This window comes from Lichenostomus cassidix, chromosome 1Ab (genome assembly GCF_008360975.1).
Source record: "Lichenostomus cassidix isolate B80296 chromosome 1Ab, HeHo_3.0, whole genome shotgun sequence".
NCBI classification, from domain to species: Eukaryota; Metazoa; Chordata; class Aves; order Passeriformes; family Meliphagidae; genus Lichenostomus; species Lichenostomus cassidix.
In genome coordinates, this window is record NC_139481.1 from 6,501,396 (window position 1) to 6,636,762 (window position 135,367).

General features: G+C 43.7%; 3 protein-coding genes and 1 long non-coding RNA gene across 4 annotated transcripts; 1 reads left to right on the forward strand and 3 right to left on the reverse strand.

Moving 5' to 3' along the window:
• Positions 1-15,704: 15,704 nt before the first annotated feature.
• Positions 15,705-46,187, reverse strand: LOC146442840 (tyrosine 3-monooxygenase-like). The gene is made up of 11 exons (XM_085049627.1): positions 45,950-46,187; positions 44,331-44,419; positions 42,391-42,458; positions 41,449-41,499; positions 37,406-37,551; positions 33,761-33,896; positions 33,022-33,091; positions 31,303-31,359; positions 29,346-29,441; positions 24,401-24,534; positions 15,705-22,317 (listed from the first exon to the last, which is right to left on the reverse strand). Exons 1-11 carry the CDS (start codon positions 46,143-46,145, stop codon positions 22,158-22,160), a joined length of 1,203 nt encoding a protein of 400 aa, XP_084905753.1. The 5' UTR covers positions 46,146-46,187; the 3' UTR covers positions 15,705-22,157.
• A 2,338-nt stretch (positions 46,188-48,525) lies between these two features.
• On the reverse strand, positions 48,526-82,064 carry PAH (phenylalanine hydroxylase). Its single transcript, XM_085049629.1, has 13 exons — positions 81,906-82,064; positions 78,165-78,272; positions 67,723-67,906; positions 62,266-62,354; positions 60,088-60,155; positions 57,819-58,015; positions 57,351-57,486; positions 56,381-56,450; positions 54,832-54,888; positions 53,726-53,821; positions 53,251-53,384; positions 51,023-51,138; positions 48,526-50,581 (listed from the first exon to the last, which is right to left on the reverse strand). Exons 1-13 carry the CDS (start codon positions 81,945-81,947, stop codon positions 50,538-50,540), a joined length of 1,341 nt encoding a protein of 446 aa, XP_084905755.1. The 5' UTR covers positions 81,948-82,064; the 3' UTR covers positions 48,526-50,537.
• An 8,438-nt stretch (positions 82,065-90,502) lies between these two features.
• ASCL1 (achaete-scute family bHLH transcription factor 1) lies at positions 90,503-93,350 on the forward strand. Its single transcript, XM_085049630.1, has 2 exons — positions 90,503-91,767; positions 91,975-93,350. Exon 1 carries the CDS (start codon positions 91,089-91,091, stop codon positions 91,743-91,745), a length of 657 nt encoding a protein of 218 aa, XP_084905756.1. The 5' UTR covers positions 90,503-91,088; the 3' UTR covers positions 91,746-91,767; positions 91,975-93,350.
• Positions 93,351-93,844: 494 nt separating this feature from the next.
• On the reverse strand, positions 93,845-111,185 carry LOC146442843 (uncharacterized). Its single transcript, XR_014849416.1, has 2 exons — positions 111,143-111,185; positions 93,845-93,906 (listed from the first exon to the last, which is right to left on the reverse strand). It is a non-coding gene; the product is annotated as an uncharacterized LOC146442843 (long non-coding RNA).
• Between the last annotated feature and the right edge of the window lie 24,182 nt (positions 111,186-135,367).

Sequence of the window (135,367 nt, forward strand, 5' to 3'; positions counted from 1 at the left end):
TCCCTGGGCTGCTGCACAGTAGCCTGGCTGGGGCTGGCAGGCTGGCCTGCACCATCAGTGTGCTGTGAGAGGCAGGCAATTCAGAAACTCAGGAGCCACTTCTCTGCTTGCTGGCCACAATTCCTGCTTCCCCTGCCAATGTGCTTATGGTTTGGCATTTGCAGACACACCGCAGCTGTCCAGTTGATAAACTGACACACTCTGGGTGGCCCTGCTCTCTTGAGATTTTACAACTGCTGTTTGCTCCACCAGACATGGAGAGAAGTCTTCCAAACTCTCCCACAGAGACTTTCCTGGTACTCTGGTGTCAAGTTCAGAGCAAGAATCTGGAGCAGACTTTTTATTCCTAGTAACACTTGTTTTCCTACGCTGCTGCTCTCCTTCAGCTAAGCAGAGCCTGAGATGCACACGTGTTTCTGTTCACTGGTTCATCCTGCTCAGCAGAAGACAGAAGTTATTTACAGAGCCCTGCAGTCCATTAGCCCTCTAACCTTGATGGAAGAAGGTCTGTGTATGCACAGTGAAAGGATTACAGAGCAAATGTGTTGCTCTGCATGGAGGTTTATACGACCCTTGTGACTCCTTCTGGTGTTTCCTGCATGCTCTTTGTGCAGGTAAAGAGGTATCACCTACTCATGTACAGTAAAATAACACTGAAAAATGCCATATGTGCAGCAGTGATCTGGAGAAATACAGCTGCTGGGCTGTCTGCATATGAGGTGAATTGTGCAGTAGCTTTCATTGGGTGGTGTGTGTGTCTCTTGCACAATTTTTGCTTCCCTCACATGTTACTCCTGGAATATGTGGCTATTTCATCTAGTAGGAAAGGAAGAAAAAAAAATTAACACCAATAGGAGGTGATGTTTCAAGCATGGGGAAATGAAATATCTTCAGCTTTTAGTGGCCACCATCAAAATCTTGTCAGTCTGGTTCCTTCCTAGCTCCACATCACAACATTCAGGTAGCAGTGCAATCAATTTACAGATAACTCTCATTTAATGCCCAATTGACACCACGGTGGAGCAACTGTTGGGATGCAGAGAGAAGAAGAGGTATTCATTTCCTTTTGCTTCTGCAGTGGATTCATTGAAATGTGTTAGCTCAGCTCTGGGCAATATGCTGATGCAATCAAGCCAGGTGCATGCACAGGATTTTCCAACAGGAGCTGGAGATGAGTCTGGATCACACAAAGGGGAGTTGAAGAGCTGTGCAGGATGTTTAAAGGTCACAGGGATGCTTCACATTCTGTTTCAGATATGTGAGGAAGAGAATTAGCACAGGGGAGAGTCATTAATGCACCAATGGCAAGAAGGATACAAATTGGGCATTTCAGGGTCCAGAATCCCAGATTATGTGTTGTGCAAGGGAGAGAGGAGGGGACTGTGCTCCTTTCTGAGTTTTGATAGAAAAGGTTAAAGAAACTTTTATAGGAAGGGCAGGGAATTGAGTAAGGATTATTTAGGGAACACTTTACTATGCCCCTTGAACCCAACCAGACTTTTCAGTAGAAAAATACTTGTTTCAAGCAAAACAGGCCCAGAAATAGCTCTTGTAAAACATACAAGGGTTTTTTAGGGGTTTTTTTTCAGTCGTCCAAATACTGCATTCTTGTTCAGTGTGTTGATTTCCAAGAGAATGTATATTTTTCTTTGTCTTCTCAGGAGCAGAGAGAGAGAGAGAGATGGGACAAGGGTGTAAGAGAGGACAGGCAGATAAACAAGGCTGAGTTTGTAGGGAAGGCTCTCCAGACTGATCCCTCTCACCAGAGACTTCTACACCATTAAAATTCTTAGATATCTTCTCAGATTGTATAAGTGAAAAAGACATTACATAAACTGCCAGCATTTTTCTCCTTTTTCACTTTGAGAACCACCCTTGTGGGACAATTGTAAGGAATTTAGTGGGGTTGGCTCTAATACATTTCTGTGGATAGTACTATAAAAATACAGACATGAGAGGAAGCACTGTTGGTTTTTTTTTCTGGTTTTGTTTTTAAATCGTTTCAGAATTCTACAAAAGGGATACAACTCTTTTAAAAAGCTTTACAGGACACTGTGAGAAGCCTTTCAGTTCCATTGCATTGCATACTTTCTGTATGGAGGAGCTGCTGGCAGGTATTTGCAATGGAAGTGAATATGTGCTTTCAGTTCTCACCAAATCCCACCTGGATTATGTGTTTAATCCACAAAACTTCCTGTGACCTGATAACTGCAGGTTGCTTCGGTTTTGCATTCTTAAAGAGTTCACCACTCTGACAGGGGTTGTTATTCCATCCCTACAAGCAATTGCATGTTGCTGCAGCCCCAGAAACCTGTGTGTCCAGCTACAAATTTGGTGAAAGAGCTGTTGAACAAGGAAGAAAATCATGTTCCTCCACACTGGTCATCAAGAGTGGCCATCACAGATCATTACCACCTTTGTCCACCCCAAAGCAATAACTCCCTTTCTTCTAGATCAGTCTCTTAATATTGATGTCATCAGGGATTGAAAAAAAGCTTTTTTTCCTAGTTTCAGTAAAAGTTTTGTAACCCATGAAAACTTGCATGAAATCCAAATCCTGTTACTTTAGCTTCCAGGTTACCTGGAGGTCTGAGATCAGTTTCTCACAAAGAACTGCAGTTTGACAAGCTGTGAAATGGGATGGTTTTTGACATGGAAGATGCCACTCTAGTGCACACTGACCTCCTTGGAGGATGCAGGGCAATGTGTGATCTCACAGAGCTCTGGGTCCCACAGCAAAGCCCTGGCTCATTCCTGTCCCTCTTCTCTCCTGTTCCCCATTGGGTCGCTCAAAATGAACTCACTTATGCAACAAAAGCTGACCGAGGTCTCTGTTGGTAAATCCAGTATTACAGGCTTTTGCATAACACTTCCAGGACCAGCCTTTCTCTCCTTCTTCCAAGAAATTTGATAGCTAAAGATTATGACACCTCTGCAGAGTGACTTTTCCAGAGCAGTGACCATTCCCTATGAAAGTTTCTTCTGTCACTGTATATTTACAGTAACTTTGGAAACTATTTCTGCTCTCCCTTTTTACCCACACCAGTTTGGTATCACCAGTGTTGCTTCCAAGGTCCAATCTACAGCAGCATTCATTTTCACCAGGATCACTAGTAACTCCTTTAACAAATGACCTCATAAGTGACACTTTTTGTCAAAGGCTTTTTGGGGAGAACAGTGCAATAGAAACACAGACACACACACTCTGCAGCTGGGAAGAAAGGCTCTTCTCAGCACTCCTCTTCATGTATATTTTTTGTAGCCAAAAACCAGAGTGGGAAAGAAGAAGATAACATCTGAGTTGGGATGACCAAAGTACATAGAGAGAACAGTTTAGTCTCTTAAAACAATGCAAGAAGTTCGATTCCAGTAGTAATTCAAGTGCAGGCAGCAGGCTGAGCCAGATCCAAACATCTCTGCAGTCCCAGTGACCCAAGCTATCACATGTGATATACCTCACTTCTCCATTTGCTTGTTTATTCTGAATGACTACAAGGGCATTGGATGTGATAAAAAGTGGACAGTGTCCTGAGTTCAGCTGGAGTGAGTTAGGATATTATCTTTCTGGAGCTTCTCCCTGCAGTAATGATGATACCCGTTTTGGGGTTAATTTTCTGTTGAATAAGCACGTCAGGTTTTAAGGCACTGGTCCAGACTGTAAACAAGTCAGTCTCTTTGGAGCCTGCTTTGGCAGCTCTGCTGAGGTTGCTATTTGTATTAAAATATTTGCTAACCTATTCTTCATAAAGCCAGGTATGTTTCCGTGAAAAGGAGAGGCAATGTTGACATCTGTCCTCCTGCCAGCAGCAGCAATCATATTACCTTGTTATCTCAGCCAGGAGTTTCCCTCCCCCATGCTGATGCCCTAAATAAAGGACTGCTGAAATCCTGACCCAGGGCTCATTACTTTTCTGCTCCACACAAAATTCTGAGTATCTGTGCAAAATTCAGTCCCACCATTTCGGTGGCACTGGGATCAGAAGCAGCCTTACTGCTGAGAGAAATCACAGATAGAAAACTCTGGAATGTAAATTTTAGATGAGCTAGGCATTTTCACATGTGGCTGACAAGCAATTTAAAGCACTGAGGAGAGTTCAAGAGGGAGTTAAGTGGTCCACGTAGATATATGGATACTGGAATAATTTGGATGCATTTAGGATACGGGATAGACAAAGAATTCATCTCATCCCTGAGCTGTTTGGAGCTGTGACTGCATTTTGGTTCTCAGCTCATATTAGGTTTTCTACAGCCAGTCTGGCCCCAGCTCTAATAGATCATTGTCATGGCTCTGCTCGCATTGTGAGGTTGGGGAGAGGAAAGAAAACAATCTAAACAATGCAAGACCACCACAATTACTTCAATTGTTTTTATAGGTTACCCATAAAATTGTGGGCACTTTTCAGACATAGAAAATGGCACAGACTTGGATTTAGATGTTTTAGCCTAAAGCTTCAGCCCAGTGCCTATTCCTTGCACTTTCAATACTCCCATTGACGGCAGTAGCAGATCCAGGATCAAGTGCAGGAAGTTCAGGATTTTTATTTATGTCCCAAGATTAAATGAGGTTTTTGCAAGAAGAAAAAGCATTAGAAGGCTGCTGTCCCTTTAGTATAAATGTGCAATCTGAAGACACACTAGGTTTTACCTGGTCGAGGTTTTGATCCTTCCCTTTGCCATTGGGTAGAATAGTTAGTGATAACTTTGCTTCCCTTTCCTCCATTTATTTTCTTTTTATATACAGTTCAAAGTCTGATGAAGAAGTGTGAAAAATATTTGATGCTGTATACACAAAAAAAGGAGTTCATTCACGCACTCTGGTGTCTGATTTTTAAATGATGGGATGTATCCATAAGGCAGAGAAATTTTGCTTTGAAACAGGTAAGATTTTTCAAAGCTGGCATCATCCAGCTGCCGCCAAAATGACAGGTTAAGGTTTCCTTTCTCTTCAATAGGAGCAAAAGAAGACACATGATGAGCATATTTGGGAGCATTCTCTGTCAAGCAATTCGCACTGAGCATGCTGCTGGGCAGATCCTGAAGTGATTTATCAGCTGATGAAATTAGATGTGCATTCACTTTACTCAGCGTAGCTGGATGGATTTATATCTGACCCTTTGTTCTGGGAATTCCTAGTGATTTGTGGATAAAATTATGATGGGCTAAGTATACAGGCAAAATTAATTTTGTGGGAAGGTGTGCTTGTTACTCCAGCTTATACTGTTGGAAATTCAAACAACCTTCAGGGTGTTTAAAATCCTTTTCCCATTTCACACCTGAAGGTTGATCTCTTTTTCTGAAGGCATGCTCATTTTTTTCTAATGGTATTAGTTGTACTGATGTGAGATACTATCTTTCTCTGCAAACACAGATATGGGGATTTCTTCAAGATGTGATTTTCTGTTGCAGTTTTTTCTCAGGTCAGTCTCACACAGAACTACCTCATTTTTCACTCACTGCTGTTAATTTTAGCCCCTTTTCTTCTCTCCTTCCCAGTTCTGCCCCTTCCCATCCATTATGGTTCCCTTTTTGTAATCATCATGCTGAACTCCTTTTAACTTTTTTTTCCTTATTTGGTGGTATGAATGGTCTTGTTCCACAAAAGACAAAATACTCTACAGTATCTTTATTATGCGTTTTGGTGGTTTTTGATTCTCGTGTAATTATAGGCTGAGTGACTTTGATATGGATCTGATCCAATTTCTGAGTATTTTGTTGGTTTGTATAGACTTGGTGTCAAAACCTTTTTCTTTTAAAGTGAAAAGCTTCCCATATTTTTCCCAATTTTTTTTAATAGGTTTTCTTGACAGAAGGTCAGGTTAGGTGCTTTGCCATCTCTGCTGCTTCTGTCATCTCCTAATGTTGAAACTGACTTTTCCAGAGGCTGTTTTTCTTATCTTTCAGCTTTCAGAGTAAGGTTTGTATGTGAGGTAGTTTTGTTTTGTTTTGTTTTGTTTTCTTTCTCTGTCTTCTTTGCTGTCTCTGCTTCTTGTCTTTTGGTTTGTCTTTTGTCTTTCTGGTTTTTTGGCTCAGATGTTTAATAGTAGAGGCATAGCTCTTTTGAGCTGGCTAAGAGAAAATACAAGATGGACAAGCTCTTCCATAATTTAGTTTGATGCAAGATCTTTTATTTTAAGGCTGATTTTGAACCCCACCCTGACTTTGTCAAGCTGAAATTAATCCACCTGAAATTGCACAGGGAAATGTCTATGCCAGACTACAATTTTCCAGGAAAACGTGACTGACACTAGGCAAAATATTTGGGAGATAGAAAGATATTTTACAAAGTGGGGTGACCTCACTTTTTTGGATAATTTCCTGATGTTTATTTTAAAGAAATGTCATGACTCAAAACTATCCTGACCGAGAAACTCCAAACTTGGGTTACTTTATTGTCCCTGGCAAGGATTGGTACTTTGGACTCCGTTTGGAAGGTGGAGGGGAGGGGGAGTGTTTATAATTTAGATATTACTTCCAACAACGTCTCCATACATTAGAAACCCATCAGCTCTCTAAATACCACATTCTGGCTGGTGCATTGTTTGTAAACCACAGCCCCAGGAGCCTCTGTGCTGCTTGCCCAGCGAGCAGCACCACTCACTCCTCGGGAAGCTCATAGCCAAAGGCTACCAGATGCCTGCACAGCTGCTATTCTATCCATCGAGCAGGATGGGAGCAGCACTCAGTTGGAAGCATCTTCTGATCTCCACGGGAGTTTCTGCAGAGTCTGGCAGCTTCTTGGGCATCCTCAGGGTTGTGCTGGACGAGAAGAGCTTTCAGTGCCTCCCAAACGTGAGGTCTCAATGAAACCTCCTCCTCGCCTACTGCTTGGCTGGGAGTCGTTCCCTGCATTAGCTGTGGCTTTTAGGAAGCACTCACACGTTTCTCTTAAGCCCAGAATGCTGAAATATGGACGTTCTCTAAGCTAGAAATAAGTCCAAGGGAAAAAGGGTAGTTGAAAGGGGATGTGGAAGTGCTTGCGGATAAAAGGAGAATCCTGAAATAATGTCCTGCTCAGGTACTGACAAATAAACATATCAAAAGTACAGAATTAGGGCAAACTGGACCTAAATACAGAGAAATTCTCTATTGACAGAAAAAATGACTGTTATGCCTGAATTTTAGTACATTGTACATTTAGTACATTTAATACCTTGTTCTGCCATGGAAGGTCTGCACAGCCTCTAAATATTCTGGTCCACATTTCCTGGAGTCCCAAGCCTGCCTTTTCCCGTTGCTCTGCTCTTAATAAACTGATGTAGGTCAGGCAAGTGCTTTATTAACCAGAATTACTATGGCACAAACTGGGACATGTTGGGAGTGAGTTTGGAGTGAGCTGTGATTCCACTGAAACGTGGAGGTGGCAGACTTGGCCTCCAGCTGCAGATGAGTGCCAGCAGGGCAATTCTGGTCATGGGACCAGGAAATCCAGCAGAGGCTGCAAAACTCTCCCAAGATGGGCAAATTAGCCCTTGCTAAGCTCCTTGCTGGCACAGTGAGTCAGCTACCGGTGTGCAAGCAAGGCAGTTTAGGTTAGATAAGTTTACATTGCAAAACCATTCCATCTGCCACGTAGAGAAATGTTGAAACGTTTTGGAATTCCTCTAATAGCAGTACCTTTACTCATTATAAGTCTGGGAAATGGTACCACCTAGTAAAAGCGTAGTCCAGACTTACTCAGTGTGTAAATAGTCGCGGTAATTAATTCGAACTAGTGCAATCAGAACCATTCCCAAAGAAAGGAGACCACACACCTCCAAGATACCAGCTTGAATGCTGCTCTTTTGCTCTTTTCCCCAGTTGTCAGGGGAAAGCAGAGAAGCTGAAATGCTTCTTTCTGAAGTCCTCTGTAGCGCAGTGCACTGAGGAGGAAAAGCCATCCTGTTGTGAAACGCGTGCATTTTGTTGTTTTGGACCCAAATGGACTCTGTTCCACCCTGGAGCAATGAGAAAAAGATTTATGACATTAGTGAATGGCTGCCTCTTCAGTAGAGACCTTGTGTTCTCCAGTGATTACATTTGGAATAAGTTGTCCAAAATATAAATGGAGCTAATAAATTCAAGTGCATCTTCTGAGAAACACGAACTACCTTTTGCCCTGGGAGGGGGAATTTTTGATGGGTTAGGTTTTTCTAGAACACAATATTTCCTCCAAGAAGAACGCTTCCTTCAAAATCAGTCTCGACTGTGTTTGCTGTCTGTTTCAAGCAACATCAGAAACACTTTGGGGGATAAAGGATCATTTTCTAGAGAATGCTTTGGTAAAACGAGGGGTCTCTAGCCAAATACGACAATAGTCAACATAGTTCCTTGTGTGCTTCACAGTTAAGTAATCTTACTGAAAGTTCAAAGGATTGGATTAAATTCCTCTTGGATTTCCTGTGATAATCTCAGTTGGATCATCTGCTCCTACGTGTCAGAGTTCAACAATGTCCGAGTCTGTTAAGGAAAAATGACATTTATTAGACACAACTTTCTTTTACAAACCTTCCTCATCTGACTGGGACAACACATGCTGTTTAAAGAGCTGTCTTGTAGATAGTGAGAATTTTGTGTAGATAACAAAAAAATGATGTCAGATGGGAAATAATGAACTCCATTAGCCCTTTACCTTAAAAAAAAGGAAAATCATGGTGTTTTGGGGCTTGATTTCTCTCTCTCCATGTGTTAGATTCCATTTAATTTATACTGCAGTTTCAGGGGGTTTTAGCAAAGGTTAAATTCATCCTGCCTTGCATTTACTGCATGACAAGTAGCTTGGTGAACTTTAAGGATCAATGTCCTTGGATAGAGACTAGTATTTCAGGAGATGTGATTTGTGGGTATTGAAGGACAAAACATCAATCAAATAGACAGATACTTCTTTTGGACAGAAGAATTATTTTTTAAATTTGCTCTTTGTACATTTATGGGCAACCCACATCAGCTATTTTTAAGGACACCTACACTTTGGAAAGGATGCTTACATATTTATTGTGTTAAAACCTAAGTGGGCAAGTACCAAATGTTCAGCTAATAGAGATGAACACTACACCCCTGACATTAAATTTACTCCCCTAATTATCTGTGCTGGTCTCTCTGAAGTAATTGGAAACTTTGCTGTTAACTTTAGAGGACCGAGTTTTGCTCTTTTAAATGTTCAAACAACTCTATTTAGGCATTGTGCTGCTGGTGAGTGCTTCAAATCATATGATAAAGTTTGTAATGTGTTGTTCCATGTGGTGAGAATGTATTCATTGTTATTTTGTTTGGTTTAGTATATTTTTGTAGAGTACTTGAGGAGAAATATGTAAATTTGTGTTGTTTACTCTTTAAGTTAAGCGAGTGGAGTGATCTCTTTTGGGCTAGATCTTAGTTTCTCTATTTCTAATGCAGAATTCCTCTTGTAAAGATTTACCTGTGTGACACAGGCAAGGTTGCTAATTCTGCCTGTTAACAAATGTGGATTTTGCTTTATTTAGGTTAAATGACTGATAATGATCTCTGTCATGACACAAATACAAGTATGGAAGGAACTTTGTGCTGCCTTCCCTGAAAGAATGTCTTTGCTGATTTTTATAGGATTCATCCAAAACCCAATGAGAGAACTCTTCAGTGCCATTAGAGAGGCAGAAACATTTCCAAGAAAAAGGAAAATTTGAAAATCTGCATTTTCAGCAGTGACTATTACTAGTTATTCCTCAGTTTCAATGTTCACAAACAGAGAAATTAAAAGGAAAATTTGGAAGAAAATGCAAAAGAAAAGGGGCCCCAGTGTTCTGCTTTTCCAAGTCCTCTTTTGAAGTGCCTCCACCCAGACAACTGAAGCACTAGTCACTTTAGAGCTCTCAATCTCATTCTTCTCTTTTCCTCCTCTTTTTCTCTTTTCCTCTTCTCTTTTCTATTAAGGTCAAATCCTGCTTCTCCTGATGCCAATAATAAAACTCCCATTGATTTCAACATCAGCAGGAAATATGCAGTTTGTTATTTACCACAACCACCACAATGAATCTCTGGGAAGAATTCATTTATATTCATTCCAACGATGCCATGAAAAATGGTCTCTTGCTATTTTATCACATCCAAACTGTTGCTCTAACTCTAACATCCTAGCTGTTGCTAACAAGTCAGTGATGATTTGTAAACCAACAATTTATGGTAACCACATTCCATCCCCATTATGATGTGTGGTTTGGAAATGGAAAAGTAATCAAGACCTCCTGTTAAGAGACTTTATTTCAGTGGAGGGTTTCTGCAAATAAAAGCATTTTGAAAGGATCATTGCTATATGATTCTAACTCCAAATCGTTCATTTGATCTGGGCCCCATCTCTGCTCCAAATTCCTGCCAGGCTCTGTCTGTCAGGAGTGTGAGATCCCCAACAGTGGCATGAGCACACTGGCAAAACTGTTTTTATCAGCACAAGCATTTTCACTCAACTGGACAGTTTCACCAGACTGGAACAGCAGCTCCATTTCTTGGAGACAGCTCTGTCCATTCCTTGGAATGCTTTCTAATACTTTATCAGCACACCATAAGGGTACTCTGACATAAATAAAGGCCTCCTGCTACGGTTACAGTAAGAGATGAAGGATTGTAGTCAGAGCCATGGTATGTAGAAATGCCCTGAGGAGCCAAGAGCATTTTTGTGCAACACTTTGTCTTGGTTGTAAGGACTGTGGGCAGTCACTGTGACACTGAGGAGGACTTCGCAGCACTTTGATGGGAGACCACCTAGAATTGCTGGTGAATCAACTCAAACAAGGGGATTTTTTTCCCAGTGCTAGGTTCTGGTACCAGCCAGGTTGGAAAGCTTCTTTTGATCTCTTTGGCACTGACACACCACGTCCTTTCAGCTCTGTGTAGGAAGCCTAGCAGCCTGGATTTGAGGCTGGAGACACTTTGTTTGGTGACCTGCTGAAAGAGAGAGCAATTTAGGCAGTCTGGAGAGTGCCCTGCTTAATCAGCCCTAACCAGTATGTGATATGATGATGGAGACCACATTAATGAGGAGATAAAGCTCTCTTCCTACCTCTTCCTCTCCAGCAAAAATCTTTACTCAATTAAATTACATATCCCAGAACTGAGCCAATTCACTGGGGTAGGATGTAATCTCAAAGGGTTTATATGAATGCTCTGATTTTCTATGAAACAAAAGACTGACTACTAAAAATCACTCTTAAAATTTACTTTTATTTTGTGACCTAATTCTGTGAAGAGGTTTGAACATGTATGAATCCTCATGAGGTGTTCATTAGCTTGGCTATATTTTAATAATGGTATGAAAATTAATAGATATTTTGTTATTAAGTAACTTTCTATGTAGTTGTCTCTGTAACATTAAGGTGAATTACATGTTTTAAAGGAAATTTTACCTCATTTAGTACAGCAGAATGAAAAGCAAGACACAAATCCTGGAAGAAGACTTTGTTCACCATCAGAACTAAGCACAAGTCCATGATAAAATGGGTTCATGGGCTTATCTCTGGTTTATTGTGTCCCTTCCTACCCCTGACCCTCTGCTGTGAGCACAACACCTTCTTGTTTGTGATGGCACAGCAGTTCATCAGTCTGTGCTCTGAGCTACACTGCTGGGATTTGGTTGAGGAAAAGCAGTTTGTATAACTGAGGGAATAATAATGGCCAAGCAGTTTCCTGATCCATCACAGCTATGCTGCCAGGTGAGGTGGGTAGCAATGAGTGGTGGAAAGTCAGAGAAGATTTTCGATGGGACTGTCTGAAACCAGTAGTACTAGTAGTGCCAAGGGCAAAACTGACACTTAAACTGTATTTTTAGTTCTAAAACTCTAGTTTTGGAAAAGAGCTCAAATACTTCACCTAAGAGATGCCCAACCAATTGTACTACAAGCTGCTAGACATGGATTCTGGTGGACCTTTAAAGGAAAATGTCACACTCTGCAGCCACTCGAGGCTGGTGACAGGGAAGGGACCACTGCAGCCTAGACTGGTTCACCCCCTGGAGCAGCATTTGATAATATCTGGCCTCCCCAGTTCTGGAAACAAGTCAAAATCTCAAAGCTGAGTTACATGATTTTATCCTTATCACTCATTCTTTCCACACAGCCCTTTGGGGCATGGAATAAATATCTCTCCTTTATTCCCAAATATTTCTTCTCACGGATCTATCAGGCTTTTGGCCTCATATACCAGGCTGTTCTTTAATCAGTGAAAAGGACACAAACTGCCCAGGTTTTTCCAGCAACAGTCAGGTAGGATGCAGGAGCTCAGCCAAGCCCATCGATGTGTTTACATTAATCTGATGCTGCGCTACCACCTTGTGGGGAAAAGGTAAATAGCGCTGAGCTGCTCGACACCAGCGACAGGTCCTGGGGACAAAAACACAGCCCTGGCTCGGGAGGGGACAGCGGGCTGACTGATGAGGACAGCACTTGGATCCTCCAGGCTGAGACAGTTTGGGATTTGGGCAGCAGAGAAGAGCAGAGCAGATTGTGAGAATCTCTGGAGCTCTGGGGTGTGATAGCAGGTGAAGGTACCCTGCAGAGGGATGTGCAGTCTGGTGTTCCTCTGGGATATAAAGAGAAGCAAGTGGGATGGAATCATGTTCCCATTGCAGTGGAGTAGCAATGCCTTTATGTAAGTAACTCTCCTGATCTGCCTGCTCCCAACCACAATCCTCAGAGCTTAACTTAAATTCCTTGGTTGGCTCCCACCTGCTAACCCAACTGAAAAGTGCCTTGGATTACATTGCCTTGGAGCACCAACACCTCCAGGGGCTTCTCTCCACATCCCAGGATTGCTGCAGCTCTCTTGAATTTCAGTGCTGTGCTTCGGGGAAGAATAGAAATCAGAAAGCTACCTAAAAGTCAAGTTGTTGAATGTGTTATTAACGAGAATATTATTGGTAGCCTCTTCATCCCATCAGGATTTAGTACCCCATGGCACTCAAGAGATTCCAAGAGAAGATACAGTCAAAATATTCTCTTCCTTTTCCCTAAAACTGAAGGAATCCCCCTGCACATCAGAGACACTTCACAGCCAGATATAGTGTCTGGTGTGCCTCCTCACACACAGCTGCAGAGGGACTTGAAAAACAAGTGTTTTTCTGACATCTCTGTTGCATGCCAAAGGAAGGACTCGACCTGGCACTTAGTGCTGTGATTATTTGATGTGCTGACAGTTGGTCAAAGTTTGGATCTCAGAGGTTTTTACCAACCTTGATGATTCCGTCACTCTGGGATTGGCTGAAGGTAAAAGATTTTGGGGAACTGAACCTCCTGTTAGCCAACAGGCCAGATTAAGTCCAGATTTATACTCATGCCAAATTCTGGGGTGGGATGTGATGCAAAATCTTACTGAGGGTTTCCACATCCAGAGAACCTGTCCAGTAAGCCCAATAATTTGATATTACAGAACAATTCTGCAATAACTTTCTCAGTTGCTCTTCATTTAGGGTAGTCCTCTTCCCATGTTAAATTAGGTGTCTGCTGGATTAAACTCATGAATTTGGTCTCTAACACCACTGCAGGTTGCCTTAGTGGAAGGCAGTAGAATTCCTTCTCCTTTCCTTCTGTCTCACCTCCCCCATCCTCCACATTTTCTTGAGGAAGTTTGAGCATTTATTCCAGGATTGCCTCTTCCAAGCTCAAGAAGATCCATCCTGATGGACAGGAAGCCAAGGGAAGATGGCAGGAGGCCCTGCATGGATGAAACAGGAGCTCCAGACAAACCTCAAACACAAAAAAAGAAACCTGCAAGAGGTGGAATTAGTTTCAGATCTCCCATAAGGAACACAGACACATTATATCATGCAAGGATGAGGTTAGGAAAAGGAAAGCCCAGCTGGAGTTGAATCTGTTGAGGGATGTAAAGGAAAAAAGGAAGGACTTCTGCAAGTGTAGCTGAGTGCTAAGTGGAACCATGGAAAAGACTGAGGAATGCACTGACTTCTTGGCTGGAGATATGGGACAAGCAGAACCTTGGTGAAATGCAAAATACTGCACCTGATGGTGATTAGCCCCAGGTTAATTAGCAATTAACTGTTTTCAGCCTGGGAAAGAGAAGGCTCAGTGGGATCTGAACAATGTGTATAAATACCTGATGGAGACAGTAAAGAAGGTAGAGACTCCTCTCATCAGTATTGTGTGAAAAGAGTACAGACAGTGGGCACAAAATCAAAGACATGAAATTCCATTCAAATTTTAAAAGTTTACATCTTTAATTATTGTGAATGGTCAAATGCTAAAACAGGCTTCCCTGAGAGTTTGTGAAGTCTCTATCCTTGGAGATAATCAACACCTGACTGACACAATAATGAGCACCATTCACATTTCCCCTCTCAGGGTCTAGCTGACACTCTCTGTGTGGGGTGTTGGAGCAGAAAATCTCCAGAGGCCCTTCCAAACTCTGGGATTCTGTACAGTAACCTATCTGTTATTCCAGACACAGTTCTGATAGGACCAATGCTCCTTTTTGGCAGAGAGAGGAAAAACATTTCTATCTTTCGATTCTGCTTTCAGGATAACATTCAGCCCACAGTTATGGTGGGACAGGAGTGAGTCCTCACACCCTCTTCAGTGTTTTCCCCTGCCCTACTTCTCCTGCTGCCCAAGGAAAATTACTGAAGCATCCCAGGTCACCTCTGGCCTCAGCTTCTGTCTCACAAGGACATGGAAAAGAGCAAAGTATATATTATTTTTTGTGTGGTGTAAGCACAGGATATGCCTGAGGCACGAAGAGCAGTAAGTGCACTACAGGTGTTCTTCCACTCCAGCTCTGTCTAAAGTTATTCCTTCAATTCAGGAATAGATCACTCACCCCTTACTCTGCCTCAAGCACAACAAAATTGCTGCCCAGAACTACCATGAATCCAGGATTCTTTTCCATATTTCACACCTGCTCTCCTTTTGCTTTTCTCATCCACTGACCAACGGTGTGAAATTGCAGAGCTTCTGTGGAGCAACAGGTTGAGTACTACAGATCTTAATCTTGAAGCTGTGCTAGTTTCATCTACCAGGATCTTGCTAGTGAGAGATTTTCATGTCATGCTCAAAATAGCTCCTTTGCTGAGGGTGGAAGTCTGTTAATGTGACAAATGCTGAACCTGTTTCTCTGGAGAGAAATTGCTAGCAGAAGACTGTGATGGTGTTGTGGGAGGAATTCAGAGTAAAACAGAACTTGGTGGTTTTTGTTGGTGCCCTCAGCCACAGGAGTACATAATTCCTCACTTACATGAGTCCTCATACAAAAAAAAAATATTATCTCTTGCTCCATGTTTCCTAAATAACACAATTTCTCTTGCTCTGTGTTGCACACAAATATAAACAGGATTTCACAATGTCAAAACTGTTATATTGGAAAGCAAAAGACCTGAACTTCCCTTCCTGAATTCTCAGGCAGCATAGTACACCATATAGCACAGCCTGAGGCAGCTGTCCTGAAATTCTGTTGTAATGCCATTTTTTATCAGCTTTAGATACAGAACTAAGCTGTCAGTGGGAATAACATGGAGCCCCACAGCCCTCTGTAATAATTTTAGCATCTTCAACCTGTTAGGCAACATTCTAAGGTTTAGGTAAACTTCTTGAGCATGAGGAAGAATTTTCAGAAATTAATCAGGAGAGTCTTTGTACAGCCCATCTTTTCCATATTAGCAGTAAAGAGCTTTCTGTATAATGACATCTTCACTTCTTTGTTTCATGTTTCTGGTCTGGTTCTTGGACAAACAGAGATGCCAAGGCAATGGCAAGTCAATTTTCTCCATGCAAATTTTATTTTTCAACCTATCTTTAGCTCAATTTAACCAAGTAATAGAGCAATACAGAAACTAATGATGTATCACGAAGTACAGAGAAATTATGCTTGGATGGTTTGCCCACATCCCAGACTGGCAACATCATTATAAATCCAGCACCACATGGGTGATTGGGTGCAATTACTCCCAAACTCTGTATGCACATGATAACAATATTGGATGATGCATTTGCAGCAGAAAACCCACTCTGGTAACCTTTCATTCATTTCCTGCCCAAGGATAAAGATTGTAATTGGAGGAAAGTTCCTAAGCAACAGTGGCTAACAAATTCCACTTACAACACTCCTTCCTCCTCAGCCTCCCTGCATCCACACAATGTTTCACAAAGGATCTAAACCTCAGGTTCAGTTGCAAAGCCTGCCTTTGTGGGACACTAGAGACACAGGAATCGAGTTAAATAGTTTTGTTTACTCAGATTTAAACTAAGAAATACGAACTAATGCAAGAGCCAGAACCAAACTGAAATGTCTGAAGTACAAGAATTAAACACCGTGCAAAATTCATATCATCATCCAACACACATTCCATTTCTAACCCATCAGTTTTGGGATTCATTCAGGAAATACTAAAAACCAGGCCTTTTTTTCTTTTTTTCTTCTTTTTATCTTTTTCCTTTATTTTTTAATTTTTTTTTATTTTACAGGTTCTATCAAGGCTTTTCTATCGAGACTGTTCCTCACAGTCTTGTACAAAACAAAATGATAATCATCTGTGTCATCTTGTGAGATGTAATTGAAAGACAGCATTTGTTAATTAACCGACTAATAGATATTTTCCTTCTACGAGTTCATTTTAATTGTCTATTTATATCAGAGTATCTCGAGCATGCCAGTCTACCACTTCAAGGAATATTTCATAATACTGACAGTTGGGGTTTTTTTCTCTGTCAGTAAATATAAGAGCAAAATACTAAATGCTGCACAGTGATATGACTGTAAATGAATCCTTTATTTTTGCTTCCACATTTTAGCTATTAGCCTGCTCAACACAAATTTAGCTGTTGGTTCTGAGTGTGTGAGTGAGCTCAGTCAAACTGGCTTCACCAAAGTCAGCAGCACATCCTGTTTTATTGCACACCATGCCCAAAGCCCACAGCTCCAGCAACAGCTGAAACACAGCACATCATTGTAAATGGAATCCAAAACTGTTGTAAGGCAGGATCCTTCCAGCTACTGCACCTGACAAGTGTTGTGTTTTATATTTGGATGTTTCTGTTTAAATCTATCACTGCTAATGCTGTGAAAGACCTACCTTGAAGATTAGCACCACTGGTTGTGGATGGGAGGAGAGATTTGGTTTGGATACATCAGAGGGTAGCTGTCACCTCCTTTATCCAAGTGTAACCCCTTTGCCGGGTCTTAATTGCCTTCATCAAGGGCCAGGTTTAAGTCTAAGAGTGTCCATGAGTTACTCAATTTCTGCCCAAAACTCTGGGAAAATAATTTTGAACTTTCTCGTGTTCAATGATCTGATTTGCCCCATTTGCAAGGACAAATCAAAGGGATCGATAAACAACATTTTAAACTAATGGAAATAAGAAAATTCTTGACAAAATAATTACACAGGGTAAAGAAAGCACCTAGTACACGGTTATAGCAATAATAATTTTACAGTTTCCTACTGAGGGGACAGTGCTTTTCCTTCCTAAGGCAGCCTTCACTCAGAATTTGGTACTCCTGTGTCTTGCAAGGCAGCAAGGTCTGGTCAGCTTCAGCTTTCATTTAATTGTGGAATCGTAGAATTATTGGAAGAGCTTTCTGAAGAGCTCTTTTTTTACTCTCTAACTTTGGTATCCCATGTATAAAACAAATCCCTCAGATAAGGCTAACACTCCTCAGGCATGGTCAAAAAGTCTTAAGTGACCTTGACTCCTCCATGCTTTCACAGGTACAAAATCTCCTCCTTTATGCTAAAAAGCTCCTGTTCAGACAGAAATGTTTCTCAAATATAATGAAATACCACATGCACAGCAAGCATGCTCCAGGTATATCTACTGGTCCTTTCCATCCCTCATCCCTTTGCTTTGCCACTTGTCAGCCTTTCTGCTCCTTTTCCAGTCTGTCTATCTCTCCCCTGGGGAATCTGTGTGCTGGCAGAGGGTGCCAGAGATTTGCTTTCACTCTGGTCCTCAGCCACCAGCTTTACCCAAACTAATGTATATTTAACAGGACACAGCCAATAACCCTTCCTGCCAACCTCTGATCATGTGCCAGCTGAAGAATGCCGCGAAGCTACATCTGACTGAATCTCAAAGCCCACGAATAAACTCTTGATTAGAGGTGGGTGAGATTAGCAGGGATGGATGGATGTATATTCCCCTGTGTTTCTGTGCCAACTGGAATTTCTCCATCCCGGAGGATATGTAGGGAAGCAGGATCCAGAGAACCTTCTGGTTGTGCAGGAGGTGCAGTGAGGCAGAGCTGCTGGAGGGTTTTTCCTGGTGGCTTCATTTCCTGACTCGAGAAGTCGTGTGACACTTCTGTGTGGTTAATTGTGGTCATGGTTTGCTGGGGGAATTGTGGCATTGCAGGGGTGGCTGTGAGGTGATCTTCATGTGTGTAGTTCTACATGGGAGAATCTAATGGTTTAGTTTTCTTTGGGAATACACTATCTCTCCCATGGAAGTTTGATTTGTTTTCTTCTTTCTTCATGTTTCAGCAGAGACAAAGAAGCCTGAGAGCAATGAAGTTTCCTTTCTTGGAAGGTCTTTTTCATTTTTCTTTTTTCTTTTTTTTTTCCTCTACTCACCCTTTCTCCACCCCCTTCCCCTTCCCCCCAGCATTTCTTGAAGTGGTTAAGAACGTTTTACATTCACCAGGTAGTGTAAAGATCAAAATGCTAAGGGAACCAGGGGGAAGGGATTGAGAAGGTCTTTCTGAGGATGACAGCTCTGCCTTGTAATACAATACTATTTCTCATGGGAGTGGGTGGGAGGCCAGCCTAAATTTCCTCTTCCTGTCCTGCCAAATTCCCCAAATTGCATAACTGTGTATTCTGCACACACAGTGGTACCCTTGGCATCCCTAGCAAATCTGCAGGGAAGCAGTGAAGCAGCTGGAGGCTTGAAGGTGGACCAAAATTGGTAGAGGACAGACTTGGTTAGCCAAAAAAACAAAACAAACCCAAAGCCACAAACTGAATTTACTAACTCTCCCATGTATAACAGAACAGCACAATACAGATTTAATAACATACACTATTTTGTTCTAAATGCACTCCATCTAGGAAAAATAAGTTTATCGGGATAAGCAAAGGGCCCATGGGGAGTTCATCAGTTCAGTTTCAAGTCACAAGATGTGTTTTACTTGGCTTTGGAACCTTCTTGTGCAAGATTAATACGAAACTGCTGAAATGCAAACTGACAAAAAGACATATTTTTACTGGTTGGTGCTTTTTTTTCCTCTGTGCCATTATTTTCATCGGGAGGCCCCATGGCTGCCTTTCCCATCCCTGCTGCCTTAGACTGACTGCAGCATGAGATACTTGTTGGCTTCTGGGAGGAAATGAAAGAATGACTCTTGGAAGAGCAGAATGACCAGTGAAGCTCATAAGGATGTAACCCTGAAGGCTTTTGTTTTGTCACTACCCTGAATCAAAAGAAAAGAATTCAGACCTTCTGTGAGGGGAGAGAGAAGTTAAACATGGCCAGCCTGGGGGAGGTTCTGCCTGAGTGGGGAGGGAAAGATTTACCTCCTTTGGAAAAATATTTACTCCTCTTAAAAGTTTCAGGTAGCCAAATCCATCCCTTTTGCAGCTTCACTAACTTTCACTGGAGCCTACCTTAGCAGTGCATGCCAGGTGATTATCACCAAGACAATAAAAAAGCAAGTCCACCCAAAATGTGATGATAATCTTGCTTTCCTGCCTGTGCACAGCACCTCAGACAGGCTCAGGGATTGCTGGAGAGGCTGGGTACTACTCAGCATGTGTAAGGGTGGGAGAATCTGGCTCCAAAATGGTTTCTTTTTCTCTCCTTGCTACAGGAACTGGAAAAGACAAGGGTGTGTGGGCGGGCCTGGAGTCCCTCCAAAGAAAGTGTGAGGCCTTGGGCAAAACAAATCCATCAGGTCTCTCATTTCTTCCAAATATAGGTCTGTTCTGAGTAATAGCCAAGCTCAAGTCGAAATTCCACACTCGACCGTTTCAGAGGGAATACATGAAAAAGACCCTATGGCCCAGAGAGTCTGTCTATAGCAAATATTTTGATAGCTCTTCCGCTCTGGCATTATCTTCCCCTCGAAAAGAAAGGGAAGGAAAACACACAGAATCAGAGCACATGATTCAATTTGCACTGTAAAAGGACTGATTGATGAAAATAATACTTCTCAAAACAATCTGTTGTGAGCTATCAGATCGTTTTGCCTATGCACCAATTGGCAGGAGTCAGGCAGATAAATTATTGCAATATGTAAGGAAACAAATTGCTCTGAGGAGGAATGGTATTTGTGTGTGTGTGTGTTTATGAGCAGGATAAGTAGAATTAAACTCATAAAAGCATGCTGAGAGATCATCTTCCATCACAACAGAAATATACTGGAAGCATAGGAACACACTTCAGCTCTGTCCCTGGCTGAATATCTAGCAAAAAAGGGTTTATGATATGCAAGTGTTTTCCTGGAGTAGAATTTTAAAAAATTAAAATGAAAAAGGAGCTTGGGATGTTCCTGCTGTTGAGAACACGGGGGTCTCATAGCCGTTTTTGCCAAGATACTTCCAAATTTTTCAGGCATCACCACATTTTAATAAAATGGAGCAGTTGCAGCAGCTCCCCAGGTCTTCAATATTACTGCCCATGGGAAAATTCCCTGAAGTGCTGCAGACATGAAGGTTTCAGAGACAGCATTCTGTTAGCTTTCAATAAGACAGTTTTGTTAGAGCCTGGCAACTGGAAAAATGACAGTGAGCTAAGCTCTGTATGAAATAGCAGCATGTGGATTGCTCTGGGGTGACTGTGCACTGTTCCTGCCCCACAGTGAGCAGCTTTTCCTTTCCCCATAACTCCTTTTCCATCGAGAGCCAACCCACCTCACATTTTCCTCAGAGCTCACACCCTGCACTGGTGGGTAGCAGTGGACAGCCACATGCCAAATGCACTTTTGAATAAAAAAATGGAGTTTCTAATCTGCACAGGATAAATCTACCTTTACATTTGTAGGTAACTGTCGCCCAGCTTGAGCCATGAGATCCACATTTTCCATGCTTATGCCATTGACCCCATCTGTTTGCACTGCTGCTGAGAGGAGAGGGAAACCTTCTGGTCCTGAGCATCTTCTTCTCCTGAACCACTCTCTATTTGTGCATTGTAGAGTGAGGGAGAGGACATGAACTGCATGAAAATCTGGAACAGGCTAATATAAGACTGATTCTTGGAAATGTGAGTTGTGGAGTGTAAATAAATTTCAGGCACATCTCAGAGAGGGGCTGGAGAGGGAGATGAGATGAGTTGGAGAAAGCAGCAGATATTTTTTCCATAGCAAGGCTATAGATCTGCTAGGGGTTGATCTTAGGTTGTCCACTAGATCTTCCATAGATTAGGCCTTTGATTATTGCTACAATCAACAGGAAGCAAAGGTTTCTAAAGGTATACAGGAGAACCTGAAGTCCATGAAAAAAGCAATTGAAGCCTGTTTGCTAATGGCCTCTTTGCAAATGTTTCCTTACACAAAAGTTTCCTACCCAGAATTCAAATTTCCCATTCAAATTAAGCATCCTTGCATGTGACAGAGCAAGAGTATCTTCTGCCTTTTATTTCCTGCCTTTTCTTTTAATCAAGGCACAAATACCCTGTGATCTTAAATGTGACAAGAAATCATTTTGTCATATTTGAAGGCCACTGAATGAGACAAGTACTTAAAAATAAATAGTGAGCAGAAGTGCTCCTCTTACAAACTCTTGTATTTGCCCATTGCAAGAGGACCATTCACAGTTTGTGAGCAATAGCTGATGTTCATTTTCAGCAGCAATGGGTTAGCTGCAAGGACTGCTAGCCAGCCTAAGAGGTTGTGATCATGTCACTAAGGCAGCAAGGAAAACCCTGTGTGGACGAATTACTATGCTATTTTGTGACAGATAGCTTGAAAAGGTGGCAGGGGAAGGAAAAAAACCTGTTAAAGTCCAATAACAGATCAACAGACTGCAAACAGATGTAGCTTAAATCACCTACCAACAACCGGAGTGAGTTGGTCTTGTTTGTCATTGAAACACACTAAACAGGAGCTCATGATTGTCTCTAAGTGAGCAGCCTAAATTACAGTGAAAAGATCATTTGAGCTGACCTGGGTTGTGCATTAAATATTTTTGCCTGCAAGTAGATCTTCATCACTAAGCCTTCAAATGCCAGCACCACCTACAAGTGTCTCAGGGACAGGTGAGATGTATTGCTGTGGTTTCAAGAGAGGTTTTCAAGGGCCAAGCTGAGGTTTCTCAGTTCCTGTTTTATCTCATGGAGTGCCCTCTTGGCTTTCTGTGCTGTGTCCAAAATCTCTACGCTGCAGGTGAAGGGGTCATAGTGCAGAACAAAAGGCTTCTGGATCTTCCTTGCGTAGCTCCTGTGGGGGAAGAGGACAAAGCTTCTGGTTCAAAAGGCATTTCCTTGGTGAAAACCTGCAGGAGCTGATTTCTCAGTATATAATGGATTTACTGGGGAGCAGAGGCTGCTGTTGTTGCCTTTTTGGTTGATCTTAGAACTATGAGGCAGACTTGGTTAAAGGGATAAAAGGGTTTTACCTGGGAATTCAATAGGATCCTAAGTGCACAGCTGTTCAAGGTGGAACATGCTGAGGTGCACACATGTATAATGTGGATACAATTTTTATAGACCTTGCAAATTAGCATATTTGTTTAGGATCCCCCAATGAGAAGCTTAACAACTGAAGTAATGCCTCCCTGTCTTAAAGAATCTTCCCTCAAACGAGGTTAGAGCCCAGTTTACAATATATATTCCAGAGAAAAGGTTTCAACCAAGGTTGAAACCTCCAGTTTTTGATAGCACAGAGCTCTCTGGTCTCCTACTGTGGATGTTTGCTCTTTCTGCCTTGCAGAACCCCAAAACTAAGCTAGAATATCAGACTACAAAAATTACAAGCATGTAGGCTCAGGGTACAGAGGATATATTAAAGGTATAAAAAATATATATAAAAGGGTATAGAAAAAGGAAAAGGCAAAAATCCTCAGGCATCACTGTGACACCTCCTCAGAGCTTCTCCTGAGCTTTGCCTGGTGCATTCTGCCCACGGCTGAAGCACTGGCAGTCTGATCTCTGCAGAGGCTGGTTTCAGCAGGGCTGCCTCAGGCCCGTCTGTGCTCTCCCAGCTCTGCACTCACACCATCCCCAGTTATTACAACCACAAGCTGAGGAATGCAGGAGCACAGCATGTCTGCCGCCTTCGCTTCCAAGAAATAACCTGGAGCAGCTCTCTCTGTGTAAAATCCTAAAAACCTGTTGATACCAGGCATCCTGGGCTATTTTTCTGTCTCTATTAAAAGAAAAAAAACATGACTGCTTGCCATTTTTGACAATATTTCCATTAAGTCCTCGCTGGTAGGAACCCCCTGTACTGATGTTGCCTTATGTTTTCCGTGCTGACAGATTCCTGTGCCTTCAGTTATTTTGAGCAGCCTTGGCTGTGTGACTGTCTTGAAAAAAAATGTATGAAAAAGCTTCATGTCTCCATGAGAGTGGTGTATTCCTTGTCCTCGTTCGTTCTTTGCAGGTTTGCCCGAGTCAAACGCTCTGCAAGTCCTCTCTCTCCTGCCAGGGAGTTCTCACCCACGTTTTTACACGTATTAAAAATTTAATGGGAACTTTCAGAGTGAAGATGAGGAGCCTAATTAGCCATGGCTATAGCCCCAGCAGACAGTGCTGCTGGGGGAGAGGCAAGGAGAGGAGGGAAGAAGTCTGGCTCAGGTTCTCTTCCCCTAATAAATTCCTCCTTTCAGCTCCTACATGCTCCCCAGTAGCTCCACAACCAACATCCAGCCAGAATTGGTCATGTTGTTCTAACTGTTGGAGATGAAGGACAGCATTTAAACCATTCTTACTTTAAAAAAAAAAAAAAGAAAAAAAAAAAAGAAAAAACACGCTTGCTGCACATCATCACACAGTTAAGGAAATGTGTTTAGAAACACCTCAAGCTAATTAGAAAAAATGTTACTTAGGTTGCAGACAGCTAGTTTGTAGAAATTAAATTGCCTGCAAACGCTGATTCTGCATTCTTGTGCAGATAGAATCAGCAGAGAAAGGCAATCTTGTTTTCAAGCCCCCTGCTGATCCATGTTAATTCCAGAGACTGCTATGAAATTTCCATGTGACCTTGGGCAAATCAGTTCCTTCACGACCTCCTGTTTGCATGGTCTGGCACATAGGGTGGGATTGCACAGCTCAGCTGCAGAATTCACTCCAGAAGCTGCTAAAATGAAGCGTCACAGAGATGAAGCACAGGGCAGGGCATAGCAAAATATAATTCTGAATTTCTGTGAGCCTTTTTTTGAGATAAACAAGCTCATGTTTTATTTTGCTGCACACAACAAAATAGCCTGGCATGGTTTTTGCAATAGTAGTTGATGTATTTGAGATTAAGGATCAACCCAGTGAGCTCCCATCAATAAAATACCCACAAACACTTTACTTACTGAAGCTTGACCCTGGCGTCTTCCAAATTTTCTGCTATGAAATAGACAGGCTGGAAGGCTTGATCCTGATAGGGGTGAATTGCAGTCACTTCTGGATCAAAAGGTTTGTACTCTGGATTGCTGGACAGAGCGTACTTTGGGGAAGGAACAATGCAGGTTAGAGCAGGTGAGTGAACAGAGGAAAAATTAGTCCCTGCTGGGCTGTGAAATTCTCCTTGTGGAATAGTTAGGGGCGATATAAATTCCTGTTCTTTCAAAGGTCAGAGCTGATTTTCGTAATTAACATTAATAAACCAAATAATAAATGCTTTTTATTTAAGATTAAAAAGATATTATATAATATATAATATATAATATATAATATATAATATATAATATATATATATAATATATAATATATAATATATAATATATAATATATAATGTATTATGTATTATGTATTATATGTTATATGTTATATGTTATATGTTATATTATATCATGTTATATTTATTACATTTATTATATATTGTATCTTGTATTTATATATTTATATATTTATATATTTATATATTTATATATTTATATATTTATTTATTTATATATTTATATATTTATATATTTACATATTTATATATTTTTAATATATATATTTCCTGTATTACAGTGATGTACAATTGGATGCCACAGCAATGTTCTCAGACAGGGAGGGGAAATTCTATGGCATGCCCCAAAATATATATATACAGAAGACAAAAATAACATCATGCTCCCACTTTTCAACTAGTTTCTTAGAAGATTTTGCAGTCCTGTGTAGCATTAATTCAGAGCCCCCCAGCCCACATCACAAATCTCACACTTCCTGCTGCACTGAAGAACAGAAGGCAGAATACTGCTGGTGTTTTACACAAAGCTCCCAGGCCAGTATGACAGCATAAAATCATCCCTGAAATCCAAGATAGAAATAAACAGTATACTATGAGTGCATATTTGTATTTTTTGGACCCACAGAGGTTCTCCTGGATGTCTTCTCCAGTTCTTTTACATGTCCCTGCAGGCAAACAGGAGCCTTATGGAAGCCACATCTGTCCACCCTGCAGTCCACAGGTACATCTGTATTATTTGACTCACAAGGCTTTCAGTTCAGCCTGCTGCCTGGAAAAATTCAGACAGCACTCCTAAGCACATTTTTAGACATTTCACTGGGCTGGTGCAGAAATAAAGTTTTTTTAAAAAAACAGAAACAAACCAACAAAAACTCAGTGTAAAATACTAAAAGATTGTGTTTTTCTTGCTCTTCATCTGCAGTGTGTAATTGAAGAATAAACCTTGGATAGCACACACACACTAAGATGGTTGGGATACACAAACACCAGGCTGCTCTGAGAATCTTAGAAGCTCTGGGGAGCAAATGGGAAAAGATTTCAGCAACTCAAAACCTGACAGGGGTCCCACTACAGTGTCAGTGTTGAAGCAGAACTGAAATCCCATTGATTCCAGTGGAAGTTCAGCTCGAAACTGGATGGCCTTAAAGGCCTCTGCAAGTTCAGAACTGGTTGTGCTGCAAGAAAAGCATATGTAGCTCTGAGTGTTGCCAGAAGTGTGGTATGAGCCATAAGATTTTACAGTATGTAGGACAGAGTCCAGCTGAGTGCTAACAGAAGAAGCATTTTGGATAATGTAGAGCAGCTGACAGAATATAGTGAAATAAACAGTGCAATGCTGGGAGCTGCTGGGGAGGAATTCTTACAGTTCACAGGAGGCAAGTTTGGCCAGCAGTCAGAACCATTACAACTGCTCGGTTCAGACTCAGGGATGGCTGTCCTGATACCTAGCTGCTGCTCCTAAATGCTTTTTTGGATAACAGGGATCCAAACAAGGCTCATGCAGAATGTCTAGCTCTGCCTCTCCTGCTCTGCCTTGCCCCCAGATTATGCCCTGAGTTTGGGCAGGATCAGCTCACCCTCAGGAAACATCCACCTGAAGCTGAGTTCAGCCTGGTGAGAGTGGGTGCTGCGGAGAGAAGGGAAATGTTGTGAAGGTTCCCCATTCAGGATGTGGTTCCCTTGGTTACAGTCACACACCCACAGACCAGGCTGCAGCTCAGGGATGTTCCCAGGCTTCTTGCTGATGCTAGCTTCTCACAGAACATAAGCTGGGTGACTGCTGCTTGTCCTCTCCAGCTGGTTAGATGTTATCTTCTCGTCGCCAACCGTCTAACCTGAGTAACTCATGTCTTTATTCCCTCCTTGGTGACCAAATCACTCTGCTATTCCTGGTCTGGAAGCCTTCAGGGACAAGGAAAGCCCTCCCCTGCACAGGCTGCTGCAGTGTGGCTCCTTCCACACACGACCTGCAGTGAGAATCCTACAGAACTTGCTAAATTCACTGCCAACAAAGTGCCAAAGCTCCACTGCCTGTGCCAAATATGTTGATCAGATACATGATAGGGAATCAAGTCTGGGACCTCCATGCAGAAGTCTGTCTGGGCTCACTGAGCAGACAGGCAGATAATTATTAGGTTGGATAAAGGCTTTCTGCCAAGCAGCAACAAAACTTCTCCAGAGCAATAAACTGAAGTCTATCAGGAGCCTCCCCATCTTGCAATCTTCATCTTCTCTCACAGATCTCTCTAGACCCTGCTTTATTTCTAAAAAAGCCCTTCTATGAAATGGGCACCGCAGTACACATATTTTGTCTCTTCAGCTGTAAAAGCAACAGTTGGTTCATGTTTGCAGTTTGCCAGCAGGTGCTCAGGCATTGGACCTCACCACTTTATTCATACTGCCAGCGCCTACACTGAAGTTACAGTCAGTGTAGAATCTGCTCAGGCAGACTAGAACGAATAAATAGAAATATTTCTACACTTTGGTTTTGTTCTACATAAAATCTATGAGATCAGATCCATCAGCCAAAGAAAGAAACTTCAGCACCTAAGTTCACAGATATAATTAACTTCTAATAATTAACTTATATAATTAACTTATAATTAACTTATAAGTTTCAGGAGCTGGAGGTGAAGCCCACAGAAGCACTGAGCCATTGTCCCAGAAGGGGCACAGTGAGGAACTTGCAGAGTTCACAAAGGGACTGTGCAGGGCAACATTGCCAATGAACTGCTGCCCATCTTCAGATTTAGGTGTTACATACAAGACAGACAAGCTGGAAGGGATAATCCTCATTCATTACCTGTTGAATGTAAATGTTATCACTAATGCATGTATTTTCAGTAATATGATGGGAAACCCAGCTTTATCAAAAGTTTATGCAGCAGCTTTACCCAACAACTACCAGTGGTAAAAGTAAAGACAAGAAACTGCCATTTATCAACCCAAGGACAGTTATGACTTCCATTGTCAGCCTCAGTTTGAGATATTAAGTTGTGCTTTTTTTGTTCTATATAGCACAGTTCTGTGCACAAGCAGTCCTTGCCTACAGTTTTAACCAAAAGCAGAAGAGCTTGTTGGTGTCTGGGGAAGAAAAGGGTGGAAAGAGAGGAGGGAAGGCACAAGTCTGGTGCACTCAACTCCAGACACCAAAAAGGAGCATTTCTGATGAGATTTTTATGTTGATTTGAGTCAAAGTTAAACAGAAAAAGGAGGTAATGACATGCAGACAGATTTTGTCATGCATATTGTTATGAAAGCTACATAAATATCAGCAAAGTGATTACCTCTGCCCTTTGGTATCCTGTTTAACATGTATGTGAATCTGATTTAAAACCATGAAGTATTAAGCCAGGCAGAGTAGAATAAATGTTGCATTGAGCTATGCTTAGATTGAACGTTTCTGGTTTTACTGGGAAAAAGGAAAGGTTGATGTCTGGGAAGGTTCCCCTCTCTCTGTGCTAATCTCAACTGCCCTCCTATGGGGACTCCTACTTGAAATGCCTAGAAATACATCAAAATGTTGTTTCTTCCTCATGTCAATCGACTGGGAAGCAGGCTGACCTGCACACCATTGGGAGAGTTGTGTAAAATGTTTATTGTCATAACAACCCAACTATCTCCAGTTCTGGGAGTCCAAGCTATTATAATTCACAATTCCATGTGAATGTATCACCTAGCTGCCTGCTAGGCTGCTGACTTTATGTGTTGAGCTTAAAATATATCTCCCATGAAAAAAGGTTTCTGGTTTATAAAAATGCTTGAAAAGAGGGCTATTTATTTTCCTTTGGCTCTTACCAATTAAAAAAAAATATATCCAGTATCTGCACAGCTTCAAGCATTTGAGCCCTACTGATACCAGTTTGGGGCTTTTGCAATTAAAAAGTGATCACCTGCTTCAGTGCTCTTCAAAACTAAAGAGAAATTAATATCTCTCCTATCATCTGTTTGTTCAAAGGAGAGCAAACCCATAAACTTCTGTAAAAGTGCTCTCTTTCTTCAGTTAATCTGCCCAAGCAAGGCAGCATGAAACCTGTGCAGGCACATTTTGATCTATGCAAAACTAGGGCTGAGATTAGTTTTGAAATGCATTTAGGAATGAAAAATATTAAAGCATTTTCTTCTTGTCAGTGCCCATGCTATTTCCAGTTCCTTTGCACTTTATTTGGCCCAGTGAGTCAATGCCTTTCTGGTTCATGTGTGTGTGAATGTCAAGGCATGGATGAAGTAGCCAAGCTCAAAATAGGCATAATATTGCCCTCTAGTGAGTAATTCAGAAAGGTACTTTCTGTTCAAGTCTGTTGCATTCCTACTGGAAGGAGCAGGAAGAAAAAAATATAATGTTTTATAGGTTGATTGCTTTCATTCATTTAATCTCTTTAAATGGAAGAGAGGTACAATAGCACAGTAGTTTTTCCCCTACTCTGTCGATTCAGGGAAGGAAGAATTAATTTCTTTCTATTAGAAAAATCGGAATTTTAAATCATATTAATTTCTATAGAAAAATACAGTTTGCTTTTACCAGAGTTCAGAAAACTGGGTTATAAAAATCTTTCAATGCTATGGGTTTGACACATACCATCAGCTCCCCATAAGATGAAAGCAGTCCTGCCCCATAAGCTTTGATCACTCCATTCTGCTTGCAGAGGCCAAACTCCACAGTGAACCAATAAAGCTGGGAAGAAGAACAACTTGTGAAAAACAGTCTGAAAAGGCAGGGGTTTTTAAAGCTTCTCATCGTTCCTTTAATTTTCTTTTATCATCATTCCTTAATATCTTTGTATCTTCAAATTTTATAGCTGAGGTTTTTTTCTCTCAACACACACTAAATATAACATGAATTTTTTCAAAACTCATTGTCCCACTGCAAAAAAAAAAAAATTGTAATGATAATTACACGTGTAGATAAAGTATTATCCTTTTCTTTCTGTGGAAGATGTTGCAAATTACCCAACATCCTTTTAGCCTGAGCCTCACTGTAGTCAGTGGAAGATGTCAGATTTCCACCCACAGTCCCCAGGACAGGTAGATCCCCACAGAGGGTTCAAGACCTTTGGAAAGGTGTTTTCTTTATAAAGGTCCGGGAATGACAGGGATATCCAGAGAAAATCCCAGAATTCATGTTAGCCTTTCATGTCAGGATAATGAAAATGCTCCAGGTTCTTCTCTAGCTCCATTTTCTAGAACAGGAACTCAAACAGTAAGCCTAGATTAGGTGTGTAAATTTTAAACATTTGAATTCTGAGATGTTAATCTGGAATAGATTTACTGTTCGGAACACTTGGATGGCACTTAAAAAATTGTATTCTCACAGAGCCTGAACTGCAGGTATTCCTTTCAAAAAGGTGCCCTCATTCTACCTCCCCAAACCCTAGAAGATACTAAGAAAGTTTCAGACATGAGACCCATCATTCTTCTAACCTTAACCCTAGCTCTAGTCTAGTCCTATTCAGCTCAGAGTCAGGGAGAGGTTCTTGCAGAGGAATTCTTGATTAGATTAATTTCTTAACCCAATCTCACCAAGACCTGGGGAATGATGCAAAATGGCTCTTTGGGATTTATAAGTTTTTCACCCTAGAAAAGGCATGGATCTTAGTGTCACTCTAGCCTCTCTAGACCCAGATGGTGGAAGAGGAAATGTGGACTGTCACTGTCAGAGTCTCCTCACATCACCAGCCCAGGAGCTGGATGATGTTACAAAGAATTCAGCACTGGTATCTTTTGCTCTCCAAAGTTCAAAAATGATGGTAGACTTGCTTAGTCCTAACCCAAGGATGGATCTGTGCAGATGGATTCTAGGTGAGCCACAATCTCCTTCCTGAGTGGGACTGTGGGGCAGGAAAGGAACATCAGGGTGACATTCTCCTCTCATTTCCTGCCTTTACTAAATGAGTCTCACACAGCAGGGTGAGGGTAAGGCTCCTCTCCTCCCCTGAAAAATCATCAAGACTGGTAAATGGCTGCAATTATCAGGAAAAAAATCACCTGGCCTCCAGATGACTTTCAGAACAAGTTCAGATGGCAGTAAGGGGCTGGACAAATTGTTTTGACAGCTGTAGACAGCCTAGTGACTCAGAATTGAAGGGCAGTAGCTGCTCTCAAATGGATTTGAAATGCTCACCTATTTGGTGAGTTAATGAATATGGGGCGAACCAAGTTCTGATGGTTCTCTGCACCTTGTGTAGGAGAAAATATAGATATCAAACTGGGTATCTAGTATTTTAGGTGAATCTGTAAGGTGAGCTGGGACCACCCTGTGGCTGAAATCATAAAAACTCAGCTTAAGGAATATATCCTTCTAAAATCAAGAAGTGTGAGCATTTCCTCAGGTGGACCCTCATGATTCTGGGGTCCCCCAGAGGGACTCCACTCCCTACAGCACCTTCCTAACCTGTGGGGCAGAAGAGACAATCCTGCCCATGCTCCCATTTCTGCAGTTCATCTGAGACACAAAAAGAGCCTTCCCTGCACAGTGAGGGACATGCAGTGGATGGTTTGGGGTTTGCCTCCAATATTAAACTGCCATCTGTACTCACTGTGGCCAGTTTCTCAATCTCCTCCTCGGATGATCCAAGGGAAGCCAGTCCAATATCCTAGAGCAAGAGAGCAAGCAGACAGAGTTACATTAGTGGGATTATTCAGCCCAAGGGACAGAAAGAGGGGAAGGGGGAGGGACACATCATTTCTAGCATGAATAGCATGAACTACTCATTGTTTTTGTCACCCAAAATGACCTTCCATGGCTTCCAGGATGCCTACCTCTCCCTGGCCCCCAGCTACATACCACTGGGAGCCACATTAGATGAGTGTTTAATCCTCAGTGTTCTCTGTGTAAAATTAACCATCTCTTGTCTCAATGCTGGATTATCTGCCCCAGGCAGGAATTTATAGGGAGGCATGAGCAGGAAGGACAGCAAGGTGGGTTTTATCTTTGTCACTACCTTTCTGTCTCTCACTTTTTCTGACAGCCCTTGTGAGTGGGTCAGATCTGAGCAGGGAGGATTCTGTTTACTTTCATCTGTGCTCCCCATTAAATGTTATTCTCACAATAGGATTCTGTAGATGTCTCTTTTTTGCTATCCCAGGAGCCATATCATGCAACAAACAAACAAAATTAGGGCATTTTCACCATTCAATCGTGTCATACTGAATGGAACAAAAAAGAATTTTCATGGGGTGAATTTCAACTGTGAAAATACTTTGTGGGGGAAAAAAGGGAAATGTGAAAATACACTGAATATGATCTTGTCTGTGTTATTGATAGGAAAAGAAGAAAACTGAAAGCTTTGAAATTGCTATAATCTCTTATTTCTAATGTATCTTATGTTCCAGTATTGAACTGAAGAGGTTTCTTCCAGAATAAATTATAGATGACTATGATCCTTCAAGCACTACTCTTCTGATTCTGATAATAACCAATATTTATGATCAAAATGGTAACTGGCATGTATTCAAGTTGGTATAATCAGAAAACACATCATATGGGGTGAACTGATTTTTATTAAAGATACTTCTTCAGGGACCTCCACCATATTGGGACCTCCATCATGTTACCCCTCTGATCTTATTGCCATTTCCCCCACTGGCCACTGATAGATAAGCCTGGACAATGAGATATCTTCTTCCCTCTGCTATGGTTTTGAGGAACATTCATAGCTCTGAAGTCTTTAATTATGAGAGGTCATTGAGTTCACTCGGGTCTGACACTGCCTGCTCACACTAAATATCCCCTTATTGTACAAAGAAGCTCTGTTTGCTTTTTGGAGCCTCTTCACCAGCGTGAGCAATGCTGGGAGAATCTGGAGAGTTGCAACAGGAAAAACAACTCTGATGAATGAGATGGTGATGGACACAATTAAAGTCTCCTGGGAGACAGGAATGTCCATCCAGGGACACAACCAGCTCAGAGGCTCAGCAGCTGCTGCTCTGGAGGTTCATGTGGTGGAGGACAGGAAGCCAGGGGAGCAGCAGAGTCAGAAGAGCTCCAACCCCAGCCCCACAGAGACATCCTTCTCCAGGCTGACCCAGCCCTCCCACGCAGAATCCCACAAGCACTGCCTGCCCTTCCTCTCACACTGTGTCTGCAGGGAGCAGGGGCTCCACTCCCTGGGAATAAACATCTCTCTGTGAGCCCACCATGCCTGCAGGACGTGGCTCAGGCACAGTCCAGTCTCAGAACTGCATTTCAGTGTGGTTAAGGCACCTCTGGCCTGCTCTGCAGAGCTGGTTAAAGAGCCAGCAGAGAAGGTTCTTACCTGTGAGAATTGGGCAAACTCCCTGTCAGCCAGCATGGGGATATGGCCCAGCAACTCATGGCAGCAGTCTCTGCAAAATAAGTGACCTTGTTTATTAAAGGCTTCCTTTCTGGGAAAATTAGTGACCTTCTTGTTTTTTCAAGGCCTCTTTTCCTGCCCTTCATGAAGCTCCTGTGAAGGAGTTTAGCCAGCGAAGGGAGCTGGTGTGATGTGAGTGTTGCTCCACTGGGGTTGCCTCCACACCTGGCCTGGCTCTGCAAGGATCACAGCATTCCCTTGTGCCATGGACAGCCAGCCTTGCCTATTGTCTTGCCTGGCATGGCAAGGGCACTAAACTTCATGTCACAACAGCTTGGAAAGGTCCCTGTTTTGTCCCAGCATACAACAAAAGCGTCTGTGTGAACTTGGAATTTCTCATGGACTGTGATTGCTGTTGTCTGGCCAGCACTTACTGGGAGAGTTTCACAGCAGGAAATCAAACCCCAGCAGATGGTAGCTGAAGGCAGGATGAAAAGATTAAACCAGATATTCTTCAGGCTTTTCCTTCCCCAGACAACTTTGCAAGGGAGACAGAGAACCACACCCTCCCATGCATGACTTCCCCTTCCAGCTCTCCGGCTACCAGTTTCTCAAATTGTTTCATTCTGTGGACTACTGGGTAGAACTCCAGAACCACTCCCAGGAGAATGATCCCAAACCCATTCAGAAGGATGGAATCCTGCCAGGGCATCCAACTTACGGCTCTGGGGAATGCATAGGAGAGGAGAAGTGCCTGATGTACTGTGTGCAGGGGAAGACACGGAGTGCCAGGCTGGCCAGGAAGTCCCGAGCAGACAGCAGTCCTGCAGCAGGTCTCAGCTGGAAGCCTGATCTCTCTGCAAGGGGAAGGGGAAGGGATACCAAATTTAGCTGTTTCCAGAGTTAACTCACAGAACATTTGCTTTAGCTGTGTGGTTTCAGGGATCCTTCCTGCTCTGTGGCAATAGTTGCTCCACCAAACACAGCAGGCACAGCTTGGTTTGTCATTATTGTGTCCCTGTAGTGTTATGGGATCAGTGTGGAGTCACCTATCCATCCCCCTGTGTGTGTTCACACACCAAAGGTACGAGGTGTGGGAGCGCTGCCCACCCCAGTTCACACTTTTTGCACATTTGCACCCATTTCTCTATGTTCCACATGGCACAGTGTCAGTGGAGCATAGAGAAATGGGTGTAAATCTGCCAAAAATTGACCCCAGTGGTGTCTCTGGGGTCACACCTGGTCCTCATGGTCAAGCAGGGAACAGAACCTGCATCTGTTTGGGAGTTTTTTCTCATTTCTTTCCTTTTCTTTTACCATTATATTTGTCTAGAACTCCCTCCAGAGCCTCCCCGTGATGTGACCATACATTTTTTGTTTTTCACGTGTCCACAGAACAGGACAGAAGAATGCAACATTTTGCACTGTGATTTCAGCTTGTGCCCCCAGTGTTACCCCAGAGCACCCTGCATTGCCATGAAAGCCTGTGAGAAATGACTAACAAAACAACCAGTCTGGTGGTCAATGGAACACACAATCTACATTTCCATGGGAAACATGTTGGTGGTCTGCAAAGCTGAGAAAATTGAAAATCTCACTGCTTTCAAAGCGAGCCAATGATAATCTGTTTGATGTCGTATATTCAAAATCTGTGTTGCATTCTCAGCTCCCATAAATGACATTTCATCTTCTTTAAAGCATAAAACTGCATTTAAAAAAAAATCAAAAATCGCTTTATTCTCAATTCTCTATCCGTATTCTATTGTGCCATGAAGCCTGCAACCTTTTTTTTTTATGTAAACAAACAAACAAACCAAAAAAATAAATCCCACCCAGAAACCAAGCCACTTACAAGATTTTTTGTTTGTTTGTTTTTGGGGTTTTTTTATGTTTCTTCCAGAATTTTTCATCCTACTTTGTCAGGCTATTAGTACTTTTCCCATTAAAAAAAAAAAGCATAGAGAAAGAAAAAAAGGGGAAAAAAAAAATCAAAGAAGTGACAAAATAAATGAAGAAATATAGGAATGGGAGGAAAGAAAGGAGTGCTTCTACCTGACATTGGGATGGACTAGGTGGTGGGCATTTGCCATAGTTATCTTCTAGTTCTCCACTCAATTCAAAGGTGGTACAGAACTGCCTCAAAAGTGAGCAACAGAAGAAAACCCTGCGGAGGTTATGTCTTTATCTTTGTCTGTATGCTGAGTCCAGTCCAGAGGAATGTGAAAATTTCAGAATCTGGCAATGTTTGGGCTGAATTCTGAGTGAAGGGGAAATTGTACTAGCTGAGAAATACCTTGTATGAGAACCAAGACCTTAGAAACTCAATTTTGGAAGGACTATGAAAGAGTCTAGGGAATTTATGTAGCTTTGGCATCCATGTTGGAGGAGAAGGAGGGAAAATGAAAATTTCAGCTTGTGTTCCCTGAGATGTCCTTTTAAACACAGTCTGTGATGGGACAGACTCAGCCAGTTGCCTTGAAAAGCCCTAGGAAAACATTATCTGCTGAAGGTAATATCTGCAAAATCTGAACTTCCATTCCATTCCTGCACAATAAAACTAGCAATCAGTAGAGGACTGGGGGTGTGGCTGGTTGGATGTGCTGCCCAAAGATCTGGGAAATCAAAATGCATTGAAGAGAAGGTCTTGAGCAGCTGACCTCAAGTGATCTGCAAGGCTGAATTGTTGGCCTCAGATCTGGTGTATAAGGAGGCTGTGCATCGTGGAGTGAGCTTGCTTGGGTTCCCTGACTGTAATTCCTTCCAGCTGTGGAGTACAATGACTGCCTCAATCCAAACATCTTTCCTAGAAAGAAAGATGTGCTTAGGTTCGTCTAGTTAACCCTTTAAAAATACACTTGCTTTGTTTAATGGCCACGCTGTTAACCATTTGACTGACCAAGCAGGTCACTTGATTTCCTGAGTATTGTGTTTAAAAACAATTTATTTAAAGTTAAGCCATGTTTTTGGTGGTTTATTTCATCGTAGTGATAAGCTGTCTTCTCTCTGGCACATGTTTTCACTGAGGAGGAGGAAGGAGGCTTTAAAGATCTCCTTTCTGTATTAATTAAACCACATCCCATGGTTTACACAAAGCACCTGGCCGTGGGAATCCATGCAGCTTGTGGCCTCAAAAAAATAATCCAGGTTCCCTTAGTCTGCTGCTAACAGGTCAGCCTAGCAACGTTGTGTGTCCTTTTTCTAGGGTCACATCTTCATGCCTTTCTGGACTAACACCACAGCCTTTGCTCTCTCCTCTCAGCCACATGGGAGGCACCAAGGAGTTTAATGTGGAAAGTGGTGCTTTGGAAAAAAAAGAAGCAGAGCTCTTCCAAGGCACCTTCCCAGGATCTCCTGGGAATCATTTTCTCTTGCACACATCCCCATCCTGCCTCAGGCATTGGGACAACAGTGTGCTTGAGAGATGTGTACCTGGATTTGTGTTTGGGTTTTACTATCAACATGATTATAGAAGCATAAAACAGCCAAAGCCATCAAAAGGCTGTGTGGAAGTCCTGCTGAGCAATGTCACTGTGACTGCAGGGCTGCTGGCATTAGCTGGTTGGTGTCACACCAACTGCTGCCACTCACAGGATACAAACCCACAGCTTGGTCCCTTGATGTGCCTGGTATTGATGCCTGATGAGTTTTGCCCTTTCTTTTTTATATAACCTTTCATATATTTTATAGATCCTTTCATATATTTGATATATATTTTCATGTATTTATATATCCTTTCATATATTTTATATATTCCTTATATATTTTCTGTACCCTTAGCCTACATGCTTGTAATTTTTGTATTCTGGTATTTTAGCTTATATTCTGCTTTGGGGTTCTGCAAGGCAGAAAGACCAAACATCCTCAGTAGGAGGCCAGAGAGCTCTGTGCTATCAAAACCTTGAGGTTTCAACCTTGGTTGAAACCTTCCCTCTGGAACATATTTTGTAAACTGGGCTCAAGCCTCATTTGTGGGGAGATCCTTTAAAATAGGGAGGCATTACTTCATTTATTAAGTTTCTTACTGGGGGATTCTAGAGACATATGCTAATTTGCAAGGTCTGTAAAAATGGTATGTGCATTATATGGTGTGTGCACCTCTGCAAGTTCCACCTTGAAGAGCTGTGCACCAGAGGATCCTATTAAATACAAAAATAAAACCCTTTGATCCCTTTAACTGTGTCTGCCTCCATTGTAAAACCAGTGGAAAAGGTGACAGTATGAATGTCCTGTGCTACAGCTGAACACTAGTGATGGGAACACTACAGCCCATTGGCTCTGCTCACCAGCTTGTTTCTTAGAAAATTGTTTGTGGTGCACAAATACATGCAGGAAACCCTAGAATAAACGACAGTTTATACTGCCTGACCTTTTAAAAATCTGGAGACATCCTGGAGTTGGGGTATGTTATCCTCCTGGTAGCCACAGTGTTCCTCCAGCTGCTGGAAAGCATGCAGGTACTGTGCACAGGCATGAGTGGGGTAAAGGCTCCTCAGCTGCCTGTAGACTTCCCTCCTGAAAATCAAAAACTGTACAGCATGAGAGCCCTTGATAAAGCACTTGTATTTGTCTGTCCCATCTACAGAGTCACAGAAAGATGGAAACCCCTAGCATGGGGGTGATGGTCTCAAAATCATTAAAATCCACATTCAGCATAGAATTTCACTTACAGTAACAAAAAAAAAAAAAAAAAAAAAAAACCAAAAAAAAAAAAAGAAGAGAAAAAAGAACTAAACTAAACAGAAAGAATGGAACAAAAAAAGTTTCCTTTATCAAATCCACAAACAACATCACAACACAAGACAAAAGGACAAATTACACAAAATCTACCCCTCAGCCCTTCAATACAACTACAATACAAATTTCCAGCTATCATTCCACCTAAAAACATGATTTAATACTTGTTTCGTCAGTATTTCTCCCAGTTAGTATCCTTATCTATGCTTGGGAGCTGATGCTGGTTTGATATAGCAAACCACAAGTGCCTTTTGTTTCACTTTTCCTTCAGAAGATGTCCTTTAATATTACAGAACTCTAATTCTCATATAGAAGTGATTCTTGATTAGGCACCTTCTTGCTTAGGGTGCACCAGGGAAATGCCAGAGAGAGAGCTGAGTCTGTTGTTCAGTTTAGGAATGGAATGAATTAGGTATTCTCCCTTTCTATGGGGTAAAACTTGAAATGCTGGTTCCTCCTTTTCCCCAGTGAAACCCAGCCTAGATTTGCCTCTTAAAAAAGTCTGAAAAAAGCACTTTTTCTGATACTGAAGAGTAATATCTGAACAGGTGAAGAGGTTTGTATTTTTGCAGTTCCAAACGCCTGGCACAGGCTATGTGTTAGAAAGATATGTCAGCTTCTAGCATTTAGCCCTTTGTACCAAAAGAGACCAGCTGAAAATAATATATGTAACCTGATTTGGGCTCAGGCTTTAAGTTTCTCACAAACTGGATGGTGCTTGGATTTAGAGTTGTGGTTTGGAATATATTTAGCTGTTGCAAAACAAACAAGTAGTAATAGGAAGGCAAAGAACCTTATAGAAATGGTTATTTTGGTTCAGACGTGGCCCTAGGGTGTTAACAACTTTATAAACATTGTTTTATGAAAATTGAGATCATTCTTGGAAATGCTGGGTACGGGAAATGACCTTTTGTTTGTTCTGTAATTTTTTTTTTTACTATTATTATTATTATTATTCTCTTTTTTTGTGATGCTATTGTTGCTATGGAGGTGATAGCCAGTCCCTGGTAATGATTCTTTATTTGTATGAATGTCTTACACAGTGTGGGAGCAATGAGCCAGAATAAAGAGGGGGAGGAAAACCTTAGCATGAAAAAAAATTGAAAGAACAGAGGGAAACAGTGGCTGCTGTCACTATTGCAAAAGCCACAGGAGACTGGGCCATTTCCATGGAAGAATTAGGAAAAAATGAGGAGGACTAGAGTTCAAGTGTTGCCCTGGCTTATTTCTTCATGGAATTCTACTGACTTCAGTGGGGCTGCATGGGATTTGAGCAGGACACAGTTCATGCCCAGAGTCAGGCTGGAGAGAGCAGCCTTGTTTACACTTCTGCACATATGGTCTCTTTTATCAAAGTGTCATTCTGCTCTGTGTCCAAACATTGGCTACCACAGAAATGGAGGCTGTCCCAGAGGCTGGGAGGAATTATCCAAAGCTCAGTGTTCCCCCTGAGTACCTCTGAGACAATCTAAGTGCAAAGTCAAGAGAGTAGCAGGTATGAAAGAGCTGCTGAAAGCAGTCTGTCAAATAACCTAGAAAGGAGCATCTTAATGAAAGATGGTGCCAGATGCTTGAAAGACTTTGAAAGCAATAACCTTATTTTACGTTATTTTACCTTATTTTCCTTACTGTTTTAGAAAAAAAAAAACCCAAAGTGGCATTATTCAACTTCATTATGAAGACATGGCAGGTGCATCCCCATGATTTTCTCCCGAATTCTCAATTTCTCATACACAGCTTTTACCCATATGGCATCTCTGACTACTCAGTTCCAGGGCCTTCCAAGAAGTCCTTTTGAAAACAAAAGCTCACATCATCAGTACCCTCTGTTTTCCGAAAGTCCTGTTTCCTCACTGCCTTGGTTTTGATTTTTATAACCATGTTGCTACAAACTGAAGGCATCCAACAGCTCCTCCGAGTGACACCGAGGGAATTCAGGGCTCAATTGAGCTGTGCTGTAATGAGCTGACCTCAGGGCACAGCCTCGGGGGGCTGTGATAACAATTGGGAAGGCTAATTTTGGAAACAGCTCTGCAAAACAACACAACCTGGCTCGCTGGGCTTGGCTGCTTGGGGGAATGGGCAGAGACTCCTTTAAAAGTGTGTTCTGTCGCCACAATGGGTCTAATTCTAGGTGGAGAAGAGCTGGAATGACGAAGGTTGGCAACGAAAGAGAAAAACAGGAAAGAACACGAAATTAAATTTTCTTAAATATGACATTCCCACACGCCATCCCCATGCCAAGATTGTTGGCTGGTGGTAGTAATCATGAGCATGACACTGACCATCAATCTTTGACTATTGAGAGATGCTATAAAAACCTATTTGAGCTTAATAAAAATACGTCCTTCTGGATGGGTTGGATGCAAGGTTTGTATGTGGCTTTCTGTGGCACAGTAGATTTTATTCAAAATAAAGTAAGTATTGAAAGAGATGGGATGGCAGTGTGGTTGAGTTTCTGGCACGATACATTTAATCTATGGATTTAAATTGGAATAAACTTTTCATGTGATTTAGGGCAAATCCCTTCAGCTCTTGAGTTTTCAGCTGCACAGTTAGAAAATGTGGTCTTGGTTCTTCCTTTCCTCCACCTTTAGGCTGTATTTCTATTTAAATTGTAAATTTTTCTGAACAAAGACTCTATCCTCTGTGAACATGTGGCACCTTGCACAATCCCAGGACTCTGCTCTCAGCTGGGACATTTGGACATATTTATGCTTTGTAGTATCACAATTGTGGAATTACTGCTGCTCACTGATGTATTTTCAAGTTAGTGTGAGAAAGTGGAAACAGAAGGATTTGAAATAAGAACTCTGCTCTCTTTCAAATATGCTACATACTTCACATAATGTTTAAAAACTTACTTTGAATTGAATTAATTTTTTAAAATTCATTGGTTGGTTTTTGGGGTTTTTTGTTGTGAGGGGTTTTTTGGGGTTGTTTTTTTGCTTTGGGGGGGGGTTGGTAGTTTTTTGGTTTTGTTTTTTTTTATTTTTTGAGTGGCAAACCTTCAGAAGAAGCAAAGCCCCAGTGAAGAAATGCTGCACCCTTGTAAAAACAACTTCCCATCATTTCACATGATATCTAAGGCCCTTTTACAGTGTAAATAAAGCATCCTGGAAGGATACTTCAAAGTTTCCTCTTCTTCAAAATAATTTGAATAATACAAATTATTTTGAATAATTTGTATTATTCAAAATAATACATATTCATGTTAAAAGCAATGAACACTTGAAGGAGAACAAGGTGTCCTGTGAACGTTGAATTAGCCATATCCTCTGAGGGAATGTCCATCTTGTGAGTGAGCATTTTCTCCTGATAACTGGATTGAAAAGGTGATGTTTTTACCAGCAGCATAGCTATGGTAAAATAGAGGTCAGTTAGAATTTATTCTCTAGGCTCCCAGGGTTCTCTGGCCTCTGATATCTTGATGGGATTGGCAGGCAGGGTGATGGTCAGGAAAATGCCTTTTGCTCTAAAAAGTGAACAGTTAACCAGCCCTGAGAACGCTTCTGCCAAACAAATGACCAGAAGATGACATTTAACCAAAGAGTAAAATCTGGGGTGGATGAATTCAGTTTTTAAAAGGTTACAGCTGTCTCACATTTCCAGTCTTCCCTGGGACTGCAGTGCAATGGCTCTGCACTGGGGTTGGAGCACAAGAACCAAACTCACCAAGTTGCTGTTTCCTGGGCTGTGTACTCAATGAGAGGTAAAGAGTCTCCTCTGCAAAGAAGAGAAGAAATACAACATGTCTATCAAGAAGGTTTCAAGTTCAATTTTCAATTGCTATTTTTTTTGCCTGCACCATGAATATTTGCTGCAATGGAAATAGAAATAGCAAAATAGCAAATAATAATTAATAATAATAATAATAATAAATCATCTGTTTTTCTTGGTTGGCTCTAATGTGGGAGTTCTCAGTTAAAATGTCAGGAGGGAACAGAGGGATATGTAAGAAAAGAAGAGAGCTGTGTTCTGCTTTACAGAAGGAACATGAAACCATGATAATTCACAAGTTGTACCTATAGCTTTGATTTACCCTATCAGAAAGCAGCATAATTCTGGTGAAGGTTTACACATAAAGGTGGAAATGTTTTCCATCACCTACATGAGAGCTGAGAACTAATTATGGTTTTATGTAGTTAATGTGCATAGACAGGGACAGTTAAAAAAGCAAATAACAGAAATAGTAAGCTGCTTTCCACCGTCAAAAATATGTTTCTAAATATTGTTTCTCAAATCTCCTTGAAAAAGATTAGCCTCTGCTCAGGACTAAGCCCTAAAAGGAACTGCAAAAATGGAAATAAGGAGTCATATTGAAATCACTTCTGCTAAAACAAAATCCAGCACTGAAGGAGATGTGAATGCAATCGTAAGACTTTTGTCTTAAAACGTGGTGTCAAAAAAACCAATTTCACGTGGAGTGAAAGCTTTTGTGGCGGAATTTTGTTCTCTCAAATATATATATCTCTCAATATATATATTGATATATATAAAAATATATTAAAATTATTTAAAAATATTAAAAATCTATTAAAAAAATTTATCTCTGACATTTCTGGCACATGAAGTCTGAAAGTACATGCTGACCACTGACCTCTCCCTTGTACTTACTCTCTGTAGTTCAAGGCCAGCTCAGCAAAGAATGCCCTCCGTTTGTTATACTCCAGGTCAGCATACCCCTGAGTCAGAAAATAATAACAAATAAATAAATATATTTGCATTATGAGAGATCTGTGGGCATAAGTAAATGTGCTAACAGAAGCACTCCGAAAAATTAGGTCTTGTGTGGGTTGTTCTCTCTGAGCCAATGAAGCTTGAGCCTTTTGAACAAGATCAGCCAGAGTCTGCAATCAGTTTTATCTGGGACATTTTGAGGAAAATTTGGGGGATTTGACCAGAAGGGAAAGTACATGAGAAGTTTACCTACTGAATATCAGAGTTTTCTTTCTACCCCTTCTGTGTTTACTAGAATTGAAACTCCAAGCAGGCTTTGCCAGCTGTTGAATATGCATACAGATGGGGAACTGCATTCCTTTTAATTTTACATCATTCATAATAGGAATTAAAACTGAAATCTGGAACAGCGTGTTAATATAACTCATAAAACAGCACTGATCAGCATCACTGTACAAATATTTATTATTCTAAAATATTCAGAACTTACTGGAACCGCTTTGTGTACTTCAAGCCAAATTTGTCCCTTAGGTTTATTCCCATAATTTTTAGTGTAGCAATAATACAAGTAACCCTGCAGTTAGTGAGGGTTGTCTGTGAGAGTCTGAGGAAAGGACTGCAACCTGAGACAATGTTCATTTTGCCATGCTTTGTGGATAATACCTTTATTCAGATGCCACCCTTGCTTGTCAGTGGCTGTGACAAATCCATGCAAAAACCATAAAAAGGTGTTGGGCCAGACTCACATGGCTGCAGTGACATCTCAGACTTGTCCCTGCTGTTCCAAGGGCTCTGCCCCACCCTCTGAGCAGCAGGGACCGAGCTGAGATGTCACTGCACCAGGGAAATTGGCATCACAGTGACACCAGTTTGATTTTTTTTTTGGCTGGTAAAGAGACAGTAAGGGACAAACTGAAGGTGTGGAGATAAACAACCCAAAATGTCTATTCAGCAGTAAATGTATGTGCAAAATCTTTGCTGAGCTATCAGCAAACCAGCTTATTTTGTGCTTTCCTCCAGCCTCTCCATGTCTGAGCCCTGCTCAGAAGGCTGCTAAATCAGCCCATGCTGTGCCCTCTCCTGCCACAGACAAGGGATGTTCAGTGCCTGAGGTAACATTACTGATGTTCAGTGCCTAATAACTTGAGGTATTTCTAACTTGCACTACATTCTGCAGTTTAGATTTATCCCCTCTCAGTACTTCAGTAACTCTGCACCATTGCTGCTTTCTCTCATCCTCTTCAGTGCTCACACTTCCTCTTTGGAAAAGGAGGAGAGCAACTTAGTCCAGTTCAAAGAATTCTAAATGTATGTTCATTTATCTGATGAGAAACAGCCTAAGAGTTACCTCAGAAAAAATACAAATACTTGGACTGTTTCTATCAGAAAGAAATGAGGAATAATGAAAGATGTCCTGGTTATGGAAGGCATGAAACTCTCCTAGAGCATTATAGTTGAATAAATGATTCTCAAAAATAGAAGATAGACTTCTAGCCTTGGGAAGGTCTATTTCCTATTACACAGAACTCTACACAGCTGACAATAAAACATTGTGGAGGTTCATGAGAGGGTCTAAATAGAATTCAGACATGTAGAGAAGGGAATGAAAAAAACTTTCTTGTGGATTCTGTAGATTCTTAGGGCATGGCTACAAGTACACACATAAAGTTGTTATATTAAAAAAAAAAAACTCTTTGTGGTCCACTCCTGCAGGGACTCATGCAGTCCCTTATTCCACTGAATATAAGCTTTTACCTGGCCCTTTGTTTTTTCTCTTCTTTCATGAGTATTTCTTTACTCCTGAAGTTTTCCTCACACCAATCTCCCTGCAGAGAGTTTCTCTTTTAAAGATGAAATAACAGTAAAGTTCAACTTACAGGGTGGCCGTGGTCCAAACTGGGATCATATTTAGTGACCAGATGGTGACACATGTCCAGATCTTGGATTTTTCTGGGGAACCAGGGCACTGGAGAGAGAGCAGAAAGAGTTAAATGAGAGAGAATCAAAGAAATTTTAGAAGACAGAGAAAATAAAAGCTGTGTTGAAGATTTCAAGCTTTCTTTTTCATCGACACCTAAGAATATTCATATCTACATGTAACCATAATTGTCATACATGTCAGTAGTTGACTTGTTTCCTGACCAAATTGGCAGATCAGATGAAAAATTATTTGAAATTAACTTGCCATGATAATCTCTCAGTTTTAATTAGTGGAAACAATTTTTAAAGCCAAAAGTACTTTTTAGATCAAATGTGTTGCTCTGTTTGACACAGGGCAACAAATGTATTTCTACATTCTGGATTTAAGAATATTTTGGCCTTGTCTAAAAAGCATTCTTACATTTTCTTACCTTTAAAAGTGAAACATTATTTTAAAAAGAAACTATGAAATTTCTAAAATTTCTAGAAACTAAATAGGTGAAGAAATATCTTAACTCCAAGTTTTTTCCTTCTGGTTCATTTTTTTTTCAGCAAGATTATTCTTTAGCTAAATTCCCAAACAACTTCCTTCTCATGTAGTAGGAACCATTTCCAGTGACTACAATTAAAGTGTGATCATTTTAATTTAAATTCCAGAATTCATGAGAAATTAAGTTTTTTTAAAGTGCTGGAAAAACACAAAGTCAATATTGCTTTCCAAGGTCAGACAGAGGCTGTAATCAGACTTTCTGTGCTACAACTCAGAAAGGTCCATTTGGGGTCACCTTATCTCAGACTGGACAAGAGATCAGACAACTTGGTGCTGAATGGTAAATTTTATTTTTGCTGTATTGTATCCAAACACATTGAGTTTAGAAAGGTACAAATCTGTAAAAAACCAACAGATGTTGGGGAAATTCCTGTTCTGATCCCAGCTCCCCCCCTGTATTCCCCATGCACATCTTGCCTGTTCCCTGCAGAATCAAACACACCCTCTTTTAACAGTCCCTTGTTTTCATTGGAATTCCAAGTCCTGCCACATCTGAAACCTCTCAGATCCCAAGGAAATCCTAAAGAAATCCTCCTTCAGCTCCAAAACTCTCCTTGGCTCTCCAGTCTCCCTGGTAATAGTGATACATTTTTGATGTCCCTGCAGTTCCTGAGAGCAGCTTGGCATGGAGTGCCTCTCATTCTCAGCCTGAGGGTGAATTTCAAACACCCAAAGGTGCTCAAACAGGACTGGATTAGTTAAAAGTGGGAATATCTGGGAATATCTGTCTGGCCTTGTCAAGGGTGGGACTTCTGCCATTGAGGAGTTTCTTGTTTCCCCCAGCTTTTCCCTCTGCTGCTCTATCTTCTCATCTCCCTCCTTGCTGGAGCATTTTTCTCACCCCAGCTCCACTGGCTGTGATGAAGTGCCTCTCTTTCTGCACCAGTGGCAAGGGAAAGCTGAGACAAATAATAAATGCACGCTCACTGGCTTTCCAGACAAATTAAACTATTATTATGAAGCTGAAGCTAAAACTAAAACAGTTACTCTGCTAGAACGGCACTAAGAGATGCATACATTTCTTACCTTTGTCTGCACTGCTGGTTTTCACATCCTTTGCTACTGTCTTCAAGGAGGTGACAAGGATACCAACATCAGCACTGTGAACTTCACAGTCAACAAAAATGTCAAGCTCTTCAGCAGAGGTCTTGGGCTTTTTGGCTCGCCGGGTTTCAAAGTGGTTGATCTGAGTTTCAAACATCTGCAGGAGCCAAGGGTTCATATGGTGAAGCTTCTCCCAGGAGTGAAAATCCAGGTAAGTCTAGATTCATTTCTACAATGTCTTTAAAAGGTGACTAAAAAGCTATTAACTAAAAGTGCCTGTTAAGCAATGAAGTCCAGCAATGTCTGGTTTAGAAAGAGCTGAAACTCAGACAGAGCTGAAGATTAAACACTGTAGAGTTGGGTAGAGATAGATGGAGATGAAAGATGAGATACTGTTGGCTGTACAATTTCATCTGTGCAGAAACAGCAAATGAGTGGCTGGGTAACTTAAAACCCTGCCAGAATGAAAGCAGATCTATTGATGTATAATAGCACCATAATCATTAAATAATTGTGAAAAATAAGGAACAAGTACAATACTTTTCTTTCGAGTTATTCATTTTCCCAGATGAGAGTGAGCACCTGGTAAGGATACTTCAAGTGCCCAGAATACATAATGCCTGTGGGGTTTACAGCTCTCATATTCTTTGCATCTCCTGCCAAATATGCAGAGAAAATTCCCTGCCTTCTAACATCCCCACAGTGTTTGAAATGCTGGCCACCACCACTGCTAGGAAAATACAACAGATTGGTGTCTGCTCTGAACGGCCCTTGCATAAAATGCTGATTCCTCTAAAAGGCTCCCTCTCTCCAGAGCACTCTCCTTCTTTGCTGTGAGACCAAACCACCTCTCTGGGCAGCAGGAAGGGGGAAAGCAGGATGAGGTGTGAGTCAGGCAGGGAGCAGAAGGGTGAGAGATCCAGAGATGTAGACTGGGAGACAGGGAGGCAGTAGGGACAGAGGAAAGGTGTCAGCAAATGAAGGGAATATTGAGGTTTGTACCTCAAAGACTTTGGCCGCCTTAGAGAGCTCAGTGTTCCTCACATTGTAGAGGGTGAGGATGAGAGTGGCTCTATCCTCCCTGTTGGAGTCCAGGCTGCCTTGGCTCTTCAATGCCTCTGTGCCACACATCTCCTCCTTGCTGGCCTCTTCCTTTGAACATGAGATCCCCACCAAGTCAGTCTTCATCAGGAGCTAGGGGAGTGGATTACAACAGCCAGACGTGGAGGGGAAACTGCCTGAGGGTGTGAGAGAAATGGCCAGGGGAGCTGGTGGGGCTGGAGATGCAGTGTGTGGGTGTGGAGCTCAGAGCTGCCAGCAGCAGGGGGACAAGCTGGTGCTGTGGGTTAGCTTTGGGGACATTTATGTTGGCCACGTTGGGCACATCAAGGGAAGCTGCCTGGGCAGGATGTGCGCAGGAGCCCAAATGACCCTCCTCCCCTGGGGAACTTCAAAGTGCTCTGTTTGAAGGTGTCTGCAAGCTGGCCAGCCCTGCATGGGGGTTCCTTTGTGGAGAGGCAATCAATTCGCCTGAGCTCCATTTGCATCTCCCAGTCTGGACAGGCCATGTGTGCCATTCAGATCCCATCCCTGATGGGTTGTGTCCCATGCTTGTGTCCCAGGTGACGCCAGGAGGGCAAGGGGGCATCTCAGAGGTGGTTGAATGGCAGCTGGAACTGAATGAGTTGGGTGGAAAAGTGGATTTTAAGAGTGGGAAAATCCTCTTGCCACTCCCATGTTCCCCCAGTAGGAGTGGCAAAGTTCCCATTGCAGATATCTCCACCTGGTATGAGCAGAGTGCCACTTCTTTGAGATGGATACAGCGTTAAAATTTTTAGTTTATTTAGGTTAAATTAGATGGTTACATCTGAACATCAAAATGGCTTCTCCGACAGCTGCCAGCATGGCTTGAAGCAGCAGAGAGAGGTTTTAAAGGAATGCACTCCTATGCTTAATCCCTTTTTCGGTGATTTCTGCATTCTTTGGGGGAAGAAGTGTTCCTTCTCCAAGGCTGCTGTCATGTCTAGCCATCTTAAGACACCCAGAGGAATACACCTGTGCCAGAAAGCCCTCCCTCCATCACAGTCATTGACCTTGACCAAGGTCACTGTTAAGGAAAGGACCTCATGAAAGGCTGCTTTGATCACCTGAAACCAAGCTGGAGATGGGGACACCCAGAAATGTGATTGTATGGGGACAGAAGAGAGGAAGGTACTTAAAATATTATCTTGGGACAGGTTAGTTAGGCATTCACAGATTTATGGTGTATGCAAATGTAGAGCAAGCTGGGCTTTGTTGTGCATTTCCAGGTTTTTTTGTTTATATCAGTCTCATAATCTTGGCTGGATGAGTGACAGTCAACCAGTGCAAGAAAACCTTTTTTGTGTTGGGGAACACCTCAGATGGGCATTCCCTCCTGCCTGGGTGTTTCATTCTGGTTCACTTGTGTGGTTCCCATACAAGGAGGAATTACACTGGTCAGATAATTCAAAAGCATTTTTCTACATACCTGTGATTTTCTTTAAGCATGGAAATAATAAGTCACCCATTAAGGAGTACTATTTAAAATATGATTTATTTATAGTATTTAAAATACATACGTACAAGCTAATTTATCCTGCAAGAAAATCTACTTTCCATACATTTCCTCTGCTTTTAAAATGATGAACATTTGACTTTTTCTCATCTCTGTCTTTCTGAGTAGCCATGCTATGCTGCTTTGGCTGGACTTATTTCTCATTTAAACCTGCACCAAGAGACACAGAATCAGACATGGCAACAATATTCTCATGGGGCAACAATATTCTCTAACTATTCCACTTGCACATAAAAGAAAATCACGAATCCTGGGTTCTCAATATCATTATAGAACTACTGCTGCTGTCATTCATGGCAACAACCAGAAGCAGAGGAGCTTGGAAAGCTGTCTGAGGATTAGTTTGAAAGACTTTACCCTTGGGATGAAATTGTCTCTTTGTAGCATACAGTTACCTCATGGGTCCTATTATATTAAGAGAGAAAAATCTGGGTTGCTTTCACACTGAAAACACATGTCAAGTGGGATTGAAAGATCTAGAGAGACATTGTGATCAGAAAAAAGGGAAGAAAACAGATACAGAGATAAAAAAGGTCACTTCAAAGCATCAAAATGGTACTACTTTGTGTAAGTATATGTCTATAGAAAAGGGTTCCAGCTGGTACCCTAAAATTAATGTTAATACTGACCATACATATAATGAAAACTGCTGTACTTTCTATCTTCCTAAAGGATGATGCTTACATTAAGGCAGTATTGATTTTCAAACTATAAATACAAAATTAGTACTATAGCAGGTATGAGACTCAAGGACTTTCAAATCCCTCTGCATCTTTGAATGTTTGAACAGAAATGTGACTCCTGAGTCATGTTAGTATCACCATGCAAAACTGCTTCAAGCTGGAAATACTGCTCAGCTCTGCTTTGCTCCATTCTGTTCCAATGCTCAAGTGCTGATCTCCCTCCTTCAGTAGGGAGCTACAAGGAGGCATTACACGGTGTGGACCAGTCCAAGAGGGCATTTAGCTAATTTGAGTGAAATGTATTGGATAAATACAGAAACAGTTTCCTGAACAGCAAAACTCTTCTCTCTCCATGTTCAGCTATTGACTTAAGCTGGAATCACCTTTGGTTCCATCTGCTGACTCCGTTGAAATATACTCCAGGAAAAATAAAAAAGGGAGATTAAAGCTCAAATGGTCCATGGAGACTCAAAAAGGTGTCATTACATGTCTTGAAAAAGAACATGTTTGGGTTTGAATGCTGTTAGACTGGGACAGAGCTAACCCAGGTCTTCCATGGCTGGTGGAGACTCCAGCCACAGATACAGGGAGTTAGGAGTTGGAAGGCTCTGATGTCTCCATTTCCTCTTCATTTCTGAGGTGCTGCTATCCACCTTCTAGGCTGTGAGACCAAAAGGTTTGGAGACACCTTGCAGTGGAATTGAATAAGGCATTCTTAGGGAAGGACACACACACACACACACACACACACAAAAAATGTAGCCTTCACACATCAGCCTTCCACAATGAGCAGCTGAGTGTGTTTGTTAAAAGAAATCTCCTCTTATACCCTGAAAAATCTCCCTGTATACCCCAAAAGGTGTAGAGTTTGACTCCATGGGAACCTTGGAGGGACTGATGGGAGTGGCTGTGAGAGAAGGCAAGGTGGATTGCTCTGGTCGTCACTGACATCCCATCCCTGGTCCCAGACCTCCCAGGGGCAGCAGATTATAGCTCTGCATGGTGAAGATCTCCTTCTGCTAACCTTTGGAATGAAACGTACACAGGCTTTCCCAAGATTCCCAGAAATAAGGTAATTTTTATACATTAGTGAGAAAAAAATGGATTAGTGTCTGAAGGCCAAAAGAGTCAAGGGTCACCTGCAGATGTCTGTTTCTCTGCTAATCTATCATAATTAAAATATATAACATAAGCATTCATGTAGTACACTGGAATATAATAGACTGAGGCTAAACAAAGACTGGCACTCCCACATGACAGCTTCCAGTCACCAGTAAGTGACATCAAATCTTCATTTAATCTTCTGGAGGGCGTTGCAAAGGATCCCAATCTCACCTGCAAAGGAAATAATCAGGGCAGTTAATTCTAGAGCTAGTCCACTTCTAACACTCTTGTATAATTTTTACCTTTTATATCCATTCTCTTAAAGAATAGGGTGAGCAGAGAGGTGCTGAATTGGACACATTCATTAGGGTCTTACTGGGGTCAGGTTGCAGAGTCAGCCCTTTGCCTTCATCAGCCTCACAAGGCCATCTGACCTTTCCTAGCATCTCCCCCAAAAACGGGTGTTTCAGATTTAACAAGCTACAGTCAAGTAGAAATCCTTGCTGAAACTTGGCTAGAATCAGAAAGTAATTTTTTCATGAGAAAGGTGTGTGCTGCCTTATCTTGGATAAGCTCAGAGCACTGGATACAACCCAGTGGAATCTGCTTTGTGGTTCCTATTTCTGACCCAGGTTTGGAGGAATTCAAGGTTACAAATCTGAGATTCCTTACAATTGATAGTGTCAGCTAAGTTCTTCAGCTGCTTTGCATTGTCCAAGACTTCAATCCTCTGGGTGTAGGGATTGTACCGAACAGAGAAAGGACGAGGGATTGTTTGAGCAAATTTCCTGAGGAAGAAAAATAAACAAATATGTAGTTAAAATCTTTTTTTTATTCCACTAACTCAGTCTTTTCTTAGTGTGTGCATTTGTTGATTGGGGGGGATAAGAAAATCTGTGGGAGGAAATAACTGAAATTCCTGCTGAGTGATCTGAGACCTACAACATTCTGCAACACACTAGAAACTGCATTTTTCCTTATCACCTCTGGGTTTTTTCTGAACAGGACTAATTAAGGTATTGGCATGGCACCACTGCTCCTGGTATAGGCCAACTATGTAGCTACTGGGATCTGCCAAGCTGGAAAACCTCATTTTCCTTTCAGTAGTGCAAAATGTAGGAATTCTAATCCAAGTCTGAGTTTCTTGGAAAATAAGGTCAAGTGTCTCTGCCATCCTGGTATGCCAAGGAGCAAGCAGAGACCTAACTTCTGGTATGGTTTGTAGAAGCTTCCAGGTAATTTCAGAGGAAGATAGTTAATGGAGTGAAGCAGCATTCTCTGTTGCAAAATAGTTAATTCCACGTCAGAAGCAGTAAGATTTTGGTATCTTGGGAAAATATTAATTTGCATAACCACAGAACTGTGGAAAGAAGGGCGCTGAATGGGATGAGAGGGTCAGAGCTATTGTTCCAGACTCCTTGTAGACCCCAGCAGGATACTGGCTTATAGATCTGCTTTGGATTACTGAAGTTATTGCTGAAAGAGGAAGGAAAGCACGCAGGAGTTGATTATGGAGCCCCACTGCACAGACTGTGACTCAGCATGGGAATTCCCATATGCCCAGAAGAGTGGAATATGCTGGATGCCATCCCCACAATGCTTCTCCAGTTTAAACCCAATTATTACCAGCCAAGGGCATTGTCTGAAACCAAATTCAGTGTGAATAGGCCACAAGGTGTGACGGTGAAAAAATGTTTTGTTGACTAGGATGAATGTAGCAGCATCGGTCAAGCTTTTCTTGAGAGATCACAGTAGAAGATAGCTTTCCTAAATCTCAGCTGAAGGTAAGATCCCAGTCAGAAGATTAATGCCTTCAAGTGAGATCTTTTAGGTCAATCTCGGGATAATTTTTCAGAAATGTATTCTATTGCACACAAACACATGTCCAGGTGCAAGCCACCAACACAGGCATTGGACCAACCCCCAAAACATTTATTTTAATTTAACCACTTTTTCAGTTTGGTCACTGGAAAAAAATAAAAGAAGCTCCAAGATATTTTGTTGCTGCTGAGTATGGCAGCATCTTCCACTTCCTCAAGGAGCTTGCTACTCAGTTAGAGAAGTATACAGAGAAGACAGAAGCTGTGTGCAGGATGTTAACAGCACAGGGGAGAAGAGAAGGCCATCTTTGCCAGGTATTTCCACAGGGAAAAGGGCACCAGGAGAAGCTGCAGGCTCATGACAGCTAAGGAAGCAGCAGGGGAGAGAGCTGGGAAGACCTCAGAGCTGTGGAGCCTGAGGTAGCAGAATATCTCGGGATGCTGCATCTGTGAATGGTAGAAAGATAAGGGACTGCAGGTCTGGGACAAGGCCTTTGTGGATCTCCAAGTGAGAACTTTGCTCAGTGTGAGCCAAGGCTAACCACCTTAACTAACATCCAGAAATATGGTGGTATTTCAGGAATAGAAATACTGTTGGGGTGAATACCAAGCTGAACCCCAAACATAGGCTGAGCCATTCTTGTTCCAAGAACCAGAACTGAAACCTGGACATAACTTCAGAGGAAAAGGAGTAGATACTAGGAGACTTTTTTTACAAGAACTGTTAATTCTAATAATAGTAAAGAAACTTGTTTTGCATTATTTAGCCAGATTTCACCCTCAATGTTGGAATCGTTGCAATTCAACAGATAATTTTTTTGTTGCATTTTGGTTAGACAGATGAAACTCTTAGTTACACTAAACAAAAATTCTTGGCTTCATACATAAGGTATATTCCTGTTACTGCTCATTTTTGCCCAAGCTTCTGAGGATAAAAAATGTTTATTATATTCAAGCATTGCACAGTTTATTCTAATGCCTCTCAAAACACTACAATCAACCCAAGAGCTGTTGTGGCAATGAGATCCACTGTATTTGCAACAGACAAGAATGGGTTCTTCTCTGGAATGGCTGGATTACCTTAGCTTTTCTTTTGCATCTTTAAAACTTTCAGCAACATAGTAGAGGGGCTGGAACTCAGTAACAGGGTACTTCTGCACAGAAGTCTTCTCCAGGACAAGAGGCTGAATCTCAGGCTTGTCTGATAAGCAATACTATGAACAAAAAGGTGAGAAATTCATTTCAGTGTAAGAGTGTTTGACTGTGCTGTGAAAGAAAGATCCACCCCATTTCAGACAGGGAAGAGTTGCTCCTGTGGTATACAATGATAATGTCACTGAGTGATATTAAATGACACTTAATGTCACTCACACTTACAGGTGTGAGTTCCCTCTCTAGCCATACACCTACACATTTATCAGAGCTCTAAAATGGATTACCACATTTCATGCCACTTCTGTGCACCAAGAATGAAGTAAAACCAAAGGCCTGAAGACATTCAGAAAAGAAATTTGAGTAATTATAAGCATATTTGAAATGTTTTTTTAGAACTCACCTGCAGCTCCCCAAATGAAGACAGCAGCCCTGCACCATATGCCTTGAGGGAATCTCCTTCCTTACATAGTCCAAACTCCACTGTAAACCAATAAACCTGGCAAGAAAATGAGACAGAAATGTATGATTCCTTGATCAAAAGTAGTATGTGTACACCATTGATTTGAATACACTTGGAGTTTTAATTTCTATATAAAATGTTGTCATGCATCAAATTCAAGTGTATAAATGCAGCAAGTGTCCCTTCAGACTGAAATTCTTCTCCTGGGAGAAGCACAGCACTAGATCCTGTGTGCCTGAGAAATCAGTTCTGTTCCTTGACAAACAAAGCTGTGTTTTACTGTGCTTATCTTTGTCAGCTGGGGCCATGAAATTGTAGCAATGATGTTTTACTTTGGCCGGCCAACCCAGTGGAAGCTGGGTTGTTTAGAAAAGTTTGTGTCCTGCTTCACAGAGGGCATCAGACTGCAGCAGCAAGGGGGTGAACAGGCTGCTGGGGCAACAGGGAAGGAAGGTGGTGTGTGGCCAAGTTTGCCTCACTGGTCTGTCCTGAAAGGATCCCTGCCCTGGCTCAGAACAACCCCATCGGTCAGAAGCATCAAAGCTGGTGGAATTCTTTGCCCAGGTGGCCCCCAGTTGGCACTGGGGACACTAATCCCAGAGGAATACCCTTGTTTTTTTGGAAGTTTGCAGCTCTAGGTCTCAGAAGTCTCGGGTTAGCATCCAAGTGTGGATGTTGACTACAGAGGACATTATCTGCCTGGCAAAGGGGAAAAGAAGAGATGCTTGAAGGTAAAACAACAACAGAAGCTGCCCCTTGACATTTCCTGTGGGGATGTAGTAACATCTAATCTTTTCTTGCCCAATATGTTTGTGCTGGAGGAAATCTTGTTTGGGCTTCTGTGTTTAATCACAACTGTCACTTTGAATAAGGGGTGCCAAAGCTATTTTCCTTTAATGCAACTGTTTCAGGGTGGGGTTTTCCGATCATGGCCTTCACTCTGATCCCATTCAGCTCTATGGGAGTTCTATCAGTGACTTCAGTGGCAGCAGAATTAAGACAACACAGGGCGCTTTGGAAAATTGAGCCCTCATTTATTAAATTACCGTAGCAAGCTTCTCGATGAAATCATCTGGAGCTCCCAGAGATGCCAGTCCAATTTCCTGTAACAATAAACCATTATTCTTCAAGCTGTTTATTGCAAACATTCTTCCTGCCCCGTCTTATGTAATTGCTCACATTTTAAATGTTACCATTGCTTACTACCACACACAAATGTTTACAGGACATGTTCCTATCATGCAAGATCAATTTTAAACCAGAAATCGCTCCAAAAAATGAACAAAGGGTCTTGTCCAAATGTCATCTACAAGGCATGGTCCTTTGTGCCTGGTACAAAGCCCACTGAGGTCAAATAACATTTTCCTCTTGCTTTGACAGGTTTTTGATCAAGTCTACAATGAACATCTGAGAAAATTGTAGGGACAAAAGGAGGTGAATCAATCACACCTACACACCTTACGTATTTCTCTTTGTTTTGATGGGTCCTGATTAAAGGAGGTTTCCTGGAGCCTTGAATGAGCTATTTTTTTCTGAATGACAGGGCATGATTTGAAAGAGCTTATTCATACCTTGGGAGCTAATGGAGCTTTTTTCAGGAGGCATGCAATGGTTAGATTCAAAAGACAGACACACAACACTGCACCTAACCAGGTTCCTTAATTAATTTGCTCTAGAGAGGACTGCATAGTGCAAAAACCAGAGGGCCTCCCCCACCACACAGCAAAGACATTGGAGCAAGTATCACCATGTCAGATCCTAGTAAGCCAAGGTACAGTAGGGCTTGTCTGGAAAGAAACCTCAGTTCTGGGAAAGGGCAGAGCCTGAAGGCAATATGAGAACTTACTAACTAGATCAAACTGACATTTTGTCTTTTGAGATGTTACGTCAAGTCCATTTTCCTTTTCCTTCCTTCCTTCTCAGTTCTTCTTTTTGTCTCTGTCTCTTCTTTTCCTTCCTTTCTTTCTCTCTCTCTCTTTTGCTCTTTCAGTCTGTCAGTCTTTCTGTCTTTATGCCTTTCTCTCTTTGTGTATTTTTATGGTTTCTCGTAAAATGCAGCCAAAAGTTTACTCTTTCACCAAGGCTTGGTTTCTTTTCCAGAGACATTAACACTACCAAAAGTGTGTGTTCTCTCCAGCCTTCTCCCATGCTTGCAGCTGGGACAGCTCCACACTTTACTCAGCCTCCAATGTCACTTCAACAGAAAACAAAACAAAATCTCCACTTTCCCTAACATTCGAACAAAACAAAATCTCCACTTTCCCTAACATTTGAACATCATGGTGAGGTAATAATCCATCTGACCCACGAGTTATGTGACTTTGCTCAGAAGGATCAACATTTGCAGAAAGGTTTTTAGGTGGTGGCTTCACAGGGCCTGTCAAAAACAGCTCCCACACAAGATCATGTTTGGAGTTGGACTTTGTGATTTCACCTACATGAATCGTGTCCAGACTCCAAGCAATAAATAAATCATCTCAGCCACTCTCAAATAGTGTGCTTAAAGGTGAATCTGCACCACCCTTCACAGCTCTTGGACCATCCTCTTAATTAATGGTGTGTTTAATTATATAAATAACAAAACAACCAACTTACCTGAGAAAACTGAGCAAAACTGGGATCAGCAAAAAGAGGCACGTGTCCTAGCAGCTCGTGACAAATATCACTGCAGGAAAACATGAAATTTGAATAACTGTGATTCAGAAAAATCCAGCAATGCTGGAAGAATGCCCTAGAGCCAGCAATAGTCAAGAGTGCAGTGCATTTGCTCCTACCAGCAGCTAGCTTTCACAGGAAAACATTTTGTTTTAAAATTATTCTTGTGATGGAAATGTTTGCAAACCCAGCATTCTCAGTGCTTTTGCATCATACACCCCTCAGCTGAAGGGACTTAGATTTTTCCAACACAGAGAAGTGATTTGGTGAGATGGATAGGGGAAAGGGATAAGATACCAAAAAAAGGCCAAGTCTGTGGAACACATTTCAGCCTGGCTTTGTGCATGGGAGGAACAAAAGCAGGAAGGAAAATCAGATGATAAATAGAAAAAAGAAAGGGAAAAGAAGTAGGAAGCAAAGAAATGAGGAAGAATTGCAACAATAAGAAGCAGAATAAGAAATCTGTTTTGAAAATAGCAAGTGGAAAAGGACAATGGACAGGGACAGAGAGAAACTCCAAACTGAAAAAGAAGTGGGTTCAATGGTCTGGCTTCCCTTATCTCACTGCCAGAATCCTACTTGCAACATGTTGAGTCCTTGCTGCATTATTGGGTGCTAATAGCTAAATGCTCTTGCACACTGCTCTCTTGCATCCCAGCCACCACACAAGCAGGCCTTCAGCAGCAAAACTCCCTCATCTGCCCCGGGAGAACTTGCAGAAGTGGATGCAGATTGTTAAAAAGACTGGAAATGCTCCCTAAGTGTTTTAAGGAAGGAGCAGTCCCTTGGCTGCTCTCCATCAGCTCTGTTCCCAGGAGTGCTCCAGAGTCCCTCGTGGTTATTATCACTCAGGCTGACCGTGCTGCTGCTCTGCTGCAGATTCACACACCCCTGGTGGCAGAGTACTTACGGCTCTGGTGTGTACATGGGCTTGGAGGCGTGGCGGATGTACTGCGTGGAGTGGAACACCCGGAATGCCAGCCCCGCCAGGAAATCCCGAGAGGAGAGCAAGCCTGCCACAGGACGCAGGCGAAACCCAGTGCAGCCTGAAGGGACAGAAATATGGTATCTTAAAAACAGCTCATATGTGTGGTTTAGCCTCATCCAGGCTCCTCACAGTGGGGAAAGTTTGTTGGTTGTTTGGATTTTTGTTAATCTACTTATGTTAAATGGATTTTAATTGTGTAGAAACAGGTGATTTTCTGCCCATGTACATCACCAGCACAGTATCTGAGCTTCTGTCCCATTGTACCCCCAGAAGCACTACAGAAGGACCTGGGAAGAACCTGGATTGCTTTCTCTTCTCTGGAATTAACAACCCCCACTGATAGTTGAGGCCTTTCATTTCATTTGGTTCTTTTAGGTGCTTCAAACTCACTCTGCAAGAAATTTGAAACATCTTCAAGCTGGGGAATGTTGTCCTCCCGGTAGCCACAGTACTTCTCCAGCAGTGGAAACACGTGGTTGTGTTCATAGCAAGCATGAGTTGGGTACAGAGTCTTCAGCTCCCTGAACACTGTACCCCAGGTTCTCTTTTCTTCTTCCGTGTAGGCGATACGAGGAATAGGTTGGCCACTAGAAAAAGAAGGGGTGCCCTCAATAGCAGCAACAGAAAATGCCCTGTGCCATCAGCATCGTGCTCTTTGTCCTTTCCCACTTACCATTTGCAAACCAGTTTCCTTATTCTGCTTCATATTGCAGCTTTACTAGGACTGGCTGGAAAGGAGTCCACCGACTGTGGCTGGCCTTTAGACAGCTCCTTACGTTATTGTGTTAAAAATAAATCAGTGCTTGTTTGTGTTATAAAGGTGATCTAAAAACACTTCCTTGGCTGTAGGTTTCAATTTATTTGTGGTTCTAGATATGAAGTAGCTGTTTTATTTCTTGCTCTAACGAGCATTATATTAATTGTTTTTGTAAAAGCAGGGAAACCATCAGCTCCATAAAACTGTTGCAGTGGCAGAGAAATTCTGATCTGTGCTCTGTGCCACAACAGATGCCAGACTCCAGCCAGTTTGACTTTTTATAAGTGTAAGGAGTAATTATGAGTTAAATCCCACCCTCAGGCCTCCATGTGCTTAGCTCATGCTGAAGCTAACAGAAGTTACACAGTCACAGGCAATGCAGTTTGGCCTCCTGTGAATAACCAATTCCTTAGCAATAATGTAAGGGCCATAGGTGAATCCAGCAGCTTTGAAAAATCAAAGGGTTTTAAGCAACTTAATAGGGTTAACATCACTGCTGGAATAATGCTTGAGCTTTCCAAGCCCCAGAGAGCCATTGTTAAACTCTTGGTGACACCCCACCATCTCCCACTCCCTCATTTTTCTCTTGAGCCTCAGGGCAGCTCCTCTGGAGAATGATCATTTTCTGTCTCTCTGGATCAGCCCTCCTTGATCTGTGGAGCTTTAAACATTGTGTTGAATTATGAGGATTGCTGGGGGGTTGTTGTTCCTATAGCGCTCCTAAATAATCCTCAACCACCTTCCAGGGCTACAGGGGGAAGCTATGGCTTAAAAACTTTTCAAATTAAGTCCAGGTATGTATAGACTCTGTTTCCAATGTGTCTGAGGATCTGGATAACAGACTGAATATTAACAAGTTACATCTTGGAATGTAATGGTTTCAGTTTGAATCTTGGGGGGAAGGGGTGGTTAATATTTTCAATGCTGAGTAGGATTTGGTGAAAACCTGCAAACTAGAGACTAGAATTTGTGATGCATTATGCAGGCAAGGTAAATCTTTTGTGGATATCTATGAATGGACATTAGATCCATTCACTTCTGAACACAAAATCGTATCCAAATTTTCTAGCTATAAACTGGGCTTCTGCCTTTTCCCACCAACATTTTATACTTTCCATCAGCCAGACTAATTTTGGCTCTCATTTTGTGCTTACTTTATTAGCTCTTTGGCTCAGGGGCTGTCTTTTCATCCTGTGCAAAGTGTAGCCCAAAATGTACAATATATGTGAATTTTTTCTTTGCAATCACAGTTTTTACCAATCCCAGCAAGAATTGGGCCCAGTAGTACTGATCTATACATATGAGTGTCTCTGGGAACAGAATTTTTTCTCCTCCAGATCTGAGCATTGAAAGCAATCAAACAAGCCTGTTCTAACAGAATTTATCATCTCTATTTTTATTTTTCTTGGGAAATGAAAGCCTAAATTGCTGATTGCAGCTGGATTAGACAAGATAAAAGTAAAATATCAGACACTGGATTAGCATCAGAACCATAAGTTATTCATTATTTTAATAGTGTATGCAGCTCCTGCTTTAATGCTAATGATAGGCAGTCCTCCCCCAGCCCTGGTTTAATGGGGAATACCAAATTTATTCAATGCTCAGGTCTTTGTAGTAGCAACAGTCTGCTGTTCAATTAGAGAACAAAGCTGGGAAAGAGGGGTGTTGTGGGGAAAGAAGGGAGATGATGTCTCTTCTGAACGTGTGCCTGGAACAATTTCCTTTTGTTCTGCTGCGATTTGGGGACAAATGCATGAACAGGAAGATTTAAACACATGGCAGGGAAAAGCCAACAGCAGGAGGATGCTTGTGGAAAATCAGGGATTGATTGCCAGCAGGGTGGGCATCCTAGGATAGAGCAGGAGATGAAGGTTTGCTTTCTGCCTTGCAGTGGGTACTCACTGTTTGTAGTTAAAGGCAATATCCGCAAACTCCTTCCTGCGGGCGCGGTACACGGGATCTTTGAAGCCCTGAGGAGAAACAGCCATGGTCAGTCCATGCTGAGTGCAGAAGGTGAGCAGCCTTCCTCCCAGGGAGCACCCTCAGGCCTGGCTGGTGCAGCCCAAGGAGGGCAGAAGGTCAGTGGGAAAGCTGCCCCTGTTCTGCCAGGCTGCACTTGCACAGGGATTGCTCCTTCCTGGGCTGCAGCCGTTCAGCCACAGCCTCTCACCACCCCTTGCACCCCAAATTCTGTCATTTTCTCATTTCCACCTCCTATAAGACAGAGAAACTGGCTCCTTTACAGCAAGAAGGTGCTCCTGGCAAGAGCAATACAGAATTATCAGTACTTGGATAACCATGCCCTTCTGTCTCCTGCCCTTGTTGCTGTCCCTGGCTGCTCTAGAGGAGCAGAATCAAAACATGTTAGAAACACACTGATCAACTCAATCAGACTTTTTAGGCAGACTTTCAGCATGAACCAGACTTAAAAGTGCTCCTTTTGAAACTGCTAGAGGAACGGTAGCCATTTAGCAGGCAAAAAACCCCTATTTGTAGTACAAATTCAACCATTTGAAGGCAATTAATGAGTACAAAGAATGTCTAATAGACCTTGTGGTTGGGAGCTTGACCTTTGCAGCTAATTACCAATAAAACCAAGGATAAGCAATAAAACCTCTAAATCTTCATCTGGGATAATCATTCCCCTGCCCCAGGGTGGCTGCTGTTTAGACTAAAAGATCCCCAGGAGCAGGAGTGCCTTCACCACCTGGAGTGTAGGAACATTCTTCCAAGCTGGGATGCCCTTCTGCAGGGAAAATAGGAACAGCCCCAGAAATGCAGCTCTTAGTGGTGAATGCACAACTGGACTGAGGGGCCACAAAACACAGCCAAGTACAGAAGGCAGATCAGGGGGAGTGTAAATCTCAGTGTGAACAAAAGGAGGTAGCCACTGGCCGAAAAAATGGACTGTCCAAGATTAACCTGTCATGGAGATCATTGTCATTAAATTCCATATATCACTGAACTACTAAAAACACAGGCTGCTTTAATTTTTGTTTTTCTGTACTCTGTGGACTGTCACACCTATTTACCCCAGCAGCTGGCTGTCTTTTTTAAGGCACAAGCTCTCACTAATTCTAGGAACTGGAGGAGAGATGCTTCATTCCTTTTTATATTTTTTCTTTGATTTTTTTTTTTTCTGGTCCTTTTTTTCAAATACAATCTTGATCTATTCCTGTGTGACACACAAGGGGGCCATTGGCTCAGTGTACCTCCTTTCATTCTGCCTTTCATGTGACCACAGTGAACATCACGAATCATTGTACGTGGTACATAACACATCTTGAATTAAGCAACAGGTAGTGAATGACTAATCACCCCATCTCAATTAAACTAATAGCAGCAATTTTTGTTGCGCCGCATGTAATTTATTTATAATCACCCTATCTCAATTAAACTAATAGCAGCAATTTCTGGTGCACTGCATGGAACTCAGTGTGTTTTGACAAATGAAAGTAAGTTGTTGTTTGCTTGGAGAGAGAATAGAGGCGGAAAATATTCTCATATCTGGAAAAAAACCGAAAAACCGCTAAACGAATTTTTTATCAGCTAAGTCAATGAACAAAACTTCCTGATACTACCATTTAAACCGCAAACTTTTGAACCAAGAACCTTTTCTTTTGTTGCATCTCACCATAAAAGAACCATGTCAAATTTAACAACCACATAACAAGACACTGAGCCAAATTTTGTGTATGTAATCAAGGATGAAAAAACAGTCTTCCTGTCTCTGGGCTATGATATGTTGCTTCTTTTTCTTGTTAGTGATGCACTAAGTGAGCCTGAAATCACTGCATCAGAGCCACCTGGGCAGACTGCAGTTGTCCTTGTGGTGGCTCTGTGCTCTGACAAGGACTATGACTTTTAGGATCTCATGGCATTTGCTCAATTATAGCAACCTTTGGTTTGATTTACTTCATTACCAGGGATTGGGCTGATTATAACCCTAGAAATGTGGTAGCCTTCTTGTCCTGTACCATGTGAGATTCAGTCTGCTAGATCTGTACTAAGGCAGAGCAAATGTAAATGAGAGAAACATCTGTGGCAAGAACCAGAAAAAATGCTAAAAAAATATCTTACAGGATGATCAGCATCCAATTCTGCTCCGTAGCTTAGGATCTGATTGGCAAACCTGTCCAGCTCCTGGATACTCCTTGGGAACCACGGTACTGCAAAACAGAAAAGAAATAGAGACTAGTGTGCTTCTGTGTTGCTTGGTTTTGGGCATTCTTCTGCTATTCTCATCTTTTAATCATAAATATAAAGAAACATATTGAAGCAGCTAAATTCTTTTGATCCTTTTCCCTGTAGTAGGAGACAAGAACAAACCAAGCAAGTTGTCTTGAATTTGTGGTTATTTTGCACTGTTTGAAGGATGGAAAGCATCAAGAGTATCTAACCCTTGTAGCAGAGCTGGCTTGTGATGTTTATGATTTTCTGTTTATTACCTCTTGGCTTATCAAAATGTAGAAAATGTTCACACTAAGCCAGAATCCTCCTTTTCAAAGGAATGACAAGAAACCCCACAACAAAGTTACAAAAATTTTGAACTCTCTGTAACCCTAAGACCTACTTGGTGGCGTCACTAGAGCTAGGATTCTGAAACAAAGTGATAAATGGCATCCTAATACCTCACACTAGCATTGTTATCCCTGCAGTCATTACACATTAATGCACGAACTTGATTAACTTTCTTGGTCTGGTTCTCTGTTGCCTTGTAACTCATATTCTGTACACCCTGCCTACAGCACAGCCCGTGTATGAGAAGGGACCACGCTGACTCCATGGTGTGGAATGCCCAAGCGAGCCTCTCTTGACAGAAGAACACAAGGTGAAGGACAAAGAAGAATCACAGGGATTTCCAGATGGGATGCGTCAAGACAGAAAAAAGGAAATCAAGTGTCTTCACGGCAATTCAATACAAGGACTGCCTGGGGCAGTCTCTATCAGTGAAAAGTTTGTAGTTCATTGAGTGACTTTCCCGCACAAATGGGTGTTGCTTGCTCAGCCAGGGCTGGGAAAGCAGCTGGTCCCTCTCTGTGGCTCTGCTCGGCAGAGGTGGGATTGGATCCTCCCCTCTCCAGGATGCACAGGCTTCTCTTTACCCTAAAAACCAGACCTGAGAAATCACTAGATGGCAGCAGCAGACCCGGGAAGGTCCCCAAATGCTGGATTTGGTTTCTTTGCTGCTGGATGTACTGCTAGTACTCTTAGTTGCTCCAGAAACACTCTCCCCTCGCTTTTAGAAACTTTCCTGCACCTCCAACCCTGCCAGTTAAACCAGTCAGAGGGGGGAGTAAAAAAAGGTGTGTTTGATCCATAGAGAGGGGTCACTGTGTTGCCTTTTTCAACCTGGAAATGAAACTCGAGATAATTTTAGTATAGGAGGTAATATAGAAGTGGATCTTTACTGGAGCTCCAGGGGCAGTTATGGTAGAATATCCACATAAGCCCAACCCCATAGGGGTGAATACAGTTTGATAGCTTTTAGGAAATTAGCATCGTTCATAAAATCACCAATTACAAGGACGAGTGGTGATGCAATTTTCCCCAGGTCAAGCCCCTTCTCTGGAGCCCCCCCCCAGCTTTGGTGCTTGCAGTACTTTTTCATGAAAATGTGTTTTGAAGACTTTGTTCTCAACTTTGGTTCCCAGGAGGAACCAAGACAGGAGAGGAGCCTTGTGCCCCCTGGGCCTTGGAGCTCTGCAATGTGTTTGGCTTTTTTAGCTGGGGAAAAGGGTAGGGCAAAGTACTGGGAAGGCTACAAATATATAAAAGAAAAAAAGGCAAAAATCATCCAACATCAACTACTTACACCACATGTAAGGTGAGCACACACAGCCATCCTGCCCCTGTTTTCTATCTGGGTTTATCTCCTGGCTCTGGCACTGAGCTCTGTGTGATGGTGGGGGAATTGCTTCACCGTTTTGTGCTTCAGACTCCCCACTACGAGCTCGGGGTGAGGCATACTGCTGAATTTTGTATTAGTCACTGGCAAAAAAGCTGCCTGGCAGTCCCACAGCAAAGGATTTGTCAGTGTTACAGAGAATAACCACTCTTCTCAGGGATGCACCCTTACCTGAAGGGTCCAGGCTGTGTAGAAAAATTGGTGGGGGCTGAAGTCTGCACTGGATTTCATCTGTGATGTCTGTAGGGCTTTGCTGGCCTGAATCAGCAAGGTCTCACGGGCAGGGTTTGAATCACTGCTGACTTACATTCAACACTAACTTCCATTAAATATTTTATTCTCAAGATTGCCTTAACACTTCCTGACTTGCATTCAGTACTGACTAACTTTCATTAAATATTTTATTCTCAAGATTGCCTTAGCACTTGGTGTGGAGCTCAATTATAAACTTGAGGGAAAACTGACTCCAGGCTGATGGGGTGTCAGTCCCGGGTGTGGAGATAGGTGACTTATTTTTCCCTACACAGGGGCAGCAACTTCTCTTCCTGGCATGAAGACCTGGACAGGGAGGAGGGCAGAGATTTACTGATCCTGTCTCCCCAAACACCAGCAGCAGCCAAAGCAGAGCAGCTCTGAGCTCACAGAGCTGGATAGAAGTAGCAGGCTGTGAAAGGGAAATCCCTTGGTTATTGGTGTTAAGTTGGGTCCTGGAAAGTCCTAAACCTTCTCAGCTCTCACAGAAACAAGAATCAAACATTCTGAACACAGTCTTGGGGCAAAAAATTCTTTAAGTCCATACAGGCCTCACATGGAGGGCTGGGGTGAAAAAAGCCTACCAGGTCTCCTGCCTAGCTGTGATGCTGCCCCAGCCCTCCCAGAAACTATGCCAAAGATCAAATCAAATTACCCCCTGGCTGAATCTATCCCATATTTCGTTTGCAACATCCTCCTCCTGCCCGTTCTGCAGACTGGCTGTCTGTCTGCAGGGCCATTAATGAATTGCCAGGCCGAGCTCTTGCAACACTGGGCCTCTGTGAAGGCCTGAGCAGCGAACGTGGCTTATCAGTCATAAATATTGATTTGTCTGTGAGGGAAACAGCAGTTTATGGGATGCTGCTGGACACCCAAGTGGTGACCAAATTACCGTGGGGTCAAATGCTGAGCAGAATGCTAATAAGGCATTTATATGAGAGGCAGCAAAGCAGGGCAGTGAGGATTTCTGCAGAAGGAGGGTCAAAGACAGGTCTGGGCAATTTATAGCAGTTCAAGGCCCAGGTTTAGCCCTTTTTTAAACAGTCAAATGCTCTGGGCAGCCTCAGGGTCCAGCAAACAAGGCTTCTACAGATCCTCAGCTCCCAGCTTGTTTCAGAAATGCAACAAATTGTCTGCGTTTCGCTAATGCTGCAGCAGAATAATATTTAATTATTTTTATTAATGGGCTCCAAGTGGACTGCAGATAGCCATCTTGTTTCCAAAAAGAGCCATTAAGGGATGCACTGTGTTTTTACAAAAAAATCCTTCAATCTACACGAAGAGCTTTTAGCCCAGCAAATGCCAGCCCTTCTCAACTGAAGCTCTAAAGTTACATTTGGATTTAGAGCATTTTGCTGGTCTGCTCTCACCTTAAATTACACTGTTGATCCAACTCTAGTATTTGTATTTATTTGAATGTGTCAATTAAATTTTGCATTTTGTTAAGAAAAGGTACTAAAAGCAGTTAAAGCGACCCAAAAAAATTTGAGAAAGAAAAAAGAAAAAGCCATTCATTTATCCCTTGCCCAATAAAGCACATACACACAGTGTTTAACACTGAGCTATACAGAAGGGACAGAATACAGAAATTTCCTCTGAGTGCCCACAAAGCAGTGCCCCAAGAATGGCACTGTGTGCTTCCCACAGGAAACAGAAAAATAAGGTTTTTCTTTCTCAAATCATGAACACGAGCAAAATGAATCCTTAGCAGGGAAGAAATGAGAGCATCTTAGGCAGCAGTAAAAGAATCCATCCCATGGGATCCCAGACTGCCTCTGGAAGAAAACCTTCCCAGCCTTTACCTGCCCACTGAGCCAAGTGTGGCAATATCCCCATAAACCATAAGTCTGAGATTTTGCCCCCTGGGGGCACAGCGCTCTTGTTCTGTGCTTTGGGAATAACATTTCACACAAGCACATCTGTGGACCATGCCCAGATTTGCCAGGAGGACACATTTGAAAGACAAGCTGGCCCAAAATGCAGCACAAGGGCTGTTATTTGTTAATGCCATCACTGATAAAGGGCAACATCTTACCACACTTCCTACAGCTTGGGCTGTTCCCATCCCACTCGGCCCTGGGAGCTACCTCCACCCAGGATTTGCCACCCACAGTTCATCCCCTAAGCAGGGCTTGTTTGACCTTTCAAAATATGGTTCTTTGGGGATTTCAGTTTGGCTGGACCTTTATTACTCATGAGAGGATTTGAAATTGAAAAAAAAAAGAGAGAGAAAGGGCAAAAAGAAATATCAGTCTTCCTCTCTCTCCTCAGCAATAAATTACTCCCATTTTATAGTATTTCTGAATTACTGAAACTAATAAACACAAGTTATCCTCTCAGACAGAAGGGGATCAAGTCCCTTTTTGAAGCACTGACAGGATAATCTAGCTCAAAAACTCCTTTGATCAACACGGTAACATGCAGAGAAATCCTAATCCTACAGCTGACCACAAGAGTTTTGACTTCTGTGAGGTCAGAATTTCACATGCAAGACTTTCTTGGATGATATTTAGAGCTGTATCTTTGTCTGACTCTGGCCTTTGTTTATACTCAACTTTATTATTTAATAAAGTTTATTATCAACTTCTTCGTTATTATAAATAAATTAAAGTTATGTTAAGCCCTGGTAGGTCCTGTAGCTTTCTTCTGGAAATAAAAAAGCCCCCAAAAGTGAACCTCTTCGATCTGACACGATCATAAATCACCTAATCAACCTTTTGTCCCTTTGTCTCATGAATGGAGAAAACTGACTCCAAAGAGAATCTGCCTTCTTCTTTTCCATCTTCAAATGTAATGTCATGGGTAGGACACAAAGGAAATGGTAAAAGGATTACCAGCACTGATCTCAAGAAGGTATTAATGTCCTTTCATGTTGTTCCTAGGAAGGAAGAGGAAGATCCAGACCTAAAGCATTTAAAGTCTCAAATCCTATTAACATCACATCTGTTATCTGAAGAGGCATTTAAGGATGTCTCAGACTATCTGCTGGGCAGACACCACTGCACCAAGCAGCCTCAACTCCAGCAAATCTTTGAGAATTAGGGGCATGAATAAGTCACAAAATCTTTCCTTATTTCCCTCGGGAGGCAGAACTGCAACTGACCTCCCTGGGGTTTCTAACAGCAACGGAGAGTTTGTCCTGTTCCTACCAAAGTGGGTGGCAGAGCCTCCTTGGTTCCCCAGGACACCTAGTCAGAATCATGGCAAAAATTTTACACAGACAGAAAATCTCCAAATGAAAAATAGGAAAAATAGGCAGAGAGAGAAATGTAGCCATAAAGATCCAAGAGGATTTCCTTTACTACAGGAAAAATAAGTAATTTCAGTATTTGACATAAAATTCCTTGCCAACGTTAGCCTTGTCAGCATCTCCTTACCAGTGTCTTTCTTCTTTGTTCGTGAGAGCTCATGGACTGTTGCTCCAATGTCACTTCTCAAGGACTTGATGATCTTGTCCAGTGCTGGGACATTCTTGCCTTCCAAGTTAATGAAGAATTCGTACTCATCTTTGTTGAGACGGGAAGGTCGGGACTCAATGTGGGTCAAGTTTATACCCTTTTCCTTTGAGAAAGGGAAATTTGGGGGTTGGGGGTGAGGAAGGTGACATAAAGACTGGATAAATACGTGTGTCAGTCAACAAACCACACTGCTCAATCCAAATAGCTCAAAAGCAGACACTCGCCTCTCGTGGCCACTGGAATTGAGGACTTTCACTACAGAGAGAGAAAAGGAGAGGAAGAATGAGAAATATGTGGGATTCACCCTTGTGCAGAGCATCATCACAAAGACCATGCACCGCTGAAGGTTTAGATAAAGGTGGAAGAAAACACATGTTGTAAACAAGCTTTGTGTTGTAAACAGCAACTCCAATACCTCCAATACCTTGTGCTCTCTTGAGAACACAATGAGAACTTGTCTGTGTTGACAAAGATATTTCCCCAGGACCAACACAGGAAGGAGGCATTCCACCTGTGAATTACCCTCTCACGAGGAGCTGAATGCTGCATTGATGAGCATCTTGAAAGAATATTGGACAAGCAGGCAGCTGGGCACTCTGTGAGAGAAGCTTCTGCCAAGCCACTGCACAGTCACTCACAAAGCCACCTGCATAGTTTCCAGGGCTGTGAGCAGCTGTTGGGCAGAGATCCAACGGGAAACATGGATCTGCACCAAAAAAAGGCAGCCCAGGTTTGTGCAAACAAAAACATGGGTGTTTTAAATCCCAGAATCACAGAGCTACTGAGGTGGAACGGGACCTTTGGAGATCAGCAAGTACAATAATCAGATTGCCCAGGGCTGTGGCCAGTCAGGTTTTGAGAGTTTTCAGTCTCTCTGGGCAACTGCTCACTATTCTAATCACCCTCACAGCAAAAAATTATTTTCTTTCGCTCAGAAATTCAAGTTCTGTCTCACTGAGTATCTTTGCTGACCATCAGCAGTGTCTCCTAGCTCTGAAGAGATCACTGGCAACTAAAGTATTGACAGCTATAGTCAGTGGGAACCTGATCTCAGACTTGCTACCATGTTGTTGCGTAAGCAACAAGTAGCTAAAAATCCTATTTTTCCAACAAAAAGTACACAAAAAAGTCCAAGAAAACAAAAAAGCCTGGGAGAAAAACAAAACAAAAAGTCCAAAAGAAAGTCCAGGAACATTTACCCCAGTTAACTGAACTCAAATGTTTTCTTGAGCACTTTAATTTGAATATGAAAATACTGCTTCCTTTTTTTTTTTTTTTTTTTTTTTTTTTGAGAAAAATCTTTTAAACAGGTTTCAGTGGGCATTGACTTCTCCACGTGACCATCTTGTCAGGCTCACACTGGTGCTGCAGATACAGCATGCCATGGCCAGGCCTGGGCTGCAGTCCCCTGGGAGGAATATACAACCCCCTGGAGGAATTCTGAGCCTGAAGAACACAGAATCATAGAATCATTAACCACAGGAGAGTCAGAGGGGCTGACACATGGTGCTTTTGGTTTTCTTCTTTCAGGCTAGCTAAAGACTCCAAACTCCATGGGGTGAAGTGCTGGCCCTGCTGGTATCACTGTCAAACCCCTGCTACAGTGGGGTCAGGATTCCATCCACCGAGTAACACTGTGAGGATCTACTTTTGACCTAGAAGGAAGAAACAAGGAAGATTTTTTATCTGTACCTCCCTCTGTTTGAGCCTCTCAAACCCTCTGGGGTTTTCTTTGCTCCTCTCAGTGCTTGCACAGCGCAGGAGGGCATCTGGCCATCAGCAGCAAAGGCCTAATTTACTCCTCCACAAAAGGCAGTTTATTCCTTGGTAGGAAACATATATGTCATTCCTCTGTTTCCTGAGCATTGCACGCTGCAGATGAACTCAAATTGTTTGGCTAGATACCAACACAATGAGTTGAAAAGGTCACAAGCACATTCACCAACTGCTGCTCTCGAGAGATGCCGTTCTGGCAGGGCTGTCTGCGGGACAGAATGGCCACCACTGTCCCTGGCCCCGAGGACAATTTATTTTAGGCCTCCAAAGCCCCATTTCCCAAACAGACTGCACATTGTCCCCTCCACGTGGTGAGGCGTTGGGGGCTCCTGGCAGAGAGCAGGCACAGGGAGCTGCTGTCCCTTTAGTGTGGCCACTCTGTGGGAGCAGGGCTGACATCTGGAGCCCAGAAAGCTTACATGAAGGCAAATGGTGCTTGCTAGGGATGGCTAAAACCAGAATTAGTGTTGGAGATATGGTTTGGAGTTGGGATTTTGGGTGCTCTAGAGCTTAGTTCCTTGTTTGAATCTGATCAGAATGAGTGCTGAGGTTTGACTCCTCAAACAATTTAGAAGTAAATTGGTTTTGATTGGTTTTGTCAGGGGTGGGCTATGATCAAGGAAAACCTCTGCCTGAAAAGGCTCAGCACAGGCACACTGAGGTGCTGCTTTACTTTCTCTGTGTGCTGGGTATTGTCTTCTGTCTCTGTAGATTCACAGGTTAATGGGGTCCCAGGCCTTGACTGGGTTTCTTTTCCACATTTCCTGCAGAGGTAACATGGACCCTCGTCAGGGGCTGGTATTCCCTACTTCCCTCCCTCACCCACAATTGCTCCTTTCTGCCTCAGCATTCCTACACTGGAGGAATTTAGTACCCTGCCCTGGGGATAGCAAAGCTGTTTGAGAGGTCATAGAATCAATCAACCATAGGATAGTTTGGGTTGGAAGGGACATTTAAAGGCCACATAGCCCAACACCCCTGAAATGACCAGGGACACCTTCAATTAGATGAGACTGCTCAGAGCCTTGTTCAACCTGGCCCTGAATGTTTCCAGGAATTGCATCCTCTGGGCAACCTGTGCCAGTGCCTCACCATCCTCATTGTCAAAGTTTTCTTCCTTTTAGAGAGCCTGCATCTACACTTTTTTAGTTTGAAACCATTACCCCATGTGGCATCACAAAAAGCCTTGCTATAAAGGCAAGGGGGGCTCTGTCCCCATCTTTCTTTCTTACAGGACTTCTCTAAATCCTGGAGGGGCACAATAGGTTCAGCCCAGCACCATCTCTTCTCTGGGCTGAAGGTACCTGAACTGCATCCCTTTGTTTTTTGACCAGGTGACTGTTCTGCTGTCCCAGCTCTCCAGCCTGGCTCAGTGAGCAGCTGCACAGACAGCAATGCCCTCTCTAAATCTCACAACCTAAGACAGAGGAAAAGGGGAGGGGGGAGAAAAGAAGATGGAGGAAGGAGCTCATGGGGACAGTGACCTCCTTTCCTACACCTGAGAGGAGCAGAACACCTTCTCACAGAATGTCGAGCTGCTTTGCTGTTCATTTGAGGGATATCTGCCTCTCAGCAATGTGCAGAGCCAACCTGTTACCTCTTTGTGCTGAGGCTTCAGGACTTCACAACAGAGAAGCTGAAGGGAGAACCCTTCTGGTGACTGTTTTTAGAGCAAGAATCCAGCAGCATATGTCCAACTCCCTGAACTGGCACTCCTGGAGAAATATGTTCTCGTGTGCTGCGCCTCGCTACGAAGCCCTTGATTTCAAAATATTTACAGTGGCTCTGTTACTAGAGTTGTTTTACAAATCTCAGTTTCATTCTAGTCCAACTACTCCATCTAGTGTTTAATTTCAGAGTTTCACATTGTTCAGAACTTTTTAAAATCTTTGATATTGCCAAATCAATTGCATCAGGTTTCTCGCAGTAGTTGAGGTTTTATTTAAACCTCCAGCTTCTGGAGACAAATGATTACCTGAGAAAGGAGAATGGGGGCATTTTTTTGGTTTAGTTGTACATTTTGAGCAGTTTTCAAACTCTATCTGTTTTTTTAGTAGCGTTCAAAATCTTGACAATGTACACCTTCAAAAGTCAGCTAATAAAAGTTATTCCAGTTTTGTGAGCTATTTTTTGTTGGTGGAAACTAACTCCTAACCTATCTGCTCTTGGAAGATCTTGACTGTAATATGTTTATGGAAGGATAAACACCTAAACTATAAACATTGATCTCTTCTGCCCTTCCTATTTTAGAGCTGGTAGGAATCAGATGAGTGCATGGATTGAGATTCGATGCATCCTTGCTGAATTCACCCCATCACTTAATCGAAATTATATGAGTATACTATTGACACATGCCTTGGGAGTGACTCCCAATTCCTTGCTTTTTTTCTTAAAATTCCCACTCCTAGGGATGGAAAAACTCAGCTTTCATTATTTTAATATCCAAGTTAACTTTACCTCAATCACTGCCCATTAGAGAAGGAAGTCCCAAGATGTCCTCAGAGCTCAAAAATCAAGCTAGAATTAATTATAACCTAATTACGAGTGGGCAGCAATACAAATATCAATTTAAAACAGAGATAATGGTGGATGCAGGGAGGAGCCCACCCCAGTCCCTCCCTGCCTCACCTCACAGTGCTGGATCTCAGCCTTGGCTCTCTCTCAGAGCCTGTGAAGCAGCTCCAGCTCCAGCCCCTGCCCAGGTTATTCCAATTATTCCCTCGTGCCTGAGCACCACCACAGCTGCAGCTGCCCCACAGCAGCAGCATAAAACCAGACTGGTGTTACACTGCAGCAGCCTTGCAAGGTCACTGCCAAGGGAATTTAGTCCCACCCTCCTTTTAATGGCCTGGGCACTAGAAAAGGAAAGTTGTACTTTCATGGCTACACAGGGAAGCTTTCAGTAGGGATGGATACTGTCTGGAAATGTCATGGGTTACTAATTCCCGTGACACTCACACATCCTTCTGTGTACTAATTACTAAATGCTCCCATATATGGTTCTAAAACTGAGTACAGCTGTGAAATCCAGCTGCAGCTTGTTTTCATAACTTGTCATTAATTAAGTTTGGCTTCATCAGGAGACCCCACGTTGTTACCAGATGAAGAACTTTGACAGCACTGTGGTGCTGCTAATCAACATTTAGTGAGAATTTGGGTGAAATCTCCCAGATCAAGTACTTTACTTGCACTTTCTGGTATTAAAAAAAAAAAAGGTGAGATGTTCTTTTAACCCTTGCCATGGGCTAGTTCAGGGTTTTATGAAGGAGGACACTTTCAGAAAATAAGTATAAACTCAGTGTGTAACTTTTGTAGATCAGGGGACTTAGGAAGTGACAGTGAAGCTTTCAGCCATGGATTCCCAAAGTGAAAGCAAAGGCAGCCATCTGATCCAGCCCTACTCTGTCCAAAGCCCTGCTTGTCAGCTGAAACCAGCAATTCCCCAACTTCTCCTTCACATCTGCTAGGGTCTCCTTCCAAGCTCATGGAGGAAAAGTGTGCCAGAGCAGGTGCCTGTGATGCTGGATGATTTTTGCCTTTTTTTTTCTTTTATATATTTGTAGTCTTCCCAATACTTTTCCCTACCTTTTTCCCCTGCTGGGAAGACCAAACACATTCCAGAGCTCCAAGGCCCAGGGGGCACAAGGCTACTCTCCTATCTTGGTTCTTCATGGGAACCAAGGTTGAGAACAAAATCTTCAAAACACATTGTCACCAACATTGCCATGTACAACTAGTACCAAAGGTGGGAGCTCCAGAGAAGGGGCTTGAATGGGGGAATTGAATCACCACTTCTCCTAATTGGTGCTTTTTATTAACTGTGCTAATTTCCTAAAACCTATCAAACTGTATTCACCCCTGTGAGGGTTGGGCTTTTGTGGATATTCTTCCAGAACTGCCACTGGAACTCCAATAAAGATCCACTTTTATGTTACCTCCTATACTAAAATGATCTCAGATTTCATTTCCAGGATTCAAAAGGCCACACCTGCCAGCAAACAGCTCCAGAGGGCAGCTGGCCCTGGGACAGCCCCAGTGTCCATCACTTGGCACCTCTGCCCCAACCCTGAAATTTCCTATGAGTCTTTCAGCACAATCTGCCTGCAAAACACGTGGAGCAGGACCAACCAAAAACACGTGACAGCATGTGGCATTGCACAAGCAGCTGTGAAGAGTCCACTCTCCTCTTCAAACTCATGTTGGTGTATTAGATCAAGAGGTCCTGCTCTTGTGGCCCTAGGCAGAGGAGGGATAAGACAAAGAGCATGGATTTGGAGCAGTGTAAATGAAGTTATCCTAGCTGTGCATTTGTACAGTATAAGGACAAAACAGTTTTGTGGTAGAGGCACGCCTGGCCTGTTCACCTATCACTGCAGACACTGTCAACACACCCCCTGGCCAAAGGGACTGTTTTCTCCCCCAGCTTGGAAACAACCCAAACCACCACAGAGCCAATGCCTTTCAAGGGGACAAAGAGAACAGTCACGTAGGACTTTCTGTTGAATAAAATTCCTAAAGAGAAAAAGAGCAGAGCTGCCTCTGCTGACTCTGAAAGTGGCAGGTCTCTTTAGTACAGCCTGGTACTCCATCCCACATTTCCATGGAGCAGGAACTCACCCCATGGAGCAATAACTCAATCAACAGGGCTGCTTTTGAGCTAGAGCCCAACCCACCAATGGCTCCACCTTGGACTGAAGTCCTGCTCTGTGTCTGAGAAGGTTCCATCAGGGATGAGAAGAGAGAAGGCTCCTCTCTGAGAATGGGTTGAGCAAACTGGTGAAGTATTCCAATGTTTGCCACTTAAAGCAGCTGATGATCTTATACTTGTAAATCCATCAGAAAAAGGACTTCAGAGAAGATTAGTGGATTCAGAAATTCATGTGGAAAATCTGCAATTGAAACTGAAGGCAATCCTTTTTATATATGGAAATACTTATTTCTGATTTTTTTTATAATGAATTTAACTACAGAAAAGCCAGTCTTTGAAGGGAAACAAGTTGGCTTTTTCTTCACTTTTTTTCTTTCAGAATGAACTTTGTTATTTAAAAAAGTTACCTTAATTTCAATAGGCTTTTATCACTACAGAGAAATAAATATTTCTACCAAGTGTAACACTTGGGTCAACCCAAAGTGCTCAGCTTTGCTTTTTCAGTTTTGATAAGAAACCTGGAAGATTTCTTTTGTTTTGGCCTCAACTGAATACATTTTTGATGTGTCCAGTGAATCAAACAAGAAACCTATTTTCATTGTGACTATTCCGTCTTCCTGATTTTAAGCATGATATTTTACTCATGTGTGCCGTTCTGTTTCAGATGAAGGTATTTATTCAAGCTTTGGCTTCCTAGCTGTCACCTTTTATGACACAAATGAACAACACATGGCTCCACCAAGGTGTACCTCAGTGTACAGCAGGTCTGGTGTTCAGATGGGTCTTCGTGAGTGAACAAGAAAAAAAAGTGGAAATAATCAAGCATGTTTTCAACATAAAGCCAGCAGACATAAAGAGCTGAGTACATTGAGGAGATTCCCCAGGAAAAAAAACTTCAAGTTACACAGGAAAAGCATCAGTTGTCACTGTAGTCACTTACTTGTGTGCATCTGGGACCTGAGCAGAAAACTAGAGTTTGGGTCTTTGAGCAAAACAACGGATGTGAGAGCAAGCAGTACTCTGTCAACTGTGTGAGCCACCCTGAGGGACGTTTGAGCAGGACAAACATTACTGTTCCACAAAATGCTTTGGAATTCTCTTCAACTTGGCACCTCAGAGGACATAATTGTGTGCCATGAGCACTCTGTAGCCATTAACCTTGTGTGTTCCCCTGCTTGGACGAGGCTGCCATATCTTCAGTCCATCCTGGCTCCCATCATGGGGGCTTACCCCTTTCAAATGGGTTGTGTTTGGACACTAATTCCTTCCCTGGGTGGTTTGCCCCGTGGCTAAGTACAAATCCTGTCTGTCATGATGATGGATGAGCCAGAAGTCCTAGACCACAGGATATGCAGGGGCAGACCCAGCTAGAACACATCTCAGCTCCCTTTGGGCTCTTGCTGCTGTGGAACCCAAGCTGTGGTGGGGCTAAAGTCTGGCCAAGTTTCACCCTAGCACAGGAGCAGGACATGGGCAGGATGTGAACCTGGCAGTGCATCCCAGGAAGGGACCCAAGAGTGGCTGAACAATCCTCCCAGAAAAATTATTTTTTTCGGTTCTTAGAACCGAAGGAGAGGATGAACCTTCCCAGACCCATGTGGAAACCTTCTCTACAAAAAGGTATCCTGTGTGCTCATGGCACCTCAAGACCTCTCCTTCCTTTAGGTATCCCCTCAATTCCCTATGTCTCAGTCTGGATCTTGGTTCCATGCTTCCCTGGAAGAGAGGCTTTTTTTTCAAGTCTGTCATATTTTCAGCTCACTGAATCCTCTTCCTCTCCCCTTCACATTCCAGAGTAGCTTTACAGACTGCCTAGAGAAGAGGCAAAATCCTCAAAGCCAGTGCTGGAGGCTCTATCCCTTAATCACTCCCAAACTCGAGAGGCTTGAGCTGTGCTTTCTGCCTGCATTCCCAAGCAGGAATGCTCTGGGGTTCGATTTCAGGGGTCTGGGCAGCTCCCAGCCTCAGCAAGGAGCAGAGTTTTCAAACATTCCACTTGTGGCCATCAGCACCAGCAGCTGCACAAGGTGTGGCTCTCTCCATGAGGAGAACAGCTGAGTGCCACATCTGCTCCTGGGAGCAGCCTGATCCTATTTTGGGGCTTGTCACTTTTCCCTTTCCCTACTTCACGTGGGAAAGCTAACTTTCTCATTTGAACTGACTCCTGTAGCATCTCACAGTTCATGTCATTAAGCAGTGAAGGAGTACAAGATGAAAAAATTCTCTCAAGCTCTTCCCTCTTGCTCCCACTCTACTCCTGCATCTCACCATTTTCCCTGTCTGCGCTGTAGATATCACTGAGAGCAAAGTCTGTGTCTCTGAGGCACCAGAGCTGTGGCCCAGGTGAAGGGTAGAGGTTATCTCAGCTGTGCACACACGTGAGATTTACACCTCTGTGCAGCTGTTTGGAGTTGGCACAGCCCAAGGGCTGCTCTGGTTTGCACAGCAGCAATTCACTGACAGCAGCACTGAGGAGCTGGAGCTGCAGGTTGGGTTTGTATCAAATCCTGCTCCTCCTGCTGTTCATCCATTTCCTCACTGCAATGCCAAATGCAAAACTGGTATAAAAGCAACTAGGTTGAGTCTCTTCAAGCCTTGGTGCTGGAGGAGACTAAAAATTAGCACAGAAAGAATTGGCTTTGTTGGGATGGAAAACCAGCTGAGTCCCAACCTCTCAGCTGCAGTCAGAGTCACTGGGAAAAGCCAGGACTCAGATAGTCTGGTTTAGGTATATGCTTTGAGGAGAGAAAAGTCACATCCAAGAAATGGCTACTCCTCTCTTTCCTGTACCAGCTCCTCTACAAATTTTTCTTTGGAGCTGACAGCAACTTAGTTTGTAGACAGCAATGCATTTAATAAGAGAATATCAGCAGCCTCATTAATTCCCTTACAGACATGCACATCACTGACATATGGACATTTTGCTGGACTGTGTCACAGTGGTCAATTCACAGCTTTAGACATGCTCTGCTGTCATTGGTGTGAATGTCCTTTTATTGTAATGAATCAAATATGTCCTATAACTCATAATTATTTTTCCTTTGTACCAATAACACACAACCTTTCATTTCCTAGTAAACTCAGTTTATGAATGGAAAATATTCAGGCCACAGCTTCTGAGGGAGTTCTAAAGAAATCCCTCTTTTGAGGCACAACTATTACATAAAAAAAAAACCAAAAACACCATAGAACCAACATAACAGTGTATTTGCTTGGGAGCACAGAGTACACAGCTGTGGGTGTTGCAACACAACCATCCTGAATTGCAAGGATTTTGTGCTTTTCAAACAACATTCGTGGCATCTGGGAAATATTTCTGCAAGAATAAATAGGCACACAATGTCCTGAAAGGTAAATGGCTCCTCATTTCCCCAAAAAGTTTCCAAATCACTCAGTAAAATTTACTGAGTCCATTTAGTGTAAAAATCTGCCATCATTTTTATGCAGTTCTGTAGGTACCCTCTGCCCACTCTGTAGAAGTTTGGCAGGAGGGAGATGGTGGAATTATTTAATCAGATTTATTGAGGAGGATAAAACCTAAGAGCTTCCCAGTGGAAATACCTCACACCACATGCATTGTGAGTCACATGCAGGTTATATTTGCCTTACAAGTTATAAGGCAAATTATTTGGCTATAAGTCAATCCTTGGTCACAGCCAAACTCCCTCCTACCTCCTAAAGCAGTTATGATGAAATATTTCCTTCTTAAGTGGAAAAAATGCATTTTTTCCCACCCTCATGTCAGTTAAAGGTAGAGGTTTTAATTTAAAAAAGCTACTTCTGCTCCAAGACTTTAAGGAATTTTAAGCCCAGAAAGTAAATCCAGGCTGCTTTCCCCCACAGTAGCAATGAAATAGAATCACAAACACAAACTCAGTGACCCAGAGAAAATGTTGCTGCAATATAAAATTGTAAAAACCTGAAGGAAAAGATTTACCTCAAACGTGCGCAGGACTTTAGCCAGAGCTCCAACTTCTTCTTTCAGAGAGAAAATCAAAGAAATCACACCATTTTTATTGGGGGAGTCTTCAATGTAACTGGATTCCTGAAAAGAAAGAAAAATGAATGTTTTGAAGACAGGACAAACTTTCAAATATTCTGGATAAATCAGGATAAGGGTCTGAAATAGGTAAGATGGTATTCAGTGGAAGCCCCAGCTGTGGAAGGTGATTTAAAAACCAAATAACAACATCAAGCAAAGAAAAGGAAAAAAAAAAGAAAAATGTTGGAGCAAACATTTAAATCTTCCCTAAATCCCATAATGAGTAAAGACTCAGTTAGGGCAAGATGTGTTTTCATTTACGTTTGTTCCCTTTCTCTTATTGATTTTCTGCTCTGCACATTCCAAAAGGCAATTTCCAGTACTCTCAAAAGTTTATTTTCATTATTTTCACGGTTCTCATTACTAGAATGTCTCTGCATGTTTCTACATGTGTTTCTTTTCACCAAAGGCCTGTAGAGCAGAGAAGAGCTATTTGACCACTTCAGAAATAGGAAACTGAGCCCTGCAGTGGAGGCAGATCTTAAAAACTCTCTGGGTACTTGACATGCCTGAAATTTCAAAAATCACTTAATTTTTCTGATCTCAGACTAAATTTGATGCACAACCATCACAAATTTTTGGAGGTCACATTAAAGTCGTATTTTCTTGTTTGTTTCATTTTTTTAACCTCTACTGGCCTTGGACAAATTGCCTGTTGTTGGTATTTCAAAGATCACATCAGACATCTGCAACACAGATGAGTCCTGGTGTGACAAGTCCTTGGCCAAAACTTGAATCAAGGTACTCATGCAATTATTCTTTATGAAGATCTCTATTTTTACCCAAAGCTTGTCCTCATTACCTTTATTGCTTAATTGAACATCTAAATCAGAGTATAAAGAGTCTCAGTTCCCAAATATTTCCCTCAGTAAAGATAGCCTTTGTAGAAGACAAACTAGTAAGCAAATCCAGCTGCCCTGAAGCCATAAAGTTCTTGGTAGGACTGCATGTCCTGAGGCAGAGCTATGAAGAGCTGCCTTCTTTGTAAAGTAAATAATTGCTGTTTCTTCAAGCTGCCTCCAGGGCTGCTGCTAACTCTCTGGGCCACACATTTTTCTTTTTGGCTTTGTTTCCAGAGGCTGCAAAGGTTTTCCCAACATCTTATGAGGGGCCTCTAGTGGGAACTGTTGTAGAAGTATTGGCTTTAGGCACCAGAAGGAAGATTGCCACCTGTTCAGTTGTCACATTTCTGCAGCATCTCTGTGCCTCCTGAGCCCTTGTCCAGCCAGGGAGTCAGCCCAGCTCTAACATGGGGAGAACCAAGAGGAAAAGCAGCTGGAAGTGATGTGTCAGCTGGCTAATGAAAGCCCTCAAGCAACCACAAGGGAAAACGATGACAGGAGTCTGGCAAAAGTCAAAATAAATGTCTGTAGCACTGAAATTTTATGATAGTGTGACCAAAACTGTCATCTCTGCTTTGCTTTTTCCTTCTGTTTTCACCCACCACAGCCAAAACTGATCTTAAGGACAAAACTGGGCTCCACCAGTGTCTGTCCAATGGATGGAGATTTTGGGTTGCACTGTCTGCAGTGAAATTGTTCTAAAAGACATGCAGTTATATATTTAAAATATTCTTGCCAAGCCATGATGTGAGAACCAACTTATACAACAGATTAATTTGCATGTGCATGACAAAGGATAATTGCAGGTGATACAATGCAAAGTTTAAGTCCTGCAAGGTAGTTTTGATGACAATAATTGATTTCTTTGTACACTGAGATTACACAAAAAAAGCCTTTAAAAAACCTTTCCAAACTCATAGGTCACTAGTCTTGATTTGTTGAGATCAGCTGCTTTCAACCTGTCCTCAGTCATTTTCCCACTCTCGTAAATTGATTTATTTTGGTGCTTAAAACACATTGCAGTAGGGAGTGAGGACTAACAGCCTCCTACTTGCTTAATTCCTTGCACATCTGCATTTCCACTCAGTTTACTGGAAGATCTTTTAACAAGTTCATGCCTGAGCCTGTCACAGAGGTGACATCTTTAATTGCAAGGGGGAAGAGACTAAAGTGATTGTTTCCCTGGTACACAAATCTTATCAATTTATCTGGAGGCATCACTGCACAGAATAAACCTCAACACCTGCTCTGGAGGTGCTCACACACAGGCACTCACAGTTATTGTTGAGTTTTGCTAGTACCTATGATAGGTTTAACTGTTGATCAGTTTCCCCAGTCTCATTTCAAATTCGGATTTCTTGTTCCTTGACACATAAGGAGGAACTGCAGCCTCAGGGTAGTTCTGCTGTCCTGTTACTGTTGTGATTATGATTCAGAGTCGAAGAAATCATTTTATTGTATTGAAATATTGTTTCTGTGGTATGTATATGTGAATTATAAATGCAGTGTGGAATAAATTCAGCTCCGATTTTCTTCCAGCTCTGTTTTCTTCCAGGAAGTAAAATAAGAACCAGTTGATGAGCATGAACAACTAACTATTCCTGGACATAATATAATCTGAAAGAAAGTTATATGTAGATGCAAGAAAAGATTTACCTGAGCACAAATCTGCACTTTTAGTCAACCACTTTGCACACAGATTGACATTGCCTTTCTGACACAGGTGGCAGTATCAGGGGTCAATAACATAATCCTTTCAGCCTTCTAATCCACTGCTGAGACATTTAGCTAAAGCCCTTCAGAGTGAATTCCAACACTGTTAAAGCCAGAGAAAGTTTTTCTTGCAATTTCAGGGATACAAAATTTCCCCCTCTGTGTTGTAAAGTTCAAAATTACTAGATGTGCAAAATAGTGGGCAGGGGGAAAGGGAAAAAATACTTCTAAAGAAAAGATTTCTGAGTTACTGGTGAAAATGGAACGAGTTTCCAAGTCAGATTTCTTAAGGCATTGAAATGCTGATCTCCACAGATGTCGTTGGAACTAAACAGTAACACAATTTGGATAAGTAGCAAGGTGAAACTTTTGGGAGTTCCACCTCAGCACACAAAGAGGTGGGAATACAGAATTCCTTGGCATCTCTGCTCTTTGAAAAATAGCAGCCCTTTTTTTGCACATCTCACGTAGCTTCTCTCTGGCTTCAGCAGCATTGCATAGGACACACAAGGACAGAATTTGGTACTAATAATTAACCATGCTGGCCTCAGGTTACACCATCTGCCTCTGCAGGAACATCAGTGCCTGTGTTTGAAAGGCAGGAACGTCAGGACTTGCCTGTATTTCCCAAAGCAAAGGGTTCAAAGGCAGTCTGTAAACATTTAAAAAGGGGACATCAGAGTCCCAAAATTTAACAAGAACTCCACCAGAGGAGCACATAACTTCATCTGTTTTCCGTTAACAAAAGAAGACAGCTTGCTTTCATCACACATTTAAGACCTCTAATAAGCTGCTGGTCTTTTCTGATTTTTTGTCTCTTTGCCATGTGTGCAAGGATACACAGCAATGCAATGTTTGTTTGCATTCTCACTGCACTTTTGTGAGCACAGTTAACAAATGACCAGTATGGGGGCTGCCAAAAGTGCTCAAGTACTGCAAAGCATCGAGACAGGACAGCTTAATTCTGCCCCTCTTGGGTCACTCTGCACCTCAGGGAGGGGAGGATGAGCTGTGCAAGCACAGGAGTGAGGCAGGACATCCCTCCACCTCTTCAAAAGCAGGCAGAGCTCCCATCACTTACCTGGAAAGGGTCACCGTTCATTTTGCAGTGCTGTGAGTCCATGTTGCAGAGGCTCCTTCACTCCAGCAGGTGAAGCCTTCTGGCCCAACTGCAGCGGCCAGAAATGTGTGCAAAGGTATTTAAAGTGCAGCAGGCGAGGCAGAGCCATCCCCTTGCCCAGCTCCCTCCCCTGGACACCATGCCAAGGGGGCGTTCTCCCTGCACGCCCACCCTATCCACCCACCCCTGGCACAGCCACTCCATCCCCAGCCATCCCCACCTCCTGCGGGGAGCAGCTCCCCAGCAGATTGTTTCTATCTGCACCCAACACGCTCTGAATTAACAGCCTTCCTCCTCCTGATCAGCATCAGCTGTTTTCATTTCTTCACGTCGGCACATCGTTTTCAGTTCAGCCTGCTGCCCGTTCCTCCCCTGCAGCTGTGTGTTCAGCCCCAGGTGGGATTCCCATCGGGGTCACTCCACTTTAGCAGACAGAGGTTCTGCAGGATCTGCTCTTTGCGTCTCAAATATCAGGTGTGGAAGGCTCTGGCAAAGCACAGCAGCTGAGAGATTTTGTCCTTTAGTAGGGTCTGTGGGGCTGTTTCCAAAGAGGTTGGAGAGTGGGGAGACATCACTCCTCTCACCAGGCACTGCAGGGAGACACCCAGAGCAAGGGAAGCTTGAGACAGGAGTTAGCTGCATGAACCTCACACTGGGATATGAACCTGAACATGGGCAAAGGGAAGGAGGTAAAGGAAGAAAAGGAGCAGGAAAGGCTAGGTCAGAGCTCTAGGGCAGGAGGATGTAGAAGAGCTGCAGAAGATGTGTGTGTGCTTGTATATAATGTCAGCCATGGAAAGCACAAGGGGAGCAGTGTGGAGCACATCAAGGGTTTCAGGAAAGGTTAGTAAAGACCTCATATGAAAGAGCCCAGACTTGGTTGAATAAGAGTCACCAAAGAGGGTAAGGGAAATTGGAAAGCTGTAGCCCAATATCAGCATGCAGGTGAATGAAAAAATGAAGCACCTAGGCAAGGATCTACCTTGCTCTTTGGGAAGATGAAGTCTTACAGAGACAAACTGTGTCAAGGCAGGTACTCTTGCTACATTATTGTGATGAAGATAAACTCTCTTTACAGATATTTTATCCTTGAGGGAAGCTCTACTGCACACATCTGTGCAAACTGAGATTGGTGAACACTAGTGAAGACCTACTGGGAGTTGTTCATACATACAAAATCCAGTAACCTTACAGTGGGGAAACTGAGTGGAGCCATTTTCATGGTTCTCAGTCCAAATCCATGTTGAACCCCATGACTGCCGAGTCAGAATCCATCCCACAGAAATTATCAATTATATAAAATGCATCTGAAGTAACTCAGTGCAAATACATAACATTTTTCGGAAGAGCTGCTTCTTTGTGCATCCTGAAACTGGATGTAGGGATAGACAGTTAATTTCTGAAGTGATCAGCAAGCCTGTGGTATGGGCTGGCAGGTCAAGATAGACATTTGGCTAAATGTGATGCACAGTAAACACACTGGGCCCTGCTGATATTGTGACAGGGCGAGGCAAGGAAAGGTGGAGCAGTAGGGGAAAGTATCCCCTGTAATTGCCAGCAGTATGAAAATACTGGATTTTAACTACTCAGCCAGTAAATTCATTAAAGCAGCCAGTATTTTGTGTGCTGCGTTTGTGCAGCACAAGGCACAGCCCTGTCCATGATAGGGACACTGAAGGCCAACTTGGAAAAAATAACAGTGAGATGAGGATGGTGACAACACTAATTGTTGTAGTTCCTGTGCAGGACAAGACAGACTCCAGCAACAAGTCTTGTTTACTTTCCCCACACACCATGCCTTGCCATCTGGTATATTTTTCAGTGAGAGAAACTATTCTTTCATCTGTTTATGCCTTTTCTTTTCTTATTCCTTCTCTTTTCACTAATCTTTTATCTCTCTTTTGCTTCCTTGTGACTTTTACATGCTTTTGGTCTTTGTTCCTTCCATTTTTCCATTCCTGTTCTTGCATATATTCACTCTTCCCAACAGTAATGGCAAGACAAAGTGAAATACCAAATACCCAAAACACTGTTCATGCCAAATCTTTATATATTTTGCCTCCTCCTACCCCTTGCTTTTTGCATTTATTTTGCGAGTTTCTCTCTTACCCTTGTTGTTACACAACCATAATAATATCACCAATGCATTTCCTCCAGTTCACTGCTGAATCAGTCTGCACTCTGAGGTTGCCTGGTAGCCAAAGGCACTGGCTGGAGGAAGCAAAGCTCCATCTTGCCAGGAAGAATTCCCAAATTCTCTTGTTTTGGAGCAAAGTGGTGTGTGGGGGTGTGAGTGTGTGCGTGCCCAGCGATGTCACTGTAGGAACATGTGATTGCATCAGCTTTTGTTACCTTGGGCCATTTCAGAGTCCACAGGGCTGGAGCTTCCCTGTCCTCTTGGAAGCTCTAGCTCAGCACACCAAGCACGGGTTGTCCCCCTGCAGTGACACTGCCAACCAGGATGTCCCACTTGGCTTTCAAATTTCCTCTTGTGCCTGATTCCCCAGCCTGTGTGAGCACCTGAGATCTAAGTCCGTTTTTTCTGCTCTGGGCTTTTGCTGCAGCACCATGCACACACTCAGATACATGCTGATGTCTCACATCACCTTTGCCTGAAAGCACTCATTGTCCCTCAGAACTGCCCTTTTTTTGGGCACACACACCCCACACTCATCCCCTTCAGGCTGTGCTCTCAGCCACACTCCCAGGGCTCTCTGCTGGAAGCTGGCAGGCTCCCCTGGCCAGCACCATGGGAGTTCAAGGGGCCACAGACTTTGGCTGCTTTTCAGATGCTCTTTGCCGCCCTTGCCTTCAGCCAGTGTTTGCAGAGTGGAGGTTTCCCTGGAGCTGTGAGGCTTTGTGTCTGAGTGAGGATGTCCCTTCCTGTGCCAGGACACTGGGCCTGTCCTTGGCCTGCAGCTCCCTGCCTTCCCTGCTGCTTTTGGGATGTCCATGTGGATGTGAGGGAGCAAGGAGCAGTGGAAGGGGGATTTTCCAGTGAAAACAGAAACTGGTGGAGAAACTCACAAATGAGGATTCCATGAGTATCTTAGGTGGTTTCTGTGTGTGTGTACATGGCAGGGGACAATCCCCCTTTATACATAGTGTGTGTTTTTATCAGGGTGTTGTAGCTCTCCTTTACACCCAGACAGGCAGCATTTCCTCACACCTCGCTCTGCATCGTGGCAAAGCCTTCCAGCCATATCCCCAATATTCCCAAGCCTCCCAGCTATATCCCCAGTACTGCAGAGCCCCCCAGCAATATACTCATTCTTGCAGAGCCTCCCAGCCATATCCCCGTTATTGCAGAGCCTCCCAGCCATATCCCCATTCTTGCAGAGCCTCCCAGCCATATCCCCGTTATTGCAGAGCCTCCCAGCCATATCCCCATTCTTGCAGAGCCTCTCAGCCATATCCCCGTTATTGCAGAGCCTCCCAGCCATATTCCCAGTACTGCAGAGCCTCCCAGCCATATCCCCATTATTGCAAAGCCGGGCTCCCCGAACCCCCAAGGCTTTTTTGGCAGCACCCCATCCATCCCCTCCCCGGTGCTCTTCCCCGGCTCCTTCCCGGCGGGGTCTGGTGGCCAGGAGGTGGCACTGTGTCCCCACGGCTGTCGAGAGCAAGGGACCGCCGTGTCCCCTCTGCCTGCCCTCCCCGGGAATGCGGGGGGATCCTCTTCCCAGGCATCACCCAGACTCTCTCCCACCCCTCCTGCGGGGCCACCACCGCTTCGGAGGAGCTGGGAGCAAACCACCCACCCCACCCAAAAAATTCAGCTCTCCGAAAGTGGCTCTGGGGGGTGCGGGGAGGCAGGGCGGTGTGGTTTGTCCCCCGGGGCTGGGACGGACGCTCGACTCGTGGCCGCACAATGGGGCCACCGGGCAGAGCCGGCAGCCAAGGGCTCAGCTCCGCGGGCGCGGAGGGCAGAGGAGCAGCGCTGGAACCCGCGGAGGGGCGAGCAGGACGGGGCTGCGGGGTAAAAGCTGCCTCGGCGGCTGGTTTGGTTTAGGGGATTTTTTTTTCCCTTTTTTTTTTTTTTCGTCTTCTTTTTTTTTTTTTTTTTTCCTTTCCTTTTTTTTTTTTTTCCGCAGCCCTATATGCAAACTGTCACTTCAGGTTAGCACAAGACCTGATGTAGCTCATTAGCATGAGCTGTATCTAATACGCTTAAAACCTCTAATTATTTATTATGCCCTAATTGGCAGCCCAAGAAATGTCTGCAAAGTGATGAGTGTTCATCCCAAGACGCCCTTCGAGGAGAATTCAGCAGTGTCCCTGGTCAAACGTCATTTTTAATTCTTCCTTGGGGCACAGGCTTTATTCTGCTTATCGACGGTGCAACACCAAGAAAACTCGAACTCTCCTGATAAGCAGCCTCCCTCACTCTGGGCAGGATGGGCAACAATTACTCAAGGATAAGATTTAATGCTAAAGTTCTTCTTTCCATAAAGGGACGCTTAGGAAGAGGCGTTAAAGTTTGTCGAGTGTGCAAAAGTGCCAAATCATGATCCTTGAAAATTACTTACCCGAAGTAACATCTCGCTTTTTCAGCAGAAAATCACTTTCCTGACTTCGGAAAGTAGCAAATTTTGAAAATTATATTGACACGGAAACTGTTTCAAAATAAGTTTACCTCTCTGGGCTCGAACCCCCCACACTCCCTTCTAAGTGCCTTTTCTTTTCCCCCTTCCAAGTCTGTATTATGTTCCTCCGGGTCGCACCAACTATTTATTTATCTTTATTCTTTTTCTCTTTCTTTTCATTCATTATTCTCTCTCCCTCTCCTTTTTTCCCCCCTTCCCTGTGTGTGTCGCTTCTCGGTCTGATCTGTAGCTTGTTACCACCCACTGCACGCTCTCTCCTGCAGCCGAGGTGTTTCTATACAAACTTCAGCGTCCAGTTGTCATATTAATTATTACACTGAGTAATGACTGAAATAGTCAAAATAAGGGGAGACTCAAGAGAGCTTTTTCTTGCTGCTCAAAGATTCAGCAAAGAAGCCTTGCAACAAAGCACTAATTGGTCCCCAGAAATACTCTGACAAGGCATGGAAGATAGGTTTCATAAAGCCCAGCAATTGTGAAGGGGGAAAAGATCCTTGAATAGACCCCACGCTTCTTTTCTAAACTCTCTTGCTGAGCAAAAAATGGACTGCTTCTTGAATACTGGACTGATCTTGAATGCTATACCCAGCAGAGAAAAAAATGCACCATTTATTGTAAGTTTTTTTTTCCAGCTATTCATGTGTTCTATGTGGAGAATAAGCTGGTTTTGTTTACCATGAAAGACCTTTTACTTTATTTTCACTCTTGGGGGGGAAGCTGGAAAGGCGAGGGGGAGGGCGAGGGGAGGGAGAGAAACACATGTGCCCAAATCCAGACGAGCTGCCTACTGTAACAAAATGGAGTGTAACAAATCCTACAGAAGTCCCGAATGTATCGATTCTTTGAAGATCTATATAGATTAACGACTTTCGTTCTGCTTTTCCAAGACAGCGTTTAATCATAACGTAAATGGCCTTTAAAAAAGAAAAGAAGTGGGAAGAAGAGGGGAAAAAAAAAAAAGCATACCAGAGTTGTTTTTTTTTAAAAATAAAAAAAAAAAAAAGGCAAGGACTTCAAAAGACCTCATGAGTGTAGCTACAATTTTGGCACACAAAAAAGTCACTATAAAATAATGACAGTGTGAGATTAAAAAAAAAAAAAGAAAAAAAAGAAAAAAAAAGGCCAAAATAAAAGTGCCAAATGAAAAGGGCAAGGGCTATTTATCATTATATTAGAATTAAGAATTTTAAGGTGCAGGTGCAGGACCGTGCAAAGGAGTGGGTGGAAGCAGGGGACCTTGGAACAACATTTATTATCTATGATTCTGGCCCCTTACTCTGCCCAGGGAGCACACAGAGGGGCTGGTGAGATTGGAGTCACCTCAGGCATGAGGGCTCAGCTCGTTCCCTGGTGGCAGTGGGTGGAAAAGGACCATGAGGAGACAAGGGAGGAGAAGGCTCTGCCCCCCTCTGCCCCCCTCATCCACCCCACACACAGTTACCCTGACCCAGGGTAGCCAAATGGGCACAGGACCATGGAGACAGTTACCCTTGGTGACCTCTGCGACTCACAGGTTTTGCCTTTTTAAGAGCTCTCTGAGACCAGAGAAGAAGTGACCCAGAAACTCCAGTCTCATTCTGCCACTTCCAGGAAAAAGGGCAGAAATGTCCCAGTATGGTGTTTGTACACCAGTTCTGCAATTGGGCTGCTCCAGAAGAACTAGTGTGTTTAAATACATATAAATATAGTTTACAGGGCTGCAATTACTTTGATATTTCTGCTGCTGCTTCCCAAAGTCACAGTGCAGAGCTGGTGATGCAACAACTGCTTCCAGTGCAGTCAATTCTGACATCAGACAAGGAATGTTGAACAAACCATCCAGAAGGCTTGGAACTGAAAAGGGAGAGCTCCCCAAACAGAAAATACAGACAAACATTTTATCCTGCCACGGTCTGGCTGTCCTGTCCAAGAGTGGATAAAATAAGTTAAAACATTTCACAGGTGATGAGACAGTAGGCTAGAAGTCAGAAACTGGTCAATGATCAGCGAAGAGGCCCCAAAATAAATATGACCACAGAGAACTACTTCACATTTTTCATCACACATGCATTAAAAGCTGACACGTTAAAAAATTACTAAAACACTAGTTAGCAGGTGCACATTAGTGTTCTCCTGTGCTGTGTTTCTGGTTATCACTGTTTCAACTCACACACAGAGCCAGGATCAGGGATCCAGTGGCAAATGAGAAGTGATTTCCACAGCTCCAGGCTGCTGTAATTGAGGTCAACAACAGCACAGGGCTTACTTCTGCAGCCATTTCCACTGAAACCTGAACATGAACTGGGCAGGTCCATGCTTTAGAGCTGGTGTGAGTAGCAGGGATTAAAGGCACCTGCCAGGGACTTCCTAGAGCCACAATATCACCGTAGAGAGACTGTCATATCATGGCTCTGCTCTTTTTAGTGGGTTAGAGAGCACAGAGAGTTTCCAGGGTGGAAAGGTGTAAAGACAAGTGAAAATGAGACAGAGCTGAAGGCAGAAAATGGATTAAGGGTTTCAGAAAAACATGAATATGTGAAAGGCAGGAGGGCAGTGAGAGAAGGCCATGGCAGGGTCCTCAGTGCTGCTCAAGCCAAGATCAGCATTATCCAGCACTGAACCTGGCCATGTCTCCCATGCACCCCTGCAGCCCCAAGGGTCACTGTGAGTGCCAAGTCACACCAACCTCAAAGTCTCAGCACTTCAGGGCTGCTTTTCCTCATTTGGTCCTGAGCCACATGTAAGATTTCACCTCAAGGCTGTGATAATTTCCCCTGCATAGGCCAGGTCCATCCTCTGTTACAAGCAAATACCATTGCCTGCTTGGAAAGCTGGTGACCCACTTTTAACGTGCAGGGTGCCATGGCAGGGGATCAGTGGGCTCTGCAGGACCAGCAAGCACACTGTGTGGCCTGGGAAATGGGATCTGGCAGGGAAGGGTGAGCTGACTGCACACCTGCCTGCTCTGCCTGACACACCCGTACTTTAATGAGACAAACCTTGTCCCACCCCGTGCTGGACCTTGCAGGGACCGTGTGCGTGAGACGTGCCCAGGAGTGGTTTGTTCTTTCTCCCCTGACAGGCTCAGCATTCCAGAGGGGTAATTCGAGGTGACTTCTCCCAAGAAGTCTGTACCCTGCTCTGCTCTCAGCCGTCCTCCTCCTATCACCCAGCCGGGCTCACCCGCCGCTGTCCCCGGCTAATAGAGCCATCAGGCCGTCCGCGGGGCGTGTGCGGTGCTGGGCAAACGCGGCTCCGGCCGCTGCGAGCGCGGGGCGACGACAGCCCCCGGCGGTGGGGCTCGGACACTCGCGGAGCACAGCCTGGCAGCGCTCGGAGAGCGAAGGAGCGATGCCAGGCGTCCCGGTGCTTTCTAGGGACAAGGGACAGCTGAGGTCCCGCACACGAAGTTTGCCTTCCCGGCGGCCACTCAACGCACTGGCAAGAGCCCTTCTCCCGCGGGCGCGCACCGCTTTGCCTGCCCACGCCACGGGACACCTCCGCTCCTGCCCGTTCCGCACCGCGGCTCTCCCTGCCCTCCAAACCCCGGCAGGTGCCAAGGTGGCCCCAGCAGAGGATGCTCCGCACGCCCTGGGGCTGCCCGCGCCCCAGCTCCGCCGGGAGTCACCCCCTGCCTCTCCCTCCCCGCGCCGCCGCGCCCCGATCCGCACCCCATCCCTGCTCTCGGAGCCCCCCGCGCGGGCAGGGCTGCCCCGCCGCCGTGTCCCGCACTCGGCCCGCCCCGCGGCGCCCCGGCGCGGTGTTTGCTCAGGGCCGGGAGCGCGGCACGCGCCGGGCGCACGCACTTGCGACAACAAACCGCGAGCGGCGGGGCGGCGGGGCGGGAGCGGCGGGGGGAGGCGGGGCGGCGCGGCCGCCAGCGCGTGTGCGGCGGGGGGCGCGGGGCGAGGGGGTGTGTGGGGGGGTTTGTGGGGCTGTGCGGGTGTGGGGGTGTGAGGGGGGCCGGGGGGTGTGCGGGTGTCCCGCGCTGAAAAGGCGGCGGCGCTCCGCGCATCGCGGCCGGCAAAGCCCGGGAGCGTGGAAGGCGCAAGGTGCAGGGTGTGCGTGTGTGTGACCGCGGGGGGCGGCGGGGGGAGAGTGCGTGTGTGTGTGAGTGTGTGTGTGTGTGTGTAGGAGAAGAGGGGGGAGCGAGCCCCGTCCGCCCCTTATAAGAGACACAATCCTCAGCCACTTTTTTGCAAAAGGGGCTTTGCAAAGCAGCCTGCGCACACGCGAGCGCCACGAGCCTCCCCGCGGCCGCCGCACGGAGGGCGAGAGGGAGGGGGGCGGGCAGAGCCGCCCGCCGTCCCCGCCGCCCGCCCGGCTCCACCGTCCGCTCCCGTCGGTCGCCGCTGTCCCTTTCCTCTGCCGTCTGTCGCCTTGCTCTTTTTCTTTTTTTTTTTTTAATTTTAAACTGAACGTCGCAAGTTTTTCCTTTTTTCCTTTGTGATTTTTTTCTTCTTTTTTTTTTTTTAATTTTTTTTTTTTTTGTGGTGCTGGGGGCACGGGGACCGGCCGTCACTCGGGCGCCCCCGCCTCGCAGGACGCCCCCGCGCCCATGGCCAGCGGCAGCCCCGCCAGGATGTCCAGCGCCGCCGGACAGCCGCCCTTCCTGCAGCCGGCGTGCTTCTTCGCCGCCGCGGTAGCCGCCGCCGCCGCCGCCGCTCCTCCGGGACCTCCCCCGGGAGCTCCGCCGCCGCAGCTCAGCCCTGCGGGCGGGCAGCCCTCCCCGGGCGGCAAGCCCTCGGCGCCGCGGGCGGCCAAGCGGCAGCGCTCGGCCTCGCCGGAGCTGATGCGCTGCAAGAGGAGGCTCAACTTCAGCGGGTTCGGCTACAGCCTGCCGCAGCAGCAGCCCGCGGCCGTGGCGCGGCGCAACGAGCGGGAGCGCAACCGGGTGAAGCTGGTGAACCTGGGCTTCGCCACGCTGCGGGAACACGTCCCCAACGGCGCCGCCAACAAGAAGATGAGCAAGGTGGAGACGCTCCGCTCCGCCGTCGAGTACATCCGCGCCCTGCAGCAGCTGCTCGACGAGCACGACGCCGTCAGCGCCGCCTTCCAGGCGGGCGTCCTCTCGCCCACCATCTCGCCCAGCTACTCCCACGACATGAACTCCATGGCGGGCTCCCCCGTCTCCTCCTACTCCTCCGACGAGGGCTCCTACGACCCGCTCAGCCCCGAGGAGCAGGAGCTTCTCGACTTCACGAGCTGGTTCTGAGCGCCGGCCGCCCTCCCGGCAGGTGGGTAGGCGGAGGGCCGGGGGGACAGCGGGGGGACAGCGGGGGGACAGCGGGGGACGGACGCGGAGCGGAGGGCTGCAGCCGCTGGGGAGGGGCCGCAGCCGGGGCTGCCCCCGCGTGTCCTGCGGTACTTACGAGCGGCTCCGCGGCCCGACGCTGCACTGCTCCCGGCGCGGCTCTGATCTCCTCTCTCTTTGTTGTTTACAGGACAGTTGCAAAAGGGAAAAAAACAACCCAACAAAACCACAAAAAACCAAAAAAAAAAAAAAAAAGCCCACCACATAAAACCAGATCACACACAGAGAGACAAAAATCCACGCGGAAAAGGACCTGTTGCGTTTCCAGCTCCCCTGCCGTCGGAGGGCGGTGCGGGCACGTCTCTCGGCGGGCGGGCACAGCGCTTGGCCCCGCGGGGGCGGTCGGGGCGGTCGGGGCGGTCGCCCCCGGCCCCGGAGAGCTGCCGGCCTTTGCACTCCGTCGCGCTGCCACGGACTGCCGAGCGACTGTCCGGCGGGGGAGCCGCGGGAAGGGCGCTGCGCTCCTCGGCCGGCGGAGGAGCTCTTCTTCGTCTTCCTCCTGCTCAGCAGAAGCAAGAAGCGCGGCCCGTCTCCGCACCTCGCCGCCGCCGCGGCCCTTCAGAGACTGGCGTTCGTCACCTGTGGACAAAGTTAGTTTCCCGATGTCTGTGGAGATGCTGAAGTTAAGCTATGCTGTACTCAAAGAAGTCCCTGGAGCTCCGTCTACCCCCCATCTCCCCGTGCCTCTCCCTCCCCTCGATCCAGGCTTTTCCTCTCGTTTCCATCATAGAATGCTTCCAATCTTTTTTTTTTTTTTTTGTGAATTTTTTTATTATAAGAAAATCTATTTGTATCTATCCTAACCCGGTTGGGGATATATTAAGCTATTTTTGTACATAAGAGAGAGAGAGATTTATAGAGGTTTTGTACAAATGGTTTAAAATGTGTATATCTTGATACTTTTTTTAATATGTAATGCTTATTACCTCTTCATGTTTAGACTCGTAGTCAACGTTACCTTACAACTGCCATTTTTGTACGTGGTTTTGTAAAGGACTTGGATTTCCTCCAGATGTACTTTAGCACCAATGTGTCTTACTTTATAGAAACTTTGTTAATGTATTAATAATGTCATTAAACAATGTTCAAAGTGAACAAAGTTTATGCAGCTATTGTCCAAACGCAAAATGGTAGCCATTTGTTTTTATATGCTGCCTTTTGGGGGGAAAAAGAAAAAAAAAAGAAAAACCAGACAAGCAAACAAACAGACAAAAAGCCCCTACACCACTGCCTTTTCTTACTGTTTTTTTACAAACTTACAAAGGACCTGTATAACCCTGTTTTATACCAACTAGTTTCGTAATAAAACTTTTTTTTAATTAAAATGATCAGCTGCCTACGGCATGTAATTTTTTTTCTTTCTGCCATTGACAACGATGAATGTAAGGACAGAATGTTAATTGATGCTATACCGGAGCTGAGTTGCATATGAAGTGTTTGTATCTGATGGATGTAACATATATATCTTTATCTATCTCTATATAAATATGCAAAGATCTAGCGCTATCACCATTGTTTTCTTGCCCTTCTGTGTTGCAAATGTGTATTCAAATCCAAAGGCGAGGGGATGATTAATGATTGCATTGTCCTTCCTGAAATCACTGCACATTGCAGAATTCCCCCCAAAGCCCAAATCTTATAAAAAGAGGGCGCTCCATCCCGCCTTTCGGCGGTGTCACCCTGTCCTCCTCCGCGCCTCTGACCCAACGGGACACAAAAACTGGGGGGATGTCACAGCCGCCGCCACCCAAAACACGGGGCGCTGCGCTGCCCCTGCAGAGACAGTGGCTGGCGAAATAAAACCGCCGCGGGGAAGACGGGAAGCGAGAGGGGAAGGGAGATAAAATTAAATAAATAAATAAAGTAGTAGAAATCGGTGGCGGCTCAGAGATATTGGTCTTTCCAAACTTATTATTCTGCCCAAATAGCGTGATCTGCCTGTAAAAGTACCCAATTACCAAGACTCAAAAAGAAATTGGACTCTTCCCCCCATTCCCCGCTTCTTTTTTTTTTTTTTTTTTTTTTTTTTTTTTTTTTTTTTTTTTTTTTTTTTTTTTTTTGGCTAGCCTGCTTGTTGTCAGTTAGCAAGGACGTGACCAGAATTCCCTTTCTATTCGCCCGGCTCCAGCATCACTTGCAAATTCAGTTTGCGTGCACCAAGCCAAGCGGAAAGCAAAGCGCAAAATGCATCTTACAAAAAAAAAAAAAAAAAAAAAAGCCAACAAAAGCAGGGGAGAGCCAGTGTGTCGTACGGAGGTAAAAGAAAAAAAAAATCTAGCCCCCCTCCTCGACAAATGTGCTGTCGAATTGCGAAGGATGCTCTAATTTAAAAAAAAAGAGGGAAAAACTTTGGTGGAGGAGTCCGGAATTTTCCTTCTGTGTGCGTATGTAACTATATATATATTTATATACATATATATACATATATATATGCACGGACGGTTATCCGTGTGTATGTCAATGCAGTCCTTCCTGCATTGCTTTAAAACTATCCACAATCTCCCCTTCGCCTCCTCCCCCCACGCCCTGAAATGATCAATACGTGATTTAATCGCGGGGGGAGGGAAGGGAAAGGGGGGAGAGGACGGGACGGGAGGACGGGACACGGTGGGGTCACGAAATCCCTCATTACTTTAGCACAAACACTCATTGTTTTAGCCGCTCGTGGAACTAATGTTTAGTTATGAAAATAATAACCGTTATATGCTGCCATCCGCTCTCCCTTTACAGCATCTCCCTTTTTATTTACCCACTTTTGCAAGTGCACAGATAAGGTATGCAAAGAAAGTGCAGCGAGTAATTTATAGCTATGAATATAACATTAGGATAATGTTTCATTCTGTTACAAAGGCGAAATTTCTCTTCCTTGTGTAGACAGGTGTTCTTTTTTGCTCACTTCTGAATAGTAAATATCCAGACTCATTAAACTAAAGGCAAAGTTACGCTGTTGTTCGCTACAATGTATAAGACAGGCTCAGAAATTCACCACCTCCTCCCTCCCTTTTCCCCTCAGCCCCCTCCAGAAAGAAAGAAAGAAAGAAAGAATGAAAGAAAGAAAGAAAGAAAACACACACACACACACAATTTTACTGAAGATAGGGAAAGGGCAAAGCAGGATTGGGGTAAATCTCATTACATCTGCTCTAATCGCTTAGCAACACAAAGCCTTTTCTTGTATTAGCGCGGAGAGCCTTTCAGCGCTGCCTGACAGACAGTATTCAGTTAGCATTAGTAAACTCCATAAATCAGGGACTTCTTTGGGCGCTGTATAAGTTTTAGAACTACTCGGGATTTGGTGGGGGGTGGGGGAAGAGCAGCGGAGAGGTGCTGTGTGTGCCGATGAAGGTTGCTTGGCCGCCGATTTATGAATTTATCCACCTGTGTGTTTATTTATCGTCATGCAGAAGTGTCCCGTTCACGAGCGCCTCTCGGGGGTGTGTGAGCTCCCCAGGCAAGACCAGGGCAGCGGCAGGGTAGCTCGGCGAGGCCCGCGGAGGTGGGCAGAGCTGCCCACGCCTTTCCCCGCAGCACGGCCAGCGAGATCCGCGCCCGCGGAGCTGGGTGGGAGCGGCGGGGAGCCTTCCCTCCCCTGATCCCCATCCCTGCTCCGCGCTGCCCCCTCCCCACAGCCCTCCCTCTGCCCAAACTTTTTCCGCCCGCGGGAGCAGTGCCGACCCCGCGGAACCTCCGCGCCCTCCGCCATCCCGCGCAGGTGAGGATGGAGAGGGAAACCCGCAGGTTCTGTCCCCGGGCAGGGCTGTGGCACCGCCTGGAGCCTCCTCTGTCACCCTCCCCCGAGAGAGGCCAGACCCGCACCCAACCCTACTGCAGCCGGCTTTTGGGGAGCTCGGATGTCCTTCCCCTGTTTTCAAACCCCTTTTTCTTCCCTCCCTCTCTTTTCCCTTTCTTAATTTGTTTGTTTGTTTGTCCCCCCTCCTCCCTCCCCTGCCTGCCCTGCCCCTCCCCGCGGCGCAGGCCGTGCCTTTTGTGTGCGGGCCGGCGGGGCGGCCGGGGGGGCGGCGGGGGCCGGGCAGGCAGCGGGCAGCGCTGTCCCCGCGCGTGTCGCGCCTCCGCCTCTCTGCCGGTGCTGGCGGCGGCTCGGCGGGGGCCCGCGGGGCTCGGGGGCGGCGTGCGCCCTCCGCAGCTGCCGCCCGGCCGCCCCTCGCCTTGGGCAGGTGCCCGAGCCCCTCGCGGAGCCGCGCACGGGACGGCCCGGCTCTGCGCTCCGTAACGCAGCGCGCATTACTCAGTGCATTCAGGGATTAGCCAGCCTTCGAGTCTCCCTGCTCCTCGCCTCTTGGAAAGGGGAGCGGGGCGGAGAGACCCCCCTGAACCCAGCCAGCCCCCCCGGCAGCCCCCCCGGCTCTGCCCAGAGCGCAGCAACTTGGAGCTGCCGAGCTCTTAGCGTGTCAGGCCGCACAATGCGGGGCTAATTCCTGCTGCAAAAGGCAAGTGGTGAAGAATCAATCGCAGGCTTTATACAATCAAAAGGGATGATGGGCTTGAGGTTGTGAATTTATTTTTTTTTTAAGTTCCCTGCCCCAGTCTGAATTTCTCCTGCTCCTTACCCCCGTCCTATTAATAATCTCATGCAGGCGATTGCAGACCGAGGTAAAGCTATCATTTGTATGCGCCTGAAGATTAATTTCCCCCATGTACCAACTCAACGGCATAGTTATCTCTTTAACAGGGAAAACAGTTTGGCTCCATTGTCGGGTTGCCAAGACCGCCTTTTGAGAAAGGGAGCCCGGCTAGCCTCTGATCAAACTCAAAGGTTAGTTAAAAGACAAAAACAGCTGAAAATCTTCATGAATAATGCTGTTTCCCCGAGCCCAGTGTAGTGCAAGCGCACATTTCAATGCCAGAGCATTTTGTTATGCTGCTCGCCTAAGTCAGAATTTCACAGAAAAGGCAGAGAAGAAAAGCTCCAACAATTAGAGGGGGCCTGTCAGAAAACATTAACGCCTTCCTCGCCCAGCCTGTCAAGCGTGCTGGAAATAAAAAACGGGCATAGCGAATCGCACCTCCACCCTCCGGAGCTGCAGGAGGGAGAGGGAGGCGGGTTAGGGACAGAGAAGTAAAGAGAGAGAGATAAATGGACAGGCCCAGGCAGTTAACAGTCCCCCTCGGCTTTGCAGTTCACCCAAAAGCTGGAAAAAGGAGGGGAAAAGACCTGCAGCTGGATGTCCTCGCTTGATATTCATCCTCATTTCATGCTCCAGAATTATGTTTGCTTTCAGGACCATCACACTCACACACTCACACACTCACACTGTCCCTCTGCACCTTCAGCCCTTTCCTGCAGCAGCCCTGCAAAGCACACCAGGTGAAACAGCAGCACTGCAGAGCTGTGACCTCTTTCTGCTTTCTCCTCCCTCCAGTCTCATCTCTAAGTTTCCATGTCTGTGGCCATGCAGATGTCCAGGGTGGCCAACCTGCAGCTGGGCTGGAGGACCTCATGTCAGAGAAGCTGTGCTTATGTACAGCACCAAAGCTATCTCACTCTATAGATTTTTTAGGAAAATGTGTTTCAAAAGTACAACTTTAACTAGCCAGATCAACTACCCATATGCTCGAGTCTTTTCCCATAGTTAAATACCTATTGCCAAGGACACTAAAATATTTAAAGCTTCCCCTGCACTGATGTTCATTTCGGTAAGTGAACATCTAGACTTCGACTTTCCTGGTCAAAGCACAGATTTTTACCAGTCATTTGAATAACAAGAGACCTCTGGTTCTTCTCTTTCTGTGAGCAAAACCTCAGACCACCACTTAAATTCTTTTTTTTTCTTTTGCCCTTGTTGCCTTTGTTGTCTCATTGCAAATACATGTATATGTTAATAACTGATAAGAAGCAGATCAGCACTGTGCAGCTTCAGCTTCTATATTCAGCCTTCTGCTGGGTGGGACAGGGTGAGGGAGATTACTGCTGTGCATTGTAGTATTTGTATTTGGGTTGAAAAAATGAGATTCCAGCAAAATACAAAGTGACTGAAGGAAGGGAATATCTCCAAACCTCCAATCTGAGGTGTTCTAGGGGTTATATCCATAAAGTGATACAGCAACACAGTTCAGACAGCATGTGAAAGACATCAGACTGTGCCCATGGTTAGAGAGCTGTGTGATTCCTACATATCCCATGGGGAAGAAACTCTACCTTGGGGACAGGAGCCCCAGCCCTCCATCCCATGCACACCCTGGAGCAGCACAGGACATCCAGGCAATATGGTACTTGCTGCTCTCCTTCAGAGAAGGCAGGGATATCCTGTGGTTTTGGAGCCAGATATATCCCCTGAAGGGTGTAAGCAAAAGAAAAACCTTCATGAGCACTGGGGCTTTCATTGGCTCTCACACTTCTGTCCTGAAGAAACACAGGCAACCAGTAAGAGAGGGGAAAAGTTTCAAGAGGTACTTTTTCTCCCTCTGTCTGGCTGTCTGGTACTAACTATTCTAATTATGGAGGGGTAAGATGGTAAAAATGCAGAGATGGGAAACTAAGGGCATTGATCATGGACTGAAACTATCTAGATTCACTGCTGGCTGTGACTTTGTCCTGACTCAATCCATTTTAGACTGAGATCCACAAGTGCTAAACAGACCATCAGTAACTCCACACAGGTGCCTGGGGATGTGCAGCATTGCAGAACATGAGAAATCTGGCAGGACAGAGGGGGTCTCTGATCCAGACCCTGCTTTGTGCAAGGTGCTGTGGGAAGAACCACGGCATATTAATAATCTGCCTTATTTTTCTGTGGGACAGACAATCCATGTTTCTTTTTATCCCACTGCAAACAGGATTCAGTCCTGTTTTTGGTCTTCACCTACTACCCAGAAAAGGACAGTTATGTATGCTAAAACATCAGAGTAAACACCTGTATGTTACCTGTTGTCCTATATGTTACCTGTAAATTGCTTGGGAGTAAAATTCCTTTGAAATTTTCACCCATCAAACCATGTGTTTCAATCTTCTCTCAGAACCTGTAAACAACTACAGCAGTCAAGTTGCAAAGTTTTCTGCTGGTCACTCCTGCTTTGCACAAACATGCAGCTTTCTTGCTTTTTGCTTTTATATATTCCCAATAGCACTGGGGAAGGAAAAGTAAACTTCACAGAGATGCCCTATAAGCAACCTCAGAGGTATAACCCAGGCCTTTGCAATAGGGGTGGGGAATTGTCTTCTGCAATGGAGCCCAAACCCATTTGGTCCAATTTCACAGAAGCAGGTCACAGAAAGTGCACAGGTTCCAGTTTTGGGGTTGGGTCCTCCTCCCTCCCCACCAGCCACACCATTCTCTGGCTCACTCTCCCCTCCTGCTGCTGGTCACAGCTTTTAGCTATTTTAATTTGCACTTTCTGGACTGGCAGGGCTATATTACTCTGGAGCAGGAAAGGAAAAGCCCTATATTAGTAAAGTGTGAAATGCAGTTTTGACTGAAAAGGGAAGCCATTTCGACATGATTACACCGTGACAGTGCAGATTAAAACCCTGCCATATGGCCTAAGATAGGCTTGCTCTTACTTTCAGGTAACAACACATTGCTAATTAAGTGGTGATGACATTTCCAAACCAAAAAGAAAAAAAGAGGAAAAAAGCCACCTGGATGTGAAATAAAGAGAGTCAAGTGAAGGGAAGACATCAATCGGTGCTCATAACAGTGGAAATCAGCTCTTTTATCACTGTGGTTTGCTCTGAATAGAAGAGAATTTGTTTGGTTTGTTATTGAGTAAACAATAATTCATGTGTGCACTTGTAGACCTGAACACAGTGCTCCTGAAAGGCACCTGACTGACAACATGGGGGAGCAAAGTCCTGCATCACATCCAGGGCAAACCCAGCCTGGGCAGCAGTGCAGAGAGCTCCTCACCCTGCTTTGCCAAGGGCCTGCTGACCTCTGAAATCTCAGCCACATTTAAGCCCAGGTTTTAGTGTCTCTCTGTACTGGAAATCTTCATTTTTGTGTCTCTGGGGATACAGCAGCAAAGGATGGTAGGAGCAGCTGACACAAAACCTACAGTCCTGCCTGCATCCACTGCTGTGTCTCTGTGGGACAGCAGGAGCTTTAGGACAATAAATGGAATAAGATCAGACTGTTGGTCCACAAGGGTCACTTTAAGCACTCATAACCAAGCCTTTGAGACTTTCAGATCAAGGGTGTTCTTTGAAGACCCAAGACCTGAAGTGTCTAAGCATTATATGTGTGATTTAATGTGTAATATTATCTTCCTCCATGCCATACAGAGCCCATTGGGAGCAGCTGATCCAAAATCTGAAAAACAGGCAGTGAGACACACTCATCTTCGTTTTAAGTTTCATAGCAAACCACATTTTAGGTTTCTCTTAATGCACATCTTATTGTGGGCCTGCCTAGCTATGAACCCTGACTTAGCAAGGACACTTACAGTGCCTATCCTGTCAAACCAGAGGTGCTGTAAAACCAAAAAAAACAAAAAGAGGCACAACTTCCATACTTCCAGAGTATCATTTCCATCTCTTCTTGACCATGTTGCTGCTCAGATAACTCCAGTTTCATGTGGTTCTCACAGACTTTGTGTGCTCAATGATTTGAGGTTGGAATTCAGCAGCCAATTAAGATTCTAGACAGACGTGTGTCCATGGATGAGGGTGGGAGCACTTTATACTTTTCTGCTCTCAATTTTTTCCTTCCTTCTCCTCCACCTCTTTGGCCCCCTGCTTCTCATATACGAGGCTGCACCAGCTTGAGAGTTATGTCTGAACCAGCTTCCAGGGCAAATATCCATCTGCAAACACTTTCATATAGACACTCGCTAGTACAGTACATTGAGAACAAGTGTGGGGTGGAAGAAGAGCAGCAAACCAAGAGGAAAGCACAGACAAAACCTTCAGAAGTATCTAATAGCAGGTACTGAATCCCAAATCCCCCATGTCTTCACCAAAGGTTTGGGTTCTGACCTTTAGGGACTTGCTGGTGAGGATGGTGGCCAACTTCTCCTGCCTCTGAGGCCAGGAGAAGCCTGTAGAAAATAACTCTGGGTAAAAATGGTGACAATTGTCTCTACATGTACAGAAAGGAGGATGGCATGGACCTGCAGTGTCACAGGGTGCAGGATAAGATGCTGTGGCAGAAAGTCACAGAAATCATGGCAGGGAGAGAGGTCCTTACCAAACAGCAGTGCTGTGCTCAGCACAGAGCAGGCTTCTGATGAGCAAAATGGGAGTGTAGAGAGAGCAATGCAGATACTCCTGAAATCCAGGCAGTGCCAGCCCAGGAGAATATTCCACAGCAGCCTGCAGCACCCCAGGGCTCCCAGAGCTGCTCTCCTTGTGTTCATGCACATGTCAGAAGAGATGTGTTGGTGCAAGTAGAGAAGCTTGTAGAGAAGCCTGGCAGGAGTGTGAAATAAACACAGGAGGATGATGGCTTTATCCTTAATTCACCTACCTGGTCTCTTTCTGAAGGCAGATATATTTTCAGATATATTTTCACCTTCTCCAACACCCTGTGGCAATCACTGGGAAGAGATTACAAGGTGCAGACAAACAGAAATAAAATAGCTGCTGGAGAAAGGAGTGAGCAAACCTTCTTCCCTCCTCCCCTGCTCCAAAATTTAATGTCAGAAGACCACTGCAGCCCCAGGGCAGGTGATGAGGACGATGACAGATCCAAAAGGGGTATTTTGCTCAGTCTGGGTTGTCCCTTGGCTTCTCTGCAAGGCCAACCCCCATCTTCTTGGCACTTCACTTTTCGTTACCACTGCTCCTCTCTCTCTGTGTAGGGAACTGCTACTGACCAATGGAGCATTTATAAATAGAACAATGTTTAATTAACACAACAGTAGGACAGACTTGTTGAAATACTTCCCAGACAGCAGGCAAGAGTCCTGACAAGGAGACTATTATGGGAATTTTAATGAATCCTTCCAGAGTGGGACAGCTTCCATACACCTACATTGCAATGACTAATTTTGTTTGTGAAAATTGTATTGGTAAATGATGCAGAGTGACAATAACGCTGGGGACCAGCAAACTGAATAAAGTCACTGGGTGACTGTGTGAAATACTGCCTACAGACAGAGCAGAGTGCTTGCTAAATGCAGTGCAGTCATGGCTCCGAGTGCCCAAAAGCCCAGCTACAAATGGAGTTTGCATAAGGCAGGCAAAGAAGCAATTAAATAACCCAAACAAGGATCTAGCTGTGCCAGATGACACCACAGCATGAAAGGAAGCAGGGGCTGAACAACTACTTCTGTGAGACACGACCAGGAGCATGTGCCTTATTAACACCACAGTGAAATACAGGCCTGCTAGCTGCTGCTGCTGCTGTAATTGAGACCACTCAGATATCCTCGCCATCTCCCTTTCCAAGAAAACAGGAAATTAAAATTATCTGCCCCAGTGATGGGCCTGTGGGAGGTTCCTACCTATGATACAGCAGCCTACTTCTTCTCACAGGGATGTGAGAAATGGGAATCAAGGGGCACTGGAAGGACAAGGTGTTCCATGGCAGTGCATTCCCTTGAGCTCACCTTCTCCTAGCTCTGTAAACTTTTCTTGTTCCTCTAGCAGAGACATTGTACACCATCAGTAGCCCAGTGGCCGTAAACAGTAAGTACTAATGAGCTCAGAATTTCAGAATTCAGAAAGAGGTTTTTATCCTTAAAAATCTTAAGAAACAAAGGTCCCAGGAAGACAGTCTGCAATTACAAATGGGTTATACTTGAATTCTCCACTTCAGCTGTCCACTGCTGTACTGTATGGACAGTAGCCAGCAGGGGACTCGCTGCAGACACTTTCCTCTGACTTCATCATCATACTTATACATCTGAGGCTCTTTCCCCCCAAAATCTAGATTTTAATGAATTGATTCAAGATATGTCACCAGTTTTCTTCTCTAATTTTGCCATTTTCCCTTCCTTACAAATCACTTTTTTTTCTGGAGTACAACAAATTAGGTGAATGCACACTGACTATTGGAACACGTTGCAATGCATTCCAAAAAAACAGCGTTGGAAGGTTAGCTTTGCATGGAAGTGTGTGCTAGAATAGTAAGAAGAGTAATCAAATAAAGGTTTTGGTGCATTACCTCACAAATTCAGGAGCAAAATCATCCCTGAATTGTTGGGTTTGACAATGATGTACACAGAGCTGACCAAGACAGCCAACAAAATTATTGCTGAAAACTTCAGTAACACATAAGGATTTCATTGAACTGGAGTCAAACTTTGCAAACTACTTCCCATAAGCTTTGGTTTGCTGAGGAAAAGAGATGAGGAAGGAGAGGATACATTCTCTCTACTCCTACAGATGCTGCATTCAGAGGTGCAGGTCGCAACAGCATTGATTAATTTCTATCCCCACGCATCTGTTTCCTGTTGAATTCTTCCTTCTGCATAATGTGGAGTCCTGCCTGTCAGATTAACGCAATGCCTCACCCCCGGACAAAAGTGCTGGCCTCTGACAAATCCATCTAGAGCACACCTAGCTCCATCGGTGGGCATATTACAAAAGGTAATGAGCTTCCCAGCCCCAGCTCCAGCTGCTGCAGCAGCGTGTAATGAGCCCTGCTCTATGGGCTCCGACACTCGCCCTGCAACGCCTTTGAGAGCTGAGACAGCATGCCACTGAATTTAATTTACTGCTTAGCATCAGCTGGCCCCAGATGATGGAAGGTCATCTGTATGGAGGGTCAAGTGGGATAAACAGCTCCAAATCTCCCTTCTGCCCATGGGCTTGGAGCTGGTAAGCCCCAGGGCAAGCAGGCACAGAGCTGATGGGGCACGTTGGCTGAGCAGGCTCCACAGGCAGATTCCTTTGGAGCATCTGCTCTCCCTGATGAGGAATCCCTCCCACTGGCCATATCCCACCAACCATTTTGCAGCAATTTAGAGAAAATCTAGTGAAATATGCCAGGTTCCTTGGAGGAGTGAGTCTGCCATTGTAGGTACCTCTTTTCTGATGGAGTAACTTTCCTACCTTCACAACCACACATCACACTCTATTTTGCCTGTAAGGTATCGAGAATTTTCAGATCATAAAGTACCATCATTCTGTTTCAAGAAAGTGAGGCTGGAGGGAAGGTTTGAATAGTCCAGAAAGGACCAATGCCAGAGGTAAAGGAAAAGAAATAACAAAAGGAAAGCACATGGTGACACTATCTTCAGTGGCTCAAAGATGGAAGTAGCCAAGGCAGTGATATCATATTTAATTCCTCCCAGAGATTTTTTTATGCCATGGACTTGTATAAATATGGTGTAGGTGACTCTAAGCTTTGTGTGCATATAAAACTAAATGCAGTCCACAAGAAACTTTAAAAGATTCATTTGTTATGTTCAGCCTAAGGGTTGGCTCTGCCTCTGCTGACAGAGACTAACTAGTCCTCCTGTGCTCCAGAGGATTATGATCTTGGAAGAGCAGGACTGAGAAACACCAGCCTGGCAGGGAAGAGGGGCTATTTCCCACTGAGAAGATGGGCAATGCTCGTTAAGGATGTCCCAGACTTAAACCCAGAGATGTGACTATGCAGTAAGAATCAGCACAGCCAGATCCAGGCCTCTGAAAAGCATAAAGATGCTAATGGGGATGGGGCCTGGGGCATGGTGTGCTCCAGGCAATTTCTGCATCTGCTCTTCAAAGACACAGCTATTGAACCCAGTGAGACCACCTGAGGAGTAGGAAACCTTCCTGAGAGAGCAACACAGGCAGAGACAGACCCGCAGGGAGTGTGATAGAGGTCTTTAGAAATGTGCCTCACTGTGTGGTGGCAGGTTTCTCCCTGGTCTCTGCCCACACTGCTCGGTGTCCCTACAGCATGGTGCGTGTGCTTGGCTCAATGCAGCCCTTCCATGAGCATGTTTTGCTGCTGACAGGACACCAGGGGCTTGGGGACAGGCCACAGACACACATGTGGGGCTGGCAGGAGCCAAAGGCAGAGCTGCACAACTCCCTCCTGTGCGGCACAAAGCCAGGTGCCATCGCTCGGCCTGAGCGCTGGTGCTGCACGGACTGAGCACACATTTATACCCCAAATATTTCCCTTTCTTTAGATATTGCCACCTCTTCCAGTGCAGACAAAGACCTGTTGTGAGGCTGTGCTCCTTTTCTGTGGGGATGACAGGTGGGAAAGGAGGTTTGGTACAAATATTCCCTGATCTGAAGGGGATTGGGGAGCAGGATCTGGTCTAATTTTCCACCCTGAACAAACCATTTTGCTTTGCTCAAAACTGTCTCTAAAAAGAATAAGCTCAATTAAGAAAACCACAACAGCACAACTTTTAAAAAACACCATGGTTATTGTTCGTGTGGGTTTTGGGTGGGCTGTGGAAATTGATTTACGAGTCAACCACTTTTCTCTTTTCTTGCCATCTCTCGCTTGAGTGGTTTGTAGGCCTTGGCCCTTTCTTTCACTCAAGGAGAATAAGGTTGTCTATGGAAGAGGTCAGCATTTCAAATTGGTGGAGTTCAACTGCACAAATGACATAGAACTGACAAGAAAAGACAGGGGGTTTGGAGGTCATAGACTGCATAGGTCCTGGTTAGGGTTTTCGCTTTGTGATGGGACCTGGCACCAAAATGAATTAAATAACAGGCTTAAGGACTATTGAGGGAGGGCTGAATGCAAATCAAAGATAAGTAGAAGTTTTCTTTCCTAAAAGGGGAATAATTTTTTTCCTTACCTCCCCCTTTCCATATCTGCACAGGCAAGGTCTGCATGTTAAACATGATTTAGCAGGCATTATTCTGGAGCCTTTTCATCAGGTTTCTGCAGTGATTGCCTATCTTGGCCTATGATTAATGATCTGCTGTGCAATTTGGAGGCTATAATGACTCAACAATCCACACACAAACTATATAGTCGCATTCCTTTTGCAGATTTGCCAAGCTGTTACCAAGGGGCCCACAACCAAGCAGGATTGTTAGAGAGATAGCTAAACATTTCTGCAAATGCCATTCTGCCCTTATCTTGCTGAGAAGTGCGTTGGGCAGCAGGCTCATTTACAAAATTCAAAGCCTAGATTTTAGCGGTTCCTTTAAAAAATAAAAAAAAAAATAAATCTGGACCGAAATAATCATTAAAAAGGCTGGTAAGAAAAGATTCTGGTATATGGTCTCTCAGTGATTATACAGACAAAATACTTTCTTTGTTTCCAAATTTTGAATCTGATTAATTGAGGCCTAATGCTATTAATGCAGTTTGAAAGCAAAAAAGTTAATCTTTGGAAACCCATGCCATAAACGAAATCTGAAAATCCAAGCAGATTTTGAAGTGAAAGCTTTGTCTTCATTTCAGTTTCTGTGCAGAAATAGGTTATAGGATTTATTTATAGTCTTCAACTGGAACTGCATCCAGTTAAAAACTGTCTGTAGAAAACTGCTTTATAAACTTTTGTTTTAAAGCATGGGCCCTGATGAGAGTCATCTTGGAAAATCCAGTTCCTAAATTTGTTTTCTATAAAAATAAATATGAACAGGAAAAGCGAAGACAGCTACCAATGGAGTTTTTCAGACATAAGTTATCTTGAGAAAAATAATTTTAGAATAAGGTAATTATGTCCCTGTTTCCATTATTAATTATTAGATGAAGCCCAAATAATTCAGCCATGACCGAAAAGAGTTCTCATATTAGCTGGTTGCAGTCACATTCAGTTTAATAATTCATCTAGTTTTAATGTCTGTCTTTTTTGTAGGCAAGAGGGATGGGAATTAGAAGGGCATATAGCATGTCCATGCAGCCATGTTCATCCCAGTCCATGTTATTGCTATTGTTATTATTATTACTGTTGTTGTTTTTATTATTATTATTATGATAATTGTGGAAGTGCTTGTGAGCTTTACACACTGTGTTAATATTGAAGCAGCATTTGCCCTTTTTTTATACAGATTTTCAACCTTATGCCAAGTCAGCCCATAGTTATGCACTGTAGATGTCCTACTCTTTTATAGGTTTTAAACGAATCTTTGCCTCAAATATGTCCATAAATAAATGGAATCATTCTGAGCTCACTGCTGTACAGCCATGATAGTGTTGCTGTGCGTATAAGTCTATTAATTGATGAATGGCTGTGTAGCTGACACTGCCTTCAGGGCAAAGGATTGCACTAGATGAGGGTCAACAACCTTTCAGCGATGCTCTTCTGGCCTGTGGCTCTCAGCCCCAAAGCAGGGGTGAGGCAGGACAGCCAGAGAGCATTGGGAGCTGGAAGATGAAGCCTCAGAGAGGCACAAACCTGCTGCTGCAGTGGCATCCTTGGCCTGGGGGACACAAACACTCTCCTGAGTGGGTTCACACCCAGGGGTGAAGCAAAGGCAGCAGCAGGGAGCCTTCCACTCTCAGCCTGCCATGGCCTTTGGCTCCCAGCCTTGCCTGTTCCTCTGAAAATCACTTACTGTCCTCTCAGGTGGATCTGCAAGTCTTCTTGGCACTCCTCTGACTTTGTTGAACTCAGGAAGAAACAAAAGTGTTTCACACACAGTAAAAATAGAATCAGAGCAGGTCTATACAGAGGAAATATTTTGTCTGGGAGCCCAATGGTGGTTCTGAAAAAGATGAAAAAGTCCACAAAAAATTAATGCTAATTTAAAAGCACCTTTAGTTGCTTTGTGTATGTGAAACTTCCTCTGCACATTCACATCCATATGGATAATAACTTTGATGGGAGCAAACCAAGGGTCCTCATTGGCATGAGACCTCCACCACCCTCTATCAGATGGCACTGAGAGGGACACAGAGTCTCCACCACAGCCATGTCCTTGGCTTTTCTACTGGAGCCAGCTGTGACAGATGTGGGACATGCTTCCTGTGAGACCAGCAGAGCAGCGTGATGAGCTCAGCTTTATCTCACACCTATTACCCTCTCTCTTTCTTTAGTTACCTTGGTTTGAACTGTTGCTTAAAGGTGAACTGGATTGACATCTCCAGAGATCTCTGGTGGCTGAAGACCATGGGTATGGTCTGGGTATGCAAGAGACACAGTTTGTATTCCAAGAATGACTTGAATATGGACACATGAGGGATAAGAATCACTCCAGCTTTGCTCATGGTAACTTATTGTACTCCAGGTGTTCCAGGAGAAAAGACTGTTCTTCAATGATGGCTCAGCATTCCTGGAGAGCCAGAGTCCAAGTGAAGGGATTCCAGTCCTAAGGAAGTTAGAGATTTTACAGGTGTCTGCAAGGCACATACTAATGTGTTTTGGAATCTGAGAATGACTTTAGCCAGACTTCTTCAATGAAAGAGAAAGTAAATTTTGTACTGTCAAGAACATGGACAAGTGTGTAATTTTACACATGGCAGTGAGACAAGAAAACTGTATTTCATGAGAAGCTGAAAAACCTGCCCCAGAATCACTGCAAGCACTGGCATATATATCAGTGACTAGCTGCCAAGCTATCACACAGGGAATATCTCAGCTAGCAGATCATTTATTCAAAATGGGTGTAACAAACCATCCTGCTGGCTGCTTGCAAACAGGGGCTGACCATTGCAAACACCTTTTCATGGAAAGTCAAAATTGTAACATTTGAGACAGTCAAGCACGGATGAGCACAGAACAGCTTGACCAGAGCTTTTCACTGGGGAACCATCGTTTTTACCCAGCTTACAGAGTCACATTTAGGATGTGTCAGCCAGTTGCAAAGGCAGGAGTTAGAAGTTAACCCTCTCAAATAAACAGAAAGTATTGAGGGATCAGTCCCTCTATAGAGAATCGCTTTCTCCATGCCTTTTTTAAAGTTATTTGAGCACCTTTATGTGCTAAAGATAGGTTAAATGGGGTCATAGGGCTAAAATGGCTAAGAACTTTGGAGAGACTTGGAAAAGGAATATGAATGCCTTTCCTGCACTGCCTCTAGTCATGCAGAAGGACAACAGTGTATGTTCCAGAAATAAAAATCTTGGCCTTCTGAAATATTTTGCTATACAGTTGGTAACTAAATGCAGGGCAAGGCAGAAATCTCTTTATGTCTTGTGTACTCCATTGGTTTCTGACTTTCCACAGACCAAGCTGGTAGGTGTTGCTGTGTTTTCTCTAAGACAAGCAGTGTAACCCAGATATTAATAGAAGAAATATTAAGGGCTAAAACATAGTAGTTTTCAAAGCTAAGAACAGTAGTGTTATATGGGCTGGACCAGAAATGTGAGCTTCAGATTACCTAGATAAGGGATCAGAAACACATAAAGTATTAATATCTTCTCTTCCAGATGTGAACTTCATTAATTTAATCTAAAACATTTTGAGAGATAATAATACACATATTTTCAATTACAACAATTATTCAAACTGCCCTAATCTTGCACTTTGTGAAACCATTTACATTCACTGTAACATCAAGTTCTGCAGAGAAAATTTAGCATCCTCTAATTACAGTACTTCAATGAAACAGAAACAAAACTGAATTTTGAAGGTTGAGCTGGGAGCAGGAACTATTCCATGGCAGATGGGAATGCAGAAGCACCAGGGCCAGTGGCAGATAGATGGGTATACTATGTTTTACTTCTCTGTGGAGACATTAGCACACATATGGGAAAAGATGTTTTATCATAAAACCTGCATGCAATTTTGGAGTAAGAACATGTTCTCATTGACTGAGTAGCTTCCATAGCTGTAGGTCATAAAAGAGAACTAACATGTTGTTATATGCTCTAAAATCTTTCTAAAAGCCTGACATAGAACACCAGAGAGTCACAACCCAAAATCACTTACAGAATGAGTTGTATTTATGCAATATTTTCAGATTCTTGCTCAGAACTCTGACGAAAGAAAGGCAACCCTGACCTTGGCCATCTATTGGGATGGAAGACCAGCAAAGGGCAGCACAGTGTTTCCCAGTCAGTCAGACCTGAGGCTATTTGAAAGCACCAGCCCCATTTCACTCCTGGGGCTTTGCAGGATGTCACGTTAATGTACTGAAATTCAAAGGACATGTCAGGAAAAACAGTGTGAATTTGCAGATGGGAAAACTCCAGGTTATTAGTCCAGCCATGGTGCTGACACTGCATCAGAGTGCTGTCCTCCATGGCACTGGGAATGCTATCAGGGATACAGGGGTGGGCAGCTCAGAGATGTTCATGGTCCATTGAAATTCACTAGTTGGGTACCCCACTGCCTCAGCTGTCTTTGTAAATCTTGGCCTTGCTTACATTTTCTGGTTATCTGAGAAGATTTTCCCAAAAGTGACAATGACTTTGCTGCTCTGTGGCAGTAACAATCTGCAATATGATAGTAGGCAAAGACACCAGTTTGTGCTGGAACCCTTTGTATGACATCACACAAAGACTATTTCTATCAACTTGCTGGAAAAAGCTTTTCTCTCATGTCAATACATTTGATCACCAAAATGTGTTTGCAGCCTTTTGGAGATGCTGGATCTTAGTTCCCTCTTTGAACTTGACTGAACCACTGACTGTCTGTAGATGACAAAATGAGAAATTTTGCAGAAATGAGAGCACAGAATGATGTAATTCCAGGATTGGTGCTGTGTCTTGGTGGTGCCATGGCTGGGCTGCACAGGTGTATTACTGACCCCCTTCCCACCCTAAATCCCTCTTGGTAATTGGCCACTCGCTGATGGACAACACTAGGAGTGTGGTGATTCTTGTAAGGGCTCTGGCACACACAAAGAAATCAAAATCTGTCTTAAAATAACGCAGCAATCTTTTGTGCAAAAAGATTCAAAGTGTGGCAAAGGCTCATCCAGCTAATAAATGACCTCCACCCACCTGCCAGTGGAAAGGCTCAGCAGTGCAGGGGACAGGGGCTGGGAGAAGGTGATGGGGAGGGATTTTTTTTCCTCCAAATTGCAATTGTTTGGGTTTCTGATCCAAGGTAAATGACAAGAAATCGAAAAACACCCCCAACACACATATTTCAACCAAAGCAAGTGCTTGGGATTATTTTTTCCCCCTCTGTGTCTGTTTGAAGGTATTCTCTGAAGTTGACAAGCACGTGTTTTGGAGACCATTGAAAAGTTTCTGCCATAAATAGAGGAGGCAGCTTGGCTTAAGTGTTGCTAGGGAATACCTGGCAACAGGCAACAATAGTCCTTTTAGAGAGCCCAGGGCAAACAGTGACCGTGGTAATGGGGTGGGCTTAAGGGAGGCTCCTTGCCCAAAGCCCCTCCACTCACACTGCGCCTCCAGCCCTGGGCTGTGTTCCGGAAATTCCCCGCACAAAGCCCACCATTCAATGGGAGGTGGGTCCGTGCGTGTGCTTTTCTGGCAGGGAGGGGGGGGTTTTGCAGAGGGAGGGGGCCTTCTTGCCAAAAAAAAAAAAAAACCCCAAACCAACAAAACCATAAACAACAACAAAAAAGAAATCCCAACTTTTTTTTCTTCTTCTTTTTTTTTTTTTTTTTTTTTTTTTGTGCAAAGGCTAAGAGAAGCACAGAAAGTGCTAAGTTTGTAAAAGAAGCTGAAAAGGTTCAGAAAGGAGCATAATGGGGCCAGGGAATGCCCCATGAATTTTGAACAGAGAGCAGAAAAGAGACCCTAAAAAGCAATTAGTGATGCTGCTTGTCGCTGAAGAGGGAGCTTGAAGGAGGTGGGAAGGCGCAAAAGGAAGAGGGCAACTCCAATCACTTAGTAAAGCACGAGGGAAAGGGGGGCAGGCGAGGGGAGAGAGACGCTGCGCCCTGGGGAATTTTTATAGTAAAAGTAGATGGAGGCACACGCAAGGGCAGCGTCCAAGGCGCGTCTGGAGCCCAAGGCACATGCCAAGGTGCCTTTTGGCTTTGCCTCCCCTGCCCAATTCTGCAAAAGCAGGGCAGCAGCAGGGCTGGGCTGCTGTCTCTCTGCTAGCCCAGCGTGCCACAGGCTCAGCCTCACATCCTCACCCATCCCTGCGAGGATTCCTCAGCCCAGGGTCTCTGTCTGACAGATAAAGGTGACAGGGACATTTCTAAAAGACCTCCAGTCTCCCTTCCTCTGCTTTCCTCACCTCATTCCAATTTCCAGAGCCATGCACAGACGCCTATTTAGCCATACATTCCCTGCACAAAATAAAAGTAACGCTGTCTGCTCATTAGCTGGGAGTTGTTAGGGGGAAAAAAAAGAAGGAAAAAAGGGCTGTCTGAACAGGGCTGAATAGCTATAACCTTAATGGGTTGTCAGAAGTCTGCAGGCAGCAGGGTGAGGGGAGCCAATCCCCCTCTAGTCTTTTGTCCCAGACATTGTTTAGGATCAGTGGTAGCTCATTAGGTCGGGACAGTAATATTCCTAACGATCCTGTGGGGCTGAGGCTTCAGAATGTGTCTTCAGCTGTTTTCCTGATGTCAATCTGATTCACCAAGAGGCATTTATCTCGGCAGAGATCTTGGGTGGAAAGCGTTATTTACCTTTCATACCCTGATTACTAACCTTTGACAAAAGTTGCAGCTGGAAGGGGAAAAGGGGGAAGCTGAGAGTCCTGTGGGCACAAACTGAGGTGTGTTATAGTGAGAGGCAAGCTGGAAAAGCCAAGTAGATGGTGCCTTGGCCTACAATTTGACCCTACAGTTTGCCTCCTTGTATTTCAGATTCCACGGGTAAAGTAAGGATAATCACCCATTTTGTGTTCTGGTGGTGGTGGAGAAGAAAACGCTGGAGTGTGAGGTTTCCAGGCAATGGGGCACATAAGTAGCTAAATTAATACCTTTGCTGTATTCAGGGATCCTAGAAGTGGGATTTTTTTGTTGTTCTTTTGGTTTTTTTTCTGGTTTCTAACAAAGCCAAAAAAACCCCAAAACCGAACTGAATTAAACTGTAAATCAGAATAGATTTTTCAGTTGCGTATAATTTCCCTTACATCCTATATTTATTTTCAACCTAGAAATAGGAATCTGTTGAGGAAGGAGGCAAAGTAAAACTCCCACTTTCCCTCAGGCATTTCTGCAGGCATGGGGCTGAGCAGATGCTGTTCACTGACACAGACCAAATCCCCCTCACTGGTCATTTGTGTTGTCCAACAGTGTCACAGATCCAAAATGACATATTAGTAACGTGATGAAATTAAAGAATAATTGATCACATGGCAGATTTCCTTGTGATTAGGCAACACATTATATATCCATTTGCCAGCACTGCCAAACACAGAGAGCAAAGTACATTGTCATTCTCTACCCTCTCCAAGACTTTGCTTCTTGTATTTAAGGCCTGAGGTTTTCTAAGGAAACTCTCCAAGCTCCGTGCAGCTGCCCTACATCCCTATTAGAAAACAGCCAAACTAACAAGTAATGATGAAATGATTTCCTTATTTATTTTGTGTTAGAAAACAGAGTGGACAATGAACTGCTCTCTGAAACAAAGGGGCAAGAACTACTCGTCCCTTTCACTGCAGTGAGAGGATGGTAAGTACGCAAAGGTCAGCGTGCAGACACTGAAAGGTTCAAACCAAGAGCACGAGGCAATGGAAACAACATCCCCAGATCCTCAGTGAGTGCAAAGCAGCTGCCTCTGGGGTGCTCCAGAGCTGGCCAGAGCTGGAGCAGCTGCTGTGGGCATCCTGGGAGCCAAAATAGCCCCCAGTGGCTCTGTCCCATTCCCCAGGCTAACATCCTGGGAAAGGATTTAGTACCCCATAGGACACCATCAAAACACATGGAGAGACACACAGGAAAAGGCTTTTGGCTTCTCCCCTGAGGCTTAGCTGGGATTGCATTTGGGTAACTCTGCTACCTGGGGCAAGTTGCAAACGAGCATTGTGAATCATGAGGTCTCCACAAAGAACCCTCTCACCACCCCAAGGAGGGACAGAATTTCAGACCCACAGCTGTATGTTCTTCCAATGGGGAGCATTATTCTGCTGTCAGTGAAAAGCCTGCTGGGTTAAATGTTATTCTTCACAGGTTACCTATTTATAAGAGAACAGGAGCATCAAGAGGTACCTGCTGCAAGCAGAACATGACAGAGCGAGCAGCTCATGCTTCTTGAATAGATCCAGGATGGTTTTCCAGCTGATGAGCAGCAAAAGAAATGCTGCCCAGAAATAAAGCAATGAGACACATCTCATCAGCTGCAAGACAGATTTTGCCCAACAATTTCACTGGTTTCTCTGGTACCCCAGAAATATTAAATATTGATTCCCATACTGGGCTGCAACTGGTAGAGGTGTCTGTGCCTGTGTTCACATAAATGAATCAAGCTTGGCAGGCTGTAGCAAACAGAGTGTTTTTCTTCAGCAAGGTATAAAATAACCAGGAGCATTACTATTATATGACAGAAATACTGTAACAACTAAGGGGACACATCCTGCTCTGTGCCAGAACCAAGCAATGAAAAACAAAAATCAGCAGAATCACTCAAAGGTTTCTGAAATATTTCAATCTCCTTTAAAACACTCTCTGTGTGGTATTTCTAACAGGGGAAGTAAAGGGGTATGAAGACAATACTAACTCATAGAGTTTCCCCTGGTCCATACTGATTTATCTATCCTGTGCAAGTTTGAAAACTGCAGGAAAACTTCCTGTGAGGAACATGTGAGAGTTGCACTGAGATTCTGACTGTGTGTAATGATATCAAAATGACACAATTTTTAAATTTTATCATAAAAAGAGACTGGTGAGGCACTGGACCAGGTTGCCCGAAGAAGCTGTGGGTGCTCCATCCCTGACAATATCAAAAGCCAGGAGAGATGGGCCTTGGAGCAACCTGGGATAGTGGAAGGTGGTGGGGCAGGAGGAGGCTGGATGGCAGGGGGGTTGGAATTAATGATCTTTAAGGTCCCTTCCAACCCAACCCAACCCATTCTGTGCCTCTGTGACTGCACGATGCACCTTTGTGCAGAACCACACCCAGGACCCCTCTGCACACACCTGTACACCCTGACGCTCACCTGTGCTCACACACCGGGCAGCACCACGGACAGCTCCCTGCCCAGCCCAGCTCACCGCAGGGCTGCCAGCCGTGCTCGGGAAGCATGGACATTCTTCTGGGAGCCACAGGCAAAACCAGGCTGGAAACACTTCCATTCCCCACAAAAATGCACCAGCTAAAATCCCTGCTGAGTCCTTTTGGTTTCCAAGGGAATGTTTTTAGGATCACCTGGTTTAAAAGCTGAGGAAACTTGCCTGCTTGAAAAATATTCCTACAGCTGAGCACATCAAGAAAAGCTTTATTTCTTTATTTTTTATTTTAGTTCTGCCTGTGATGGTTGTGTGTTCTCACATATATTTCTAAGGCTTTGTATGCAGCATGGTGATACAAGCCAAAACAACAGTGCATCTCCTCATGCTCCAGCATGAGCCCACAAAATAACTTCTCCCTCAGCCAGGGAAGGCTTCAGAAGCAATGGCCTGGTAGAGATGAAACCCCTAGCTTTAAGGTTCTTGAACATGAAATGGTAAAAGCACACTTGGCGTTATTGGGACACAACAGTGGAGATCACCAGGCTCAGTGTTCATTACTTGGGCACAAAGGAGGCTCCTTCAGCAGCAAGATTGAGCAAGCTGAGCCTGCTGGGGACGTTTAGGAAAGCAGAGTCATGGATGGATGATGTACAGTCTGTGAGTAGAAATTAAGTCCATGACTGGCAGACAGGTCTGAGAGACATCAACACACTGAGAGTGACAGACTGTGAGCTGTGCTAATTCTGCATTGGTCTGGATGTACTGCAAAGTTCACAGGGCTCAGGTTGAAAGTTTAATCTTCAACATCAAGTGCTCCATCAACATCTTTTTTGATCAACTAGACAGAAACTCTTTGCTATACCAACACCCTCTTTCATGGTACAAGAAGAAACAGATTTTGGGTACTACACGGCAGTAATCACCCAGCCAAGCCTTGAGCTTTGTAGAACCAGGGATGTGGGACTAAACACACAGTTAAACTGTGATTCTCGGACACTATGTGTGGTCATTCCTCTAGGATTTTTAAAATATGTCTAGCAGGAAAGGTGTTCTGAGTTTCTGTGAATGAGCTGTGCAGAGCATGGATTTTGTCCAATGACCATGAGACCCTTCAGAGTGCTCTGTGGTGTTCAGCCACCCATAAACACCTCCAAAACCTCTTGAATTAGCAATGCTTATGAGCAATAAGGGTGTAGATGTGCCAGATACCATCTCTTCCCAGCTTTAACTGATCTGACAGTTAAAATGGGCACCAGGTGGGAGAAAGAAAGCTTCACAGCCACAATTTTACAGCAAGCACACTGTCCATTCCCCAAATCATGTTGAAGTGGGGCAGAGCCCAGCAGAGAACAGTGCTCAGGGGGAATGTCCCTCCATGGGAAAGCATGCTGCCATGCAGCCACACTTGCAGCAGGATGAGCAGCTTTATCAGCCTGACACACACACAGGGCTCTCCACTCAGCCAGGAGGATTCACTTGGGCTCAACACATGCATGGCCTTGAACTAGCAAATTCAGAGCCAACAGGGTGTCTGCACTGAACTGCCTCACAATGCAGCCATGATCTCTCTCCCCCTGTCTGAGGCTCAGCCAAGCATGCAGAGTAAAACACCCTCCACTGTCCCTCCCCTTTGTGCTTTCTGGTTGTTTGGTGAGGTGTGATGTGAGACAGGGAAAGACCTTCCTGGCATTTATTAGCAATCCTGACTTCTGAGATTTCCTTGCAATCATCCTCCATGACAAACACAGCCCCAGATACTGTGTACAGTGCTGTAATAAAGTCCTGGCTTTTATTTTTATTTTCAGCCTTGTGGCTGTCAAGCAGCATTTGGGTCTAATCCATGGCATCACCCCCAGGCTGAATGCAGGCAACACAGAGTTGGGCAGTGAGGATGCAGCATGTGCTTGAAAGCCCAAGCTGGCCTTTGCTCAGAGAGGAAGCAAGTTTGCAGTAGCCCAATCCCTTAAAGAGCTTATCTCCTCCTCTCTGCAGCAGCACAGGGGGCAATGGTGCAGGAAGGGCTCCAGCCCCTGCCTGCTGATGCAGAGACTCTTTGGACTAGCACAAGGTGTGGATGTTCAGCAGAAACCTGAGCAGCTGAAGAGGAATGTCTCTGATCTGCATTTTCAGAGAGGAGAATGGAACACACATCTTCCAAAGGCAGAGGAGCAGATGCACAAACATATCTGGAGGTCAGCATCACTTTACTCTGGTGAGGAGCTGCTCAGTGAGGCAGACTCTGGCACATCCCAGAAATGAGTACAGATCCTGTTAAACAGGGCACCTAGTTACAGTTTGAACCTCCTGGCTGGGGCTGAACAACCTGAATATTACAGCCTGAAGAGTGGAAAAAGCCTTTAATGATCTGAGCCAATCTAATTCTACCTAGATAATCCTCTGGCAATTAGAACATCATAATCAAAAACCCTCTTAAGGGATGGTGGGCAGTTGTGATTTGTAGAGCTCATTGAAAGAGGCTGAAGGCCTTAAAAGACAAATTATCATCTCCCAGCCCAAATCATTAGTCAAGAAACTTTCCACAAAGGGAATAAACATCTCTGCATCTCCGTAAAATATCTTTCCTGGGTGAGATCACTTTGAGTAATTAATTTCTAAAAAGCCTGTGCCTGTGTTTGCACTGTAAACACACACACACTGCATCAGAAATTTCCTTTCGGTACATTCTGCTAAGCTTAAACAAAATTCTTGATTTTAGAAACACTAGACAGGACATTGTAAATCACCACCTTTGAAGGCATAAGTCAATGCCTTCCTTTTGCTAAGTACACTTGTAAAAACGCACACAGACATTTTCTAGAACTTTGAACAATTCACTCTCCCGGTAAGACGAAAAATGGTTTGCATACACCTGGTATGGAAAGTGATATCTAATCTCTTATGTTTGCGACTGGAGAGCGCTCAGGTCAATCAACATGCAATAGAAGGCAGTGGTAACTCTTATTTTCTATTTAATTTTACAGTCGAGGTTGAGTATTTGTTTTTCGAAAGATTGGAGGGGTTGGCTGGCAGTGCCAGCGGATCGGACTCTTTTTATCTGCCTGCTTGTTATGAGGAGCAGGCAGGTGCAAATCAAGCTTTCCAACACGGTCGGCAGCAATAATCCCCACCTGAGCTCTGCCTGGCCACCTGCTCCCCAGGCACACAGATAACCCAGGCTGAAGCTAGTGCACTTCTAAGTCTTTGCTAAGCACAGGCTCATAAATGACTCAAATTACGGTAACATCAGTGGGTATGACAATAGATCAATATTTGATCGCTGACAGTGATTTCTTCCTGATTCACCCCAAGGCATGCAGCCCTAGCCCAAGGTAATGCACCTGTGCTTTATGGACAGCCTGTTCAAAGCCTTGCTGAAGATGGCAGCTCATTTCCTGATAACCCTCATGCCACCCAGCTTGTTATTAGAGCCAAGGTGTCCTCAAAGCTACTGAATGGTGTGATTTTCTTTCAGCCAGTGATCAAAATCCATAAGCTTTGCATGCAGAGGTTGGACCTCAATTTACAGTGGCATTTATTATTTTTATGGGAAATTACCTTCCCCTGCTTAGTGACACATCCATCCTAAACCACACAGTGTGAGGTGGCTGCCAAGAGGCACAGCAGGCAGGAAAAAGCAGAGATGTGCAGAAGCAAGATTGTTAGGAGGTAATGCCACTTCTCTTATGTAGGAAAAAGAAAAAGAAAAGAAAAGAGAGATGTGGCTTGGCCTCATTTTTCTGTTATCTAAATAGATTCATTTATTGGCTGTAAATTACAACTGTCTGCATGGTAAACATTCCTTGCTCCCCAGTCCTGGCACACTGACGTTCCTTGCCACTGACTGAACCACCAGGTTTTACTCTCCTGAGACATTTTAAAGCTGCACATCACAGAGGTGCCACAAAACACACCAAGGAAACCACCTGCAGCAGGGAAGCCCTGCAGAAATAGAGCTTAACCTGCTGAATTGTTTATTCCTTTCAAATAAATGTGCCACATGCCATTGAAAGAGCTGCCAGCTAAACCTCTGTTTGCATCACTGTCACTTTCCTGCAGGGCTGTGGAGAGGTGGGAATGGGCAAGGGCTGGAATCTGAGCTCTGCTGAGAGGATTGGAGGATGATATGTGAGGGAATAAATTCTCAGCAAACACCTCATTAGCACACAATTAAGCAGAGAAAGTTATTTGAGGTTGATTTTACAGCTATGCCAGGGGAAAATGAAATAAAGGCATTGGCTTCCCCAGGTTTGCAAGGGACATACTTGTCCATTATTTGATGGACATGATAAAAATGAGATAGTAAATGAAGTGGTCATTGCTGACTCCTGACATGGATCCAGCTCAACAATCCCACAGTAAAAATCTAGCCCAAATAATCAAATTCTCCCTCACCCACTCCTCCACTGTAGGAAATTGCTAAAATTCAGTGCCTACCCTCTGAACGGCAGGTGAAGCAGTTACCATCACCCTTCACAGTGCTGTTGGCTCCTTCTTTGATGTGGTCTGGGAGGAGCTGCAGGTCTCACTGTCACCGCAGAGCACATAGATAGGGAATGGAGAGGTTGGATGAAATGGGAAAAAATTGAGGGAAGAAAATGAATCTACCTCGTGAAAATTAATGACAGATATGTATTGATGGTGAACAATGCACTAGAATGAAATTGTGAAGATTTTTAACAGTCTTTCACTCCAGATGATGCAAAAATGTTCTTAATTTTTTAAATATTTTGGGTGTTTTTTTAATCAAAGCATTTTTTATTCCACCCCACTCTTTCAAGCTAGGGGAAAAATTAAAATAAATTTAAAAATTAAAGCCAAAGAAATCAGCAACTCTTCTGCTAACAAGGCTGTAAGACCTTTTGATGCTACTATCCTCATTACCTATAAGCCCTTCAAACCTCACAAAAATTTTAAAAATATCTTAACAAGTTGACTGGAAAAGCCCCATCAGGAAAACAAAGTCATGGTCTCATGTTTTCTAGAAGCTCTAGAAACTCTAATTGGTAAACTCTGTAAATATTGTTGGTCACCATACTGCATGTCTCCAGATTACTGACATTGTGTGTTCCTTTTGCCAGGGCTTGTATTTCATTTTGTTCATACATGATAAAAACTTGTATGTCTTTTCAAAACAAGTGCTGCAACATATCAAAAGGATGTGCAGGCAATATGAGTACAGGGAACTGCAGCAGCACTCTACCTGACATCATTCCCTAGTGTGGAAAAAGGCCAAGAATATTTTAGCATATTCAGGAAAAAGGAGAAATAAAGCAAACAGCATGCAGAGAACCGTTCCACACTCTGAGTGAAGAGAGTACAGTTACTTCATGCTGGATTTATTTCAGCACAGCATAACAGCTTTCCACAAAGTGGTTTAGATGGAATTCCCAGGTGACATGTTGTGTATTTAAATACAGCCTGCCTAGGATTTAAACAAACAGCTTTTATATTAATTAGAAACAAACCCTCTCCATTGGAAGGTATTAACTGTTTCTAAATTGCACCCACAACACTTACTCAGACTTTGATTCAGTTACATGCTTTGAAACTTGCCAGCCACTCGTAGTCTAATACGCTCTAACCACAGTTTACAGCAGTGCAATAAAATATTGATTCAACTGTTTTAACCTTTCATCGATCGGCAAAACACGTAATTAAGTCCTAGGAGCAAGAGAACAGCTCACTGCTAGCACACCAGCCTAGGTACACATTTACAGCCCCAGCCTGGCAGAATTGTTTTATGCATGTTCTGCAGCAATACACATGCCAATTATCTCTTTGCTGGTTTCTGATTACAGTTTAATCAAAAACACTCCAGTAGGAGCTGAATATAGACTGCCAGGCTCTGTGCTGACCACGAACATTGATTTCAGCAGCTGAGAACCTGACTCAGATGCTTTGGATCACCCTGATTGCAAAGGCCCTGTAAAAAGTCCAGTGGCTCCCAGGAAGAGCAGGAGTTGTTAGATCCACCTGATCCTGGGAGTGCAAACTCCCTCTGAAGGCAGAGCAAAGCTCTTTTCTTAAATTCACAGGGTTATTTAGTAGCTCTGAAGTTTTTAGAGCCTCAAAATCAAACCCTCTCCGTAAGATAACCACCTTGTCTTGGCTCCCAGGAACAATGTTCCGCTTTTCTTAGCTTTGACCCCATTAGGTAAATCCATGTGGATTTTTTTTCCAGCTGACTAGCTGAAACAAAATGTTTTTTCTCTTGGTTTACCTCACACCATTCAAAAAAGCTAAACAGATCCTCAAAATGTTTGTTATCAGATTGAATAGGCCAAATGAATCCTTTGTGCTTGCAGCCTGTTTTTCATTAATTAGTGGAAACCCAACGTGACAATATGCAATATCACAGTTTCCCTAACCCTACCCCAAATCCAAAGCCAATACCATGGCTGGCTCAGGTCTGAAAGCTGTAGGAGCAGCAATGTTGGTGCCTTTCTGGGATCCTTTTGGCCTTTTTTTCCAGGCCCAGTGTTCTTGGACCTGTAGGTATTGTTTTGTTTGTTTGAATATATATCATAGTGGCAGATAATACTTTTTTTTTTGCCTAGGACATTTTAATAAAGTCATGTAAATAAAATATACAGACAAAGAAAAATGGTGGTAATTCATCTCTTTTGGAAATCTCTCTATTCTTGTACAAAACTCCTCTCTTTCGGGTTCTCTCATAGATATTTTAAATTCATGGATGTATTTTCAGAAATCTCTACGGAGTCTTTACTCTCCTAGCTTTGTTTGATGAGCCCTAGGAACACACTAATCCAAAATCTAAGCAAGTTCTGTGGCCAGATCCCATTGCTGATGGAAAACTGGAACCATCCATGGAGAACCACTGATTTGTGTCCCCTAGCAGTCTGGCTTACATGAAATGAGATGAAATAGTGGCTTTTAAAGCTACTGCAGAAAACACTAAGAATGTCTTTCTCAGGCTGACAACAAACTCCATTTTGCTGTCATCCTTCTCAGTGGAACATCCTTGAAAGACATGATGCCCCACAAGAGGTCAAAGGAATAAGGTGCTGTCCCAGCAGGCCAGCAGGAGAGCTGAATCTGCATTTTCCTGGCCTCTCTGCAGATCCTCTGCTGGTAAGAGTACAGCTGAGATTAGGTGTCAGATTTATTCCAGTGAGAAACATTCATCTCGGTTGTTTCTCTTCTAGCCAAGCAGACAAGCTCCAAAAATTGAGACCTGGAGGCAGCTCAATGATGCATCACTTCCCAGGGAACAGGGCTGAAAAGAAGGAATACAAAAGAACCTCAACATATCCATATCCATGTATCAAAATTTAGGCAAACCAGCAAGGCAGAAATTCTTTTCTTGGCAAGCTTTGCTGTCAGCCATATTCAATGAAATAAACTCTTATCTTGGACACCTCTGCTGATCCAGCTACTGCATTATCACACAGGAGGTAATAATTTTTATGTTTGACATCCAGGAACATTAAATATTCACCTACTAGAAACTGTCCTGAGAACCATGCAACTAGACTTACCCTGTGTTTTCAAATTAAATACTTTCTTGTTATGCAATACAGACCCTGTCAACAAAACTGAGTTTACTGATACTTTTTTTACTACGAACAGGAAGAAAAGAGTTTGTTTTGATAATGCCAAAACATTTTGTTTCAGTGAAGTTGTTCCGAAACATAAAGAAGTGCTGTTAATTCACATGTATACAAAGAAATGAAAAATTAACTCAAGAAGGACTGAATTTCTAATTTCTGAGTTCCTCTAAACCTAGCCATGCTCTCAGATGAGAGATCTCAGATCTCTTGGATATGTTATAACACAGAAAAAATAAGATAAAAAGATTAAAAAAATAAGATAAAAAATAAGATGTTTAGTTACTCTCATCAAGTCAACACCACTGCTTTAAATTCAGCTAGAACCCAAATCTGACTGACCACAAAACCTCCTGCATGTGTCATCTCAGGGCTCCTCCTGGGACAGGAGAGCATCAGTCCTTCACAGCCCTGGCTGGAGGACTGGGAGCATGTCAGCTGCAGCAGCAGGATCAAAACGACAATCACGAGGGTGACAGGTCTTGCTGGGATGACAGGCAGGGCGTGCATGTGCAGTGAGCACATACATGTGTACTCTGTTGCCCCCAAACTCCCTGCTGGCCCTTTTCTTGTGAGCCAGCGGGGCACTGAGCCCGCTGAGAGGACTGACTTGTGCAATTTCAATGCCCTTTAGTGATGCACGAGAACAGAGCCGACAGCAAAACAGAGGGGATGGGGCATGGCAAGGCTGCTGGTGATTTGCATGGCCATGAAGCCCAGGATTTGCCCACACCATGTCATTCAGGGAGCAGCAATTACAGATATTTACACTGATAATTCTTTCTGGCAAATATTCTAAGGAGACCTCCTTACAGAGACTGCCACATTCTAATTACAAAACAAAGCCATGGATGCCTTCAGAGTCTTGCTTAGAATCATAGAAAACCCACTGGAGGCATTAGGGGGAATATCAATATGTCACCCCAGACCTGTCCTACCCCCCTATTACTCATACAGATCTTTGTGGGGACCAAAGTGCAGTAATCAGCCTATAGTTACCTGGAGGTTTACCTCAAAAGCAGAGCAATCAGAAAACTAAAATATGCCCCTGTTGTCAGTGACAGCCCACATAGAGGTAACACAGAAATCTGAGCTGGACCACTTGCCCCAGTGACCCCAATTCCTCAAGTGCTGCTTCCTTCCACCATAAAATGTTCCCAAGGCTACCACTTGAGAAAGAGGGAGAAACACCCAAATGTCCTGTTCTCTCCCTCCCCAAATTATTCTAGACATCCATATCCAATCCCTGAAGAGCTTTGTTTGTGGTGATTAACAGTAAATACTGAAATGCATCTCTTGATACACAGAATTTCGTACTCAAGAGTAGCACCAACAACCTTCTCCAAGTTTTATCTTGCAAAGAAACTCTGCAAAAGTACACCATTATTTTCTGAAGAGACAAAGAAACATCCATGTGGCTCCAATGTACACAACAAGATCAACACACAAATATAGATATTAAAAAGGCAACACCAAAATACAATGAGCATGTGCTTATGGTGACTGTTTTGCTTGTAAAGGTGTTTTAACTTCATTTGGAAATGCCTTCCTCTCCCTTTCTGGATACACAAGTGCAACATTCAAAAAGAAATCCCAGTTCACAGGATCCAGTTTGCAAAGGTAGTAATTGGGAAGCAAATTTCAGAGTCCATATTCTTCTTATGAGTCACTTTGTCCGCTGCAAAATTATTGCAATGAAAAGATTTTTCTTTTTCTTGAAGTAAAGCGCAATTAAAGTGACCTGCTTTGCCTAAGTTAAAACAGGAGTGAAATGAAGAATCTGACCCACTCCTCTAATTTTACAGGCTTAATAGTAATCTAGCTATGCTATTCACTTAGAGAAACCATTAATTTTGCTATGTGGCTGAAACTAGAAGGCTTCAGCTTTCTTTCTCTCACTTTCCTCCCCTCTTTTTGCTCTTTGTCTATGCACCTGTTTGCACCACTTTACCATCCCGTTTGAAAAACTTTGGGTAATCCTCTGGCACTAACCCTGGTGTGATAATACTCCTGTTATTCAGCAGCATAATTACAAAGGGCAACACAGATAAAACATGTCTTTCACTTCTGCTGTGAATGTGCCAGTTTTGCCAGGCTTCAAGGTGAATGATTTCTAAAACCTGCTGTATTTAATCTTAATCTAAATTCTTCACACAATGAAACTTCCAGCACTTTAGGGGAAAATGGTTACTTTTGATACATCAAAGTGAATGCTAATGGTCAAAACTTTTACAGCAGCTTCTTTAGCAGCAGCCCCTTCTCCAAAACAGTTTAGGAACCTTGAACAGATCTACTGAGGGACATTAGATTTTGCTTTGACAAGGCAAAGCTAGAGCAGAGGGAAGTGAAATGCTGGGACCAGGCAGCAGACAAGTGGCATAGGCAGAAATAATTCCTTTAGCTGCTGCATCATTAGCCTTCGGACCTAGGTAGCATCACTAAAAATGATGAATTGGGTGTGTTGCTTTCTTTTTGTTTTTTTCTGATGACTTTAACTAATCTTCCACCTGGAAGAGAGTTTGCTATCCAGTTAAAGGCTCAACAAGACAATTAAATCTTGCCTAGTTCCTATTAGGGATAGGGAAAGTCAGCATCTTCACATCCCTTTTTCCCTCCTGCTTTGTCCCTCGACAGGGAAGGCCAAGCTTTGCTCAGTTTTGTGTTTCATAGCAGGTTTGGTATCAAGTGGGAAGAGTGGTGCCTTGGGTCTCTGCTCATGGATTTCAGACTTGTGACCACTCTTGTTAAACCCTGAAAAAGAGCATTTTCCTGACTGTCTCATGCAGGTGCAGTGGCTGAAACAAGACCCAGGAAGAAACCTCTTCCAGGCAGATAGGCAATAGGGAGCACATGGAGAGCTGTAAAGCAAGATAAATTCCCCTGCACTCTCTTTTTGGTAGCCTAAACAAGTCATCTAAGTTTAGAACCAGTTTTTCTCCCCCATGGAATAGACAAATGTTGTTCCCTTGTAGTATTTGTCATGCTGCATTTTTCTCAGCCTGCTGAGCAGTTTGGGACAGGACAGCTGTTCCAGAGCCATGCTTAGCTCTGGGCCCTCAGCTGGACATGGTGATTGCACAGTGATGATAACTGCAGCAAATTTGGCAGATGGTAGGAATCACCAATAAATACACACCCACCATGAATCTTTAAAATATTTGTGACTTTTTTTCTGGAATCTTTGCTCAGTCAGAGTCCCCAAGGACAGTGCTTGCCAGACAGAGCCAGTCTAGCACAGCCTCCTGTGATCTCTGAGAGATAAGAATAAAGGTATTGATCAGTGCCTAGAAGAAAGTCAACCATATTATGTAGTCCAAGACAGCTTTGTGTACTCCCAAGGTCATCTCCCAAACCACTGGATTTTACTTTGCCCCCCAGAGAACTCAACAAGGCCTAAGTAGAAGAAGGACATCTTCAGTTGCTTCTTCACAAACTTCTCAGCAATCTTTTTAGCCAAACTAGGAAAACTGTTGCCCAGGAACAATAATTAGCCACAATGTCAGCAAAAGTTAAGCTAAAACAGAGGGAAAGATTAACCTCTCCAGCTCTGGGTTTTGCTCCTCACAGCCTGTCCCAGCATCCCAGATTTCTCTGTAACAAAGCCAGCCTAAATCAGACTATGTGCAATGGGGAACAAATATCCTTATATTCTTTCTAGCACTACAAAGACAGTGATCATTTCCAAATCCCATCATTTTCTGCTCAAGGAAACCATGGGATTGAGAAGTTTCAATATCTGAATCAGGACAGAAACTATCTAGGTTTGCAGCTTAGCATCCATGAAAACTTGAAATGGATCAAAAACCCAAAGAGAACACAAACTGCCTGTGCACCTAGCAATTCCATAGGGAGCCTTCCAAGGTCAAGCAAAAATAACATCTTCTGCACAAAAAGCCAAAAAAGAAACTGAAGGAGCTAATTCTCTGTACACAGGTTCATCAGGTGAAGGATGTCAGTTATTTGGTGGATGGGCATATTTTCTAAGTTTCAATTGAATTAGGATAATTTTCTGACACTTTGGCTGTTCACCAGAATCTCATCAGGACAGAAATTGGGCAGAAACCCTTCTAGAACAGACCTGATTGTGAGAGATCTTTCATTCCATGGTCTTAGCCAGCTGGAAACACTGTGAATAGCCTCTTCAATGATATTTCAGTCTCCTGCTTTTGGACCCAGATGAAACCAGGAAGTGCTGTGAAACCATAAATACCATTAAAAGACAGAGAGGGAGAAAGATTAACCAGAATTTGGACGAGCTCCAAAACTCTGCCTTTACATGGGGCAAAGGTTCAGGCTGGTTTTCACAGATCAGTTTGTCCACCTCACTTATTTCCCACTTTTACAAGACATAATGTGCCTTTGCTTCTCTTTTGCTCCCTTCTACACCAAGTGCTGCTCATATTCCTTACACATCAGGCAATGTGTGTGCAGAAAGAGAGAGGACTGAAAGCATGGCAAGACTCCACAGCTAATCTGGGATCAGAAATAGTGGGTGGGAGGAGCTGATTCCAGCTGCAAGGGGTTATATGGAAATATCCCTCTTGATTTTTTAAAGTCTTGCCCCATGTAGCACTGTTGGTCATTAGCTAGAAATGATAATACATATTATTGATCAAAAATGAATAGAGAAATTCATTGCATAGGTCAGCAGAGACAAAGAAAAGAAGTTTTTTGTTCTGGTTAGCAGAGAGGGGCTAGCAGGAGCCCATTCCATCTCCAGGTCCTGTGTTCTAAAAGTCAGATGGAGCAAGGAAGGAGGGCTGCTGACCCCTTAACCTCCTGGGCTCCTCAAACACCTTTAAACACAAATGTAAGTGGTGTCCTAAGCAGTGAATGGTGTCTTAAAATTAAAAACGTTTTTCTCAGGAGCTGAGCAGCTCCTGTACTCACAGGGTAACTCCAGCACTCCCCTCAAACTGCAGTGTGGGGTGCTGCCTCAGGATCTGAAACTGTGCTGTAGGATCATCTGAATGGGGTGAACTGACTCCTTTAGTGCCCACAGGGCTGCTGGGAGAGCACAGCACAGACCCTGAACATCCCACACAGCACTGCTGAAACAAGGCACAGTGGACAGACACAGCTGGAGCACACTGAGGCAACATCACCAAAACCAGACAGCAGCGTATGATATTCCAGAAATGATTTTCAGACAAATATATTTACTTTTCCTTTTGGGGAGAGCAGGGGGAAAGCGAGCTGCACGTCCTTTAGAAACAGTGCTGGTATTATTCACACTGCCAACCAAACCACTTAAGCTACAGAACCTTTGCAGTACCACAAGTGTAATACAAAAAAAACAACCAAAAACCACTTACTTCCTTTTTTTTCCCCCCCTGAGTATTGACATTCTTGTGCAGTATTAGGAGAGCTAATTTAGCTTCCAGTTCTAAGAATTTTTGAATCTATAGCCAGTAATTATTTGCATTCAGGGGTACAAAAGAGGAAAACAAAGCCCACAAATTCTAGCACATTCATGTGGGATTGGGAGTTGAATTAGGATCCTCACACCCCATTGAATTATCGGCCCCCCTATTAGAGCCTTATTAAAATGGTAATGATTATAATGCCAGTCATAGGCAGGCTGTCGCACCTGTCAAAAAAAATACCCCGATTATCCTGTTCATTCAACTGGCTGGCATTCGAATCCACATCTCAGGTTTACTGTTCTGTGAAGTTTTTCTTTTCCTTTCTTTATGGGTTTTTTCTCTTTTTCCCTTTTTATGAAGAAGAAAAAAAAAGATACGAGAACGAACACTTCCACAGAGGTGATAAAAAAAAAAAATCCCCTCTAATTTAGCACATCTACTACCCGTGTGGTGTTGAGGTATCTAGGACAGCAGATGAGGAAATAGATACTATTTCACTGGATTTCTCTGTAATGAGGAAGAATACGGAGGGCTACACTAAAATCTCTTTCTAAAAAGGAACATTGGTTTTTAAGAACAAAAAGAACAATTGGCCTTCCTCTCTCTCCACACACACACACCCGTTTCCACACAGAGCCAGGATTACATTAGTCAGAGCAGGAAAGTCTTTCTTCATACACAAAATAAACACCTCAGATGGTTTAAAGGGACAGTCCTGAAAAGATCAACATTAGTCCACAGGTTTTGCCAAGGAAGAAACTGCATTCATTCATTTTCCCCTTTAAAACTAGTGAACATATAATTAAAAATAAGCAGTAAAAATCTAGGGTTTAGTCCTGAACACATTTAGTAAAAGGACACTGAAGCTTGAGGACCTCAGCAAGCTTTCAATTTAATATCCTACAGGGACTATTCCAATAACCTGTTGTTAATAGCAAAAACCCCAATAACTTTCATAAAGATATATGAATATTTGGCTTTCCCCAAAGTAGAAAAACAGCACAGACAAGTTCCTGAGAATTTAAGTGATAATCAGGTGGGGAGAAGATTAAATATTTTCCACCCTTTTCAAAAGATGCCTTTTTCCTTTCCTCCAGCTCTGTTGTATGAGTTTTTCAAATACCACAGCATAAAAGAACGTCAGTGGAAGAGCATTTAGGGGCTGAATGCCTTCAATAGCATCTAAGACAGATGCTGTGTCACTAAGTGCCCTGGACCCTTTTGGGAAGTGGAGCAACCAACAAAAGACCGGTTGGGTTCTGTTTGTTTTGGTTTGTTCCAGAAAAACATTTTTGATGAAACATAAAAAAAAGAAAAAAAAGAAAAGAAAAAAGAAAAAAATAAAACTAGGGGGGTTTTAGCATTGGGACGAAAGAAATATGTAAGAACAGCTCTTAGCAGTCATCAGCTCCTGAGTGCATAAAGCACTAGGTCTGTTCCTGTCTTCACAGAAGTAACTAGGAAAAAATCCCTTTATTTTAGAACCCCACATATAAACTTGCAATGATTCCCATCCTAGGATGATAGAGGTTGTATATAAATGTTATTTAAGTCATTCTTTGTGTTTCTAAATACAAGTTTTCTGAGTTCACAACAGCTAAAAGAATATTTTTAAGGTTAAAGGGAGCAGAATTTGAAGGATGTTGTAGTGAAAAACAAGAAGTAACCACAAACTTGTAACAAATAAAGGAGTGGGTAAACAGTGTGCTGCCTACTGCCTCCTTGATCTGAACACTCAGATAATTTTACTTTTGACCTGATACTCCTCAATATTCTCTTTTCTGCTTTTTTAGATGCTAAATACTTAAGAATAGGGGTGGATGCTGCTGTTCAGCATCTGCAAAGGGAACACTGAGCCTTAAAGAGGACTTTGGAATGATGCAGTGATTCCTTTTTTTAAACCCCAGTTATCTCCATGCGAGTAGAGCTGACCAAGCTCAGAAATCCTGTCTATAAATAATCACAATCACTTAACACAATCACTGACACAATCAGAGACATTACAGCAATGTGTTTGAGCTGTGAGAAATAAGCACTGTACACATCATTTCCATTCTCCACTCCTAAATTCAGAGGGTGACCAGAAGGCTGAAGCATCACATTTGAGAAGTTTGAAGGTCAGCTGAGCTTTTGCAAAGGGTTAAGGATGCCCTGACACTACACCACCACCCTCATGGCATTTGCTGCCCAACTCTGCTGCCCACTCACCTTTCTTGCCTTACCTGGGCTCTGCCAGCTCAGAGCTCCTCAGCACCCATCCCTGTCTCCTCACTGCCTGAATTGCTGCAATAAAGATCCTCACTTCTGCAAGCTGTCCCTCGGGAGAGCTGCTAATTCTTGAAGGAGTGAGAGAAACTACAGAGGGTGGGGAGGCTGGGACAGGAGAGATGCAGGTGCTGCCTGAAGGTATTTCTGGGATCGGGTGAGGAACAGCTGGAGCAGCAGGAGCACAAGCTGATTCCCACCTTAATGCACCTCATCTCAGATGTTTCCATCAAACAGATGCCAGAAAATTCAGCAATCTGTCTTCTGGGAGCATTATTGAGTGAAAGCTGGAACTGATTAAACACTACCATAGGAATGGTGACAAACAGCTTCACCAAGAAGGGTCTCGAGATCACTTCACCAACAATTCACTCACTCAGAATTTGCCTGCCAGGGTCCAGAATGTGAATATTTGACATGCTGCCCCAGGTTGCATCCTCCTCTTTGAGGCTTTTTACTGCTTGAATTTCACCATCAGTCATGTGGCTTTTAATCATGAGTGAATGAGCGTTGCCACTCTGGTTGATGTGGTAGCTAGAGAAACTATCCATTCCTTCCAAAAAATCCTCCAGCAGAAACAGACCACCTACCCATTATAAGCCAGGGTTACCAGTGAAAAACCTATGAAGGGGGTCACATGAATGGAGAGCAGTGTGCATGTTTTATTAGTTTGAACAACAAGGGAATAGATGGATGAAAGATAAGGTAATGATTTGTGACAGGAGTCCAAAATTTGATTTCAGCAATTAAATTACCCTTCTAAGAGATCCCCAAGGAAATCTATTAAAATACCATCTTCCCCTATCCCCAAAGTACACAAAAGCTGCCTAGTAACTGTCCAGTATCACTGCCTTTGTGACATGTTGGATGATTCCCAAGACAAAAACCATATGCTGTCCGATGAATGGTAGAGCAATCCACAAGGAAAGGCTATTCTTTAAGTTACTTGCCCTGAGAAAAAAAACACAGAGAGAGAGAGAGAGAGAGAGACAGAGAAAGAGAGAGGAACTAACAACTTTGCCACAAAGTTTGCACTAAAACATAGGGTTTGGTTTTGCTTGCTTGGGTTTTCACCAGTTAAGCAGAACTACTCCCAGGTCACAAAATCACATCCCTAGAAAGTGTGAGAGGATTTTCACTCTGGAAGCTGTGAAAGCTCTGCACCAAAGGCAATCCCCCACGTTCAGAGGAGCAGGCAGCAGTGAAAACTGGGTTGGCTAATGCTTGATCATCATATTAACCCTTTCATCAGTTCCCTGGGACTAAGCTTTCCCTCTCACCACCACTCCATAGCTGTCCTACACTATTTTTATATCTAAAAATATCTATATCTACCCCTACTGCACAAATACTTCTAAACCCAGAAGTTTCAGATGTGAAGCAAAGAAGAGGAACAAAAGAACACATGATGAACTTCTGTACCATTGTAGAGCTAAGGGAGATTCTTGGTTTGTCTCAAGCTAGATATAACTTTCTGGCCTAAAAATAACACTTGCAGACAAATGCAGAATGCAAAGATTGAGCAACACAGGACTTGGGTTCTTACCTATGTCACACCTCAGGTGCCCAATTTGCTTATTCACCACTGGAAAATGTGTCTGTTGATGATAAGAAGCCACAGTTCAGATGTGGCATTTTGAAATAGCAGCATGGCATCTGGAACAAGGAATCAATGTGGCTGGTATCAGGGACAAAGCTTGCTCCCAGTCAGTTGTTCAGTATAGCTCAGAGTAACTCCCTACAAGACACTTTCATTATAACTTTTATTTTAAAAAAACAGCTTCCAGTCATCATCTCTCTATGCAGTGAAACATTATGTGTTCAGTTGTGATTTTAGAAGCTATGAATAAAAGGCACTTTTTTTGTGAGAAACTTCCATTTTTTGAGGCAAGCATCATTTCAGTTCACTGCTTTATCCACACACATGCTCCAAATCCACAAATTTAGGCATTTGCATAACTTTCACTGAATTTCTCTTTCAGAATAACAGAAACTCATCAAATGTGCAGGATTTTAGGCAAATGAGCAGTTTAGGCAGATGCATATAGTTAAGTGTTTGCAGGACATTTAAGAGGTCTGGTATGTAGCTATAGAGGGCTATGTGCATCTCAGGGAGGAGCTTTGTGAAGAGAACCAGAATGCTTTACCCACCCAGCCTGGGACATTTTCAATTCCAAAGCCTTCAAGTCCATTCAACTAATCAACAACCTCATAAAATTGCTGCAAAATTCAACAACAACCGCAACAGAAAAAAGAAAAAATAAAGATCATTTTTTTCCACACCATGATTTTCCTTTTCTTAAAGAAAACTTTCATCTCTGAGGAAAACTAAAGAAATTTCAAAGTATGATATCTATAAATATTCCAGATACACTTTTCCCTCTGTATTATTACTTATGATCCTGAAGCAAAAAGCCCAGAATGAAAGCTGCTCAAACCCTTTTTCAGTCTAGCCCCAAGTCTAGTTAGCATTCTGTTCAGAATATCCTACTTTGACTGTGAAAAGGAGCAGTTACCTCTTTCATAAGCAGCTTTAGAGAGGAAAAAAAAAAGGAAAGAAAGAAAGAAAAGAAAAAAGAAAAATTCTGTCCTTGAAAAGCTTGAATAGATGCATAGCATTATGAGTCTGGTAGGAGTGACTGGGACAAGTACCTGAAAACTTACTGAGGCCAAACCTCCTCTGATTTACCACAGTCAGGGTTTTACTCCATTGCTCCACAACACATTTCTACACATAAATCCTGCAAGGCTGCTGCCTAACCCCATGGGCAGGTGGGTCCCTGTTCCAGCACTTCTAAGGATCCCTAAAGATGTTGTGTTGACATGGATGCCCATTAAATCCTGGAATGCACTTAGAATACACCTAAACCTGCTGAGATTCCTTGTTGTGATGCTCTCCTGCTAATCTTGTCTGCAAGACCTGACAATCAGGGATCCCTGTGCCCATCAGTGACAGGCAAAGTGCAGCAAGGCAAGAAGCAGCATCTGCTGCAGCATCAGTTTGGTGTAACTCTCCAACAGATAACTCAGAATCTCATACAGAAGACATTAATGTAATAACAGGAAACACAACACTTACAAAATCAGTGGGTTTTGATTGGTTTTGAATGCCAATGATCACAAAAAACACAGCGTAAAAATGCTCAGTGTTTTCCATTACCTTTGATGTTGGAGACTGCTGGAGCTCTACACCCAAATATTTTGTCAGGAAATGTGTTTGACACACATGCATTGCTTCTTAGAACTTTTATAATACCCCAGGCCAGAAAGTGGATACTGACCTGTTAGGAAAAAAGAGTAAAGGCATTTAATTTTATTTTCCATTCTGATTATTGCAACAAGTAAAAGAGAAGCTTCTAGTTGATATACAGTGTAAAATGGAACAGGAGAAAATTTTTTTGGTGCTCGCACTGAAAAGCATTAGCTGTGATTTTGGTTTATGAAAAACTTAATTTTTAAGTGACAGACAAAAAAAAATCACCTTTACATTTCTTACGAACACTTTTTGTCACCTTATAATTTCCTGGCATGTTCAAATGACCAGGAAGAGATTGTAGGATACTCACATGGATTTCCAAATACTTCCAAAAATTTCCAGATCAAATCCTTTGGACTGGAATTTAGCCATTAATCCTGGGACTCAGGAAAAATCAACACAATGTGAACTGCCTGAAGGAGGGATGGCAAGGAAGAGATGGAAGAGTGCAGCAAGCTCTGTGCCATTTGCACTGCCAACATCTGATGGCTCTGGTAAGCCTGGTGGCCTCAGGGAGTTCTTTCTGCATCATCCCAAGTGGGTCATTTGGAGGACGCTTTGGGTGTATGGAGCATGGCTGGGCAGTGGTCAGTGCACAATGAATGAATAAATGTCTGATTTGCCTAGCAGTCAAGCAGGCAGGATTCAGCCAAGCACTGGAGATGGAAGGAAGAACATGACACTGGAGAGGTACTACCTAAAATAAACTCACACACACACGTGTTTAGTTCTGATTCTAATCTCTGACTTTTACAGCATGGCCCTTGTAAAGCCATTGCATCTCCAGATCTCATCTTTCCAGGTGTGAAACATCTACTCATTCTCCATTTAGCACAACAAGGGCTAAATGCTAACCTAATACAAAAAACAAGCAGCAGGTATATTCTTCCAGGGAGCATTTTCCCAGTCATATTTCAAGTAACCAGGAAAAATGCTGGTTTATCCCCATGAATGGAAGGAGGGGACCTTGCCCAGGGGCATCCTCTCCTTGTTCCTCCTGGATCCCAGCAAGGCAAGAGCTCCCCGTGCCTCCTTGCCAAAGCCAAGGGATTGTTTCCAAATCTGTGAGCCAAAAGGCTGATTATTCTTTCTGGACACACCTCCATATCCCTGGTTGCTCCTTTCTACACCTATCGTTCCAGCAGAAATCCCATTGTCTCTTATCTTCCCTCTGCAGGATCTTTTCTATTTTTAGCCAGAGCAATGCTGGATTTTATTTCCTCTTCTTTCCCTCCATCCAGTCCCCTCACCACAGCCCCCCTCCACCGCCATCCTACACAACCAAAGTGTAAACTTCAGAAACTATTTGTATTTCGTGGGCATTCACACATCATGCCAAAACGATGGCCCAAAACTTTGGCGGGTAATCCCAACCCCAGAATCCGTGAGCTGATGATGAATGGCTGTGAAGCCTTTGTGATTGCTCAGGCTCCATTGTGGCTGGAACAATGGAGGAGGACACAAGTCTGGCTCAGGAGAGCAACGGATAAAACTGTTGGGGAGAATGGCGGGCTCCTGCCGACATGACCACTTGTTGACATTGAAAGGATTCAAAAACAAGTGAGCAGAAACAGAAACGATTCTGTTCGCCGAGGCTATTAGCCGCAACGTGTGGCAGTGGAGCGGTCACTCCTGATGTGTTTCCTCGCTAATGAGCCCTGAATGCCCTATTAAACTGGGATGCTATAGGCCCAGAGCCACTGGGACAATGCCATGCATGAACGACTCCCCCAGCACCTATTGGCTGCCCGCATGAAGGAAGCAACTGGCAACACTCAGATTTAAACGGGGCTGACAGTACAGTTAAATGATCATTAATTAGAGTTGCTGGACAGATAGGGACTCAAAGCAATTCTTAATGACAAGATAACAGTCTAGTATTACTCAGCTTTGCTCAAGTTCAAGATTGGACCCTGTCTTGGTCTTTGTGCTGGACAAGGCGGGTGTCAAGTTGATTTTGGTTTCATTCCTATATTCACAAACCATAAGAAATGTTTATTGCATGTTGAGGAAGTTACAGAGATTTTTATGTGTAAAGATGAAAATAATCCTGTGTTTCCTGTGTTAAGAGCAGATTTTGCGCCGAAAAGTTCACATTAGAAAATGGAAAAGAGAACAGTAAAAAGAATTACACTTCTAATAACATGTTTGTAAATGAATCCATAAGGAAGCCTCCACTCACCCATTTTCTGTGCTCTTTCATCAGCCTCTCTCCCCAGGACTTAACACAATCTGTTCATCCAACTTCACACCAACCTTACAGCTCAAGCCCC

What these genes read in the sequence shown, in the direction of transcription:
- LOC146442840 (XM_085049627.1), bottom strand. Translation starts at nt 46,145, where the DNA reads ATGAACCCTTGGCTCCTGCAGATGTTTGAAACTCAGATCAACCACTTT. An exon ending in CTGGCCTTGAACTACAGAGA is followed by an intron (nt 41,500 to 42,390) that starts GTAAGTACAAGG and finishes TCTTCTTTGCAG; the next exon opens with AGGAGACTCTTTACCTCTCA. An exon ending in GACGCCAGGGTCAAGCTTCA is followed by an intron (nt 22,318 to 24,400) that starts GTAAGTAAAGTG and finishes CTTCCCCCACAG; the next exon opens with GAGCTACGCAAGGAAGATCC.
- PAH (XM_085049629.1), bottom strand. Translation starts at nt 81,947, where the DNA reads ATGGACTCACAGCACTGCAAAATGAACGGTGACCCTTTCCAG. An exon ending in AATTGGATGCTGATCATCCT is followed by an intron (nt 60,156 to 62,265) that starts GTAAGATATTTT and finishes GTTTCTCCTCAG; the next exon opens with GGCTTCAAAGATCCCGTGTA. An exon ending in TCATCGAGAAGCTTGCTACG is followed by an intron (nt 53,822 to 54,831) that starts GTAATTTAATAA and finishes TTTTCTTGCCAG; the next exon opens with GTTTATTGGTTTACAGTGGA.
- ASCL1 (XM_085049630.1), top strand. Translation starts at nt 91,089, where the DNA reads ATGGCCAGCGGCAGCCCCGCCAGGATGTCCAGCGCCGCCGGACAGCCG.